Source organism: Abramis brama, assembly GCF_963993115.1.
Source record: "Abramis brama genome assembly, chromosome: 1".
In the NCBI taxonomy this organism is placed as follows: domain Eukaryota; kingdom Metazoa; phylum Chordata; class Actinopteri; order Cypriniformes; family Leuciscidae; genus Abramis; species Abramis brama.
Genome location: NC_139963.1, coordinates 49,232,075 through 49,359,190, shown reverse-complemented (window position 1 = coordinate 49,359,190; position 127,116 = coordinate 49,232,075). Strand labels below are relative to the sequence as shown.

Below are 127,116 nucleotides of genomic sequence, written 5' to 3'. Positions count from 1 at the left end.
ATGACATGTGAAGCTTCGAAAGTCATGTAAGGTCGATAGGCTACTGCTGGTTTGAGGAAATGTGTGTTTTGTGACGCCACCTTATGTGTAAAAGAGAAATGATTATCCAGAAGGCATATTGATTTAACACATAGGCCTAGCTACCTCCCTACAACATGAATTGTAAAAAAAAAGAAAACACACATTATTGGTACAAATTATTAGATTAGATAGACCTGTATTGATTCCACTATCACAAACTTCCGAAGCTTTGTTTGGTCATGTGCTTTCTGCTCTGCAGTGATTTTGTTAGATATGGTGGAGAAAGCCTGACCACCAGATGTCGCTAACGTGCTTTGGGGGGGAGAGCAGGGGCGAAAGTACCATTTTTCAGAAAAACATAATTTGAAAAGATGATGTTTTAGACCGAGATATATTTCTTGCTGTGGTCAGTCACTCACAAGTGTGGTCTATCAATACCAGGTGGTATTTTGTAAAGATGTAGAATGACTTCAGTATAATTTCACTTTGAACTTAAGACTGCTTATGTTACTTTCGACCCCGTCAGTTGGGACGAAAGTAACACACAGATGGGTCAAAAGTAACACAACAATATACAAGCTAGATTTTTTGTGTTACTCTTGTTTTTGTTTTTTTTATTAGCCTACATATACATGTGTATGGCCTTGTTAAAATGTAACTACAAACATATTTTGGCCTTTATATTTGCAAAAAAATGTTAATTTTCATTTTAAATTTCAGTTTCATCAATGTTTCAAAAATAACCCAACAGTAAAAACTTGAATTGTTAAAATATTTTTTTATTGGCAATGTCAATCTATTTTATAAAATGTGTTTTTAGCATGAACAATATGATAATTAAATTAAATTACCATAATATAAATTCTCAACATAATGTAACAATAGGCACATGTTTCCATCAAGCTGTTTTTATGCATAAATTTAAAATCTGCATAAAAACATCAGGATGGAAACCCTGCAAATTCATAGGTGGAGGTGGAAAAGCTATAAGGTATGGCTAAAACCTAAATGTGACTAGGGTAAATAGAAATAGATTGAGTTAAAAAAAAAAAAAATGGTGACACAGAAATCAGCTGATTTAAATGTGAACGCCCTCTCATAAACCTCTGACTGAATCAGACCTCTATCTGTCTGACTGACCCTCACTCTTGCCATATTCTGTTGGTATAATATGACAAACATGTTTTAATAAATGCTGCAACACAGAAAAAGTCACCACATTAGCAGTGTGGCAAAATAAACACTTGTTTTCACTATAGCGGGACAAAAGTAACAAGTGTTACTTTCGTCCCAACAGGAACTCCTGACATTTAAACCCGATTTACTTTTATACTGAAACTCTGACAAGGCAAACTTCAGGATGTGTTACAGCACTTAATAACCTGTAGATTGATCATTACTGTGTGACATGAAACTAAAAACACAACTTGTAATTAGAAAAAAAAGTACCGCTTCAGTAATTTACTTATCGCACTCGAAAACTGCTTTCCGGACCTAACCGCGGGAAACGATGACGAAATCACGTGATATTTGGCAGCTCTGTCAAGGGTTGCGTACTAAACGTGCTGGCATAGCTTGAAATGCTAATATAGTCAGGGCTCTGAGAAAATCGCTTTGTTACTTTCGTCCCGCGTTACTTTCGCCCCGGTTCTCCCCTAATGAATCGTTTCAACGCTTCAGAAAGCCTCGGTTTCCCATTACTATTAACAACACGTAAAATACGTGTATCTAATGAATTTAATGTGTTTGCTTGTGAAAAATCAGCACGTGTAAACGCATATTTAATGTTTAATTTGCGTGAGATGCATAAAATATCAACACCGGTTTGAATGGTTCAGTGGTTGCTTAAGACTTGGGTCAAATCATTTCTGTGAGCCAAGGGGGTGTACTGTTCATAGACTTCGCTACCACCATTTAAAGGCCCACTGAAGTGCCCATATTGCTCCGTGACGTGACAACGGTATGATCGGTATGTTTAACCAGTTCACCAAATCAAACTGAATCGTTCAAAACCGAGTCAGCGCTGATCCTGTTTTCTAAAGTTACTCGCTTTTGGACGTGCCTGACAGTCGCTCCGACTCGAAACAAACAATTTCCTGGAGTATGTTACTCCAGTAACTCCAACAACTGATAAGATAACCAATAACTGATGAGCACGAGCAGCTGACACTGAGCATCCGTTTACAAACGTACAGCCATGGTTGTTTTGGCCAGGTGGTATTTATTTCATAGGGGGCGGGACGCTTCAGATTCTAGAGAGCATTTGTTTGGACAGAAGATGTGATGAGAAGTTGAAGTCCGCGGTAGCGTCATAATATGTGATCCATTTTAGCGGAAGTTAGATACTAAGTAAATCTCCTAAATGCAAATTTTGTCATCGTTTTGGAACACACCAGCTTATTTAGGCTAAGATAGCCAATGATATATTTTTTAATCTTTGTTCTTTGTGCTATTGTTTGTACTTTGTTCATAAGCGTCTTTTATGTAACATTATTGAAATACAATTATACATTTAGTGGGGCCAGTGAAATTTTGGCAGGGCAAGTAACCAGTCCTATGTTTATAATGTCTCTTAAGACCTGCCCTTTTTGTCATAAAATAGTTGGAAAAAAAGTCAGTTTTACAGGGAAAAAAATAAATAATGGCCCACCTTGCATTTCAGCAGGAGCTGGGCCTACTTTTGCAGTGTGTGTTCTTTTATTCTTCGTCTTGACAAATGTCGCCCACTCTCTCTGTGAATGTACACCTACACAAGTATGTTCTGACCCGACTATGTTTCTACAGGTTATTCATGGTGACGTTCCCTGCAGTGATTGAGTCAGGCACTGACGCCAAATTGTGTGCAATTCTTCTGAAACCCAACGATAGTCTCACAATGACCATTTCTCTGTTCGATGACAAAAACAGGACAACTCAACTTGTGCAGCAGCGATCTGCTTCTGCAGAGATTTACCGCTGCTTTAGTTTCCAGGTTTGTTATCACTCTACACATGAACATTTTGTCTAGTTTGATGTACATTAACATGTTTCTCTACAGGCTCCTCTAGTAGATGGAGTTTCAGTGCAGAAGATAAAGGTGGAAGTTGAAGGGAGGTGTTTCAAAATGACCGAAGAGAGGAAAGTCATGTTCAGATCTTACCTACCTTTGACCTTCATCCAAACGGACAAACCCATCTACAATCCAGGACAAACAGGTGAGCTACAAATGACACTTGGATGACTATTAGGAGTCTGGAAAGTCTGTTGCGTTACAAGTTCATTTTCAAGTGTCTTGTGTAATGAATTTGAGCTTTAATTGACATAATTTTTTTTTTTTGCAGTGAATTTCAGAGTTGTTACTATGGATGTCAAGTTTGTGCCTCTTGATCAAATGGTGAGGCCTGATCTCTTTTGACATTGAGCGATCTTGCTGCAAACAAATTGAGAAATGAGGCAGGTCATGTTTAAATGCACAAACCAAGCGTGCTGCACAAGCCCTGAAAAGTGAAGCCAAAACGTCTCGATCGCCCCCCGGTGACTGGTCCTAGTATAGGTCATAAGCCCCGCCTCCCCGTGTTATTCAACGGGACGTGAGACCAACTAAACAATTAAATTACACTTCAAATATCTTTTTTCCAAATGTGGTTTATTTGATTTGCTGTCGTTTTTATCTCGCTGATGTAAGTTCAAGTGTCTGTTTCAAAAATAAGTTGGTTTTTAGTTAGTTACGTGATTAGGTGGTGTAACGTCATGATTGACAGCTGTGATTGACAGGTTCTCTGAGCGAAGTAGTCACTGAAGCACCAACGGACATTTTTTCAGGATCTTCGGAGGACTGAGCAGATTGTATTTACTTTATTTTAACAAGCCTCTTGACGTACTGCAATCAATTTTCAAAAAAGTGTGCAGAATCCACTCTCCCTCAGTGCATTCTGCGAGAGTGAGGGCGGAGCGTTGATTTCACGGCTTTACTTCCTGCTCACTACTGCGCAGGTCTGGTCCCGAGATCGCTACTGCGCAGACTCAAGTTCCAATATGTCAGCGCCATATCGGGACTCTGGCGGCTTCAGTTCTCATCAATGGAAGAGTTTTGAGACATGTTCTCAATGCTTCGGTTTGTATGTAAGGACCCTCATTATGCTACTGTGTTAGTGTGAGGCTATTTTGAGCCTTGTTAGTGGTATTAACTAGCGATTTACTTTTACTTACTCTGTGCCCCATATACTAGCGTTATAAGCTACTCTGTTTTTAGAGATAAAACTTTGCATCCGATTTTCATGAAAACGCATCCCAGGGAACGATCGACTCGGTAACCATGTGTTAATTACCCCTAGGTTCATTTTTCACCAGAGTTGTCCTTTAAGCAATTTCACACAAGAGCTGTTTTTGTCCTGAATTGCATGCACAAGTGTAAAAGTGATGCTGATTTTACATATGAACACTTAAGTACAACAAAAGTTAATGTTATACACTATATTGCCAAAAGTATTGGGACACCCCTCCAAATCATTGAATTCAGATGTTCCAATCACTTCCATGGCCACAGTTGTATAAAATCAAGTAACTAGGCATGAAGACGCTTCTACAAGCATTTATGAAAGAATGGGTCGCTCTCAAGAGCTCAGTGAATTCAAGCGTAGTACAGTGAAACTGTAAGTGGTATTATAACAAAGTGGAAGCAATCGGGAACAACAGCAACTCAGCCACGAAGTGGTAGGCCACGTAAAATCCCAGTGCAGGTTCAGCGCATGCTGAGGCTTACAGTGCGTAGAAGTCACCAACTTTCTAACTTCGTGTGCCCTTAGGATTAGCTCAAGTACGGTACATGGAGAGCTTCATGGAATGGGTTTCCATGGCCGAGCAGCTGCATTCAAGCCTTACATCACCAAGTGCAATGCAAAGCGTGGGACGCAGTGGTGCAAAGCAGCCGCCACTGGACTCTAGAGCAGTGGAGACGTGTTCTCTGGAGTGACAAATCACACCCCTCTATCTGTCAATCCGATGGACGAATCTGGGTTTGGCAGTTGCCAGGAGAATGGTACTTGCCTGACTGCTTTTTGCCAAGTGTAAAGTTTGGTGGAGGGGAGATTTTGCTGTGGGGTTGTTTTTCAGGGGTTGGGCTTGGCCCCTTAGTTCCAGTGAAAGGAACTCTTAATGCTCCAGCATTCAAAAGACATTTTGAACAATTTCATGCTCCTAACTTTGTGGGAACAGTTTGGGGATGTTCCTGTTCCAACACGGCTGTGCAACAGTGCACAAAGCAAGGTCCATAAAGACATGGATGAGCGAGTTTGGTGTGGAGGAACCTTTGGGATTAGAGTGGAGACTGTGAGCCAGGCCTTCTGGTTTAACATCAGTGTCTGACCTCACAAATGCGCTTCAAAGAAGAAAGGTAAAAAAAATCCAATAAACACTCCTAAACCTTGTGAAAATCATTCCCAGAAAAGATAAAGCTGTTATAGCAGCAAAGGGTGGGCCAACTCCATATTAAACTATGGATTAAGAATGGGATGCCATTTAAAATGCATGTAAAGGCCAACATACCAAAACCTTTGGCAATATAGTGTATTTTAGACACACTATTGTCTGTTTTTGTAACTATAAAAGTCATAGCTTCTTCAAACAACACAGCGACGTTTCTGAAGGAATTCACTATTGCGAATCGGGGGAACCTATTCAATGACCCATTCATAGAGGGAGGCAATTACTTAATTCCTTAATAAATTAGCTATTTGAATTAATTGCTCATTTAGACATTTACTGCCACCTACTGGCAGTTTGTTTCTTAATTAGTATAACTTCGTCATATTTCTAAAATAATAAACATTAAAAGTATAGTTTACCAAAAAAAAGTCATACTTGCCCTCATGTTGGTTTAAGCCTAAAAGCTTGTGTAAATCTTTTTTTTTTTTTTTTTTTTTGAAAACTACTTTTTGCTATGTCTATTTGGTGCTTTTAAAACGGTGATTTGTAAAACATTGTTTTGGGGATACTTTCAAGTTTGCTTGTTTGAGTCAGTCTAATATTCCTGTCTTTGTGTTTTGCAGTACAGTCTTGTGGTGGTGGAGGTGAGTATTTGCTCCAGTGCAAGTCTTGTGTAATTCTGCTTTATTTTTTGGATGTTCTCTTTGAATTTAACAAGGTTTGCTTTTAATTTTTTTCCATTGTTTCCCATTGTTTTAATAGGACAATAATAATAACCGGATTGGACAGTGGACAAATGTTTCCTCAACGGTGTGGATATTGCAGCTTTCTCACCAGCTAAACCCAGAGGCTCAGATTGGGATGTACACACTAAAGGCTTTTATTGGTGATCGAACAATCTCCCAGGTTTTTAAGGTGAAAAAATATGGTAAGTCATTGTGTTTGAGTGCAAAAGTACAACTGTAGATTTGAGGCCCTAATTTAAAGCTGTTTTTTATTATTATTTAGTTTTACCAAAGTTTGACATGACCTTAAACACACCACAGATGTACAGCGTTGGATATGAGGGACTGAAAGTTGAAGTTTGTGGCAAGTGTGTGAAGCTTTTATTTTCTTGATTGCTGCATTGTCTTGTGGTTGGTCACATGATCTCCTTCCTTACAACATTTCCCAGATACACATATGGCCAACCTGTGCCTGGCCAAGCCTGGGTGGAAGTGTGCCGTGAGCCGTTTCCATATGTTGTGGTTCCTGAGGCGACCCGTCTGTGCCTGAATGAAATCGTGCAGGTCTGTGACCGATATACAGTGCAGGTTTTGTCTTCTGCATGTGGTTGACTTCAACATGACCATCTTGTTGTTCTGCCACCAGATGAATGCCACAGGCTGTGCCTCCCTTACCGTCGATACATCAGAGTTTTTCAACACTAGATTTGAGAATAATATGCAAGACATATTTCTTGTTAACGTGAACGTCACGGAAGGGGGAACAGGTGAGCTATTGGCTGATCTCAACCAGTGGCACACGCTTTAAGGAAGTTGATGTTTATTTGGTGTGCTCATGTTTGTGGTTTTCAGACTTGCTAATGTCAAAATCTGCAACGGTGTCCATTACATTTGAAGTCGGCGAAGTCACGTTTGTGGAACTCCCAGGTTTCTTTGAGCCCGGATCAACGATTAACGGAAAGGCAAGTAAAAGTTCATAATTCGTTACAGAAGCCTTCGCTTTGGTAATGTTTCCTAAACTTTCTTTCCCAACAGATATCTGTGACTCATTTTAATGGGACCCCAATAGTGAGCAAAGAGGTGTATCTCCTGGATAGTTCCAGCTGGCCCAACAAACTGCTGCAGAATCTGACCACAAACCAGAACGGACTGGCCACATTCTCCCTCAACACTGCTAATCTTCCTAAAGCTGGGCTTAGTCTAGTGGTACGACTTCATTTTGTTATCGTTATTTTTATATTAAAACTTGCCACCATAAACCAATTCCATTCGTTGTTCCCCAGGCAAGTGTGACTCTAGAAGTAGTTTATGGTTACAAATCGCCATACTTCACTGCAGATACAAGGGTTGTTCAGGTTCTCCAACCTGCTACTCCCTACAGCCCAATGTTTAGTGAGCTGACTATAGTGAAGCTCAAGCAGCCATTAAAATGTGGTGCTGCGTTTCCAGTGACGGTCAAGTATACTTTTGTTGGAGAAACTGGCGACTACAACACTGATATCATCTATATGGTGAGTGGACAGTGCTTTTGTAGTCATCTTTGCTGTTTTGATTGCTGTGCTGGTCTGTTTGCCTGCCATCTTTTATGTACCATTTCCATCTTGTCAGGTCATGTCCAAAGGAGTGATTGTCTACCATGGATTTCAAAGGGTTAAAGTGAGAGCTTTTGATACAGTCACAAGCGGTACGGTTTTGTTCAGGATGTCTGTCTGTGTCGACATGGCTCCAGTAGTGCAGATTCTGGCCTTCTGTGTTCTGCGCAGTGAGAATGTAGTTGCTGCTAGTGCGTCATTTGACACAGAAATGTGTTTTGAAAACCAGGTATGATATGCACTAGAATCTTTTGGCTTCAAGTTGGGAATGATGTCGTGTCCTACAGCGTGTTGGTTCTTGTTCCAGGTGTCTCTACAGTTCTCTCCTGCTACGGCCGTTCCTGCTGAGGAAAATGTTCTGACTGTCTCTGCTCAAGCAGGATCTCTGTGTGGCATCAGTGCTGTAGATCAGAGCATCCGGATCATGGAGCCAGGAAGACATATGAGTGCGGAAATGGTATCCATGTGCCACTGATCAGATTTTCTGTTTGAACTTTGGTGCTCTTCGCGTGTCAGTCAAAAATGAATTTGACCATAGACCTGAATTAAAATTTAAACTTAAACTGAATCAAGATTTCTTGAATCTGAAATCTTGAATGCTTTAGAGCACACTCTCTTTTCAAAGATGATACTTAAAAAAATAAATAAAAAAAGTTAACTAAAATAGTTACAGAATTTTGTTTATTGTTATTAAAATTGTATGTTTATTATCAATATTAAATGTATATGATGTTTTATTATAAAACTGCAAGAAAATAAAAGCCATAAATCTAATTCTAGTTGTGTTCCAAATTTGAGCTTTATCTCAAAATTAGCTTTCAGTAAGATCACAGTACCAAAGGTTTTTACTAGATGAAATTTGTCTCCCATTCATTTCCAATGCAGTCATTTGACCTCAAGGACCACAAGTGTGAATTTGACCTTTTCTAATAATTTTATTTTTTTTCACATAGAAAGTACCAAGTTTACCAAATTTTGTACCATTCCGATGAAGTGAAAAATTAAAAAAAAAAAAAATGTAAAAATTCAGTCAAAAAATGACCGAAGAGCACCAGAGGGTTAAAATGTGGATTTGAATCCATGGCAGAACTACCATTTGGTCTTGTTCATGTGGGCTTTAAGTTTTAATCAACTTATCCTAAGACCCTTTGGCCTTAACTTTTAGTTTGTAATTTATCTAGATTAGCACTAAAAGTGACGTTTTAAAGGGAAAAAGCCAGAACAGCTACTCCAGGCATTTTTGATATGTCTTATTTCGCTCTCCATCTCCCCCGCCAAAATGTTGTCAGGTATTCAACTTGCTCCTGGTAGGATCATTATCAGATCGTTATCCATATGAAGTTGAGGATGAACAGGAGTGTCTGAACGTTCGGCCCCGGCGAGAACAGGAGTGTCCGAACGTTCGGTCCCGTCGAGCTGTTCCTACAGACCATGCCTACAAAATCTTCAAGGTAAAAAATAATTTGTAATCATGTCAGTCAAGCGTGTTTGTCTGTGATCATGTAAACTCGTTAACCTGTTTTCCTTTATCGGAGTAAGGTTATAAACCATTAAGCATCAGAGGTGGGAGAAAGTCACACGTGTTCAAGTCACGACTTGCTTGGTTTGTCTGCACTGCAACTTTAGTCAGTGGCTCACCTCAAGCAATCAAATCCTGCTAAGGGTCAAGATACATTACCAAACAGAAAAGTAGAGTTTAAATTGGCCTTGACTAAGGAAAGAAACACAAGAACTACAACTGACTTCCAGCCACAGCTTTCGATGAAATCAACTGAAGAGACATTACATCTCTCTTAACCCTTTCGCACGTACGATCACACTGGTGTGATCAGTCTTGGCTGGTCCCTGGAGCTACAATCACATCGGTGTGATTAGAACGGTCAGTGCATGACGTGATCAACTGCTAAATTCAAGTGTGCTTTCGCACGTTGGCTGGCGCTGCTGAGCCAGAGACAGGCGCGCTCAGAGCTGTCATATAGCTGTCAACTTATCAGTGTTTTCAACCACATAATGTTTATTTTAGGTTTCAGACATACTTAAGTACTAAAAAAAACAATACATTTAGAGTTTGTAAAATACACACTGTCAAAGGAAGAGCCAATAATAATCCTTACCATTATAATTCGTTTTATTCATATCAGATACACATTGTGTAAGTAACTTTAAAGTTTACTCTATTCTTCTCCCAGTTCACCAGCCACTTACTTTTATGTATTTCGGGAGAAGTGGATGAATTCACGTGTTGTAAATCCAACAGATCCGATTCTCTGAACTGCGTCTGCGGCACAAACTAAGATGGCGGCGCCCATCGCGCATACAGCTCAACTAACGCGATCGTTATAAAGGTGTTTAAACAACAAAACACTTCCACTTGCATATATTTGACAATCGGAATATCAGATATTTCATGTCATATCTAACAAATTTGTGAATATTTTGAATAAAAAAAGAAATGACATAAAAGCAGATCATTCATTCAGCTCTGTTGTTGCTGTGGTGTCACGTGACAAGCAATGACGCGTCACCATGGAAACCACAAGTGACACATTCTAAATAACGGTCGCCTTAAACTCACACTGGGGGGTCAGCCAGAATATTTTAAACTTGCGTGTTAAAGGTCCCATATTTTCAAAACTGAAATTTCCTGGCTTATTCCATAACAGAGGTCTAGGGGCTGTGAAACTACCATATGAGTTTAAAAACCGTTGATCCACAGACAAATGAGCACAGCCTGCATAAAGTAGCTGTGCCTCTTCACAAGCCGTTGTGACTTCCATATAAATGTGATGTCAGATCTACTCAGTCACCGCCCCCACCAATGATGGGTCACTCAGAAAACAACAGGCCAATCAGAAGAGGCTCATGAATATTAAGTAGACAGGCAAAAACCAACCTGTTTTTGGCAGAGCTCCTGAAAATGCAAAAAAAAGTATATAGCCGCTCTGGAGTAAACCGTGATGTCATCTTGTATAATATCTTGTATTGCACAAGATCTATATTATTGTTGAATATTAAATTAAATGTTACATTTAATTACAATTAAATTTGTCTACAGGTCTTTTTGAAACTTAACAGGTTTAAATGTTGAGGTTTTATTGAAAATGTTTGTGGTGCCCATTATGGTGATAAGTGTTTAATTTAGTTGGATAGTTTGACTCTTGGCAGAGCAAGTCTCAAGTCCTTAAATTGACTCAAATCATGTGACTAGAGTCCACCACCTCTGTTAAACACAAACCGATTGACACTCACCCTAATTTTTGCCTGTCATGTAAAGGCATTAACCTGCTTCTGTCTCCTAATTGAAGTGCACGTCTTATATGTGAAAGGAAAGCGTCCTTAAAGAGGTAATTGATTATGATTTCAATTTTCTAACTTTAGTTAGTGTAATGTTGCTGTTTGAGCATAAACAACATCTGCAAAGTTACAACGCTCCAAGTTAAAAGCAAAGGGAGATGTTTTATTTGAAAGAAATTGCTTTTTAAGGAATAAACGGCTGCTAGCCGGGACTACACGAGCTTCCTCAGTGACATCGCTAAACCTAAAATTTACATAAAGCCTGGAACACGATTTATAGATTATCAAGACAGAATATGCTAATCAATGACTAGAAGTCAACTACACAAGCTACATAAATTCATCAACTAACTCCATTTCGAATGTGACTTATTTTGACCTGTTGCTCTGACAGAGTGTGGGGTTGAAGATTGCAACAAATCTGCCTGTCCGAGAACCTCAGTGCCTGAAGTACAGAGACCTGAACTACTATCGCAACTTCCGTGACGGTATGTCTGTTAGGTTCATGATCTAGAAATTGGATATGACTTGGTAAAACGTGAAAAAGGAGTACTTACCATGACATGGTTTGTAAAGGATTGCTCCGTAACTGTCAATATAGGGCTGTCTGTTACGGAGTGTGAAGTTTAGCATGACTCTTTACATTGTGTAATACAGGCACAACTCATGCCTAGATGGGCTTTTTTTTTTTTTTTTTTTTTTTAAGACCTGGTTAATTTTGGAAAAAATCATCACGGAAAATGTTTATTTAGCCTTTTTCCTATAGACGTCAACGTTGTCAAAGACGTTGTCACACGGATCCATGAAAACAACTAAAAACTGTATTCTGCATGCCAGGGCAGTAGTTGGCGATGTCGCCTTATAAAGAAACACTATTGATGCGCAGATCGCAGTTATATCTGCGGACACTACATATAATCATCAGGCCAAGTAATAAAAATAACGTTCCAATGAATTTCAGGTGGCTTGTGGGTGGATGAGAAGTCATTAATGTGGTGATTTTAATAGACTCGTAACTCATTTCATGGTAAAACACCCGGTTACAACAACATATAGACCTATCTCTAAAGGGAAAATAAAGCAAAACCTGCCCAGAGCACCTCATAGTGGTTATGTAAAACAAAGGGAAAAACCCTACAAGACATAGGCTACCGCTTGACTTAACAGCTTTAACTAAAAATATACGCATGCTTAAATTATTCTGATAAGAGTGTATTCAAACATGGAATTATTAAAGTGTTAAGAGCTTTTTTTTTTTTTTATCAAGCACTAATTTGCAGACTAATTAAACTATGCAGTTGCGCATGTTTAAGCAGCAATGGAGGCAAAAATGATCCAAGCGTTTTACTGTAACCAGGACGAATCAAGGTACGTAATGTATAACAGCTGTGAAGTGCATATGACAAACTAATACAGCCTTTGCTCGGGCTGAACTTATTTACCTTCTCGTGTGTACGGAAAGAAACGGAAACTGACAATTAAGTTTGAAGCGAGTAAAGCCTGTTTAGGCTATTAAGGAAATGTAATTTTGCCAACATTTTTTACTTTAAACAAATTTTCTTTGAAAGCAGCTCACTGCAGTTATCACACTGCACTTAAATCTGAGAATCTGAGTAAATGTAGTGTGACAATCGGGTGCATATATCTACATCAGGGAAAATCATTGTTTCAGGTTGGTGGCGGGTGGATTTATTTTTAATCGCAGATTCAGGTGACGTTAGAGCTGATCCGAATATCTCTACGCGCTACTATTTTTAGTCGTTTAAACAGACCCTTAATATGCATATGAAATGACTACAATGGGTTACTTTGAGCTTTCAGTTTTTAAATTAAATCCAAAATTAACTCATCCTGGCCAAATAAAACCTTGTATGTGTGCTTTAGGAAAACCCCCATTTACTGTACCTGTACTTATGGTGCATTTGCATGTTCTCCCTTTAACTGGACCATTATTATCCCATCGTAGTATATTAAGTAGCTACTCTTAAGTGTGAATCTTTGATCGCAAAGACTGTTTTCCTTGCAGTGTGCACAAACCTGATTTATATAAAATTGATAAATGGGAAAAAAAACTCAAATGGCTTTTGTAATCCTAGCTTGTCTTTTATTTCAGTGATTTATTTTGGTCCGCCTGCAGCTGTTCTAAAACCTGAAATGGCTCCTGCTCCTGTATCAGAAAGTGCTGGAGGTGACGCTTCCTCTTTTGACGTGACCATCAGGACTTACTTTCCAGAAACCTGGATCTGGCAGCTTGCTCAAGTGGGGTTAGTGAAGCATCTTGTTCTCTCTAAAGCTACTTAACCATAGTTTTTACTTCTCCTGTTCCTGTTTCTCTTTTCTGCTGTCATTCAGAGACACTGGATCCACACAAGTTCCCCTCACTGTTCCTGACACCATCACCACATGGGAGACTGAGGCGTTCTGCCTGTCCTCCAAAGGTTTTGGTCTGGCTCCTCCTGCTCTGCTGACGGTCTTCCAGCCCTTCTTCCTGGAGCTCTCCCTGCCGTACTCCATCGTCCGTGGGGAGTCTTTTGATTTGAAGGGCACAGTTTTCAACTATCAATCCAAGTGCATCATGGTCTGTCATAGTTTATTTTTATTTATATAATAGATATGTATAGAGAAGGCCCTGTGTCTTTGCTCCATGTGCACTCTTTTGTTGGCAGGTTAAAGTAACTCCAGCTTCATCCATGGACTTCAATCTTAAACCATATCCTGATCCATATTCGTCCTGTCTTTGTGCCAATGGGAGAAAGACCTTCAAATGGGTTCTCTCAGCTTCGGTTCTCGGTTAGTCTCTCTCTGTCGTGGCCTTATGTTGAGAGTCTATACTTCGGGTTCTATACTTAATACCAGCAGGAAACAAATGAGGTGCCCTTGAGAAAGGCACCTAACCCTCAAGCCACAGCAAAATGGCTGCCCTCTGATCTGGATGTGTCCTTGTTTTGCATTTTGTGTTCACTACTCCTTGTGTGTGCACTAACTTTGGTTAAATGCAAAGGACAAATTATATCTGACATGTGAAGGCCAAATATGGTAACCCTTACTCACTTTTTTTTGGAGCGTATGAGCTCACTTATTGTCTGTCATGGCAGGAAATGTCAATGTGACTGTCCGTGCTTCAGCTGAAACATCCCGGACTCTATGTGGCACTGAGGTCGTAACCATCCCGACAAGAGGACGCATTGATGTAGTCACTCGAAGTCTTCTTGTCCTGGTAAGTGTTAACTAGCCTTCTGGAGTTTGATCATGGAGCTCATGCTGCTACTGATGTGGTGTTTTATTGCTTTTATAGCCTGAAGGAGTTGAAAGGACAAACACCCAGAGTTGGTTACTGTGTCCAAAGGGTTTGTTTGCACTCAATGATTCCCAAATACCTTCTCCCTGTATTGCCAAACATTAGCCTCGAACTCCATACCGATTCGTTCTTTTCGGTCTGCAGGAAAAGATCTTTCTGAAGACGTGACTCTGACATTTCCAAAAAATGTGGTTCAGGGATCAGCCAGATGCTCTGTTTCAGTCCTTGGTAAAGCATTTCATTGAGTAGAAACTGACATGTAATGTTTAGCAGAATAAGTGTTTCTGATGTGGGTTTTATGTTTGATCTCATAGGGGACATAATGGGTCGTGCGCTGAAGAATCTGGATCGGTTATTACAGATGCCGTATGGCTGTGGAGAACAGAATATGATTGTTCTTGCTCCCAATATTTACATCCTGCTGTACCTGGAAGTCACGGGGCAACTCACGGCAGCCATCCGAGAGACTGCCACAGGCTTCCTTCAGAAAGGTATGGATGGTGTTGGGGGGGTAACTCATTAGCTTGAGTTACCTAATCAGATTACTCTTTCCAAGTAACTGTTACTTTACTACGTTTTCTATGTACAACAAAATATTGAAGTTACTTTTTCAAATAAGTAATGCTAGTCACTTTCACATCTATTGACTGATAGCTCTCCTGTCCCCGTGTTGAGAGAAATAAAGTGAGGTGTTGTGTGTGCTGTGTAAAACATGATGGGTTATTTAAGTTCTAGACTAAATGTGAACATGCATTTACTCGCTGCACGAAAACGATCAGTAATTTAATAAAAACAGTAACATGCAATCTCAGAATTTTAGGCAACACTTTTGTAACTAACTATATTCAATTACACAAATACACTTTTATATTCATAGAGATTTAATCTCACTTTATCAACCAAAGTCATTGCTGCTGACCTTCAATGATCTAATTCAACCATACTAAGCAAAGATTACTTTATTAGATTTAGAAATAAGAGTGAACGTCCTGTATCCTTTTGTTCTTTAATCCAGAATTAGAAACCAGCAAGCCCAGCCAGTAAGGCTAATGTAATGCATTACTTTTCATAAAAAGTAACTGAATTGATTACTTTGAGTAACGCAATATTGTAGTCCATTACTTTTAAGTTACTTTTTAAAAGTAACTTTCCCCAACACTCCCAACAATCCATTTTGAGTGTTGGAGCCTAAATTAATCTTAAGGACTTTCAGTCCTGAGCTTCACATTGAAGCTGTCAAGACTCCCTAATAACCCCCACCCCGACATGTGTTTCTTTGACTTGAACAGGATACCAAGGACAACTAAACTACAGACACGGTGACGGTTCATACAGCACATTTGGTTATGATACAGCCAATACATGGTGAGATTTACGCTGTCGTTGTAGTCTTGTGTAACCTTTGTGTCCCCAGCAGTTTAAGTTGATGTTTTTAACATTATCCATGGCCAGGTTGACCACCTTTGTCATGAGGACTTTTGGTCTAGCAAAGCGCTTTGTCTTCATTGATCCGAATGTCCTTCAGAGTGCAAAGGACTGGCTATTAAGTCAGCAGGGTTCAGACGGCTGTTTCATGCAACAGGGAACTTTGTACCACAACGACATGAAGGTATATGTTTTATCAAATTCACTGTAACCCATAGACTCTTAAGTGTTAATCCATTTGTTTTTTGTTTTGTTTTTTAGGGTGGAGTTGGTGATGACGTGACCATGACTGCCTACATTGTTGCATCACTGCTTGAACTAGGCATCACCACCACAGTAAAACATCTCCAGTAGTTGTATGAGCTCCTTGCAGATGGCCTTCCTTTTCTGGCTGTTGTCTGATATCTGCTTTGCTTTCAGGATCCTGTCATTACCAACGCTCTGTCATGCTTGAGGCCTGTTGTTGGGAACCTGGGAAACACTTACACCACGGCTCTGCTGGCCTACACCTTCAGTCTGGCTGGAGAGACCACCACTCGATCACAGCTTCTAACAACCTTGAACAACCTTGCTATTTCTGAAGGTAAGATTTACCAGCCTCTTGTTTGAGGGGAGAAAGTTGATGACAAAGAACTTGATGAACTTCTCAATCTCATCCTAAGGCACTAAGCTCCATTGGTCTCGGACGACATCTGGTGATACTCTGGCGGTGGAGATAAGCTCTTATGTGCTGCTCGCGGTTCTCACTGTTCAGCCTCTCACGACAGCTGATCTGGGCTATGCTAACCGCATTGTCAACTGGCTCGTGACCCAGCAGAATCCCTATGGAGGCTTCTCCTCCACCCAGGTGCCTCTGCACTCATGTTTGGTAGTCAATCCATTCATGAGGAGTTTTTAATCTGGTACTTGTTTTTAGGACACTGTGGTGGCTCTTCAGGCTCTGTCTGTGTACGCTGCTCAAGTGTTCAGCTTGGACGGCACCAACACTGTTACCGTACAGTCCTCAGTAGTAGGAGGAGACTCTTATAGCTTTAAAGTGAATCAGGACAACAGGCTGCTGTATCAGGAGAAGCCATTAAAGAACATTCCTGGCAAATATAGTGTTAAAGCATCAGGATCCACTTGTGTGTCTGTGCAGGTCAGTATCTTCACTCCCTCAATTTCTGTTGTGCACATCCAAATCTTACTGTGCCTAGTTTGCTTTACGCTCATATAGGTTGCGTGTTTCTACAACATCCCAACACCTGTTAAAGCCGTCAAAACGCTGAGAGTTGAAGCGAAGGTGACTGGAGACTGCCAACCGCTTGGAGCCAATCTCATGTTGAACTTCACGGTGAAGTAAGAACAGCTTTGGCTTGGCTTCCTTTTGTAAGAGTCTTAAACATGAGCTGGTTTCAGGACTTAGTGTTCATAATCCTGTTGACTAAACCTCTTTATTCCCCCATCAACTCATTCAGATACAATTGTGTAAAAGCAAGCACTAACATGGTTATCGTGGACATTAAGCTCCTGTCAGGCTTCACGGCAGATACGTCACTGGTTTGTATTTAAGATGATTTAGAAAGTCCTAAGATGCTTGAAGCTCCTTCAATTGTAATTGTGTAAATGACGGTCTGTTCCCCTCAGCTTGGTTCTTCACCCCAATCATTCGCCCCGCTAGTGGAGCGGGTTGATGCAGAAGATGATCATGTCCTAGTATATCTGAAAGAGGTGAGACTGGGTATATTACTAGCTGCCATCTTGAGTTCTGTGTATGTGCTGCTGTTCATCCTTTCTGTCTTGCAGGTTCCCAAAGGTGAACCCATGAGTTACACTCTGCTTCTGAAACAGGTTCATGCAGTGGAAAATCTCAAGCCAGCGGTCATACACGTTTATGACTACTATCAGACTCGTACGCTTTCATTCTAATCATGCTTATCCCTGAATTCACTGTTAAACATGATCCAGCTCATTTTCTCTTCCTATTTCAGGTGATTCGTTTGAAACCACCTACACATCCCCCTGTACATGATTTGATTCAGTGCTGGCTGTAGGAGACATGACTTAAATAAAACTGCTTTTATACAACCAGACTTATTGTTGCCTATTGTTCCTTATCTGTGACCTTTTTTTTTGTTTGAAAGTTGCAGTGTTCATAAGTTTCTATTTGTCCTCTGACTTCAAATCCTTAATATGGCTTACTCGGGCAGTTGCGGTTCTTTAATGTGGGTTTTGCTTGCTGGTGACCAACTGGCAAATATAAAAAAAAAAACATTATCAACATTTTTAAACATGGTAATAAGCTGTGTAAATTTAGGGCTTTTCACTCTGCACTTAACCCTGGGTTATCGTCATTCGCTTGCCGAACCAGCTTTTAATCCTGGGTAAATAAGCATTTTATTTTCATTTTATTATACAGGAAAATTTAAAAGCAACAATTAATTTACAATAAACGGGCCTGACTCAAGTTTAAAAACTGGTTTACAGCAGGTTCCTGTTCTGCAGCAACATGGAACAAAGATCAAAATTTCAGCACATTTATACAGGACATATTATTGACTAAACAGATACAAATAAATAAAACATTAAATACAGAAAGACAAGACTAAAAACAATACATGAACAATCAATGCGTGCATGTTTGACTATCAAGAAGAAACAGTTTATATGATTTTTTTTTTTGAAATATGTAATGGATGATAATATTCGAATGTGATCAGGAATGTCCACCTTGGTAGATTACTGTGAATCTTAAGTGCTCGGTAAAGTCATGCTATTGGTTCAGTAATGTCCTTAGTGGTTAAGGACCAGATTGGAAGACAGTAGGACATTGTTGAGAACACAATGTCATGCAAGTAGACATCTAAGACTGAAAAGGAAAGATATGATCTAATCTTATTATACACAGTTTCTGATTCAACTTTTTTATTAATTTAGAAATGTGTTCCCGATATGTAAGATGTGAATCAAGTAGCACGCCAAGGTAGTTGTAGGTTTTTGTGACCGCAAGATCTTGATTTACAAAAGTAATAAAATCAGTGAAAGAAACACTTTTTCTTGGTGAATGAAAATACATACATTCAGTTTTCTTTACATTGATGGTCAGATGGTTCTTTTTCAACCAATCATGTATGAGGTGAAGATCAGATGATAGTTTGGAATTTATGACATTAGGATTTACATCAGAAAGAAAAATCACAATATCATCAGCGTACAGTAAACATTTTGAGTGTTTACACACTTGAGGGAAATCGCTGATGTATAAAAGAAAAAGTAAGGGTCCAAGAATGCTGCCTTGTGGAACACCCATGTCACAAACTAAAGTTTGGAATATGACATGATTAATTTTGACAGTCTGCAACCTGTTCGTCATAAGAAGAGATCATTTCTATCACAGATGGAGACAATTCAAATGAGTGAAGTTTGTTTAGCAAAATCTGGTGGTTCACAGTGTCGAAGTCTTTAAAAATCAATAAAAATAGCTCCAGTAATGTGACCTTTATTAAGAGCGTCACGTATTTGTTCAGTGAAGAGTAGTAACGCCGACATGGTAGATCTCTTAGCACGAAAACCGTGTTGACAATCACTGAGCCAGTTATTAGTTTCAAGGTAAGAACTTAGCTGGTTATACAAGACTTTTTCCAGCAACTTAGACATTGCTGGAAGTATTGCAATAGGTCTGTAATTTGAGACAAGGGTGTGATCATCAGATTTAAAAATTGGAGTAATTCCAGTTAGTGTTTTCCAGTTAGTAGGGAAGATAGAAAGCCTGATACAAAGATTGGTTAAATGCAGAAAGAGAGGTATGAGGCTATCAGCATGAGTCTTTAAAAATAAGGTATTTAAACCATAAATATCACGGGCATGGGAATTTTTGAGCAGGTGTATTTGTATCACCTCGTTCTGTGAGATCTCAGAAAATGAGAACTGATCAGATGTTGAAGAAAGAACAGGTGAGGACAAAGAGGGAATGGCAAAATGCCTAGCCAATTCTTTAACAGATGATACAAAATAATCATTAAAAGCACTTGCAATCTTTTCTGAATCTGAGATAAGTGTACCCCGTAGGGAAATTTGAATATTAACATTATTTTTCTTCTCATTGTCATTTTCACCGGTGATGACCTTAAGGGTCTGCTATAATGTCTTTGGATTGCTAGCAGATTGAGTAATCTGCTGTTGTAAATAGACTGCCTTAGCCTTACGCAATTCCAAAGTACATTTATTTCTAATTTGTATAAAATTATTCTTACTTAGTTGAAGTATTTCAGAATTTATCCAAGGTAATTTACTTTTTCTTGATCGAATCTTGCTGGCAGTGGTATATTTATTCTGTATTTTATGTAGTTTAGTATGAAATTGCGTTAAAATTTGTTCTGGATCTGCTAATGACAGTTCATCACTCCAATTAATAGCACTAAAATCAGCATTGAATTGTGACAGTTTTGAAATTGGTATTTTTGGTACAGTGTGGGAAGCATGAGTTTTTTAGATTTTAAGATTGTTCTAACTGCATAGATGAGCGAATGATCTGAAATAGCCACATCAATGACACCAGACATTGCATATTTTGAAGGCTGATTTGTGAAAAAAAGATCCAGAATGGAGCTGCGCATTTTGCCAATTCTTGTTGGATCCTTAATTAATTGATACAGTCCAAGTTTCATTGCAATATTTTTTAAAGATTTCGATGAGCTATCATTCCAGTCAAGATTGATATCGACCTGAATTACAAGCTCCTTTGTTGTAACAGATTTAATTATGTCAGAAAGCTGGGATAGATAAGAACTTTCACTGACATTAGGGGGTTTGTAGGTAACAATAATGGTAATTGCATGTTGAGGTGTAAAATGTACGATCAGTTTTAATGTTTCAGTTTCGGTTTCAATTTTTGATATTAAGTGTGCATATTTCCGATTAAGGCCACTCCGCCGCCGGTCTTGCTAATGCGGTCTTTACGATACAATTCATAATTTTCAATTGAAAGAAAAGAATCCAGAATATTAGGAGTTAACCATGATTCAGAGATTGCCATTACATGTGCTTTTGACTGCGCAAGCAAGATTTTAAATTCGTCTAATTTGGGAACAAGGCTTCAGATGTTTAAATGGCAAATTTTAAAGCCTCTGGTGCTACCGAGTTGACTTAAATTAGTTGGACTTTTTCTTGGATGAGGTCTTCTTCTTTGTACTTTAACTATTTTGACTAAAGGACTAAAAGAAGATACTTCAGAAGGTAAAATTGGAAAAGATGGAGGAGTGAAAATAATCGGAGTTTGAAATCTGGTGGGCAACAGCCCGGCTCCCGGAGCACCCCCTCCAACACAACCGGCAACGCCGCAAGCCATCTATCCAGCCGGCCCAGGCAACCCTGCTCCTCACCTCCCAGGCAGCCGGGCAGGCAGCAAGGGAGACGACCGTGGATAGGAGCAGGGACTCCAACAGCATGCAGGCCCACCATGAGGACAAAAATCACACCGACAAGACCGCCCGAGAAGATGGATGAAAACCCAGACTTTGGTGGAATTTGCGTTGGTGTGCAGGTAGATTTTTGGAGTCTAGGACTGGTCCTTTTGTTTGTTTATTGTCCATGTAAGGCGGCTTTGGCGGGCAGCCATGTAGCACAACCGGAATGTCAATATTGCAAAATATTTGACAAATATCAGACCTGCAGACGCCTGAATTGTCGCATATTTGTTGTTTGTCGCGTATTTGCTGTTTGTTTGCCATAGTAATTCACAGCCACCTGCGACTGCCACCGCCGCTGCTACTGCCGCCGCCATTTTTTCCAGACTACCCATCCATGTAAATACCCATTTTGTAATTTTGAAAAAGGGGGTTAGCACTGCTTTTTACCTGGGGTTATGAAACCCTGCTCTGGAGCAGGATTGGTTCTGCTTTTGCAGTGTTAACTCCACATTGCGGTGCCAAACTTGTACGGTGTCTACTCGTGAGCCTTCAATTCACACACTTTAGGCAGTCAAGGAAACATTGCTTGGTGTATGCCTATATAAATAGTCGTTTCTGCATATGATAGGAATGTCAAACGGTGATGGAAAACAGGACAATTGGAGTGAAGTGACTGTCATTCTTACCTTCAAAAAGTTCACTCAAACTTGACAATTACAGTCAGCAATGTGCAATGCTAGAGCCTTTAAACGGGTCATGTGCTATGTTTGTACAACATTGACACTGCAAAAAAGGACTTTAGCCCAGTATTTGTGTGCAGTGTGAAACAGTAGCTTATGAATAACCAGGATTAAATGAAACTCCCCTTTCCCCTGATTGGTCAACATCAAACAATGCTGTCATCAGTTGTTCCTCAGTTATGCGCAACAATAGTCATAAGGCCCACTGCTTCAGTTTACGGATTAAAGCATTTATTGCAACTACATGTCATCTCTTTAATGCAGTCATTTAACCATTAAAACAGACATGTTGATCTGCTTTCTCAATGCAGAAATGTTTTCTGAAAACGCCTGCAATTGCTGAAAAAAAATAAAAAAGATTTAAAAGTCAAGGGTTGTTTGATGGTGACCTCAAACACAACATTTTCAACTAAACCTCTGTTAATTCCCAATAAGAACTTCTGTAGACGTCTGACAGAAATGGTCAATCTGGTTAGTAATAAGTGAAGCTGGTAATGCTGCTTCATTTTTAATAGGCAGTGACAGAAATCCTGCTTAGTGATTACATTTGACATATTGCCTTAAGATACTTATCTTAAATTGTTTTTTGAATTGATGAAAATTTACAGCACTTTTTAATTCATCCTTTAAGTCATTCCATAAGTTCACACCTCTTCGAGTGACACATTGGCTCCTGAGGGTAGTACGAACACACTGCACCTTAAAATTAAGCGTTCCCCGCAAATTATATCCGCCTTCTCTGTTGGTGAATAATTGTTGGATGTTGCTAGGAAGTTGGTTAACTCTAGCTTTAAATACAATTAAAAGCACTTTTAGTTTTATTAAATCTTCAAGTTTTAGAAGGTTAGATTTTATAAACAGTGTGTTGGTATGGTCCCTGAAATCAACGTTGTGCACTATCCTAATAGCTTTTTTTTGTAGTTTAAATACAGTCTCTAGATGGCTACTGTAGGTATTTCCCCAAATCTCCGTGCAGTAACTGAGGTAAGGTAGTATAAGCGAATAGTACAAGATAAGGAGAGCTTGTTGGTCCAATAGATATCTACACTTGCCCATAATAGCAATATTTTTTGCTAATTTAGTACGTATGCTGTTTATTTGTGGTCTCCAGCTAATATTGTGTCTAAGAATCACTCCTAAGAATTTATACTCTTTTACTCTTTCTATTTCAACTTTGTTAATTTTGATTTGAAACTGTACATCCTCCTTACGTTTACCAAATAACATCACTTTTGTTTTCATTAAATTTAATGATAATTTGTTTTGATTGAACCATTTTTTCTAACTCCACTGTGATCTCATTCACAATTAGCTGAAGATTTTTGCCTGAGTATAAGATTGTGGTGTCGTCGGCAAATAATATCAATTTAAGTTTAGGCGATAGCACAGATCATTAATGTACAACAGGAACAATATTGGTCCCAATACCGAACCTTGGGGGACTCCACAAGTGATGCTCCTCCATCTTGACCTTTGCTCACCTACCTGTACAAATTGCTGTCTATCAGTTAAGTAAGACTTCACCCAGTTATATGCAAGACCCCTTATCCCATTTTGTTGTAGTTTCTGTAAAAGTATTTCATGGTCTATAGTATCGAACGCTTTTTGGAGATCAATGAATATACAGAGTATACAGAGTACACTTTGCTGTCAATTTTGTCACTTATATATTCTATTAGATCAATTAATGCATGAGCAGTTGACCTATTTTTTCTAAAACCGTATTGACTATCGTGAAGTAAGCTATGGCTACTAATAAAGCCATTAAGGCGTGCAACAAAAAGTTTTTCCAATATTTTTGATAATTGAGAAAGTATAGAAATAGGTCGATAGTTTGTAAACTGATGACTATCCCCGTTTTTGTAAATTGGAATGACCTTTGCGATTTTCATGAGCTGAGGAACTTCTCCATTTAGAAAAGATGTGTTGCAGATATAGGTTAGAGGTGTTGCTATATTACATATTACTTTCTTAATTATGGCCATATCAAGGTCATTCCAATCTGTAGACTTTTTATTTTTACAATCATTGACTATCTTGATGATTTCATTCTCATTTGTTGCAGTCAGAAACATTGAGTGTACAATTTTATTTGTGTAGCCAGCATAATTATAATCTGTGGTGGCAATCTTTGATGCAAGTTGTGGGCCGATGTTAACAAAAAAAATCATTAAATGCGTTAACAAGTTTATCCATATTTGTTACTTTTTGGTCATCTTTAATCATGTAATCAGGAAACGTGGCATATTTATAATCTTTATTAATTACATTATTCAATACTCCCCAAAGACCTTTCATATTATTTTTATTTTTCTCAATCAGATTTCTGTAGTACAGTTTCTTACAAGTTTTTATAATACTTATTAATTTATTTGTGTACTTTTTATATTTTACTTCCAATTCTTTCGTCCTTTTCCGTATACATTTTTTATATAAGGTATTTTTTTTTTTACACGCATTTAACAATCCCTTTGTCATCCATGGACTTGTTTTATTCATCTGCGTATATGTATACGTTTTTACAGGGCAGTGTTGATCATATAAGTTATTAAATGTATTAACAAAACTATTATATGCTTTGTTTACATCATTTTCTCCAAGAACATCATCCCAATTTTGTTTGGACAGGCTTTGGTTAAGAGTATTTATTGACTGTTCAGATCTTAGTCTGATTTTCTTTGTTATTGTTTTACTTATCTTTTTCGTTTTTATTCTTTTTTCATAGGATATAAAAATTGGTAAGTGATCGCTGATATCATTAACCAGCAATCCACTTGATATATTAGTATTCTGAATATTTGTGAATATGTTATCGATTAAGGCAGCGCAGTGTGCAGTAATCCTTGTGGGACGCGTAATTGTTGGATATAAAGAAAGACTGTACATAGTATCTATGAATTTTCCAGTGGGTCTATGTAATTTTGCTTTTAATAAATCTATGTTGAAATCCCCACATATAATTAGATCTTTATGATTCCTATTTATAAATAACCTTTCCATGTGATCAATAAACACTTCCATGTCTGCACCAGGAGCTTTGTAAATACAGGATATAAGCATTTTTTTCATTTTATCAGAAATGATCTCAACCGTGACACATTCAAACACATGATCTATTTCCATAGTCATACAATCAACCTTCTGAGCTTTCAATTCTTTTTGCACATAAAGTGCAACCCCCCCACCAGATTTATGGTGTCTGTTCTGATTGTACATTTGATAGTCATCAAGTTTAAAATTCCCATATTTGTTTTCATTTATCCATGTCTCTGATAGTGCAACTACATTGAATTTGACATCTAGCTTGTTCAAATATTCTTTAACATATTCAAAGTTTGCGTATAAGCTGCGGCAGTTTAGGTGCATTATTGACATACGATCTGCCTTATTTAATGTTTTAATTTGTTCGTCGCGATAATATTTAGTTATGAGAGATAGAATTATAAAAATGTATATCAGGATGCACATTATTTAGCATATTCATTGGTTTGTGCTCACCATTTGAAAATATTTCTAACTCTGAGTCCTGAATATCACTTGTATCTTCATTGTCAGATGAGGACGAGTCGTTAGTTAGAATGTCTGTCATGGTGAATGAAAGTTTGGTTATCTGTTACCTTATCTGTACTGGTCCAGTTCAGAGCATTCCTTAATCAGCAGAACTTTAGCTTGTTCAGGAGATCCATTCAATTTGATGAACACCCTGCAATTGGATGTCCATGTTGCCTGGATCTTGTTTTCTTTGCGAAATTGCTGTGCTTGTCTGGCGATGTCAGAGTTTTTCTTTGTCAAATGTTCGTTGATGTACACATTTGTCCCTTTCAGGTTTCTTCCTTGCTTGAGTAGTGCGATTTTTTGTTTCCTAGTTGCGAATCTCAGTATTATGCTTGGTTTGACTTGTTTGTCCTTGCGAGGCAGCGGGAGGCAGGCCTCAATATCCTTACTGTCCAAGACAATCCCTTTGCTGTTCATGAACCGTACCACTTGTTGCTCCACAGACTCCAAGTCTTGATCAGTTGGCTCACCTCCGCCTGACGCTACTGCTCTGGCATAGGAGCGCGGCTTGACATCCAGGCCCGATATGATGAGGTCATTCATTCGGGTGTATTGCTCCAAATCCGCCAGTCGGTTTTCCAAGGTAATAATTTATTTATTTTTTCTTCGTTTTGTTTTTTTAATTCTTTCACTTCAAGCATCAATTCCATTATGGTCGTTTGTTGCATTGAAATTTTTAGCATCTCAGCTGTCAAGGTGTTCAGAGAGATTTTTATGTTTTCCAATTCCTCCTCCATTATTGCGCTATTAGTTTTCCTCGGCATATCTCCGCATCGGGGGTATTGTACCCGGGATGACAGCGTTTTTGTTGTTTTTACAGCCACCTATGTAGAAGGTACCGTAGTAGCGCGAAGATCAACAGATAGCAGCAGAGTAGTATGAGTTGTGCGAGTTGGTTGAGTGCCAGTGATGAGTTGGAAAGTTGTCAGTGTCCGTGTTATATCCACATTAAAAATCCCCAGGGAAATGAAAATAATAATGTCCAAGCAAACGTAGAAGAGAGGCACGGTAGACGCTACACAAACAAGCAAACAAACAAACAAACAAAACAAAACAAAAGGGGTAGCGAGACGTGCTACGTGGTACGTACAACGTACTCACACCAGAAACGGAACATTCTGTTTGTGGAGTTGTTTAATCCTCCTCTGCTGAGATCTTCACAGATTTTCAGTTGATTTCATGTAAGGCTGTGGCTGAAGTCAGTTGTAGTTCTTGTGTTCTTATTTCTCTTTCTTTCAGTGCTTGTTCACAACAGGTGTTTGAATGATTGAGAGAATGTTTCAGGATCACCATACTAACCTTTCAATAACATTCTAGTAACAAACAGGAAACTGGATATTTGACGTTCTTGGAATGTTACAAATCAATGTTCCTAGAATGTTAAATTGTTAACCAAAATTAAGTTCTAAGAACGTTTGAGGAGCATTCACTCACCTAAAGGATTATTAGGAACACCATACTAATACTGTGTTTGACCACCTTTCGCCTTCAGAACTGCCTTAATTCTACGTGGCATTGATTCAACAAGGTGCTGATAGCATTCTTTAGAAATGTTGGCCCATATTGATAGGATAGCATCTTGCAGTTGATGGAGATTTGTGGGATGCACATCCAGGGCACGAAAGCTCCCGTTCCACCACATCCCAAAGATGCTCTATTGGGTTGAGATCTGGTGACTGTGGGGGCCATTTTAGTACAGTGAACTCATTGTCATTGTCAAGAAACCAATTTGAAATGATTCGAGCTTTGTGACATGGTGCATTATCCTGCTGGAAGTAGCCATCAGAGTCATAAAGGGATGGACATGGTCAGAAACAATGCTCAGGTAGGCCGTGGCATTTAAACGATGCCCAATTGGCACTAAGGGGCCTAAAGTGTGCCAAGAAAACATCCCCCACACCATTACACCACCACCACTAGCCTGCACAGTGGTAACAAGGCATGATGGATCCATGTTCTCATTCTGTTTACGCCAAATTCTGACTCTACCATCTGAATGTCTCAACAGAAATCGAGACTCATCAGACCAGGCAACATTTTTCCAGTCTTCAACTGTCCAATTTTGGTGAGCTTGTGCAAATTGTAGCCTCTTTTTCCTATTTGTAGTGGAGATGAGTGGTACCCGGTGGGGTCTTCTGCTGTTGTAGCCCGTCCGCCTCAAGGTTGTGCGTGTTGTGGCTTCACAAATGCTTTGCTGCATACCTCGGTTGTAAAGAGTGGTTATTTCAGTCAAAGTTGCTCTTCTATCAGCTTGAATCAGTCGGCCCATTCTCCTCTGACCTCTAGCATCAACAAGGCATTTTCGCCCACAGGACTGCCGCATACTGGATGTTTTTCCCTTTTCACACCATTCTTTGTAAACCCTAGAAATGGTTGTGCGTGAAAATCCCAGTAATTTGTGACGGCCAATTGTGAAATACCCAGACCGGCCCGTCTGGCACCAACAACCATGCCATGCTCAAAATTGCTTAAATCACCTTTTTTTTTCCCCATTCTGACATTCAGTTTGGAGTTCAGGAGATTGTCTTGACCAGGACCACACCCCTAAATGCATTGAAGCAACTGCCATGTGATTGGTTGATTAGATAATTGCATTAATGAGAAATTGAACAGGTGTTCCTAATAATCCTTTAGGTGAGTGTACTTTCTAAAATGCATTCCTCTAACATCAATAAAACTGGACATTTATAACCAACATATTTGGAGAATTAAAAAAAAAAAAAAAAAACCTTAGCTGTGTGTACTAGCCTAGATAGTCACACTGGCAGGGAAAGAGTTCATTGTTGCACTGGAATTCATGTCCAGCTTTTGTGAACAGTCGGCTGCTGAGGCAGACTAAAAATGGAATTTCAATTTTATTTTTTGTCATCCTAAAAACAAACAGAGTGGTGTGTAATGGCATGGTAAAGTTGTGGCCTATATAAACATACACATTCTCACGTTAATCACAAAACTGTGTGAACTGAATCCATCGCTTTCCAAATCTATAATGCTCATGTTCTCCAGCATGATGAATGCTGAGGATAGCAGATGACTCCGGCAAGACCAGAGGTGGAGGTTTGTGCATTTATATCAACAATGCTTGGTGCATGAACTCTGCTACTACCGAGAGTCACTGCTCACCTAATGTGGAGTTTTTAATGGTCAAATGCAGACCTTATTATCTCCCCAGAGAACTTACTTCGATCATACTCACTGCAGTGTATATCCCCCCGGATGCTAATGCTAAGCTGGCTATGAAAGAACTTTATGCAGCCATTAGCAAACACCAGACTAAACACCCTGAGGCTGCTTTTATTGTTGCTGGTGACTTCAACCACTCCAACCTAAAGACAGTCCTCCACAGATTCCACCAACATGTCTCCTGTCACACCAGAGGGGACAAGACTTTGGACCATGTTTATTCCAATATGTCTGGAGCCTATAAAGCAACACCCCTCCCCCACATTGGACAATCGGACCATCTCTCCCTGTTCCTCACACCTCGGTACTCACCACTTATCCAACGTGTGAAACCCACTGTGAGGACAATAAAAGTGTGGCCAGAGGGGACAGATGCTGTGCTCCAGGACCGGTTCAAAAATACAGACTGGAATATGTTCATCCACACAGACCTCGACCAGTACGCCACATCTGTACTGGACCACATCTCTACTACTACACACAGTGTCACCACCCAAAAACAGATCACCATGTACCCCAACCAGAAGCCTTGGATGAACCGGGATGTCCGTCTCCTCCTGAAGGCCCGTAATACTGCCTTCAGGTCAGGGGATGCACAGGCCTACAGTACAGCCAGGGCTAAGCTGAAGAGGGGCATCAAAAATGCCAAACACCACTACAAAGGGAAGGTAGAAGAACACTTCTCCAACTCCAACCCCCGACGTATGTGGCAAGGACTCCAGATCATCACAGACTATAGGACTATCAAACCCTCCCCCGCATCCTCTGATGTGTCCTTCCTCAACGAGCTCAACAACTTTTATGCTCGTTTTGAGTGGGGGAACTCAACAACTGCACCTAAAGCAGAGGTGACTCCAGACCACCAACCACTGACTCTTTCCCCCACCGATGTAGGAGCGGTGCTGAGCAGGATTAATGTCCACAAGGCTGCTGGTCCTGATGGCATCCCTGGGCGTGTTCTCAGAGCGTGTTCTGTGGAGCTGGCAGGAGTGCTGACGGACATATTCAATCTGTCCTTGGCCCATGCTGTGGTACCGGCCTGCTTCAAATCCACCTCCATCGTTCCGATACCCAAAAACTCCAAACCATCAAGCCTCAACGACTACCGCCCGGTAGCCCTCACCCCAATCATCACTAAGTGCTTAGAGCAGCTGGTCCTAGCACACCTCAAATCCTGTCTCCCACCCACCCTGGACCCTCACCAATTTGCATACCGTCAGAATAGGAGCACAGAGGATGCAGTCTCCATAGCGCTGCACTCTGTCCTCTCACACCTGAACAATAAAAACACCTATGCCAGAATGCTGTTTATAGACTTCAGTTCAGCGTTCAATACAATCATGCCCTCACAACTCATCAGGAAACTCACGGACCTAGGCATCAGTTCCATCATGTGCAACTGGTTACTGGACTTCCTGACCAGCCGGCCCCAACATGTCCGGCTGGATAACCGCTGCTCATCCATCATCACAATGAACACCGGTGTACCACAAGGCTGTGTGATGAGTCCCTTCCTCTACTCCCTCTTCACCCATGACTGCAGACCTGTCGATGGTTCCAATACCATTATTAAGTTTGCAGAAGACACCACGGTGATCGGCCTCATCAAAGACAGAGACGAGGCCGCTTACAGGGAGGAGGTGGATCGTCTGGCTGAGTGGTGCGACACCAACAACTTACTGCTCAACACAGAGAAGACCAAGGAGCTCATCGTGGACTTCAGGAGGAATGCTGACCCACATCCACCTATCCACATCAAGGGGACGGCTGTGGAGCGTGTGAACAACTTCAAGTTCCTGGGAGTCCACATCTCCGAGGATCTCACCTGGACGACCAGCTGTTCTAAGCTGGTCAAGAAGGCTCACCAGCGCCTCTTTTTTCTGAGGACTCTGAGGAAGAACCACCTGTCCTCAGACATCCTGGTGAACTTCCACCGCTGTACCATTGAGAGCATCCTGACCAACTGTATAACAGTCTGGTACGGGAGCTGCTCTGCCTCGGACCAGAAGGCGTTACAGAGGGTGGTGAAAGCCGCCCAGCGCATCACCGGAGCACCACTACCTTCCATAGAGGACATCTACAGGAAGCGGTGTCTGAAAAGGGCTGGGAAAATCATCAAAGACCCCAGTCACCCAGCACACGGACTCTTCACCCTCCTGCCCTCTGGGAGGCGCTACAGGAGCCTCCAGACTAAGACCACCAGGTACTGGAAAAGCTTCTTTCCTACAGCTGTCAGACTCCTGAATTCTGCCTCCTGACATCTCACCCACATTAAACTCATGGACTGAACATACACGTACTCACAACCACTCACAATCACCCCATAACTGAACATACACACAATGGACAAAAAAACAAAAACAAAAAACAAACGGCCGACAGTATCCTCATACTCACAAAATAACATGGACTGAACCGTCACTTACAACCACTTGCATTTTATATCATTACTGTATAATTTATTCATATATATTACACTGATTTTAACTGCACTACTGTAAATACTGTATAGACATCATACTGCACAATACAATACAATAATTATAGTTCTAAGTTGTTTACTAATACTTGTATATTGCATATTTATAGTCTGTTATAGTCTTTCATATTTATAAACATATGTATAATCTGTTCATAGCCTGTACATAGCTTGCACATTCACTACAGTTACAGCTTGTATACTTATATTTATAGTATATATTCATAACATACTTTCATACGGTGTACATTTGTAATATATCTACAATATATCTATTTTTTTACATCTATATTCTTGCTAAAGCACTTCTGGATGGATGCAAACTGCATTTCGTTGCTTTGTAGCCTAATTGTGACATGTGCAATGACAATAAAGTTGAATTCTATTCTATTCTATTCTATGATTTGAGAGGATCCAAAGGGCATCTTGAGCAATAAAAGAAAATCTGACTGTCTGTACAGTCACGTGATCAATAATATAATTGCATAGAAAAAGTAGAAACATTTTTATTCTTTTAAAAATTCCATGTTTAATGTAGATTTTTAATTTGATTTTACTTGTATTAACTAGTGCATCCAAACAAGTGCTGCCGCAAACAAATCGTTCACACAAAACGTGCTGGAAGATGTGTCTTAATGACCAAATAATTTCACCTCAAACATGCATCACAGATTTAATCAGACGTCAAATTTAACCCCTCTCATAAAACGTTCAGATGGGTTTGTGAGTAGTGAGCTTTTGACATCGTATAAGTCCAAATGCCCCATTCATCCATTTCTAAGATAGCCTACATATTAAATTGTGCAGGAATGAAAGAGCATCATTGGTTGCCAAAGAATTCCAGAACTGGAATCAACTTTGCAGTAAATTTGTGGAAATCTATTCTGATGGGATAACTTAAAAAAATAAAATAAAAAAAACCCAAGAGAAGAGAATTAAATTCCAGCGCAAGAGCACAGAGAGATTTGCGAGTGCACGCAATATATGAGTGAGAGGAAAGCGATTCATAAGACCACGCGTTCAGTTTAGCGCGAGAGGGAAATAAATCTTCGTGTGAGCTCTCGCGTTCAATGCGCTCTCTTGGCCGCGGGCAAATTTCGTCGTGGAGTGCTAAGCAGGCGGGAAGGAAGTCGACCGGAAGTTGAAGTCAGCCGGGTGCCGACATCTTGTAGCAGAACTTCACTTGCGTTAGCATCCCATTGACTCCCATTCATTTTGGCGTCACTTTGACAGCGAATAACTTTACATCTGAGGCGTTTAAAGACTCCATTTGTCCATTATTTATTTCTAAAGATACACGACAATGTATAAAATGCTCCATTACCTTGTAGCTTATGTTATGGACCCGTAGAAGCAGTTTTTGTAAAAGTAGGCTAACGATTGCGTCATAACCACGCGACTCTCTGTCGCACACTAGAGAGATTACCGTATAGACGGGAGGAGAAGCTTGCGGGCAATCGGGGGGACGTGGAGGCAAAATGACAATATAATTAATCAGAATACCTAGCAAAAGTTTCTCCTGCTCCAAGCTTATGGACAGCTCCTACTCACACTCTCCGTCTCTGCAAGATTCGGAAGGGAATGATTCAGATTTCTCTTGGCACAGCTACTAGAAGACAGACGGGTTGCTCACGTGGTCCGTGTAACGCTTTGCTCGGTTTGAGTCTGCGCGTCAGGAAAGGAAGTGCTAAGAAATCGCTGAAAATGGGCTTCACTTGTCTCAACTGAGTTCCAATGGGGTCGCTGTGTCCATTTCTTTTACTGTCTATGGTGCTAAGTGAGTGTCCTTTAGGGATGGCTGACGCGAAACAGTCGTTCCGAAGCTTTGCGAGATCCCGAAGCGCAGCAGATGTTTCGAAACACTGATCCGAAACATGACTATGACCAAACGAAGCCTCGAAGTGTTTCACTAAGTGTTTCATCAGGTGTGGTCCGCCGAATCAGCGTTTGATTGACAGGGTCGGGCACAGACCACACAATCGCACATCTGTATAAAAGTGAAATCAACGCATATTGACCTCGTGGGTTTTTGTGAGAGGAGTTTGATTTTGAGATAGCGGATTTTGATTTTTGGTGATATAGTGACATAGTGCGATTTGATTAGTTATCTATTTAGGCTTACATTTAAATTTACACAACACATTGACTGATAGGCTAGAGACAGAGTATACATATAGTGACACATTAATAGATACATAGATATTTTATATAGACAGATAGATTAATAGATAGATACATATCTAGGTACATATCTAGATACATAGATACATATATCTAGATACATAGATAGATATAGTACATATATAGATAGATTATAGATACATAAATACATTGATAAATTATAGATAGATACATATAGGTACATATCTAGATACATAGATTATACATAGATAGATATAGATAGATACATAGATAGATTTGGATAGATAGATAGATAAAATGGAGGCTCCCCAGAAGAGATGCCGTACATCTGTGGTGTGGGAGCATTTCCATTTAGAAACCCCAAATAAAGTGAGATGTGTGTATTGTGATCGGCAGCTAGCCTACTGCAACAATACATCATCCATGAATGATGCACCATTTGAGGAGCACTCATCCTGCCATTTTGCAGGGTGCAGAGGATGGCATTCTCCCTGTACCTTAGGCCTGCTACTGACACTGCTGGGCCATCTAAGCAAAGTATGCATTGTTTGAAATATAATTATAATTGAAATATAATTAATTACAAACTTTTGGGACACTGTTTAGAAAGTCCATAGCCCTATGCCCTACAACCTAATGTCCCAATCACAACTGCCAATCATGTTAAAAATAGCTTCAATGTGAATATAATATAATACTGTGTGAATATACATTTTATAGGTCTACATATGAGTACCCAATATACTGCCAGTGACGACATCATTTTGGTTTTCCTATTTGTTTTAGTTCTACATTCCATTACATTTTTCTCTGCACACTGAGCATAAACTTACAGCATAAACTGATCCACTAACTTACTGGAAGAGAGAGCAGTAATCTTTCCTCATTTGTATGTCCTAGCTAAAAAATATCTTTGCATGCCAGCAACAAGTGTCCCTTGTGAGAGGATTTTTTCAAAGGCTGAAGAAATTATCTGTAAAAAAAGAAGTAGGCTAAGTCCTTCCACAACAGAGAAATTAATATTTTTGAATAAAAATCTCTAAAAAAGTGAGACATTGTGGCTTGATTTCTTTTATTAATATTCAGTTTGCAGGACCAAAATAACATTATGCACAGTGAGGAGCCTATAGGTTACAAGCTTCACATATTAGAAAAATACAATAATAATAAAACAACACATTTTTTAATGGCTCGCCAAGGTTGTTTCAGATCAACACCTGCAAGTGACCACTAGGTGTCATCGTTTAGACGGGTGTCGGATTGATTCGAAGCCTCGAAAAAATATGGCCCAGGTTCAATTGTTTCATTGCTTCATGAAGCCTCGATCTGCCCACCACTACTGTCCTGCAAAGTTTTAAAAACGAACCTGACTGTAGACTCTACACTACAGTGTAGAGCGTGTGTTTCAGAGTTGGCACCCCTGTGATTAATTACCGGGGCTCCGCCCTAAAGATGTCCAGATTGCCTGTGAGTGCTAAATCAAGCTGTTCTGAATTATTAAGAGCGTTTAAATAACGCTGGCATCAGTGCAGCTGATTTAGAGTTAAGCTGTAGAGCAGTGTGGATCTTAACAGAAGTGCTGCAGGGTTTCTGAAAGAGACTCTTGATTTCTGTCTAGTCTTGGATGATTGCTCTTCATGGCTGTGAGGGAGATTTGTGTTTGGAAAGGGCTCATTCTAGCCCTGTTCCTCTTTGCTGTTAATGGACAGAAAAGGCCGTAAGTACATGGGCTTTGAAGTGAAAAGTGGCCTAATGTCTAATCTGTGCTGAATGATGCAGTTGTAAAGATGGCAAAATGAAGCACCAAAGCATTAACCGTTTAAGTTCATTAATCATGTTGTACTTTTTCCCATCTAGTGGTCAAAGGATGAATGGGACCCACCAAACATATTCATTAGCACTTGTTTTTTTTATTTCTTATGAGTCACTGTTGAACGGAGTTTGTGACCATGGCACAGTGTTGCTGCTAAATCAGGTTTTCCAATTTATTCACTTATTTTTTTTTTTCACATAGGCTACTTCAACCCACTAGCTGATGGAGATCACCACTTTGGCTTATTTTGATGCACAGACCTGGCAACCCTGTGGCATCCACTTTCTGTGAATGTTCAGCCAACATGTAAATGTTCTGACCTGATTCCCTTTGGTTCCTGAACCTAAACTTAATGCTGTTTACACAGGTTATTCATGGTGACGTTCCCTGCAGTGATTGAAACTGGATCTAATGCCAAATTGTGTGCAAGTCTTTTGAAACCCCAAGAGAGACTCACAATGACAGTTTCTCTGCTTGATGAGGAAAATGGGATGACTCAACTTGTGCAGCAGGTTTCTTCAAAGCCATTTCACCAATGCTTTAGTTTCCAGGTCTGTTATCATGAGACATGATTATTTATATATATATATATATATATATATATATATATATATTTTTTTTTTCTGGTTTGAGTTAACTGAGCTTCTTTACAGGCTCCTCGAGTAGATGGAGAATCTGTGCAGACGATGAAGGTAGAAGTCCAAGGGAAGGTCTTCAGAGCGACTGAAGAGAGGAAAGTCATGTTCAGACGTTACCTGCCTTTGACCTTCATCCAAACAGACAAACCCATCTACAATCCAGGACAAACAGGTGAGCTGTGAATGTCCCTTGGTTTAATATTAGAGGTGTAGATGGTCCAATACGCTATAAGTTCTGGTTGTCTTTGAGTGCATTATGAAAATAATTTGAGTTTATCTGTCTTTGCAGTGAATTTCAGAGTTGTCACCATGGATGCCAAGTTTGTGCCGCTTGATCAGATGGTAAGGTCTGGCCATTAACAAATTGTAAATGTATTGCAGGTTATTTTTGCGTGCACCGTTTTGCAGTTCTCTTCAATGACTGCTGCAATAGTGTCTATTTTACATGCTTAATATTCTTTGTCTTTCAGTACAATCTGGTGGTGGTGGAGGTGAGAATTTGTTCTGGTCCAAGTCTTTGAATGGAGCCACTCCCACTTTCTGTACATTGTGTTTGCTGTTTTTATGAGCTGTTCATTGTTTTAATAGGACAATAATAATAACCGCATTGGTCAGTGGACAAACGTTTCCTCAACGGGGTGGATATTGCAGCTTTCTCATGAGTTAAACCCAGAAGCTCAGATTGGGATGTACACACTAAAGGCTTTTATTGGCGACCGAACAATCTCCCAGGTTTTTGAGGTGAAAAAATACAGTAAGTTGTGAATGATGTGCAACAGTTCAACGACAGATCTGAGGTCTTACAGCGTTTTTATTTCTGGTCTAGTTTTGCCCAAGTTTGACGTGACCATAAACGCACCACAGACGTACAGCGTTGCAGATGTGGGACTGAAAGTTGAGGCTTGTGCTAAGTGAGTGAAACGTACAGATATCTTGTCTTGTGGTTGGTCAGTTCTTAATTTTGTTCCTTGTGATGTTTCCCAGATACACATATGGCCAACCTGTACCCGGTCTAGCCTTGGTGGAAGTGTGCCGTGATCCATTTCCATACGTTGTGCTTCCCGATGTGACCCGTCGTTGCCTGACTAAAACTGCAAAGGTGTGACTCCTGCCTTACAGTGGAGGGTTTTTCTTCTGCTTGACTTTAATGTGACTCTTTGTTCTGCTACCAGATGAATGACACCGGCTGTGCCTCCCTTACTGTCGATACATCAGTGTTTTTCAACACTGAATTTGAAAATAATATGCAAGACACTTTTCTTGTAAATGTGAATGTCACTGAGGAGGGAACAGGTGAGCTATTGGCTGATTCGGACCAATGGTGCTTGCTTTAAAGTTTGTTCACTGTTCACTTTTTTTTATTACATCTCCCTCCCCCAGATGTATTGATGTCAAAATCTGCAACCGTGTCCATTACATTTGAAGTCGGCAAAGTCACGTTTGTGGACATCCCGGAATATTTTGAACCTGGATCAACGATTAATGGGAAGGCAAGTAAAATGAATTCCTTGTTGCAGAAGCCTTCACATTGGTTCCCTTTCCTAACCTTGATCATTCCCAACAGATCTCCGTGTCTCGTTTCGATGGTACTCCAATTGCAAACCAAGCGGTTTATCTCCTGGATAGTACCAGCTGGCCCTACAAACTGCTGCAGAATCTGACCACAAACCAGAAAGGACTGGCCTCATTCTCCCTCAGCACTGCTAGTCTTCCTAAAGCTGCTCTCAATCTGATGGTACGATTTGTTCTGTTTTGTGACATGTTGACTTCTCCCAATCTCTCACATGAAACCAAAGGCCATTTGTTGTTCCCCAGACAAGTGTGACTCTAGAGGTCTATGGTTACAAATCGCCATACTTCACTGCAGATATAAGGGTTGTTCAGCTTCTCCAACCTGATTCTCCTGACAACCCATCTAGTGAACTGACTATAGACATGCTCGAGCAGCCGCAAAAATGTGGTGCTGCGTTTCCAGTGACCGTGAAGTATTCTTTTGTTGGAGAGGCTGGCGACTACAGCGTTGACATCATCTATATGGTGAGTGAACACCACATCACCTTTTTCTTTTAGGAACATGTTCTATGCATCTATTTGTCTTTTTGTCAGGTCTTGTCCAGAGGAGTGATCGTCCACCATGGATTTCAGACAGTCACAGCGAGGGCTTCTAATACTGTCACCAGCGGCTCTGTGTCTTTCCAGCTGTCTGTCAGTATCGATATGGCTCCAGTTGTACAGATTCTGGTCTACTGTGTTCTGCCCAGTGAGAATGTTGTTGTTGGTAGTGCGTCGTTTGACACAGAAACTTGTCTCCAAAACCAGGTATGGTATGCACTAGCATCTTTTGCCTTCAAGTGGGGTATAATGACGTGTCCTACAGCGTGTTGGTTCTTGTTCCAGGTGTCTCTACAGTTCTCTCCTGCTACGGCCGTTCCTGCTGAGGGAAATGTTCTGACTGTCTCTGCTGAAGCAGGATCTCTGTGTGGCATCAGTGCTGTAGATCAGAGCATCCGGATCATGGAGCCAGGAAGACGTCTGAGTGCTGAAATGGTATCCATGTGCAGTTGACTTTAAATCCTTGTTGGTCTTGACTGACATTCAGGTTCAGCTTTAGAATTTGAGTAATGCTGAGAGAAATTGAACAAACCTATTATGATTGTAGTTTTAGAGTACATCTTAACATACATTTATGTAGTGTGACAACATTCCAAGCAGTAATGAATTTGTTCAACATTTTTCAAAAGTGACATACCAAAAGTGACCTTTTTTTCATTGTTTCAGGTTTTTGACTTGCTTCCGGTGCGATCGCTGTCAGGTTACCCAAACAGCGTTCAGGATGAACCAGAGTGTCTAGGTTTTCGACCCCGTCTAGCTTTTGATCTAGATCCTGCCTACCCTGCTCCTACAAATGAAGCCTACACAACCTTCAAGGTAGAAAAACGTATTTTGTGACTACATGGTCACAAACTGAGTCATTGGCTTTAAATCTGTCTTGTGTTTTGACTTGACTCTCTGACAGAGTCTGGGAATGAAGACCGTAACAAATCTCGCTGTACAAGCTCCTCCGTGCCCGCTGTATCCCAGTTTCCCAGATAGTAGGTCTATGCAGAGGCCATTCTTTCAGTGAAAAATTCTGCATGACTTTGTGAACTTGCATTCAGTTATTTGAGGTTACCCTTATGAAAAAGTATACTTAAGTGATCAAGTGTATTTAAGTATACATTATGTAGTACATACTGTCAATATGCACTAGTAGTAAACTTGTAAGTGTACTATTTTAATACCGCTTTGGACTAAATTGGCCCACTTTTAGTAGAAATGTTTAAGTGTAACAGTAGTAAACTAAGTGCACAACTATAATTGCGTCTCATTTGTACTGCAATTGAACTTATGGGTATACTAGTAGTTTACTATTTTAATACATGTAGCAATTTTTTAGTTTATCAAAGTACACTTTGAAGTATACTCAGTAAACTAGATTTATACAAGTTCTTTAGGTGAACTTAACAACATGCATGTAGTTTACTAATTTTAGATTTTTGCTCTTCAGTGTACTCCGTAACTACTAGTTTAGTAGTTTTGTACTGCAAGTTTTCTCTAAGTGAACTTAAAATTATACATGGTTTACTATTTGTGACCCTGGACCACAAAACCAGTCTTATGGGTAAGTTTCTTTAAATTGAGATTTATACATCACATGAAAGCTGAATAAATCTTTTCATTGATGTATGGTTTGTTAGGATAGGACAATATTTGGCCGAGATACAACTATTGAAAATCTGGAATCTGAGGGTGCAAAAAAATCTAAGCATTGAGAAAATCGCCTTAAAATTGTCCATTTCTGTTGGCGATTTTGCTGCATCCACTCACTAAAATACATTTTTGATATATTTAAGGTAGGAAATTTACAACTTTACTTAATATCCTAATGATTTTTGGCATAAAAGAAAAATCGATAATTTTGACCCATACAATGTATTGTTGGCTATTGCCACAAATATACCCGTGTGACATAAGATTTGTGATCCAGGGTCATATATATATATATATATATATATCTTTGCACTTGCAGTAGGCCTATACCACTTCAAATGTGTTTTTTTTTATACTGGAAAAATGTTTAACTGTACTTTAATTTTAAAAACATTTTATTAGCTTCATGCATACTTTTTAATCACAACTTGAATGTTGGTTAGTTTCATAAAGGCAACGTTTTAAATGGTTGAGAATCTAATTTTTACCAAAGACTGCGCCTTGATCAGGTTCAGAACGATGATCAAAACACAGTTTGAGTCCAACACCCCAAAAGCTTCAGTTGCTTTCTCTTCATGGGTTATGCTTAATTTAATTTTGTAATATTAAGCAGTTTTGATTTACATGCTGTTTAATGTTCACATTATCTTACATTTGCGTGAGCAATCTTCTATCACTTGTTTCAGCTTCTATGTTTTGATCTGGAGATTCTGTATTAGAAGATGTGTCATAGCGCCCCCTACTACTGTATAAGTGAAAACATGGATAGCTGGAGTTCAGTCAATGGTGGGGAAAGAGTAAAGTAGAATCAGAGTAAATTCCTATACACTACAAAGTGGACTAAAAAGAAATTAGATGCACAGAATTAGAAACCTGTGAAGTTCAGATGCAAAAGCCTCTGAAATTCTCTTCTAGAATGATCATTTTTATCAAGATTGATTCAATAATTTCACTTAAATGGCAATGCAAATAACCTATTAATTGTCATTTAAGTGAAATTACTGAACTTAAATATACAAGCTTTATAAAAGTGATCATTCTAGAAGAAAATGTCAGATGACACTTAGAGGCTTTTGCATCTGAACTCTTCATGTTTTATATCAATATTTTAATGACTATTTTCAAATGATGTAAGTTTCGTAAGACTGTATGTGAAAAACTATGTAAAAGTAAATTTAATAGGCAACTTGATCAAGAGTTAAAACAACTAGAATACTTAATTATACTTTGTATATCTTGATCAAAAGATACTTTGTATAGCTCGATCAAAAGATTGAGTACAAGTACAGGCCAAATATGCTCTTCTCTCAGTATAAGTGAAGTACACAAGTATATTTGAGGAGTGTATATAAAATGTAGACAAAATATGCTTTCTTTTTTTTAGTTGAAAGTCAGTATACTAATAGAAAACTTGAAGTAACTTATTTTTTGTAAGGGTTATTATCACTGTGTACAAGATCCGGTTCAGTTCCATACTTTTTATTTATTCTAAGCTATTCCACCCGAAAGCTTGATACTATATTAACATATTACACAAGATGTTCATGTTTAAGTATTTAAGCTACTCAATCAAAATGGTAAACACAAGTACAAGCCTAGAATACTTAATTATACTTTAAGTATATCTCGATCAACAAGTACAGTATAGGCCAAATATACTTGGACTATAAAGTATATAATACATTATCAAATATACTCTGTCAGTAAGTCACGTATACTTAAGTGCCATTTGTAGTGTATTTCTGAGAAGTACATTAAAAAAATACTTTCAGTCTACTTTTTGTTTAAAAGTATACTAATAGCACACTTTAATAAACTTTTTCGTAAGGGTACTCCTTGTGGATCAACAAATTGTGTGGTGTTGGGTGTTTTAATAATTTCCATTAATGCAATAAGAAGGGCCGTAACAGTATGAACCTGTTTATTCTGCAGATACTAAGACAGTTTTCTGTAAAATTTCTTGTCTTTCAGTGAATCTTGAGGGCCTGGCTTTTCCAGAGGAAGGGCCTCGTCCAGCAGCAGAAGTGGCTCTTTCAGCAGCAGAAAGTGCTGGAGGTGACACTTCCTCTTTTGAAGTCACTGTCAGGACTTACTTTCCAGAAACATGGCTCTGGCAGCTTGTTCAAGTGGGGTTAGTAATTCCTTCTAAAGCTACTTTCCCAGTTTTTCTCCTGGATCCCCTTATTTTTCTCCTGTCTTTCAGAAACACTGGATCCACACAAGTTCCTCTCACTGTTCCTGACACCATCACCACATGGGAGACGGAGGCGTTCTGTCTGTCCTCAAAAGGTTTCGGTCTGGCTCCTCCTGCTCTGCTGACGGTCTTCCAGCCCTTCTTCCTGGAGCTCTCCCTGCCGTACTCCATCGTCCGTGGGGAGTCTTTTGAGCTGAAGGCCACAGTCTTCAGCTATCTGTCCAATTGCATCATGGTCTGCCATGATTTTCTTTTATAATTCATCTGTATAGAGAAGGTCATGTGTCTTTGCTCCATGTGCTCCGTCTCATTGGCAGGTTAAAGTAACTCCAGCTTCATCCACGGCCTTCACTCTTAAACCATATACTGATCCGTATTCATCCTGTCTTTGTGCCAATGGGAGAAAGACCTTCAAATGGGTTCTCTCAGCTTCTGTTCTTGGTCAGTTTTGGATCATCTCTAAACTAAGTGTATATTAAGTGTTGCTCACTTCCTGTCTGTCACTGCAGGAGCTGTCAATGTGACTGTCAGTGCTTCAGCTGAAGCATCCCGGTCTCGATGTGGCACTGAAGTCGTGACTGTGCCTACGAGAGGACGCATCGACGTAGTCACACGAAGTCTACTTGTCCTGGTGAGCGTTACCAGCCTTCTGGAGTCTGGTCATGGAGCTCATGCTGCTTTACTGATGTGGTGTTTTATTGCTTTTATAGCCTGAAGGAGTTGAAAGGACAAACACCCAGAGTTGGTTACTGTGTCCAAAGGGTTTGTTTGAACTCAGATTCCCAAATACGTTCTCCCTGTATAGCCAAACATTAGCCTAGCTCTAAAATGTTGATCCCTTCTCTTGTCTGCAGGAAGAGATCTTTCTGAAGACGTGACTCTGAGATTTCCAACAAACATGGTTCAAGGATCAGCTAGATGCTCCGTTTCAGTCCTTGGTACTACATTTCATTCAGTATAAAAAACTGACATGTGAAGGTTGGTAGAATAACTATTTCTGATGTAGGTTTTATGCTTGACCTCTCATAGGGGACATAATGGGTCGTGCACTGAAGAATCTAGATGGGTTATTACGGATGCCATTTGGCTGTGGAGAACAGAATATGATCATACTTGCTCCAAATATTTACATCCTACTGTACCTGAAGGTCACAGGGCAACTTGCCGCAGCCATCCGAGAGACCGCCACAGGCTTCCTTCAGAGCGGTATGGATGACCAAATCCACTTTATATATGTAGGAGACTCAATTTCAAGGACGCTTTGTTCTGCTCTTCTCATTGGACTATCACTTACATGTGCTGTATGATCCAATCAGGATACCAAAGACAACTGAACTATAGACATGGTGACGGTTCATACAGTACATTTGGTAATGATGAATCAAATACGTGGTGAGTTTCGCTCTGTTCTACTTTTGTGTAATCTGTTGTGGCACCGGCAGTTTGTTTAGTTTGTCCACCTTTTCCATGGCCAGGTTGACCGCCTTTGTCATGAGGTCTTTTGGTCTAGCGAGGCAATTTATCTTCATTGATCCACATGTCCTGAAGAGTGCAAAGGATTGGTTGATCAGCAAGCAGGGTTCAGACGGCTGTTTCATGCAGCAGGGAACTCTGTACCATAGTGACATGAAGGTGCAATACATGTTTCTTAATGCACTGGAACAATGGATTGTTCTTCTAAAGCAGGTTTTTTTTTTTAGGGTGGAGTTGGTGATAGTGTGACCATGACTGCCTACATTGTAGCATCGCTGCTTGAACTTGGTGACCCCACCACGGTAAAACCAATCCAGTAGTTGTATTGAGCTCCTTGCATATAGCCTTGTTCTGGTTGTCTTATATAATTTTTTTTTTTTTTTTTTTCAGGATCCTGTCATTACCAACGGTCTGTCATGCTTGAGGCCTGTCGTTGGGAACGTGGGAAACGCTTACACCACAGCTCTGCTGGCCTACACCTTCAGTCTTGCCGGAGAGACCACCACTCGATCACAGCTTTTAACTGCCTTGGACAACCTTGCAATTTCTGAAGGCAAGATTTACCAGCCTCTTGATGTTGATTCGTCAGGTTCTTTGGCATCAACTTTCTCCCCTCCATCTCATCCTAAGGCACTAAGCTCCATTGGTCTCAGACAACATCTGGTGATACTCTGGCGGTGGAGATCAGCTCTTACGTGCTGCTTGCGGTTCTCTCCATTCAGCCTCTCACGACAGCTAATCTGGGTTATGCTAACCGTATTGTCAACTGGCTTGTGGCCCAGCAGAATCCCTATGGAGGCTTCTCCTCCACCCAGGTGCCTCTGACTACCAAACATGAGTGCAATCATTTGAGGTTTGAAATGAGTTTTTAATCTGGTACTTGTTTTTAGGACACTGTGGTGGCTCTTCATGCCCTGTCTGTGTACGCTGCTCAAGTGTTCAGCTTGGATGGCTCCAGCACTGTTACCGTACAGTCTTCAGTAGTAGGAGGAGACTCTTATAGCTTCAAGGTGAATCGGGACAACAGGCTGCTGTATCAGGAAAAGCCACTGAAGAACATTCCAGGCGAATATAGTGTTAAAGCATCAGGATCCACTTGTGTGTCTGTGCAGGTCTGTATCTTCATCCTCGATCTATATTTGTTGTGCACAGCAAAATCTAAATGTGTTTGATTTTCTACTCGTACTTTAGGTTGCGTGTTTCTACAACATCCCAACACCCGTTAAAGTCTCCATGACACTGAGTGTCGAAGCGAAGGTGACTGGAGACTGCCAACCACTTGGAGCCAATCTCATGTTGAAGTTCACTGTGAAGTAAGCAGCGTTGTCCTGAAACCAACTGATGTTTATGACTCTTACAAAAAGGGACTCTGTGTTCTTGATCTTGTTGACTAAACCTCTTTTTCACCCTCATTCAGATACAATGGTGTGAAAGCAAGCACTAACATGGTTCTAGTGGACATTAAGCTCCTGTCAGGCTTCACGGCAGATACGTCACTGGTTTGTATTTAAGATGATTTAGAAAGTCCCAAGATGCTTGAAGCTCCTTCAATTGTAATTGTGTAAATGATGGTCTCTTCCCCTCAGCTTGGTTCTTCACCCCAATCATTCGCCCCACTAGTGGAGAGGGTTGATACTGAAGATGATCATGTCCTAGTATATCTGAAAGAGGTGAGACTGGGTATATTACTAGCTGCCATCTTGAGTGCTGTGTATGTGCTGCCGTTCATCCTTTCTGTCTTGCAGGTTCCCAAAGGTGTCCCCATGAGTTACACTCTGCAGCTGAAACAGGTTCTTAAAGTGGAAAATCTCAAGCCAGCAGTCATCAATGTTTTTGACTACTATCAGCCAAGTACGCTTTCATCCTAATCATGCTTTGCTCTGGCTGAATTCACTGTTAAATGATCCAGGTCATTTTCTGCTCCTATTTCAGGTGATTCGTTTGAGACCTCCTACACATCTTTCTGTCCATGATTTGATTCAGTACTGGCTGTAGGACATGTGACTTGAATAAAACCACTATACAACCAGTTCTGTTGCCTCTTGTTCTAACTGCACTTTTGCACCCCTCTCTCTTTTTTTTTTTTTTTTTATATATAAATAGTTAAGAGTTCATTACACATTAAAAATACCTTGGTAGTTTCAAAACTTCCTTATTCCAAAACTTGCCTTTATTGAAACTAAGGCCAGAAAACGACAGGATCTTAAGTGGAGACTTGTTACCTCACAGGGCAGTTGTAGACTGCCTTTAAAGGGGTGGTTCAGGATTTTTGACATCGGACCTCATTTTCAAGTGAGGCTGGTTGTTATTCATCAGTGGAGACAGTTTTCAAAAATTCATCCAGTCCTTACTTTTGGATAGTTCGCCTATGCTAGGCTTGCGCGAGCCAACGTTGCATGTTAGCCTGCCATTTAAAAAGTTGTACCCACTCCACAGTACACCAAAAGCAAATAAAATATAGCGCCAGACTATCGATGTAAAATGTCTGTTGAGAGAATAATGTTAGAAATCAAACTGAATTCTTTAAAAACAAAAGTTTTTACTGCGACTTTTAATCAAATTAATCTATCTTTTCTGTATAAACATTTTTTCAAAACAATAAATCTTTAAAATATTGAAAATGTTTATAAAACAGAACAATGGCCAATTATAACCACATTAGAAAACATTAAAGGGATAGTTCACACAATGTAAATTCTGTCATTAATTACCTCATGTCGCTCCAAACCCATAAGACTTTTGTGGAGAACACAAATGAAGATATTTTTAACAGATACCTTATGTGCGTATACAATTACATCTTTATTCACAAATTATGTATCTCCAACGCATGTTGCGCCATGAGATCGCTGGCTCTCTCGCCAACACAACACTGATGAATCGTGGTGCTCCGTGAACATGTGTCAGAGATGTATATGTTATTTTGTGAATAAAGATGCAATGTTTTTTTTTGCACACACAAAGCATTCACTTCATAAAGTTGAGGTTAAACCACTGGAGTCATATTGATTATTGTTATAATGTCTTTACTACCTTTCTGAAGCTTGAAAGTTGTAGTTGCATAAACTGTGAAATGGAGGGACAGAAAGCTCTCAGATTTCATTAAAAAGATCTACATTTGTGTTTCAAAGATGAACTAAAGTCTTACAGGTTTGCAATGACATGAAGGTGAGTGATGAAAATGTTTGGTTAAATTTGACGCATTAGGTAAATCAGTTCCTCAGGGGCACCAGTAGATCTCTTCCTGAGCTCTGATCTGCTCCTTCCACCATCCCAATCCTGGATTATTGAGATGCTTTGAATGCTTTAGCCTGGCCGTTTTTTTTCTCCAGCATCTAAAGTGAGAGAGAACAATAACCAAAATGTAAATGTAAAAAAACAATGGTTGTCCAAAATGTGAAGTATACACTTGAGTTTTCCCTCTACATACTTGTGGAAGATTTCAGTCATAGATAAATTGTAAATGTTTGCTTGATTAGACATTACCTGTCTAGAGATGTTATGTTTATGCTGAAATATAATATTGGTTTGTGTTTTAAAATCACGTATCACATGTCATTTTGTAGCGAACTGTCTCGTATGATTAAAGTTTTGTGCTTCAGAACTTCCGATAACATAGTGAGTTTTTAGGGAGCAAATGTTTCAATGCACTGTAAGGATTTTGTGATAAAGACGGCGCCTAACCACTGACTACTGAGCTAGAGACCTGAGTGACATGCACCCAGAGTTTAGCACCTTGATTAGCTTGTTCAGGTGTGCTGGACTAGGTTGGAGTAAAGCTCTGCATGTAAGTGGACCTTGAGAGACAATGTTGAGATCTCCTGCAATATATTCTGAACTTACAACACTGGGACACCTGAACACTGAGACCAAAGTTCTGCAGAGTTTCTGGTGATCCTTGATCAGCTGCTCAGGTCTGCTTAATTGGGTTTGGAGCTAAACTCTGTGATCAGGACTAGATGGCAAACAATACTGTAAATGGGAGAAGACAAACAATATTATTTTGTTGTAAATAATTTGTTCTGTGTTCATCTGCTTACCTGTACAAAGTATGCATCATGAATAGGCTATAAATTTAATTAGATCTTTTAATAACACTGTTTTACTACATTAATACTAACTACAAACCTGATACAATGACTGGGCAGTGGAGGAAAGCCTTATTTTGCCCTCCAGGTGGGCGTAATGGTGTGCTTACAGCTCAAGTGTTACCTCTAACGTTAGCTGCTAACATTAGATAGCTAAAGTTAGTTAGATGCTAACGGACTTTTTCGAAGGCACTAAACCATTTCTATTAAGTAAATATTCAACGGAAGCGAGTGATTTACATGAAAGAAAGTCTCAGAAACATTTGTATGTACTATTTGTGTAATTTTATGTACTAAACTTACCTTAAAGTTGTTAAAACAACAGTGATAGACGGAGTTTCGCTGATTGTCAGTTGAGCTACTGCCTCGTTTCCATGGTAACGCCCTCCGCTCCAGTTCAAATTCGGCTTGAATGTTCAGCGCGCGCGCCCATTAAAATACATAAAAGTCACGCAGCATTTACATTTAGATTGATGGAATGAATTATTTGATAATCAGCTAAAATATCATGAAACTTGCTATATTATTAAATGGATAGTGGACCTGTGGCCATCGCAAACTGTAAATTGAATTAAAATACTAGTAGCCTAATATCTCGTTATTTCGACATAATAAGGGGACATTCTAATCTGCATTAAGCCACATTAAGCTTTCTTATAATGGTTTTCTATGGGAGGAAAATGCTTAACGTGTAAATGCGTTCATATTATGGGCTCATCTGATTTAGCATAGCCTATTTGTTAGGATTTTAGTATCATAATGATTAATAAATGCACGCACAATTATCCGTGAACTTGATTTGAACAAATGCCTTTCAACTTGTGTGTGCAAAATTCAGAATTAAATTAATGTGCAGAAATTTTTACAAATAGAGAGTATGTAGGCCTACTATACTGTTGTAGCCATTAAAAAAGCGCATTTAGTTTCATATTTGTTAAAATATTATAATGTTTTTTTGTTTTTTGTTTTCCATTTATGTTGATTTATGAAAAGTGAACAGCACGACCAAGTAAGATAGGATGCGCAATATGAGACATGGAGCGGGTCAGACATGATTTTGACCGTTGAAGTTGAAGTTGTTTTGTAGAAAGCCTTTCTTTAAAGTGAATTTCGTTTTGTATAAATTGTATCTTAATTTTAATCAATTTTTCATCAACCAATTGCCTGTATTTAATGAATAGGCTACGAAACAAATATAATGGAGGCGCCCGCGCGCTCACTTGCATTGCACGTGAACTAGAGCACATCCTAACTTAACGAAACTCAGTGTAGGCCTATGCCTCACACAGACATGACAAATACATCAAATACACAAAGCTTGAAATGTCTTTAAACGAAATAATTCAAAACGAAAAAAGAAAAAAGCTACTCTCTGATTATGTAATCCATTAGGCTTATTTATGTGCATTTCTCTCTATAAGCGCGTTCACACGGAGATGGCGATCGTCAACTTCATCTTTGCAGCCGAGTCGACACTTTTAGAGAAAACACTTGTTTATTAATAAAAATCAATACACGCGTCACCGGATTTACAGATGCACACACACATATTATTTCGAAATAACGAGATATTGTGTTGAAATAACATTATTATTAATAATAGCCTACATCTTTTAGAATAGGCCTATTTGATTGAATGCTGAATGTTGCGCTTGTTCAATTTAATAAAATTAAAACTTTAATTGTGATCATTAATATAACTGAATATTAAATATTTAGTGGCCAAGTTTTGCGCAGCTCCCCGTCAATGATCTAGCACCCACTCAGCACATGCGTTAAAAATTCTCTGGCGCTCTCCCTGCAGAGAAGCTACGTAGGCAGTGTAATATATATATATTTTTTTCGTTACCTCCAACCCCCGTTTTGAGTCGCCGGATCCACCCCCCCTCTGCGCTCCGGGACCTCCCACTTTACAAATTAAGCACTGAATAGGCTACATTATAACATAATATATAGGTCTACCTTTAGAAATGGTAAACGAGGTGTAGAAATAAAATAGCAAAAACTACATGATATAATTATGAACATATTTTCATAAAGTATGTCAATCATCATTAGAGCGTCACCCTCAGGCTGCATGAATGCAAGGACATTAACATTTTTCCAAAAGTGTGTATGACATGTTCAGTGATGATTAGCGTAAAAAATGTTATCAGAATATTTATAGGCTATTAAATGAGAAGAGACATCTGAGAGTAAGCATTCACATATCTATGGAGGGATTATTGGGTCAGATTTAAAACTAAAAGTCTAAAACTAAAAGTCTTAAACGAAAACTAAAAGTCTAAATTTGAAACTAAAAGTCTAATTCGAAAACTAAAAGTCTAAGTCGAAAATTAATTTGGTATTTAGGATTGGGCATTTGGTATTTAGGATTGGGCATTTGGTATTTAGGATTGGGCATTTGGTATTTAGAATAGGGCATTTTGTATTTAGGATTGGGCATTTGGTCATTTAGGATTTAGGATTGGGCATTTAGGGATTTAGGATTGGGAATTTGGTATTTAGGATTGGGCATTTAATCATTTAGCCATTTAGGATTTAGGATTGGGAATTTGGGGATTTAGGATTGGGCATTTGATGATTGAGGATTGAGGAGTGTATGCAAATAAGGAGGCGTGGCCCAAATACTGGAGGCTGGGTTTGAAATGGCTGGTGCGCAGAGGCACCTTATGGACAGCAGAGGGAGCTCCCAGTGCTAAGGAGCACTGTAATGAAACCAAACAGAGTGAGCAGGGCTGGAGCGAGGACTGTACTTTACAATGTGATAACTTCAACTTAATGACAGCGTTGTAACATTTATGTGGCCTTACACACAAAGTCACCAGTGAAAGGAGTGCTATCAGTCTGACGACGAGAATAACTATTATTATTATTATTATTAATAGTGAGTGCGCGCTCGGCCGGGGCTCTCTCTCTCTGCTCGTTCTTATATATGCCGTCAAGCGCGCCCGTGTTAAACTGACATGCAAATGATAAACTTTCACTCTATGATGGTTAAACTGTGCAATTAATCCGATAATGATAGGAATGCTCTGCATCCCCGATATTATGTAGAAAATTGTATCTAAAGATTCTTAAATCAAGATGCATTTTTTTTTTATTAGAAAAATGGCATGAGGTATTTAGTCTTTCCCGGGGGAAATTTAGCTTTTTTTTTGGAAATTATCTGCCAATGGGGTACGAAAATGTATCTTATTTCTCAAGGAAAATAATGCAAAATATCCCTTTGCATTAAAGGAATAGTTTACCCAAAAATGAAAATTAGCCCATGATTTACTCACCCTCAAGCCATCCTAAGTGTATAGACATGACATTCTTCTTTCAGGCGAATACAATCAGAGTTATATATAAAAAAAAGTCCTGGCTCTTCCAAGCTTTATAATGGCAGTGAATGGCCGTATATGTTTTGAAGTCCATAAAAGCGCATCCATCATGATAAGTGCATCTATCTATCCATTATAAAATTGCATCTATTCATCATAAAAGGGCTTCACATGGCTCATTGGGGGCTAATAAAGGCCTTCTGAAGAGAAGCGATGTAGGCTACTCTTGTAAGAAAAATATCCACATATAAAACTTTATCGTCTTGTGGTTGAAACTGAAAAAAGTAACAGTGCTTCAATTTGACGCCCAAAGGAATGAATGGAATGTGAAGAATGCATCAATACACATAGAAAAACCTAAATAAAAAAAAAAAAAAAAAACGACAAATTTAAACTAAAAATGCTAAAGATTTACCAAAAAATAATTAATGTCTATATGTGTAACTGAATGCTTACTGAAGAGAAACTGACTTTAGGGCCCAACGGAAACTGTTCATTTGTTCCATATAGACCTATAAAGCCATCTAGTGGCAAGAGTCATGAAATGCTATGTTATATAATTTTTTTCCCCACATGAGTTCGGCAAAGACACACAATCTGTGATTTTTTGAGCTGAATTAAAAGGTTTATGCATTAAATTGTGAGTTATTTTGAATTTAAGTTGAAATAATGTGATGAATGTGCAATTACTATTTATTTATTATTTATTGATAAAATCTAGTAATTTAAAGGTAAATAAAAAATAAATAAAATGAAATAAACGTGCTCAGAATTAATCACACCCCTGGTAAATATGATCAAAATGGCTGTTAAAAATAAATCTGCATTGTTTATCCTTTTGATCTTTCAATTATTCATACCCTTTTATTAAATACCTTTTTACAATCTCCTTTTGCCAAGATAACAGATAACAAGATAATCTCCCTTCAGATTCCCAGATCCATGATCCATGCGCTTCTTCTGTTCAGTTCACTCCACTCATCAGGTCAGGGAACTGGGACGCTCATGGCAGAAGCTTCATTTTGTGCTCCCTAGCACATTTTTGTGTTGATTTTGATGTTTGTTTTGGATCGTTGTCCTGATGGAAGATCCAACCACGGCCCGTTATAAGATTTCTAGCAGAAGGCGTCAGGTTTTGATTTTTTATCTGTTGATATTTGATAGAATCCACGATGCCATGTATCTGAATAAACAGTCCAGGGGCCTGTTTCAGAAAGGAGGTTAAGTGAAAACTCTGAGTATGTTAACCCTGAAATGAGGGAAACTCTGAGTTTTCTGTTTCAGAATGGGAGGTATGTTAAACCTGAGAAAGCAGAGTAAGTCAAGCCCGTTTCTGAAAGAGAGGTAACTTATACTCAGAGTCAGTTACCATGGTAACTTACTCTGTGAACCTAACCTGGTCGGGAGCAGGTTTTCTTCGGTAAACCCAGAGTTTCTATCGGTCTCCTCCCCTTTTTTAAAGGGGAAGCGGTGTTTAAACACCTCATTCATTCTTTCAGTACATTTTTATTAATACAATTAATATTTTATTAATAAATAAAATATTGCTATTTTTACGGCAGTTTTTTTTTTTTTTATAAGATGAAGTCTATATAACTCCTTAACACTGAAAATACAGTAGTAGATTAGAGTTACATAATGTAGTTCTAAACAAATTCTACAGAATTAAACTCTGGCATTTACTGGAAATCACTGAAATGTTGATCTGTGCAACAGAAGTTGATGGACCGCTCTCCTGCTGTTCTTCCACACTCTGGGGGCGGAGGGAGAGATAAGAATACCCGTTTATACTTAGATTTAAACTTAGATTCTCCACATAAAAATGTGAAAAAATCTGAATGTGTAGATTGTTTGATGTGTAGACACATAATATTAACATTACCTCTGTAGGCCTCTCTGTGGCAGCAGAAACTATTTATCCTCATCGTCCTATGAAGATGAGCATTTGGTTGAGTGCACTTTATAACACTATTTGTCATAATTTCTGGTGTATTGAGTAGGCGACTTACAACTGCCTGGGGTTCTGTTGGGACAGGAGGCTCCAAAAGACAGATATTACCATCAGAATCTGTTAGGACCAACAAAAAACCCAACCTCAAAGTAAAATAAATGGAAATATCAAAAATAGCCTATCTAAAAAATTACACATATGTAAACCTCTTACATTTTACGAAGGCCCTTGGATCTTTGGGAGTGACTGGCTCTGAAGTCCCTCCAGGAATTCCCTCAGCCAAAAATGCTGCTACACTGCTAGACACTGGATGCTATTTAGTTATTTAATATGTCAAATGTTTGTAAAGTCAGGTAGCCTACACCCATGATATGCTCAAGCCTTACCTGATTGAATTATGTTTTTATATTTAATTTTCAGCTGCTGCCATGTTCTTTTAATGCCTTTAGGATTGCTCCACATGAAAATTAAAATTAGGTTGAATAACATACTGTTCTTCCAGTTTCACCTCTGATATTACAACAGTTGGGTAAGTTACTCTAAAATAGTTATCAATGTTATCTTCAACAGTGTAATTAGATTAATGTAATAATTACTATCTTTAGAAAGTATTGGTCTACTTATTACTAATTACTAAATCCTCAACCACTTGAACAATACAAGGAGAGACAAGAAACTGCACTTTTATTGCTTTCAAATAAACAATATACAATTGCATGAACTATTCTTGAATTGACCAAAGTGTGTAGAGGGAGAAGGTTACATAAAAAATATACCTTTTTAAAAATGTATGTTAAATCCACTATTGTTTTATACAGAATTGTTCTCTATAGTCTATGCAGTAGCCTATTTAATGTAATTACATCAGATTTTATTTTAAATTACAGAAGAATTAAGAGTTATCCCTTTAATTAAATCACAATATTTAGATTACTTGGTAATTAATTACACCCAACACTGTATAACAGTAATTCCTCTTTTTGTTTGGCGCTGTTGCCATGGTGACTCGTAATATCTGCGCTCCATTGATAATGGCTTTTTATAATTGTGGTGCACGCGCTTAACTCAGAGTAGGTCAACTCAGAGTTGATTGAACTAACTCATTTCAGCTGTTCTGTAACCGAAAACTCAGAGTTTCCCATCTCAGGGTAAGTCAACTCAGAGTTCAAGTTTTAACTCAGAGTTGGTTGAACCTCCTTATTGAAACAGGCCCCAGGACCTCCAGCAGAAAAAATAGGCCCATAACATTAAAGTCCAATGGTAAATTAAATTGTACACACGGGGTACTTTTCATACTTGTGTGCACCAAACCCATCTAGCGTGTTTGCTGCCAAAAAGCTCTTTTTTTTTGTTTCATCTGACCACAGAACCCTGTGTTGTTTGAAGTTCCAGTCGTGTCTGACCACTGAATATGCTGGAGTTTGTTTTTGGAGGAGCGAGGAGGATTTTTCTTGAAACCCTCCCAAACAACATGTGGGGATGTAGGGGCTGTTTGATTTTTTTTAATAGTCTTTCTGACCCCAAGACTCAACTAATCTCTGCAATTCTACATCTATGATTCTTGAAGAGTCTTTGGCCACTCAAACATTCATCCTCTCCGTCCATTAAGACAATATAGACACACGTCATCTTCCTGGCAGATTCGTAACATCTTTACTTGATTATAACTTCTTAATTATTGCCCTGATGGTCAAAATGGGGATTTTCAATTGTTTAGCTATTTTCTTACAGCCACTTTCTATTTTGTGATGCTCAACAATCTTTTGCTGCACATCAGAACTGTATTATTTGGTTTTACTCATTGTGATTGATGATTAAGGGAATTTGGCCTTTGTGTTTCCTCATATTTAAACTAATGGGAATATACTTCAGAGATATTTTATTCATAAAAAATTCTAGGGGTACCAATGATTGTGTCTAACGTGTTTTGGAGAAACACTATTTTAAATTATTTTACTTCAATGACAGGTTAGATTTTTTTGAATGGAAGTTCAAAAGGATACACGATGCAGATTTATTTTTTACAGCCATTTTTGATCATATTTACCAGGGTATGATTAATTCTGAGCACGACTGTATATATATTATACAGATATTAGGGTTTTGGTCATTTTGACCCACGAGGGAAAGATTTGTTACCAAACGCAAGGGAGAAAACGAACCTGACTGTAGAGCGTGTGTTTCAGAGTTGGCACCCCTGTGATTAATTACCGGGGCTCCGCCCTAAAGATGTCCAGATTGCCTGTGCTAAATCAAGCTGTTCTGAATTATTAAGAGCGTTTAAATAACGCTGGCATCAGTGCAGCTGATTTAGAGTTAAGCTGTAGAGCAGTGTGGATCTTAACAGACGTGCTGCAGGGTTTCTGAAAGGGACTCTTGATTTCTGTCTAGTCTTGGATGATTGCTCTTCATGGCTGTGAGGGAGATTTGTGTTTGGAAAGGGCTCATTTTAGCCCTTTTCCTTTTTGCTGTTAATGGACAGAAAAGGCCGTAAGTACATGGGCTTTGAAGTGAAAAGTGGCCTAATGTCTAATCTGTGCTGAATGATGCAGTTGTAAAGATGGCAAAATGAAGCACCAAAGCATTAACCGTTTAAGTTCATTAATCATGTTGTACTTTTTCCCATCTAGTGGTCAAAGGATGAATGGGACCCACTAAACATTATTCATCAATACTTGTTTTTTATTTTTTTATACAAGTCACTGTTGAATGGAGTGTCTGCTGTTGGAGTTATTGTTCCTCATTTTCTGAACAAAAATGCCTGTATTGTGCTCTTATTTTGTGACCATGGCACAGTGTTATTAAATCCGAGGCTTTCCCTTTATGTACTTCAACCCACTCGCTGATGGAGATCACCACTTTGGCTTATTTTTGATGCACAGACCTGGCAACCCTGTGGTATCCACTTTCTGTGACTGTTCAGCCAACATGTAAATGTTTTGACCTGATTCCCTTTGGTTCCTGAACCTAAACTTAATGCTGTTTACACAGGTTATTCATGGTGACGTTCCCTGCAGTGATTGAAACTGGATCTAATGCCAAATTGTGTGCAAGTCTTCTGAAACCCCAAGAGAGACTCACAATGACAGTTTCTCTGCTTGATGACAAAAGGATGACTCAACTTGTGCAGCAAGTTTCTTCAAAGCCATTTCACCAATGCTTTAGTTTCCAGGTCTGTTATCATGAGACATGATTTTTATTTATTTATTTGTCTGGTTTGAGTTAACTGAGCTTCTTTACAGGCTCCTCGAGTATATGGAGAATCTGTGCAGACGCTGAAGGTAGAAGTCAAAGGGAGGGTCTTCAGAGCGACTGAAGAGAGGAAAGTCATGTTCAGACGTTACCAGCCTTTGACCTTCATCCAGACAGACAAACCCATCTACAATCCAGGACAAACCAGTGAGCTGTGAATGTCCCTTGGTTTAATATTAGAGGTGTAGATGGTCCAATACGCTACAAGTTCTGATGGTCTTCAAGTGCATTGTGCAATTAATGTGAGTTTGTCTTTGCAGTGAATTTCAGAGTTGTCACCATGGATGCCAAATTTGTGCCACTTGATCAGATGGTAAGGACTGGCCATGAACATATTGCAAATGTATTGCAGGTTATTTTTACGTGCAGTTTTGCAGTTCTCTTCAATGACTGCTGCAATAGTGTCTATTTTAAATGCTTAATATTCTTTGTCTTTCAGTACAATCTGGTGGTGGTGGAGGTGAGAATTTGTTCTGGTCCAAGTCTTTGAATGGAGCCACTGCCACTTTCTGTACATTTTGTTTGTTGTTTTTATGAGCTGTTCATTGTTTTAATAGGACCATAATAATAACCGCATTGGTCAGTGGACAAACATTTCTTCAACGGGTTGGATATTGCAGCTTTCTCACCAGCTAAACCCAGAGGCTCAGATAGGGATGTACACACTAAAGGCTTTTATTGGTGACCAAATGATCTCCCATGTTTTTGAAGTGAAAAAATACGGTAAGTTGTTGTGAATGATGTGCAACAGTTCAACGACAGATCTGAGGTCTTAGTGTTTTTATTTCTGGCTTAGTTTTGCCCAAGTTTGACGTGACCGTAAACGCACCACAGACGTACAGCGTTGCAGATGTGGGACTGAAAGTTGAGGCTTGTGCCAAGTGAGTGAAACGTACAGATATTGTCTTGTGGTTGGTCAGTTCTTAATTTTGTTCCTTGTGATGTTTCTCAGATACACATATGGCCAACCTGTACCCGGTCTAGCATTGGTGGAAGTGTGCCGTGAGTCATTTCCATACGTTGTGGTTCCTGATGTGACCCGTCGTTGCCTGACTAAAACCGCAAAGGTTTGACTCCTGCCTTATAGTGGAGGGTTTTTCTTCTGCTCATGCTTGACTTTAATGTGACTCTTTGTTCTGCTACCAGATGAATGCCACAGGCTGTGCCTCCCTTACCGTCGATACATCAGTGTTTTTCAACACCAAATTTGAAAATAATATGCAAGACACTTTTCTTGTAAATGTGAATGTCACTGAGGAGGGAACAGGTGAGCTATTGGCTGATTCAGACCAATGGTACTTGCTTTAAAGTTTGTTCACTGTTCACTTTTTTTTTTTATTACATCTCCCTCCCCCAGATGTATTGATGTCAAAGTCTGCAACCGTGTCCATTACATTTGAAGTCGGCAAAGTCACGTTTTTGGACATCCCGGAATATTTTGAACCTGGATCAACGATTAATGGGAAGGCAAGTAAAATGAATTCCTTGTTGCAGAAGCCTTCACATTGGTTCCCTTTCCTAACCTTGATCATTCCCAACAGATCTCCGTGTCTCGTTTTGATGGTACTCCAATCGCAAACAAAGCGGTTTATCTCCTGGATCGTAACAGCTGGCCCAACAAACTGCTGCAGAATCTGACCACAAACCAGAAAGGATTGGCAACGTTCTCCCTCAGCACTGCTAATCTTCCTAAAGCTGCTCTCAATCTCGCGGTATGATTTGTTCTGTTTTGTGACATGTAGACTTCTCCCAATCTCTCAGATGAAACCAATGCCATTCGTTGTTCCCCAGGCAAGTGCGACTCCAGAGGTTGTTTATGGTTACAAATCACCATACTTCACTACAGATACAAGGGTTGTTCAGCTTCTCCAACCTGATTCTCCTGACAATCCATCATCTAGTGAACTGTCTATAGTAAAGCTCGAGCAGCCGCTCAAATGTGGTGCTGCGTTTCCAGTGACCGTGAAGTATTCTTTTGTTGGAGAGACTGGTGGCTACAGCACTGACATCATCTATATGGTGAGTGGATATCAGGTTTTTTTTTAATAAACATTGCTCTTGCCTGTTTTATGCACCCACTTGTTTTTGTCAGGTCTTGTCCAGAGGATTGATCGTCTACCATGGATTTCAGACAGTCAAAGCGAGGGCTTCTAATATCGCCACGAGCGGCTCTGTGTCGTTCCAGCTGTCTGTCAGTGTCGATATGGCTCCAGTAGTGCAGATTCTGGTCTACTGTGTTCTGCCCAGTGAGAATGTTGTTGTTGATAGTGTGTCGTTTGACACAGAAACTTGTCTCCAAAACCAGGTATGATGTGCACTGGCATCTTTTGCCTTCAAGTGGGGTATAATGACATGTCCTACAGTGTGTTGGTCCTTGTTCCAGGTGTCTCTACAGTTCTCTCCTGCTACGGCCGTTCCTGCTGAGGAAAATGTTCTGACTGTCTCTGCTCAAGCAGGATCTCTGTGTGGCATCAGTGCTGTAGATCAGAGCATCTGGATCTTGGAGCCAGGAAGACGTCTGAGTGCTAAAATGGTATCCATGAGAAGTTGATTTAAAATTCTTGTTGGTCTTGACTGACATTCAGGTTCAGCTTTAGAATTTGAGTAATACTGAGAGAAATTGAACAAACCCATTGTTATGATTATAGCAGTTTTAGTGTACATCTTAACATACACTTGTACTCTTTGACCTAACATTCCAAACAGTAATGGATTTTGTTCAACATTTTTCAAGTGACATACCAAATGTTACCTTTTTTCATGGTTTCAGGTGTTTGACTTGCTCCCGGTGCGATCGCTATCAGGTTACCCAAGCAGCGTTCAGGATGAACCAGAGTGTCTAGGTTTTCGACCACATCTAGCTTTTGATCTAGATCCTGCCTACCCTGCTCCTACAAATGAAGCCTACACAACCTTCAAGGTAGAAAACCGTATTTTGTGACTACATGTTCACAAACAGAGTCATTGACTTAAAATCTGTCTTGTTTTAACTTGTCTCTCTGACAGAGTCTGGGAATGAAGACCGTAACAAATCTTGCTGTACAAGCTCCTCCGTGCCCGCTGTATCCCAGTTTCCCAGGTAGTAGGTCTATGCAGAGGCCATTCTTTCAGTGAAAAATTCTGCATGACTTTGTGAACTTGCATTCAGTTATGTGAAGTTACCCTTATGAAAAAGTATACTTGAGTGATGTTCAATTGTATTTAAGTATACATTATGTAGTACATACTGTCAATATGTACTAGTAGTAAACTTGTAAGTGTACTATTTTTACTACCGCTTGGGACTAAATTGGCCCACTTTTAGTAGAAGTATGTTTAAGTGTAACAGTAGTAAACCAAGTGCACAACTATAATTGTGTTTCTCATTTGCACTGCAAGTGAACTTATGGGTATACTATTAGTTTAATATTTTAATACATGTAGCAATTTTTTAGTTTAGTATACTCGGTAAACTAGTTTTATACAAGTTCTTTAAGTGAACTTAACAACATACTTGTAGTTTAGTAATTTTATATTTTTGCTCTCTAGTGTACTCTCAGTAACTAGGTTAGTAGTTTTATACTGCAAATTTTCTCTAAGTGAACTTAAAATTATACTTGTAGTTTACTATTTATATATTATCTTTGCACTTGCAGTAGGCCTATACCACTTCAAATGTTGTTTATACTTAAAATACCTTTAAAGGGATGGTTCACCCCAAAATGAAAATTCTATCATTTACTCGCCCTCAAGTTGTTCCAAACCTGTATGAGATTCTTTGTTCTGTTGAACATTTCATTTTGTAATATTAAGCAGTTTTGATTTGCATGCTGTTTAATGTTTGATCACGTTATCTTACATTTGCGTGAGCAATCTTCTACCACTTGTTTCAGCTTCTATGTTTTGATCTGGAGATTCTGTATTGGTGTCATAGCGCCCCCTACTGTATAAGTGGAAACATGGATAGCTGGAGTTCAGTCAATGGTGGGGAAAGAGTAAAGTAGAATCAAGTTAATTCCTATACAATACCAGTGGACTAAAAAAATCAGATGCACAGAATTGGAAACGTGTGATTTCAGATGCAAAAGCCTCTGAAATTATTTTTTATATATATATATATCTCAAGCTCATATATTTAAGTTCAATTTCACTTAAATGGCAATACAAATTACCTATTAATTGACATTTAAGTGAAATTACTGAAATTAAATATACAAGCTTTATAAAAATGATCATTCTAGAAGAAAATGTCAGATGGCACTGGAGGCTTTTGCTTCTGAACTCTTCATGTTTTAGATCAATATTTTAATGACTATTTTCAAATGTAAGTTTCATAAGACTGTATGTGAAAAACTATGTAAAAGTATATTTAATAGGCAACTTGATCAAGAGTTAAAACAACTAGAATACGTAGTTATACTTTGTATATCTCGATCAAAATATTGAGTACACATACAGGCCAAATATACTCTTCTCTCAAATATATTTGAGTGTATATAAAATGTAGACAAAGTATACCTTATTTTTAGTTGAAAATCAGTATACTAACAAAAAATAAGTTACTTCAAGTTTTCTATAAGGGTTATTATCACTGTGTACAAGATCCAGTTCCATACTTTTATTTATTCTAAGCTATTCCACCCGAAAGCTTGATACTATGTGACCCTGGATCACAAAACCAGTCTTATGTTGCACGGGTATATTTGTGGCAATAGCCAACAAAACATTGTATGGGTCAAAATTATTGATTTTTCTTTTATGCCAAAAATCATTAGGATATTAAGTAAAGATCATGTTCCATGAAGATATTTTGTAAATTTCCCACCTTAAATATATAACATTTATTTTTGTGAATGGATGCAGCATAATCGCCAATAGAAATGGACAACTTTAAAGGCAATTTTCTCCATTTCGATTTTTCTGTACCCTCAGATTCCAGATTTTCAATAGTTGTATCTCGGCCAAATATTGTCCTATCCTAACAAACCATACATCAATGGAAAGACTATGTATTCAGCTTTCAGATGATGTATAAATCTCAATTTAAAAAAAATTACACAAGACTGGTTTTGTGGTCCAGGGTCACATATAAACAAACATCTTGTGTAATGTTTTAAAGCATTTAAGCTACTCAATCAATGATAAACACAAGTAAAAGCCTAGAATACTTAAGTATATCTCGATCAACAAGTATAGGCCAAATATACTTGGACTATAAAGTATAATATATTATCAAATATACTGTCAGTATAAGTCAAGTATGCTTGTATTTCTGAGAAGTACATCAAAAGTAGACAAAGTATATATATTTTTTTTTAGTTTAAAAGTATACTAATAGCACACTTTATTATTATTATTATTATTATTATTATTATTATTATTATTATTATTAAATATTATTATATATAAATTTTTTTTGTAAGGGTACTCCTTGTGGATCAACAAATTGTGTGGTGTTGGGTGTTTTAATAATTTCCATAAATGCAATAAGAGGGGCCGTAACAGTATGAACCTGTTTATTCTGCAGATACTAAGACAGTTTGGTGTAAAATTGCTTGTCTTTCAGTGAATCTTGAGGAACTGCCTTTTCCAGCAGAGGGAGTGCCTCGTCCAGCAGCAGAAGTGGCTCTTTCAGCAGCAGAAAGTACTGGAGGTGACACTTCCTCTTTTGAAGTGACTGTCAGGACTTTCCAGAAACATGGCTCTGGCAGCTTGTTCAAGTGGGGTTAGTAATTCCTTCTAAAGCTACTTACTTAGTTTTTCTCCTGGATCCCCTTATTTTTCTCCTGTCTTTCAGAAACACTGGATCCACACGAGTTCCCCTCACTGTTCCTGACACCATCACCACATGGGAGACTGAGGCGTTCTGTCTGTCCTCAAAAGGTTTCGGTCTGGCTCCTCCTGCTCTGCTGACGGTCTTCCAGCCCTTCTTCCTGGAGCTCTCCCTGCCGTACTCCATCGTCCGTGGGGAGTCTTTTGAGCTGAAGGCCACAGTCTTCAGCTATCTGTCCAATTGCATCATGGTCTGTCATGGTTTTTTTTTTTTATAATTCATCTGTATATAGAAGGTCATGTGTCTTTGCTCCATGTTTTCCGTCTCATTGGCAGGTTAAAGTAACTCCAGCTTCATCCACGGCCTTCACTCTTAAAACATTTACTGAACCGTATTCATCCTGTCTTTGTGCCAATGGGAGAAGAACCTTCAAATGGGTTCTCTCAGCTTCTGTTCTTGGTCAGTTTTGGATCATCTCTAAACTAAGTGTATATTAAGGGTGTTGCTCACTTCCTGTCTGTCACTGCAGGAACTGTCAATGTGACTGTCAGTGCTTCAGCTGAAGCATCCCGGTCTCGATGTGGCACTGAAGTCGTGACTGTGCCTACGAGAGGACGCATTGACGTAGTCACACGAAGTCTACTTGTCCTGGTGAGTGTTAACCAGCCTTCTGGAGTCTGGTCATAAAGCTCATGCTGCTTTACTGATGTGGTGTTGTATTGCTTTTATAGCCTGAAGGAGTTGAAAGGACAAACACCCAGAGTTGGTTACTGTGTCCAAAGGGTTTGTTTGCACTCAATGAGTCTCAAATACGTTCTCCCTGTATAGCCAAACATTAGCTTAGCACTAAAATGCTGATCCCTTCTCTTGTCTGCAGGAAACGATCTTTCTGAAGACGTGACTCTGACATTTCCAAAGAATGTGGTTCAAGGATCAGCTAGATGCTCAGTTTCGGTCCTTGGTACTACATTTCAGTAGAAACTGACATGTGAAGTTTGGTAGAATACTGTTTCTGATGTGGGTTGTATGCTTGACCTCTCATAGGGGACATAATGGGTCGTGCGCTGAAGAATCTGGATAGGTTATTGCAGATGCCGTATGGCTGTGGAGAACAGAATATGATTGTTCTTGCTCCCAATATTTACATCCTGCTGTACCTGGAAGTCACGGGGCAACTCACCGCAGCCATCCGAGAGACTGCCACAGGCTTCCTTCAGAGCGGTATGGATGACCAAATCCACTTTATATATGTAGGAGACTCAATTTCAAGGATGCTTTGTCCTGCTCTTCTCATTGGACTATCACTTACATGTGCTGTATGATCCAATCAGGATACCAAAGACAACTGAACTATAGACATGGTGACGGTTCATACAGCACATTTGGTAATGATGAATCGAATACATGGTGAGTTTCACACTGTTCTACTGTTGTGTGTAATCTGTCGTGGCACAAACAGTTTGTTTAGTTTGTCAACCTTTTTCACGACCAGGTTGACCGCCTTTGTCATGAGGTCTTTTGGTCTAGCGAGACAGTTTGTCTTCATTGATCCACATGTCCTGCAGAGTGCAAAGGATTGGTTGATCGGCAAGCAGGGTTCAGACGGCTGTTTCATGCAGCAGGGAACTCTGCACCACATCGACATGAAGGTGCAATACATGTTTCTTAATGCACTGGAACAATGGATTGTTCTTCTAAATCAGGTTTTTTTTTTTTTTTTTTTTTTTTTAGGGTGGAGTTGGTGACAGTGTGACCATGACTGCCTACATTGTTGCATCGCTGCTTGAACTTGGTGTCCCCACCATGGTAAAACCAATCCAGTAGTTCTATGAGCTCCTTGCAGATGAACTTACTGTTCTGGCTGTCTAATATGCTTTTTTTTTTTTTTTTTTTTTTTTTTAGGATCCTGTCATTACCAACGCTCTGTCATGCTTGAGACCTGTCGTTGGGAACCTTGGAAACACTTATGCCACGGCTCTGCTGGCCTACACCTTCAGTCTGGCCGGAGAGACCACCACTCGATCACAGCTTTTAACTGCCTTGGACAACCTTGCTATTTCTGAAGGTAAGATTTACCAGCCTCTTGATGTTGATTTATCAGGGTCTTTGGCATCAAATTTCTCCCCTCCATCTCATCCTAAGGCTCTAAAGTCCATTGGTCTCAGACAACATCTGGTGATACTCTGGCGGTGGAGATCAGCTCTTATGTGCTGCTAGCGGTTCTCGCTGTTCAGCCTCTCACGACAGCTAATCTGGACTATGCTAACCGCATTGTCAACTGGCTCGTGCCCCAGCAGAATCCCTACGGAGGCTTCTCCTCCACCCAGGTGCCTCTGACTACCAAACATGAGTGCAATCATTTATGAAGAGTTTTTAATCTGGTGCTTGTTTTTAGGACACAGTGGTGGCTCTTCATGCCCTGTCGGTGTACGCTGCTCAAGTGTTCAGCTTGGACAGCTCCAGCACTGTTACCGTACAGTCCTCAGTAGTAGGAGGAGACTCTTATAGCTTCAAGGTGAATCGGGACAACAGGCTGCTGTATCAGGAGAAGCCGCTGAAGAATGTTCCCGGCAAATATAGTGTTAAAGCATCAGGATCCTCTTGTGTGTCTGTGCAGGTCTGTATCTTTATCTTCGATCTATATTTGTTGTGTACAGCCAAATCTAAATGTGTTTTTGTTTGATTTTTCTACTCGTACTTTAGGTTGCATGTTTCTACAACATCCCAACACCCGTTAAAGTCTCCAGGACACTGAGTGTCGAAGCGAAGGTGACTGGAGACTGCCAACCGCTTGGAGCCAATCTCATGTTGAAGTTCACTGTGAAGTAAGAACAGCTTTGTGTCCTGAAACCAACTGATGTTTATGACTCTTACAAAAGGGGAAGCTGTATTCTTGATCTTGTTGACTAAACCTCTTTTTCAACCTCTTTTTCACCCTCATTTAGATACAATGGTGTGAAAGCAAGCACTAACATGGTTCTAGTGGACATTAAGCTCCTGTCAGGCTTCACGGCAGATACATCACTGGTTTGTATAAGATGATTTAGAAAGTCCCAAGATGCTTGAAGCTCCTTTAATTGTAATTGTGTAAATGATGGTCTCTTCCCCTCAGCTTGGTTCTTCACCCCAATCATTCGCCCCGCTAGTGGAGAGGGTTGATGCTGAAGATGATCATGTCATAGTGTATCTGAAAGAGGTGAGACTGGGTATATTACTAGCTGCCATCTTGAGTTCTGTGTATGTGCTGCTGTTCATCCTTTCTGTCTTGCAGGTTCCCAAAGGTGTCCCCATGAGTTACACTCTGCAGCTGAAACAGGTTCTTAAAGTGGAAAATCTCAAGCCAGCAGTCATACGCGTTTATGACTACTATCAGCCAAGTACGCTTTCATCCTAATCATGCTTTGCTCTGGCTGAATTCACTGTTAAATGATCAGGTCATTTTTCTGTTCCTATTTGCTCTGGCTGAATTCACTGTTAAATGATCAGGTCATTTTTCTGTTCCTATTTCAGGTGACTCGTTTGAGACCTCCTACACATCTTCCTGTCCATGATTTGATTCAGTACTGGCTGTAGGACATGTGACTTGAATAAAACCACTATACAACCAGTTATGTTGCCTCTTGTTTCTAACTGCACTTTTGCACTGCACTCTCCTTGATCTTTTGACAGTTAAGAGTTCACTACACTATGAAATTACCCTGTAAGTTTCAATACTTCCTTATTCCAAAAACTGCCTTTATTGAAACCAAGGCCAGAAAACAACAGGATCTTAAGTGGAGACTTGTGACCTCACAGGGCAGTTGTAGACTGCCTTTGCTTAAGAATATCAACATCTAGGTCTACATCACATCTTTGGCCCTGCACACTGGAGTGTCACAGGATCAGAACCATTACCTTCCAAATGATCCTTTTTTTTTTTAACAATGAGAACGTCTCAGCAGTACATTGTTGGTATTTGGTACATTTCACTGGATTATTATTTGGTAATTCAGTCAAGTTTCTACACAGGCTTTGCAAACAGACTTTTACAATGGATCTGTCAGCAAATCCACAAACATGGAAGTAATCATATTTATTCCAATCTATAGTATAGTGGTTTATTTCTGATGTGTAATCAAGTTCAGACAATCTTTTCTCAATGTTCAATACTGTTTATGCATCTGTGTATCAAGCCAGTGACTTAAAATATCAACCTCACATCGTTTTTCTTAGGATGAGTATAATCTTATTTAAACTGATTAAAATGTATAAAGAAAGTATCAAAGAATGCTCCCTTTCCATTTGCTCAAGCTGTCAATCACACAGTTTTTCTGGACACTTACCAACACTTGTTATCAATGATGCGTTACGCTGCACCATGAAGCTCTTACTGTATTTATATTGTGTTCGCGTTATTTGGTGAAAACATTTGAGTGCAGAAATTGCATTCCAATAAGATCATGCAATCAAGACTGTCATCTGCTCAAACCCTTCAAACAGTGTTCAAATCAGAGGCTAAAATCAGGATGGGAAAAATGCCTTTATTTCAAAATTATGACGTTTTTTGATAAAATAATAAAATAGTCCAGTTCATGACCCCTTTAACACAGCTTTTAAGCCTGGGTAAAGAAGCATTTCACACTTGTAATTTAAAAACGGGGTTCAATCACACCGCTTTTTACCCGGGGTTATGAATCCCTTCTCTGGAGCAGGATTAGCTCTGATTTTATTGTGTTAACTCCACATTGCGGTGCCAAACTTGTCCAGTGTGAAGTGATGCGGTGTTAGAATGTTACAACTAGATGCTTAGTGTAACAGAGTAAAGAAAGGAAAAACAGAAACTAAGTGTGAATAGTGTCAAAATGCTTGTTTTCATTATAAAATATTTGTTCTTGTTAAATTAACCATTCATTGGTTATTTAAATAATGCATCTTGGAAAAAGGGAGAGACCTACAGGCAAGAAGAGTGTACAATGGGTTGAATCAGCCATCTTCTCAGTTCACACGAGCTGTTGAGAAGGATGTTTTATGGCCAGACCAGCAGTATTTATTGTCTTTTTGCTGCTCTTCGTGTCTTTTCCAGATTTCTTCAGTTGCAGTAAACACTAAAGTGAATGGGCTCAGCAAAATTGCTTTTGCGTGGTCATTATTGAAATGAAAGAACACACGAACCAAGAGGGGTTACATTAGCAAGTGACAACTAATCGTGAGCCTTCTATTCACACACTTTGGGCAGTCACTGAAACACTGATTGTTGTGGGCCTATATAAACAGTCGTTTCAGCATATGATAGGAAAAATGTCAAACGGTGATGAAAAACGTCATTCATTCTGTCATTCTTGCTTTCAAAAAGTTCAGTCAGCAATGTGTAATGAGGACACGCAATGTTAGAGCCTTTATGTAAACAGGTCACGTGCGGTGTTTGTGCAGTCAATAACATTGACACCGCAAATAAAGACTTTAGCCAGGGATGTAGGAATGTGCAGTGTGAAACGGCAGCTTATGAATAACCAGAATGGGTTTGTACAGTAGTGATGCTTTAGCTTTTGACGTCGTATAAATCCAAATGCCCCATTCATCCATTTCTAAGATACATATTAAATTGTGCAGGAATGAAAGAGACATATTTGGTTGTCATAGAATACAGTTGCAGTTCAATCTTATCTTCGTGAAAATCTATTCTTATGGGATGACTTTTAAAAACATTTAGGCTAATCCAAGAGCAAAGAGAATTCAATTTCAGTGCAAGAGCACAGAGACATTCACGAGTGTGAACGGAGGTCGTTTTTCTAATGTTATCATCTGTACAAAGAAAAAAACTTCTCAGTTTTAAGGATTCAAGGATTGAATAAGTGCATTCAATAACATCCACTATGGTTTCTACCACTACAAATGGCTGTCGACCAAAATACTGCCCTATTTGAGGGAATAGGGGGTGATTTTGGATTCAGCTGTTGTCATGTAAACATACCTTTAGTAATCCTGAAGATATTGATTAGCTTATTCAGATGTGTTTTATTAGGGATGGAGCTAAACTCCAGTAGGTCAGTGAATAAGTATATGTATGATTCCTTAGTATTCATAAAAGAGTAGGCGAGAAGTTCCCGGATGGCCTACTGTTTCTGCCCAGATTCTGAAGCGCTCAGTGATGGATACTTTTCTATCCCAGGAGGCCACGGGAGAGGATACGTCATAATCGAACATCGCGTAGATCAGCGACAAGTATACCAGTTTGAGTGAGTATACTACAGAAATTAATTAAAAAATAATAATTTAAATCTTAAGTTGGAGTTTATTTTAATTATTGTAATTTCACACAGAGTTATTACACCACTTTTCTGATTCTTGATTTCTGTGCATTTGTGATCTTTTGTGGTGGAGCAGGACCTCCAAGGCAGGGTGATGGCGGCGTTTGTGGGGGGAAAAGGAAAACCTGAAACAAAAATAAAAAGTAAGATCTTTTTTTTTTTTTTTACTTCTAATACAGAAATCAAATGACATTGTGCTGTTAAAATAAGCTGTATTATGTTTTGTGCATTTTTGTAGGATCTGAAATGTCTTTAGACTGATGTGAGCAGTGAGGAAGGAGAGCCCAGAGCTGAATACTGGAAACGATGCTATGGATGAAATCGTCCATCACTCCACCTGCCCTTATTGACTCAGATTGTGAAGCACAGCGCGGCACAGCAACAACCTCAGGCACAATGGCACGGCTATGAAGAAAATAGAGCATCAGTGTGTTTTCAGCATGTCAAAGGCTTGCTCTACTATGCTTCGCTCACAGGAGTGTTTACTGTTGAAATGAGTCTCACAGGTTCAGTACAGGCTCTCTGTGAAACCGGGCCTACATGTGTCACTGGCAGTATTTAGATGTGTTTTAAATCAATACCAAATAGAAATCCTAATTAACAGACTAAATTAATTCCAGGAGGTGGTTAATCAATTAAATTAACAAAATTAGTGCGTTCCCTGACAATTAAGAGTGTTTAAATATCCCTGCCTTCAGTACGAATGATTGAGAGAAGCAGCGGTAGAGTATCTTAAGAGCTCTGAGAACTTTTTAAAAAGATTATTGATCTTGGTTTGGTTTTGGTTGATTTTCCCTCATGGCTGTGAGGGAGACTAGTTTTTGGAAAGGGCTCATTTTAGCCTTTTTTCTCTTTGCTGTTGATGGACAGAAACTAGGGCCGTAAGTACCGTTAAATGTGCTTTGAAGTGAACAAGCATTCTGTTGTCTGATTTATTTTGGGATTAACTAAACTTTATAGATGGTGAAAATGAGCTTTGTGAACCGATTGAAGCTTTTTTTCTTTTTTAATACCATTGTTAAAGATCACCATTCTTCATTTGTTGCAATCCAGTGATAAAATAGATGTCATGTGGCTTCTAAAACTAAACCTCTGTATTTTTCCACAGGTTATTCATGGTGACGTTCCCTGCAGTGATTGAGTCTGGATCTGATGCCAAAATATGTATAACTCTTCTGAAACCCCAAGAGAGTCTCACAATGACAGTTTCTCTGCTTGATGAGAAAAACAGGTCAACTCAACTTGTGCAGCAGGTTTCTTCAACGTCGTTTCACCGCTCTTTCAGTTTCCAGGTCTGTCATAAGACGCGTGTGGTTTTTTTTTTTTTTTGTATGTTAACGGAGTTCCTCCACAGGCTCCTCGAGTAGATGGAGATTTGGTGCAGAAGCTGAAGGTGGACGTTCAAGGGAGGGTCTTCAGAGCGACTGAAGAGAGGAAAGTCATGTTCAGACCTTACCTGCCTCTGACCTTCATCCAAACAGACAAACCCATCTACAATCCAGGACAAACAGGTGAGCTGTGGATGTCCCTTGGTTTAACATTAGAAGTGTAGAAAGTTCAATACGCTACAAGTATTGATAATCTTCAAGTGCATTGGTGTCTTTGCAGTGAATTTCAGACTTGTCACTATGGATACCAGATTTGTTCCTTTTGATCAAATGGTAAGATCAGATGTTTCACCATATTGATTGTTCTAGCCACAAAAGACTGCAAAATAGTGCACGTAAAAATAACCTGCATTAAATGTTAACTTTATTTTTCAGTGATTTTTGCAGCATCAGCGTGTTTGTGCTTTTTAAATGTTTAATTTTCCTGTCTTTTGTCTTGCAGTACAATCTGGTGGTGGTAGAGGTGAGAATTTGCTCTGGTGCAAGTCTTTGAATGGAGCAAACACCGCTTTTTGTACATTTGCTGTTTTTCCTCTGAGCTGTTAATTGTTTTTTTTTGTATTTTAGGACCATAATAATAACCGAATTGGTCAGTGGACAAACGTTTCCTCAACGGGTTGGATATTGCAGCTTTCTCATGAGCTAAACCCAGAGGCTCAGATAGGGATGTACACACTAAAGGGCTTTATTGGTGACCGAACAATCTTCCAGGTTTTTGAGGTGAAAAAATATGGTAAGTTGTTGTGTATAAATTGTGCATCAGTTCAATGACAGATCTGAGGTCTTGATCCAAGTCCTCTGGTTTCTGGTTAAGTTTTGCCCAAGTTTGACGTGACTGTAAACACACCACAGACGTACAGCGTTGCAGATGTGGGATTGAAAGTTGAGGCTTGTGCCAAGTGAGTGATGGTTATTTTCTTGTCTTGTGGTTGGTCAGTTCTTGATCTTGTTCCTTGTGATGTTTCTCAGATACACATATGGCCAACCTGTACCCAGTCTAGCCTTGGTGGAAGTGTGCCGTGAGCCATTTCCATTTGTTGTGGTTCCTGAGTTGACCCGTCGTTGCCTGAATAAAACTGCAAAGGTTTGACTCCTGCCTTTACAGTGGAGGGTTTTTCTTGACTTTCTGTTCTTGACTTGAATGTGACTCTTTGTTCTGCTACCAGATGAATGACACAGGCTGTGCCTCCCTTACCGTCGATACATCAGTGTTTTTCAACACCAAATTTGAAAATAATATGCAAGACTCTTTTCTTGTAAATGTGAATGTCACTGAGGTGGGAACAGGTGAGCTATTGGATGATCCGAAACAATGGTACTTGCTTAAAGCTTGTTTGCTGTTCAATTTTCTTCTATTACATCTCCCCCCCCAGATGTAGTCATGTCAAAAGCTGCAACACTGTCCATTACGTTTGAAGTTGGCAAAGTCACGTTTGTGGACCTCCCAGATTATTTTGAAACTGGATCAATGTTTAATGGAAAGGTGAGTAAGCATAATCATTGTCACAGAAGCCTTCACATTGGTTCCCTTTCCTAACCTTGATCATTCCCAACAGATATCAGTGTCTCGTTTTGATGGGACTCCAGTCGCAAACAAAGTGGTTTATCTCCTGGATGGTAACAGCTGGCCTAACAAACTGCTGCAGAATCTGACCACAAACCAGAAAGGACTGGCCACGTTCTCTCTCAGCACTGCTAGTCTTCCTAAAGCTGCTCTCAATCTCATGGTATGATTTGCTCTGTTTTGTGACATGTTGACTTCTGCCAGTCTCTCAGATGAAACCAATTCCATTCTTTGTTCCCTAGGCAAGTGCGACTCCAGAGATTGTTTATGGTTACAAATCGCCATACTTCACTGCAGATACAAGGGTTGTTCAGCTTCTCCAACCTGCTTCTCCTGACAACCCATCATCGAGTGAACTGACTATAGTGAAGCTCGAGCAGCCGCTCAAATGTGGTGCTGCGTTTCCAGTGACCGTGAAGTATTCTTTTGTTGGAGAGACTGGTGACTACAGCGCTGACATCATCTATATGGTGAGTGAACAGTTTTGTAGCTTTTTTTCTGCACTGGTCAGTTTGTTTAGCACCTTTTTATGCACCCATTTGTCTTGTCAGGTCTTGTCCAGAGGATTGATCGTCCTGCATGGATTTCAGACAGTCACAGCAAGGGCTTCTAATACAGTCACGAGCGGCTCTGTGTCGTTCCAGCTGTCTGTCAGTGTCGATATGGCTCCAGTAGTGCAGATTCTGGTCTACTGCGTTCTGCCCAGTGAGAATGTTGTTGTTGGTAGTGCGTCGTTTGACACAGAAACATGTTTCCAAAACCAGGTATGATGTGCACTAGCATCTTTTGTCTTTAAGTGGGGTATGATGACGTGTCCTACAGTGTGTTGGTCCTTGTTCCAGGTGTCTCTACAGTTCTCTCCTGCTACGGCCGTTCCTGCTGAGGAAAATGTTCTGACTGTCTCTGCTCAAGCAGGATCTCTGTGTGGCATCAGTGCTGTAGATCAGAGCATCCGTATCATGGAGCCAGGAAGACGTCTGAGTGCTGAAATGGTATCACGTGAATCAGATTTCCATTGTAGCAAATTAGCTTAAATTAATCTTAACTTGTTATAAATAATTATAAATATTTGGATCAGTTGATAGAACTAACTTAATGTCGTAATATTATGACCCCCCTGCAAATTCCTTCTGGGTCCCAAAAGTCTTATCAGTCTGAATGTGGACCGTAACAGTGTTAGCTTCATTTGGGATGTTAGTTTTGGTGGAAGTTTCATAGACTTTTGTTGGGAGAGTGGGTTTGCTGGATTATTCATTAAATATAATTGTCTAATTGGTCCAGATGATGCACCTTTTAGACCTAAACTTTAGTGGCATTCTAATCAGATGTGTGCCACACTAAAATATTCAGTTTACTGCAGATCAGAGATGGGGAGGGGAAAACCCTAACATGCCATCACTGAACTACGTTAATGAAGTTTAATCAAATCAATGACATTTGTCCTTTTTAAAATCTGTTATCACTATGACTTTGCTTTTTGAAGACCTATGTATGTGACTTACTACTAGAAGACAACTTTCTCTATGTTCTCAGGTGTTCAACATGCTCCCAGTGCGATCACTATCTGATTATCCATATGAAGTTGAGGATGAACAGGAGTGCTTAAATGTTCGACCCCGTCGGGCTGTTCCTACAGACCAAGCCTCTGAAACCTTCAAGGTATAAAACTGTTCATTATCCTGTTTACTAAACTCAATCTTAATCTTCAAATGTTTTTCTCTTGCTCTGACAGAGCATGGGGATGAAGGTTGCCACAAATTTGCCTATCAGAGTACCTCAGTGTGTGATATACAGAGGCCTGAATTATTATCGCAACTTCCGTGATGGTATGTCAGTTTGTTTCTTGCTCTCATATTGATACATGACTTGATGGATTTCTTAAAGGAACACTCCACCGTTTTTTGAAATGGGGCTTATTCACATTCTTTCATACATTTAGATAGGTGGGTAAATGCATTTTTGTCTCAGTGCATGCATTGTTTTAGTTTGACGGTCAGCGCTAGCTTAGCACAATGAATGGAATCCTTTGTTGCCAGCTAGCATGGCCTGAGTAAACGTGATAAAAAACCCCCACGTAATTACTACTTGTGGCCTGCGTATTCACAACGAGTACAAATAGCGATGCAGATTAACACTAGGTGATTTCCTAGGCAGATATTGACTTGGGACTATATTAGGGGGAAGCACAGGCGAGGCACTGCTGCTTGGGCGAAGCACTGCTGCTTGGGCGCAGAGATCACGCAACACATGAAATCCCACGACTTCCGTCAACATACCGGTGTGCATTGCAACGAGTCAAAAAACAGAAGAACACCACGCGTGACCTGCACCGAGTGTCTTCGCTTTTGGATTGTTTATTTTGAGAAGTTAGTTACAGCAAACATGGTAATTACCTACGTAGCAAAATGTTGTGAAAAACAAGCAAAGGACATACACAAATGTAATGTTTCACAGAATTCCATCGAATGTGGAACTGAGAAATGGCTAAGTTAGCTACTCTGGATATCTGTACTTCAACGCCTCTCTACAAAATTAAACGGTATCGTGTTTGCGAAGAGCATTTTGCACCGGAGGACTAAGTTACTTTGAAAAAATGGAATATGGGCCCAGAAAGACAGTACTACGTCTGAAACATACAGCTGTCCCATCCCATCTATTTTCAAAGCACAGGCAGAACAAAGTGCACATGTAAGTTGTCTTTTATTACTCTTCCTTGTGTTAATCTGTGTCTTATTCGGTTGTAAGATAGATGCTGAGAAGCTGTATATAGACTACGGTTCAAATAACGTTAGCCTCCTCTAGTATAACCTCATGTTGAATTCAACCTGTTTAGCATGAACAACCAAACTAAAATAAAAAAACGCTGTTATCGTTACCTGTAAAATGAAATTTTAACTTGTCGCACTCGCCACAGCACAGACACCATTTCAGTCGGCATAGATTGGCATATTCCCCCACATTCACACCACCAGTTCGTGTTGGCTCTCATCCTCACGTCCTCGGGCTGTTGAGCGATCGCAACCTCCTCCTGTCGTTCTATTTCCACTCATTTTCTGTAAACTCTTGTATATAGGTATGGTTCTGGCTCACACAATTTTTTTTTTTTGGATCACTTTTACTCAGGCCTTGCTAGCTGGCAACAAAGGATTCCATTCATTGTGCTAAGCTAGCGCCGACCCTGTCAAACTAAAACAATGCATGCACTGAGACAAAGATGCATTTACCCACCTATCTAAATGTATGAAAGAATGTGAATAAGTCCCATTTCAAAAAACGGTGGAGTTCCTTTAAGTTTATTATAGTTGGTAGCTTCTATGACCTGAAACTGCAAGCCATTTGGAAAAACTTGTAAAGTGTATTGTAAAGTCACAATTTTTTTTTAAACAAACATGCATATTAGAAGTTGTATGAACCCCGTTTTATCTGCAGACACTAGGACAGTTTGTAGAAAAATTGCTGTCTCTTTCAGTAGTGTATTATCGTCAGCCTGTAGCCATGGCGATGGCGGAAATGGTTCCTCCAGAAGCCAAAAAGGCTGGAGGTGACACTTCCTCTTTTGACGTGACCGTCAGGACTTACTTTCCAGAAACCTGGATCTGGCAGCTTGCTCAAGTGGGGTTAGTAAAACCTTTTGTTCCATCTAAAGCTACTTTCCCACAGTTTTTATTTTCTGTCCCCCTCATTTATAGTTTTGTCCTTTTTCTTCAGAGCGACTGGATCCACACGAGTTCCCCTCACTGTTCCTGACACAATCACCACATGGGAGACTGAGGCGTTCTGTCTGTCCTCAAAAGGTTTCGGTCTTGCTCCTCCTGCTCTGCTGACGGTCTTCCAGCCCTTCTTCCTGGAGCTCTCCCTGCCGTACTCCATCGTCCGTGGGGAATCTTTTGATCTGAAGGCCACGGTCTTCAGCTATCTGTCCAAGTGCATCATGGTCTGTCATGGTTTCTTTACATACTGTAATGGATCTGTATAGAGAAGGTCATGTGTCTTTGCTCCATGTGCTCTGTTTCATTGGCAGGTTAAAGTAACTCCAGTTTCATCCATGAACTTCACTCTTAAACCATATAGTGATCCATATTCATCCTGTCTTTGTGCCAATGGGAGAAAGACCTTCAAATGGGTTCTCTCAGCTTCGGTTCTCGGTCAGTTTTGGACCATCTGTTTCCAAATTTAAAGATTGTGGTGTTGCTCACTTCCTGTCTTGCACTGCAGGAGCTGTCAATGTGACTGTCAGTGCTTCAGCTGAAGCATCCCGGTCTCGATGTGGCACTGAAGTCGTGACTGTGCCTACGAGAGGACGCATTGACGTAGTCACTCGAAGTCTTCTTGTCCTGGTGAGTGTTAACCAGCCTTCAGGAGTTTGATCATAAAGCTCATGCTGCTTTACTGATGTGGTGTTGTATTGCTTTTATAGCCTGAAGGAGTTGAAAGGACAAACACCCAGAGTTGGTTACTGTGTCCCAAGGGTTTGTTTGCACTCAGTGATTCCCAAACACCTTCTCCCTGTATAGCCAAACATTAGCTTAGCACTCAATGCTGATCTGTTCTGTCTGCAGGAAAAGATCTTTCTGAAGACGTGACATTGACGTTTCCAACAAATGTGGTTCAAGGATCAGCCAGATGCTCAGTTTCAGTCCTTGGTAAAGCATTTCATGGAGTAGAAACTGACAGGTAGTGTTTAGCAGAATAATTGTTTCTGATATGGGGTTTTATGCTTTACATCCTTGAAGGGGACATAATGGGTCGTGCACTGAAGAATCTAGATGGGTTATTACAGATGCCATCTGGCTGTGGAGAACAGAATATGATAATTCTTGCTCCGAATATTTACATCCTGCTGTACCTGGAAGTCACGGGGCAACTCACTGCAGCCATCCGAGAGACCGCCACAGGATACCTTCGGAGTGGTATGGGCGAGCAGATCCATTTTCAGTGTTGGGGAGACAATCTTAATAACTTTTAGTCTGTGATTCCCATCGCTGTCAAGACTCTCTAATAAGCTCTCATCTCATCCCCTGCCCCATATTTTTTTTCTTTCTTTGAACAGGATACCAAGGACAGCTAAACTACAGGCACAGTGATGGCTCATACAGCACATTTGGTTATGATGCATCCAATACATGGTGAGTTTCATGCTGTTATTCTAGTTGTGTAACCTTTGTCACAAGCGGTTTCAGTTCAACGACTTTCTCCACGGCCAGGTTGACCGCTTTTGTCATGAGGTCTTTTGGTCTAGCGAAGCGTTTCGTCTTCATTGATCCGAATGTCCTTCAGAGTGCAAAGGACTGGCTAATAAGCCAGCAGGGTTCAAATGGTTGTTTCATGCAACAGGGAACTCTGTACCACAATGACATGAAGGTACATTTATCAAATGGACCTTAAAAACAATTTTGGAAAGCTTATGGTTAATCTATGTGTTGGTGTTTTAGGGTGGAGTTGGTGATAACGTGACCATGACTGCCTACATTGTTGCATCGCTGCTTGAACTAGGCATCCCCGCCACAGTAAAAACATCTCCAGTAGTTGTATGAGCTCCTTGCAGATGGCCTTCCTTTTCTGGCTGTTGTCTGATATCAGTTTTACTTTCAGGATCCTGTCATTACCAACGCTCTGTCATGCTTGAGGCCTGTCGTTGGGAACCTGGGAAACACTTACACCACGGCTCTGCTGACCTACACCTTCAGTCTGGCTGGAGAGACCACCACTCGATCACAGCTTCTAACAATCTTGAACAACGTTGCTGTTTCTGAAGGTAAGATTTACCAGCCTCTTGATGTTTGTTCATCAAGTTTCTGTCATCAACTTTCTCTCCTCTGTCTCATCCTAAGGCACTAAGCTCCATTGGTCTCAGACGACGTCTGGTGATATTCTGGCAGTGGAGATCAGCTCTTATGTGCTGCTAGCGGTTCTCGCTGTTCAGCCTCTCACAACAGCTAATCTGGGTTATGCTAACCGCATTGTCAACTGGCTTGTGACCCAGCAGAATCCCTATGGAGGGTTCTCCTCCACCCAGGTGCCTCTGACTACCAAACATGAGTGCAATCATTTATGAAGAGTTTTTAATCTGGTGCTTGTTTTTAGGACACAGTGGTGGCTCTTCATGCCCTGTCGGTGTACGCTGCTCAAGTGTTCAGTTTGGATGGCACCAGCACTGTTACCGTACAGTCCTCAGTAGTAGGAGGAGACTCTTATAGCTTCAACGTGAATCGGGACAACAGGCTGCTGTATCAGGAGAAGCCACTGAAGAATGTTCCTGGCAAATATAGTGTTAAAGCATCAGGATCCACTTGTGTGTCTGTGCAGGTCTGTATCTTCACTCTTTTTCTGTTGTGCACATCAAAATTTGATTGTTTGCTCTGTGCTCATACTGTAGGTTGCATGTTTCTACAACATCCCAACACCCATTAAAGTCTCCAGGACACTGAGTGTTGAAGCGAAGGTGACTGGAGACTGCCAACCGCTTGGGGCCAATCTCATGTTGAACTTCACTGTGAAGTAAGAACACCTTTGGCTTTGTGTCCTGAAACCAGCTCTTGTTTGACTCCTTCAAAAGGATCCTGCATTCTTGATTCTGTTGACCTAAACCTCTTTATTCCCCCTGCATTCTTGATTCTGTTGACCTAAACCTCTTTATTCCCCCATCACCCTTATTCAGATACAATGGTGTAAAAGCAAGCACTAACATGGTTCTAGTGGACATTAAGCTCCTGTCGGGCTTCACAGCAGATACGTCACCGGTTCGTAGGTTTAAGATTTAGAAAGTCCCAAGATGATTGAAGCTCCTTCAGATATAGCAGTGTCTGTAAATTATGGTCTCTTTCCCTCAGCTTGGATTTCCACCCCAATCGTTTGTTCCGCTAGTGGAGCGGGTTGATGCTGAAGATGATCATGTCCTAGTTTATCTGAAAGAGGTGAGACTGTACACTGGGTATATTACTAGCTGCCATCTCAAGTAGGGCTGTCACTTTTGTGAAAGCCCTGTTCGATTTGAGACATGGAAAATCGATTTTACACTCGATTCAATGAACACTTATGTCTAAAGAAGTTTCCATTTTAAACGCCAAATATGGGCAAATCTACGGACGACTAACAGGCATAAGGACGAACTTAAAGAGGGCGCTTGAGACGCGCATAAGTCTGCAATATTTGATTTATTGGTGTGAAGTTTTGTGCACAATGACAAACAGGAGTGCAACATTTTTGAAAAGCAATAAGAAGAGTGGACTGCCATAGCATAAATGGAAAAACATCACCTCAGTCTTCAACATGGCTGTTTACAATTAGAAATGTCAAACAAATTTCGCCTACGTAGGCGATTGTAGCCCGAATCTGTATCTATGCATGAGACTGTCTGCATACCGGCAGAATTCACAGTTTTGTAGTGAAAAGACACATGCAGAAGGTTAATTTGCTGTTATGTGTTTGTCAGAGCCTGCAGTTGCTGTGTGGTGCGTATTCGTATCGTGATGAGCTCCACGCGCTCTGAGAAAAGACTGTTAAAATCGATTCCCCATTTTCATTTTCGAAACTTGCGTTGGTTGTGCAATCGATTTTTGAACGTAAAGTGACCGCCCTCTCAAGTGCTGTGTATGTGCTGCTGTTCATCCATTCTTTCTTGCAGATTCCCAAAGGCATCCCCATGAGTTACACTCTGCTGCTGAAACGGGTTCTTGCAGTGGAAAATCTTAAGCCAGCAGTCATCAACATTTATGACTACTATCAGACAAGTACGCTTTTATCCTTTTATGCTTTGCTTTGGCTGATTTTACTGTTGAACATGATCTATCATTTTCTGTTCCACTTTCAGGTGACTCATTTGAGACCACCTACACATCCCCCTGTCCATGATGTTAAATATGTTCTGTCTGTAGGACATGACTGAAATAAAACTCTTATACAATCAGTTATTTTGCTTCTTTTGTTTCTCGTCTATGACGTTTGTTCCTTGTCTTTGCACTGTTTGTGAGCTATTTGCCCTGCATGGAATCCTTATAAAATGGATGAAATGCTACTTAAGGCAGTAGCTTTTCCTTTGCTTTCCGTTCATAAAGGATTCTTTTGAGAACAGATCTCAACTTTATGTAATTGCTCTTGTAACCTTTTGATTGTAGTGTTATATCTTTTTGTGTGGCAGTTTTATTTAACTTATCAGAGGTGAGAGACTTAAGTCACTGACTCAAGTTGCAAATTTAAGGTCTTGAGACTTGCTTGACTAAATGAAGAAAGTTACTTTACTTTAACTTGAACTCCAATGACTTGCCTTGAACTGTATGACTCGTTATTTTAGTAAATTAAAAACAAAAGTAAATTATAACATCAGTTGAACAATGGAAACACCAGTGATCAGTCTGCACAATTGTGACTGCACATTAAGCACAGAAAAAAGGCATGGTCTTAATGCTAAATCTACAGAGGGTAGAAGAGAAATCCCAAGATTGTTTCTCTAGTGTATATAAACACTTTTGAATTGACTAAAAGGAGATTTGCTGTGTGCATAGTCATGCACAATTTTTCCCTTGCCAGTTATCACCTCAATTTTCATTCACTTAAAGTAACCTGTTTGTTATAGTTAATTTGACTAAATTGGGAGAGAATAGTGTTCAAAACATACCTTATATAAAATGGTTTTCAAATGTAGCTTCAGGCTGCCATTATATTAAAATGATTTATAATGGCATGTTTTGTTATTAACCTTAAATCATAGCTTTAATGCACATGCCGTTCTTTGTAATGATCGAAACAATATACCAATTTTTTTTGTTTCTTAAAGCAGCGTCAGACATTATCAGGGGGTTGGGGCAAAATGACACAAATGAATAAAATGTTCCAAAAATGTAAGATGGTGGCAAATGTCCCTACACATTCCAATGTCCCTTCCAAGGGCTGGATAAATGGCTACAGAACACATGTTGGGTTAATTTTACCCAACATAATTAAAAGAGCTTTAAAAAAGGAGCTAGTATGGTTTAAGTATTTTTTTAATTTCATACATTAATGTTTACAGAAACTTAAATCTTAACTTTTTTTAAATGCTCCCAGTTTGCATGATTGTTCCTGTATTTATATTTTACAGCATAGCATTTTTATATTGTTTTTAGTATATTGCCTAAATTTAAGCTATTAGCTTATGTGCGGCAGGGGAACTTCTAACATCAGAACATATGTTAACATCCTAAGTACATTCTGTATCTTTTTTTTAATAAAATAAATATTGCAATGTTATGAAAGGTATCAGGTGTTTTCATCACACAATACTTTTTTAGGTGACGTATCACACCCCTGTATGTTGCTTTGCATCAAATTAAACGATATACAGCACAATAACAAATTTATATATAACACAAAATGTACACAAACCTGTATTTTACCGAAGACATGCACCAATTTCACACAGCTGCACTGCTCTGTCCTGAAGAGGTTGCAAAAAGTGATGAATAACTCAATCCCTGGGTTATGTCATGTCTGACCTAGGATCTGGGTATCACAAAAACTACCCAAACACTGTGTTTTTGTGTCTGACCCACGAGCTGTGTAACACAAAACTATCTAAAAACTGAAAAAATAACCCCAAATAAATGACCCATGAGGTTTTTTTAGATTTATAACATGCGATAAGCAATTTTCCAGTTCCATCTGGTTGGAAGTCGGAGTCATCACGCCGGTATGGAGAAGGGTTTGTTGAGGATCAGTGCTGATGGCTGTCGTGTCGATGAGGCCTTCCCAGGGCTGATGAGGCTGGCACTTCAGGGATGCGTCATGGATGGGTCCAGGCGCAGGTCCACCATCTGATCTGGATCCGGCTGACTTCAGTAAATCTCGGAATAAACAGAAAGACTAACATTAGCGTAGATGCCATTCTTTTTATGATGTAACGAGTATATCAGATGTTATAGGAAGTGTCCCCGGTTCCGGCTCACCTAATCAATGCAGCCTAATAACCATTTAACATTTGAATAATAGAAAATGTAATGTTCTATATGAATGCCAGGTAAAAGAGATGCGTTTTTTTCTAGATTTAAACTGACAGTGTGTCTGCTTCCCGGACAATGTTAGGAAGACTATTCAAATGTTCAGCAAAGAGGCAAACAAGTGATTGCATAAAAGGGTCTTTTTATTTTATTCTGAGTCACATGTTCCATTGCACAATGGACAGGTAGATGTGTAGGTGGTCTCAAACGAATCACCTGAAAGAAGAACAGGAAATGAGATGGATCATGTTGACCCGTGAATTCAGCCAGAGCAAAGCATAATTACGATGATGAAAGTATACTTGTCTGATAGTAGTCATAAACATTTATGACTGCTGGCTTGAGATTTTCCACTGCAAGAACCTGTTTCAGCTGCAGAGTGTAGCTCATGGGGACGCCTTTGGGAACCTGCGAGACAAAGGATGAACAGCAGCACATACGCAGCACTTGATTAGATGGCAGCTAGTAATATACCCAAGTCTCACCTCTTTCAGATACACTAGGACATGATCATCTTCAGCATCAACCCGCTCCACTAGCGGGGCAAACGATCGGGGTGAAGAACCAAGCTGAGAGGAAGAGACCATCATTTACAGACACAATTACATCTAAAGGAGCTTCAAGCATTTTGGGACTTTCTAAATCATCTTAAATACAAACCAATGACGTGTCAGCTGTGAAGCCCGACAGGAGCTTAATATCCACTAGAACCATGTTGGTAGTTGCTTTTGCTCCATTGTATCTGAATGAAGACAATAAGTTTAGTCAACAGGAACAAGAAAGCAGTTCTCCTTTGTACGAGTTATAAACAAGATCTGATTTCCACACACACGCACGAACGCGCAATTCTTACTTCACTGTAAAGTTCAACATGAGATTGGCCCCAAGCGGTCGGCAGTACTCGGTCACATTTGCTTCGACATTCAGTGTCCTGGAGACTTTAACAGGTGTCAGGATGTTGTAGAAACACGCAACCTACAGTTTGAGTGCAGCGCAAACTCAAAAGAACAGTAAAATTCATATTAACAGAAATAGATGGGGTTAAGATGCATACCTGCACAGACACACAAGTGGATCCTGATGCTTCAACACTATATTTGCCAGGAATGTTCTTCAGCGGCTTCTCCTGATACAGCAGCCTGTTGTCCCGATTCACTTTGAAGCTATAAGAGTCTCCTCCTACTACTGAGGACTGTATGGTAACAGTGCTGGAGCCGTCCAAGCTGAACACTTGAGCAGCGTACACCGACAGGGCATGAAGAGCCACCACAGTGTCCTAAAAACAAGCACCAGGTTAAAATAAATCCTCAAATGACTGCACTCATGTTTGGTAGTCAAGAGGCACCTGGGTGGAGGAAAACCCTCCATAGGGATTCTGCTGGGCCACAAGCCAGTTGACAATGCGGTTAGCATAGCCCAGATTAGCAGTCGTGAGAGGCTGAACAGCGAGAACCGCTAGCAGCACATAAGAGCTGATCTCCACCGCCAGAGTATCATCAGATGTCGTCTGAGACCAATGGACCAAATTAGCGCCTTAGGACAAGATGGAGGGGAGAAAATTTATGCCAAACAACCAGAAGTATAAACCCGTATTTAAGAGTAAGACTTCAGTGTTAAGGTTTTATAGTTCAGTTTTATTTGAGGACACTGGAGTTTGGGTCAATTTGCAAACAGAAGAATCTTTCAAAAGCAAGATACTACTAAGATTATATTTTCATAGACTGCATTTTCGATTTCAATGGTGTTCAAATGTAATTTGTGATGCAAAGCTCCATTTTCATTGGCCATTACTCCAGTCTTCAGCATACTTCAGAAATCACTTTAATATGCCAATTTGGTGCTATAAAAAAATGCTTTTGCTGCTTGATAATGTGGAAACTTCCATAGTGCGTTTTTTCCCCCATTTATTTTAAATAGTTATTAAAAGTCTTGACTCATTTGATCATTTAAGATTTCTGTGGTAATAGAACCCTTAATCAAGTCATGCATAAGTATTCTATCATCAATCAGCCAATTTAAAGTAAACAAATTTAACAATACTGTATAGATTTAAACTGACTATCAAATTCTCATGACTATGAAGTTTTGCTATCTAACATCTACATCTGACATTTTTACATCTAACAATAAAGTTTACATGTAACCAAGTAGTGATTCAGAACATAATTCCTTTAGTTACTAAGACTAAAGTAACTGAGTGTGAAATGTTTGTGTAGTAGACATTTGCATTTTAAACCTAGTGAAAAGTATAGAATAAGCTTACACTTTAACAGGCTTCGTAGATAAACATTGAGCAAGATGAAGTGCTTTAAAATAAACTGGCAATTATTTCTTTATTTGGATGAGAAACTTCCTGATTAGCCTCCATGATTAGCTCCCGCACTTACACAAGTCCCACTTTCTACCAAGAACTTTGACATTTAAGCTTAATACAACTTATACAGAGGAGCAAACAAGAGACTGGTAAATTTCACCTTCAGAAATGGCAAGGTTTTTCAAGGTGGTTAGAAGCTGTGATTGAGTGGCGGTCTCTCCAGCCAGACTGAAGGTGTAGGCAAGCAGAGCCGTGGTGTAAGTGTTTCCCAGGTTCCCAGCGAAAGGCCTCAAGCATGACAGAGCGTTGGTAATGACTGGATCCTGAAGGGTCAAAACCAATCAGACAACAGCCAAAACAGAAAGGTCACCTGCAAGGAACTCAGAACTTTGAGATGTTTTTACCTTGATGGGGACGCCTAGTTCAAGCAGTGACACAACCGTGTAGGCAGTCGTGGTCACGTTTTCACCAACTCCACCCTACAACACACCAGCATATGGATTAAACTCAGACAGAGCCTTTGAGTTAGTGTCCATTTGATAACACATGTACCTTCATGTCATTGTGGTACAAATTTCCCTGTTGCATGAAACAGCCATTTGAACCCTGTTGGCTTATTAGCCAGTCCTTTGCACTCTGAAGGACATCCGGATCAATGAAGACAAAGCGCTTGGCTAGACCAAAAGACCTCATGACAAAGGAGGTCAACCTGGCCATGGAGGAAGTTCAGTTAAAAACCGCTGAATTTAACCTGCTGTGACAAAGGTTACACAAGAATAGAACAGTGTGAAACTCACCATGTATTGGAAGCATCATCACCAAATGTGCTGTATGACCCGTCACTGTTCCTGTAGTTTAGTTGTCCTTGGTATCCTGTTGAAGTAAAAAAAACTTGGGGGTGCATATTTGTGTTTTGACAGCTTCAATGGGAAGCGCAGGAGTTAACATTACATTTCGTACCAACATAACATTTAGTTTCCCAAACATTCAATGGATCTGCTCGCACATACCGCTCTTAAGGAAGCCTGTGGCGGTCTCTCGGATGGCTGCGGTGAGTTGCCCCGTGACTTCCAAGTACTGCAGGATATAAATATTGGGAGCAAGAACAACCATATTCTGTTCTCCACAGCCATACGGCATCTGTAATAACCTATCCAGATTCTTCAGCGCACGACCCATTATGTCCCCTATGAGAGGTCAAGCATAAAACCCACATCAGAAACAAAATTATTCTGACAAATCAAAATGTTTTTAACCCATTGAAATTTACCAAGGACTGAAACGGAGCATCTGGCTGATCCCTGAACCACATCTGTTGGAAACGTTAGAGTCACGTCTTCAGAAAGAACTTTTCCTAGGGACCGAACAGAATGGATTAGCATTGAACACTAGGTTAATGTTTGGTTGTACAGGGAGAATGTGTTTTGATTTAATCGAGTTCAAACAAACCCTTTGGACACAGTAACCAACTCTGGGTGTTTGTCTTTTCAACTCCTTCAGGCTATAGAAGCAATAAAACACCACATCAGTAGCAGCATGATCTCCATGATCAAACTCCAGAAGGCTGGTAACACTTACCAGGACAAGAAGACTTTGAGTGACTACATCAATGCGTCCTCTCGTTGGCACAGTCACGACTTCAGTGCCACATGGAGTCTGGGATGGTTCAGCTGAAGCATTGACAGTCACATTGACCGCTCCTGTAGTGACAGACAGGAAGTGAGAAATACCACATACACTTCAAATTTAGAGAGAAACAGATGGTCCGAAACGGACCAAGAACCGAAGCTGAGAGAACCCATTTGAAGGTCTTTCTCCCATTGGCACAAAGACAGGATGAATACGGATCAGTATATGGTTTAAGAGTGAAGGCCGTGGATGAAGCTGGAGTTACATTAACCTGCCAACAAAACAGTGCACATGAAGGACACAAACTTCTATATACAGATCCATTATATGAAAAAACCATGACAGACCATGATGCACTTGGACAGATAGCTGAAGACTGTGGCCTTCAGCTCAAAAGACTCCCCACGGACGATGGAGTACGGCAGGGAGAGCTCCAGGAAGAAGGGCTGGAAGACCGTCAGCAGAGCAGGAGGAGCCAGACCAAAACCTTTGGAGGACAGGCAGAACGCCTCAGTCTCCCATGTGATGATAGTGTCAGGAACAGAGAGAGGAACTTGCGTTGATCCAGTGGCTCTGAAGGACAGAAGGGAGAAATAAGGGGTATAAGAAGTAAAAACTATGAACAAGTAGCTTTATATGGAACAAAAGACTTCACACCAACCCCACTTCAGCAACCTGCCAGATCCAGGTTTCTGGAAAGTAAGACCTGACGATCACGTCAAAAAAAGAAGCGAAGAAGCTCTCACTTTCTTCTACTGAAGCAGCTGTTGCCATGGTTTCAGGAATATCTGTTGGCTCTGAGGTTTGACCGTTTTCATGAACAGTGTTATTAATCAAGTCTGAGTATGGAAACCCCACAATCACATTATTTTATTTGCTTAATATAGGAATGTTTTCAGTGTAGATACTGCTGTATTCCTTTTAACTGTTATGGGTTAACAGCAGTCCAATCAAACGTCATTACCTTGTGCGTCAAGGGTTACTCTTTTTCCCGTAAATCGTTGCGTACGGCCGTCTGCCAGAAGCTAGATATTTTAGTCAAAGTTTTAAATACGGATATTTTTCTTGAACGCATCGCTTCACTTTAGAAGGACTTTATTAACCCCCTGGAGGCACGTGGAAAACTTTTATCATGAATACTGTAGATCCGCTTTGATGGACTTTCCAAAGGCATACAGCCATTCACTCCCATTATAAAGCTTGGAAGAGCCATGACATTTTAATATAACTCCAATTGTATTCGTCTGAAAGAAGAATGTCATATACAGCTAGGATGACTTTTTGGGTGAACTACCCCTTTAAATCAGGAACATCACAAAATTATAACAATAAAAAATAAAGCGTTGCTTTACTCCAAATCAACATGGTTAAGACAATCAGTATATGTACTGAAATGTCCACATGCATATGAAAGCAATTAAACTATTTGATTTGAAGTTACTCTCCAAAACACCCTATCTGTTCCAATCTCAAGTAAAAATTGGGTTATGGCCCATACAGGAACAAACAGCAAACCACTGAAAAAACCCAAGTACATTTTCTGCAACTAGAAATTGCTATGCGAGTTATTACACATTCAGAGCAAGAATCAAAATAACGGCCATACTGTGATGTAAGTTGCGATAATTCAGGCCTCCATACATCAGACACTGAGGGACTCTGATAGGCAAATTTGTGGCAACCTTCATCCCCACACTCTGTTAGAACAAGACAAACATAAGATTTGAAAATTAAGGATTTAGTAAACATGAGAATTATCGTTTTTATACCTTGAAGGTTTCGTAGGCTTGGCCTGTAGAAGCAGCTTGATGGGGGCGAACGTTCAGGCACTCCTGTGCATCCTCAACTTCATATGGATAATCAGATAGTGATCGCACTGGGAGCAAGTTGAACACCTGAGGAGAACGGAGAGAAAAAAAACAAAAAAAACACACATGGATCATTTAGCCACATAATCAGGGGTTTTCCACAGGTCTTAAAGTCTTATTTTGACCTTCTACAAACTATGGCCTTAATGTCTTAAAGGGGTGGTTGATTGATTGTTGAAACTTTGCAGTGAAATCATAAAGTTCAGGTAAATTTCATCACGATCGCTGAAATTTACATAAACCCGACCCCGGGAACATGCAACAAAGGGTGTGAGGCCATGTTGAGAAGAGGAAGATGTAACGAGTTAGCTCTAGCATAAAATAAACTTTGTTGCAAGCAGAGAATCAGAATCAAATTCGAATTGTGCACAAGTTTTATTAACTAAATCACAAACACAACTAAACGCATACATGCATGGCTAAAATAGTGAGTGACAGAATGGAATCGGAAGCAGGAAAATGGAACTATGGTAAAGATCCATTTAACTATGAAAAGAACCATCAGCTTATCATTTTCAGAGTACCTCATTATTTGTATACTTGCATGGCCTTTGCAGCAGAAACATTTTGATGGTTAATAAAGAAAAGTTTGTGAACTTGAGTGGTTTGTTTGACTTTGTTCTGGTTGAAGGTTTTCTCTCTCTATGAGTGATGTAAGTTTGCAGTTTTCTTCTGAGTTGGATTGAAGAAAATACTGTCTGACTCCTTTGGGAGAGTGAAGGCATAGGCTGTGGCCGATGCTGGTCGTGTGTGATGCTGGCCAGTGGTGAGCCTATGTTCTGACATACAACCCAAAAGCGCTGCGCTGTTACACTACGTGAACTCATTCAGACGCACACACATAAGAAAATGGAAGAGTTGTATAACATTGTTCTTTTTGTGCGCAAAAGGTATTCTCATCGTTTGATAAACTTAAGGTTGAGCCACTGTAGTCACTTGGACTATTTTAACAATGTCTTTTCACTAACTTTTCTGGGCTTGCAGATGCAATTACCTATCAGCCTATGAAGGAGTGAGCCAGCTCTCAGATTTCATCAAAAATATCTTAATTTGTGTTCCAAAGATGAAAGAAAGTCTTATGTGGTTGGAACAACATGAGGGTGAGTAATTACTGACAGAATTTTCATTTTTGGGTGAACTATCCCTTTAATGCCCTAAAATAGCTTGAATGCAACTCTACACCCTTGCTTCATTTAGAATATGTGGATCCATGAATATGCAATTAGCCCTGCCTCCAGTCACTCATACCAGCAAAGAGATCCACTCAGTTTGTCAACTTTACTGAAGTAAACGCTGCACAATGGTATCACTCTACAACATTGGAAAACATAACTGTAATTATAATTAGGCTTTTGCTTGACTGAATTAGCAAACCACTAATAATGGTGTTGCTAATGTTATACAAACCATGTTCCAGATCATCATAACATACATCATTATACATAATTCACCTGCTATATTGCTAATGTACACGATTTTTCAGCTCAACAGAAAAATATACTGGTATGGCTTCTCTTGAGACTTCCCTGCTTCATAGTAATGATGATATGCTAAAGCCTGCCTGCATGTTGACATGATTGCTTACAAGGTAGTTTGTGATGTCAGAAACAATTTCAAACCATATTTAGAACACTGCAGTTTTAAAGAGAAAATACTCAGCAATGACATGGACTTATGAATTTGCACATGGTTTGTCTGAAAGTATATTAAAAACACCAGACATATAAATATTAAAAACTTGGTTTTTCACCACAGGGGGTCTTAAAAAAAAAAAAAAAAGCTCCATTCATTTAAATTGACTTTCATCTTAATTGATCCGTTCAATTTGTCTTTAAGTCTTAACAGAAAACATGATAAAAAAATAAAATGGCACATGGATACCATTTCCGCACTCAGACGTCTTCTTGGCTCCATCATCCGGATGCTCTGATCTACAGCACTGATGCCACACAGAGATCCTGCTTGAGCAGAGACAGTCAGAACATTTTCCTCAGCAGGAACGGCCGTAGCAGGAGAGAACTGTAGAGACACCTGGAACAAGGACCAACACGCTGTAGGACATGTCATCATACCCCACTTGAAGACAAAAGATGCTAGTGCACATCATACCTGGTTTTGGAAACATGTTTCTGTGTCAAATGATGCACTACCAACAACAACATTCTCACTGGGCAGAACACAGTAGACCAGAATCTGCACAACTGGAGTCATATCAGCACTGACAGACAGCTGGAAAGACACAGAGCCGCTGGTGACTGTATTAGAAGCCCTCGCTGTGACTGTGTGAAACCCATGGAAGACGATCACTCCTCTGGACAAGACCTGACAAAAGGGTGCAAAAGGTGCTGAACAATGCCACCAGGGGTGCGTTTCCTGTACAATGATGTAACTCGCTGCTTCACTACCAAAGTATGATGCATCACTGAAGAAATCAACTATCTTGTCACGACTGTTTCCCAAAACCGTATCGTTGCAACGTTCAACCACGTTGGTTAATATCACACAGGTTGTGGAGTAAAAACTAATGAATTCATTTGAGATCAAATTAATGCTAGATGTTTTGCTATAAGTTACAGACATGGCATCAGAGGACTATTTCTCTTTTTCTTAGTTAATTTGCTTGATTTCCAGATTCAATTATAGGCTTATTTCGTTCTACAGCACAAACGCACATGAGCACTCTTTTAAAAAAAAAAAAAAAAAAAAAAAAACTTAAACTGACAGACTAAAAGACGTAAATCACATTTGTATATATTCAAAATGAAAGAGTTTGTACTGAATGTCAGCTTGCTTATTTTGCTCAAGGTAAGGATTTAAGTCATACAAACAAGAAACTCTGCTTCTAACCACAGGTCGAGAGCTGTCGATCCAACCACAAAACTTTGCGATGCTGGTTGCAAATGTTCGTTGGAGCTGTGGTTTCAGGAAACAGACTCGTTGAACTATGCAGATAGCGGAGGCTAACAATGCTTTTGGGAAACGCACCCCAGTACAGTTTAAAGAAAGGAAAAAATATATATATAATATAATATAATATAATATAATATAATATAATATATAATATAATATAATATAATATATCACCCACCATATAAATTATGTCAACAGTGTAGTCACCGGCCTCTCCAACAAAAGAATACTTCACAGTCACTGGAAACGCAGCACCACATTTGAGCGGCTGCTCGAGCTTCACTATAGTCAGTTCACTCGATGATGGGTTGTCAGGAGAATCAGGTTGGAGAAGCTGAACAACCCTTGTATCTGTAGTGAAGTGTGGTGATTTGTAACCATAAACAACCTCTGGAGTCGCACTTGCCTGGGGAACAACGAATGGAATTGGTTTCATGCAAAAGGGAGTGAGAGAAGTCAACATGTCACAAAATATAAAGAGTGAATCATACCACGAGATTGAGAGCAGCTTTAGGAAGATTAGCAGTGCTGAGGGAGAACACTGCCAGTCCTTTCTGGTTTGTGGTCAGATTCTGCAGCAGTTTGTTGGGCCAGCTGTTACGATCCAGGAGATAAACCACTTTGTTTGCGATTGGAGTATCATCGAAACGAGACACTGATATCTGTTGGAAATGATCAAGGTTAGGAAAGGGAGCCACTGTGAAGGCTTGTGTGACAAGGAATGAACTTGTACTTGCCTTTCCATTAATCATTGATCCAGGTTCAAAATAATCAGGGAGGTCCACAAATGAGACCTTGCCCACTTCAAATGTAATGGACACTTTTGTATATTTCGACATCACTACATCTGGGGGATGAAAGTGAACATCAATTTTAAGCATGTGCTGTTGGTTCAGATCAGCAAATGGCTTACCTGTTCCCTCCTCAAGGACATAAACAGCATTTATAAGAAAATCTTCCATATTATCTTGCATATTTTCAAAGCTGGTGTTGAAAAACGCTGATATATCGACAGTAAGGGATGCACAGCCAGTGTCGTTCATCTGGTAGCAGAACAAAGAGACACATTTAAGTCAACCACAAGCAGAAGAAAAACCCTCCACTGCAAGTCAGGAGTCACACCTCTGCGGTTTGAGTCAGGCAATGACGGGTCAACTCAGGAACCACAACGTTTGGAAGTGGATTACGACACACTTCCACCAAGGCTAGACCAAGCACAGGTTGGCCATGTGTGTATCTGGGAAACATCACAAGGAACAAGATCAAGAACTGACCAACCACAAGACAAGAAAATAAAGCTTTACTCACTTGGCACAAGCCTCAACTTTCAGTCCCACATCTGCAACGCTGTACGTCTGTGGTGCGTTTACGGTCACGTCAAACTTGGGCAGAACTAAAACATATGCTTTTAGATTAAGACCTCAGATCTGTCACTGTACTGTGGCACATTATACTTACCGTACTTTTTCACCTCAAAAGCCTGGGAGATCATTTGGTCACCAATAAAAGCCTTTAGTGTGTACATCCCAATCTGAGCCTCTGGGTTTAGCTTGTGAGAAAGCTGCAATATCCACCCCGTTGAGGAAACATTTGTCCACTGACCAATCTGGTTAATATTATTGTCCTATTAAAACAATTAACAGCTCAGAGAAAAACTGCCAAAAAAAAAAAAGTGCAAAAAGCTACGTAGACTTCAGTCAGACTTGCACTGGAGCAAATTCTCACCTCCACCACCAGCAGATTGTACTGAAAGACAAAGAGAGGAATATTAAACATTTAAAAGCACATTTATGCAGCAGAAAGTCTTTGAAGAAAAGAGCAAAACTATGCATGTAAAAATAACCTACATTAAATTTGTAGTTTGTTTAAGGTCAGAACATACAATACGGTGAAACATCTCATCTTACCGTCTGATCAAGAGGCACAAATCTGGTATCCATAGTGACAACTCTGAAATTCACTGCAAAGGCACAGATAAACTCACATTTATTGCATAATGCACTTGAAGATTATCAAAACGTATAGCATAATGGACTTTCTACACCTCTAATATTAAACCAAGGGGCATTTACAGCTCACCAGTTTGTCCTGGATTGTAGATGGGTTTGTCTGTCTGGATGAAGGTCAAAGGCTGGTAACGTCTGAACATGACTTTCCTCTCTTCAGTCGCTCTGAAGACCTTCCCTTGGACTTCTACCTTCAGCGTCTGCACAGATTCTCCATCTACTTGAGGAGCCTGTGGAGGAACTCGGTTAACATAAAAAAAAAGCCCCCCCCAAAAAAAGCCACATGCATCCAATTACAGACCTGGAAACTAAAGCAGCGGTGAAATGTCTTTGAAGAAACCTGCTGCACAAGTTGAGTTGTCCTGTTTTTCTCATCGAGCAGAGAAACTGTCATTGTGAGGCTCTCTTGGGGTTTCAGAAGAGTTATGCATAATTTGGCATCAGATCCAGACTCAATCACTGCAGGGAACGTCACCATGAATAACCTGTGAAATAAATAGCTTTTAGCTCCAGAAACTAATGTCCCACTTAATGGTGTAAATGGAGTCTTAAAATCTTTAGGTGATTGGAACCTCTTAATTATTGCTCTGATGGTGGAAATGGGGATTTTCAATGCTTTAGCCATTTTCTTACAGCCACTCTCTATTTTTTTGAAGCTCAACAATATTTTGCTGCACATCAGAACTATATTCTGTGGTTTTACTCATTGTGATGGATGATTAAGGGAATTTGACCTTTGTGTTTCCTTCTCTATGCCACTGTTAAACCAAAAGTCATGGCTGGACAAGTTCATGTTCTTAGTCACCCTGGTGTGCTTTTAAAAAATAATTGTAAATATCATTGGAAACATACTTCAGAGATATATATATATATATATATATATATATATATATATATATATATATAAAAAATCCTAGGGGTGCCAATAATTGTGGCCAACATGTTTTGGAGAAAAACCATTTCATATCGTGAGTGTCACCCCACTTGCAATTATTGTACAATAAATTGCACAATTTTTTTTGCAAATGCAGTTCACATTTCCTAATTCTGCATGCACAACATGAGACAGTTCAAATGCTTAAAAATATAACATATTTCAAAGTTGCTGCTCTTGGACATGGATTAATCATTGGTTTTGTAGGCTAAATCAATCGGAATAATGTCATTTAAAAATAAAAACAAACACATATATACATAAAATGTGGAAATAAATAATTGTATTAATGTGGAAAAAATACGAGTCTACACATAAATAAGGAAATAAAAGTATATATATATATATATATATATATATTTTTTTTTTACATTTGGATTACAAGATATCATATACAATTCCCAAGTTTTTCCAATTAGATTTGTTCTTAGACATTATAACAAATTTGCTTTTAAAATATTTTTTATATATTATTATTATTATTATTATTATAGCAGTTATGTAACATTATAGTTAAATCCCTGAACCTGGTGGAAAAACTAATGATAACATTCATTAGAGCTACTTACGGTCCTGATGGCTGTCCCTCAACAGCAAAGAAGAAAACGGCTAAAATGAGCCCTTTCCAAACACAAATCTCCCTCACAGCCATGAAGAGCAATCATCCAACGCGAAACAAACGTCTCTTTCAGAAACCCCACAGTACTTCTGTTAAAATCTAGGCTACCACTGTTTAGCCTACTGCTCGACAGCTTCTCTCAATCATCTGCATTCAACGCTATCGGATGGGAACAGATTGATTGATTGATTGATTTAACACTTAATAAATCCTCAGGCAATGGAGGGCAGATCAAATTAATTCCAGGTGGTGGTTAATCAGTTAAATGAACGAGATTCATTCTTCATTCCCCAAGTGTTTAAAGACTCACTTTGGTGAAAATCAAGTTTGTAATGTTGTTTATCTATCATGCGGTGTTTTAAATATATGCTTCTAGATATGGTCACCATGTGTAAATTAATCTGTGAACAGTATTGCTAAGCATTTTCTCCTTAAAACTTAAGTGTAAAAAAAAAAAAAGACAATCTCAATTCAGTAGGCCTACTTTTATGAGATCTTCGGTTTCTGAGATTTTATTGGTTCCATTGGTGGTTTATTCATGAATATTCATGAGTTTCTCAGTCAACTGCTAGAGCAGGGGCATAGCTAGGACCCTTTTCACTGGGGCATGTTGGTTGAACATATGATGATTAGACAGTGTTTTGTTATTACCTTTGCCGAATGGGCTATTGCAAAATAAAGGTGTAACTGTTTTTTCAGTTTGCCTATTCTTTTTTCTACTCTCTAAGGTTTAATTATTATTTAAGTCATTTTTTTTCTAGGAAAAACTATAGGCCCACTCACTTTTTCACTAGCCCACCCAAAATACAATTTCTGCCTACGCCACTTCACTTTGCATGATTAATCGTCCTGACAGTCTGCGTTAAACTTATAGACTTTACTGAATGAGTGCCAGCGTGCATGAATGCGCCTCAAACAGAGAAAGACGATTAATATTCAGCGCAAAAATATAAATTTTGCTGAAATATCTGTTGTTGGACGTTAAATGTAGGTTTAAAAGTCAAAAAGTGTTTTATGAAAGTGGCAATTGTAAAGAGATAACTGTGTGTAATTTAATATAAATGCAAGACATTTCTAACATTTACAGGATAAAGAAATGACATTAACAGGTTACTGTGTTTTGTAACCTATTGTTTGCTGTCCATATGTCAAGGCATTGCAGAGATAAAGCTTAAATAGTAATTTTTGCATCATACTTCAACTTTGCTGCTGCGGTATATGAAAACGGTTTATTCTATCAATACAAAATCCATAACTTTTAGTCGTCACGGTCAGGAGATGATACGATTCAATTTCGGTGAAAATCGGACAAACAGTCTAGAGGAGTTTGAATAAGTAGGTTTTGAATAAAAATCAAGATGGCGGACATGGAGTTTGGCCAAATAAGGTAAACTTGGTATCTATGTTTTCGGCCTGACCCAAGAGATCTATTAAGACCAGTTTCATTGCCAGTTTCATTGCAATAGGCTAATTTATTTAAAATTTATTCGCATTTTTACCTAGCATGTTTGGTATCGTGGACTAGGTTTGGTATCTTAGTAACCTAAGGAGAGGACTCGCGTAAAAACGAGTCAACCACACAGAGCTATAAGCATTTGAAAAAATTATTTGACCACTAGGTGGCGCTGGTTCAAAACTTTGCAGGCTCCTTCAGGGCATCGTGTTGATGACCCATGCCAAGTTTTGTAATGATACATTTATGCATTCATAAAATACAGCATTTTAGTACAAAATTCAAAATGGCCGATATGGGAAACTTGAATATCATAAGATTTGGCATGACGCCCCAAATCAAGCAAGATGACTTATGAATTTTGGACAAACTGTTCAGAAATCATTTGCAAAAAAACAAACATTTTTCATACCTCCGGACCAGTAGGTGGCGCTGCACCGAAAAGTAGGTTTTTCAAACAATTCAAAATGGCAGAAAGATTTACATGACGGAAGATGACGTCATAGGGTGTAATTGAATTTTGCTACTAGTCCGTACAGTTCAAAAGTGATTAGCATAATCACGAGTGCAACTTCGGACAGTTGGTGGTGCTAGAGGGATTGAGTTAGAGACTCCAAATTTGCTATGGTGAGTGTTCACACTGTCCTCTATTAGTGTGCCAAATTTCATAACTTTCCCGCAAGCGAACCAATAAAGGCTGTATATGAGCATAAATACAAATTCCTCTATGTATTTATGCTCATGGGTAGCCTAAATGGGTTCCATTCAGACCTTAACAATAAGTATTTTACTGTTATGTGTCAACAAGATTCAACAAGACATTTTCACCTGGCTATACCCATTGTTTAGCCCTCTGGGCTTCTTCGCCCGAAAACAGGCGAAAACTTGAACGTTTCGAATTGTTTAATTTTTTTGCTTCATCGGATGGGGGTGAAACTTGGTGACTTTTGTTTTATTACCTATATGAACACACAAAAAAATCAAGGAGATGATTCTGATATGTTAAAGGGTCGTAAAAAAAAAAAGTCACACTTAGCTTCCTCCCGCCCGAAAACGGGCGACATAGGAAATGAATGGGAAATACGAAAAAATAGGAAAACTCAGAGAAACTTTTGGTGGTACAAGCTACAGATCAGCCACTGTGCTGAAAAAAAGTGTACAGCAATGAAGGGGTGACACTCTAGAACATCAAGAGTGCAAATAAGACACCCCCCCCCCCCCCACACACACACACAAACACACACACACACAGAGAGAAATGAACTGGTAAGACTGAAACAGCCAATTTTGCCCCAAACTATATAAAAATTATATAATCATAATAAATCCAAAACTATAGCAAGGAGAGTCAAAAGGTAGGTATCGTTTGAAAGAACTCTTTTTAAATTTTTTGAAAATATAAATTACATTACATTTGGACATTGTCCTGTCAAGAAACAGTGGATAAAAGACAATATATATATATAATTTTTATTATGATTTTGCATATCTTTCTTATTTGTCATGGAATAACTCAGGAAGGAAATAAGGTAGGAGGAAAATTCTTTTTTAGTGAAGTCCCCCTACATGTTAGCTGCATCTGAATAAAAAAATAATAATTTTTGGATAAAGGAATCAAAAGTTACAGCATTTGGAAAAGAGATAGCCTTTTTGTACAGTCTTTGACACCCCCTCATGGGCAATTTTTTCTCTATGAAGAATATCTTGTCATAAAAGCAATAGATTATGTTAATTTTGGGCTCATTTTAATTGTAATAATATGCTGTAAAAAATGAAGTGCCATTTTCAATTATCTGAGAATGTTTCATGAGCTGTATGATGTTTTTGACACATTGCAGTATATTATTTTATAGATTATGAAAAAAAAAGAAATTCTATTTATCAGCAAATAACTCAGCAATACTTAAGAGTTTTTCAAAGTGGATACATTCACTGTAAAGTTCAGACTCTAAGCTTTCAAATGACATCAACTTTGTGTTAATCAAGGCAAGATTTTTTAAAAATATGGTAAAGAATATTTTCGCAGCTAGGTGGCGCCTGATGGCGGTACACTTGGTTTTAGAGGGATTACTCAGCACTCGTTAGGAGTTAATAAATGTAGCTGAGATCCTAAGCTTTAAAATGATATATAATTTGTGTTGTTCCATTCAGTGGTTGCTTAATAATACATTTTTTTCTTTCCGAATGGGAATAAATCAAATAAATAAATAAAAAAGCTATAGGCCGCCTATAGGCGGTTATAGGACATGACACACATTTATATATTTTGAAGCCACTAGATGGCGCTCTTCTCACTTGAACATTTTTTTTTTTTTAGGCCTGCACTCTATTTTGATGTGAAATGTTGCATTTATTGAAAAATAAAATAAAATAAATAAAATAAAAATATATATATTAATTCTAATGGAAAAAATAGCTCATAAAAATTATATAATTAATGCAAAGTATCATAAAAAATTCTAAAAATTCTAAATAATAATCAGAAAACATTATAGAACAAAAATATATTTGAATGGTTATCCTGGGAAAAAGTAAAGTAAAATTTTAAGGCTTCGCCCGTTTTCGGGCGGGAGGAAGCTAAGTGTGACTATTTTACGAAGAAGCCCAGAGGGTTAGATCTGTTGTGGTAATTATGCAAATTAGCACATACATAATTAACAAACAATTTCAAAAAACTTGTAATACATTTTTTTGTTTTTCTTGATGCAAGTAATCAACTCAGTAATTTTCATGGTGATATCTAAAGGTTAACATTTTTACCCAATTCACGTAAGAAAAAGAATGAATAGGCTATATTCGGGTCTTTTTCGAAACTTTCCCCTAATGGGATTCTTTGGGACTTTTTTTTCCTTACACAGGACATATTGAGGATACAAAATCAGTTGAGTTTTCTTCTGTTGCAATTTGTTCAAAGTTGACCCCCATTTTGGCTTAAAATGACTGGACTACTGAGACGATAAAGATATTGTTTTGAAAAAGTTTGCGTGTTCGGGCCCCCAAACTGCAGTTGTCGTGTAAATGAGTGGCCGAAACGACAGTGTTGCTAAAAACGTGTAAACGGCCCCTAAATATCTGTAAACACTTGTGGCCATGTTTTCTGAATCTTTTCTTATAGAAGTTTACTACTATAACTTAATTACTACAACAAAGCTCGAAGTGAAATTATGATATAAAACATGAACACAAAAACAATCCAGAAAAATCCAGAATCAGTTTGTTATAAATATTCATAATAAATTATTCACATTATGGAGTATTTGAGTATACATATATAATCAAGTATGTTCATTAACCATCTGTCTGCTAAAATAATAGTTAGTGTAAAGCATGTCTGGATGCATCATCATTACTTCCAGATTGAAACCATGCATTTTCTGAAAAGCTGTTTTGGAACAATATGTATTGTGAAAAGTTGTAGACTAATGAATGTTGAATGGAGTTGCATGATGATGTCTACAGGACACGCTCCTGCTCCAGCCACACCACAGCCCTCTGCTGGATCAGGATGGTGCTGCGTATGACGGCGAGCAGCTCGTCTGTGGAGCTCCACGTGTTGGGCTCCAGCGTACTGAACATCAGGGGAAGAGTCTCCAGCTGCAGCTCCTCCATCTGACACGCCTCCATCAGATCCTCCTCTCTGTGCCCTGATAACAGCTTCCTGACACACACACACACACACACACACACACACACACACACACACACACACACACACACACACGGGTTTCATTGGGCTCTTAATGTTTGCATGATATCAAAAGCTCAAGGTTGGGCTGATGTTGTAACTACATCATCTTTATCCACTAACCATTTTCATCTATAAGGCCTTCAAACTTTAAGGCTTTTGAACTTTTTTTCAAAACTTAAAAAAAAAAACGTTTGTCTTGACAATTTCTGTATTTGAAATATTACATTTATATAAATTTCAGCTTATTGTAATTCTACTTTCTTACATTCCAAATTCAATTGCAGTTTTTACATCACATTTGCTACATTACTTCAGATTCAGGGATTGAACTTTAAAAGGCGCTTTCAGTTTAATTCCCGATGCCGAGAGACGGACAGATCCAGATGCGCACCTGAACTTGCGGCCCTTCTTGTCTCTGGGTTTGATGTAGATGATGATGGGATAGATGCTCTGCTTCAGGAGATTCTCCACATGATTCAAGCCTAGCTGAAGCAGACAGTGTTTGTCCTGAACACACACACACACACAGACAGAGTTTAACACAGTGGTGGCTCTCAGTGTGTTTTCTTGTGTGTGAGTGTGTGTTTACCTGGTTAATAACCTCTTGAATACTCTGTAGTTTGATTCCCAGTGGTTGATCTGAAGAGTCTAAGAGGAACACACTTTTATCCTGACGCACACAACCCTCCAGCGGCTCTGCACACAATGATAAGAGTAATAATAATTGAATAAAATCCATAAAATGTATAATAAATATGAACAAAAAGGTGAACAGAAAGTTTTTATTTTATATTTTCAGTTTTCATTTTAAGCTTAGTAATATTAAAGTATTTTTAATAGTATTTAATATTTTGATTGAGTTTTTTTTAAATATTTTTAAATGTATATTATATTTATATTATATATTTTTTTCTTGTGTTTTGTCATTTTTTGTAGTTTTCTTTGTCTTTTTTAGTAATAGTATTATAATATACATAAAGATTTTAAACTTGTTTTAATATTTTCCAATATATTGTAATTTTACTTTAAGTTGTAGTAATTGTGTTGGGTTTTTGTCATTTTTAGTAGTTTTTGCCATTTAAGTAGTAATATTATAGTTGTCACGACCCCTGTATCCTTGTTTTGTAAAAGTTTGTCATTTTGGTCGGGTTTTTTTTAAATGTGTATGTGGTATTATTTCAGATCTAATTAAACTTATATGACGTCGGGTAGTTACCAAAGCAACATTTTCATTTATATTTATATATTTTGTATTATTATATCAGTCAACATTTATTTTTTTACAAGTAACATGGTTTTAGTTTTAGTTAACAATAATATTTCTTAGTTTAGTTGACGCTGAGATTGTGTACCTGGATGGCAGGTGTTGAAGTCCAGACCGGATTCGGCCGGTTGCAGAAGCCGCTCGATGATCCCGCGCGACAGCAGAGACGGACAGAAAACCACCGGCCGTCTGCTGGAGACCCGAACCATCTGAACCAGACTGAACGGGATCAGCTGCTCCTCATGACCTACACACACACAAATACATGTACAAACACACACTCACTGCTAATGTTGGGATTTAGTGTTCTTTTTATTCTGTTTGACATGTAGAAGTGGGCGGGGCTTACGGTTACTGAGTGTGTAGAGCACCTGATTGGACGAGCCGATCGCACGATAGTTTGAAGCGACCGCTTTAATGAGCCGTATGTGCTCGGGGGTTTTCTTACAGAACTGAAGACAGACACACAGAAAACAGCTCAATATCTGTGAAAGAGAGACAAACAGAGAGACAGACAGGTATCTAAAGACAGACCATCACCTTCTTCCTGCATTGATTCTGCTCAATCGCCATCGTTCGAAGTCTCACCAACAGCAGCTGCTGAGCTCTGAATGAGAAAAACACCCGTTCAGACTCCTGACATGCTCTATTTGACATCAAGCGGACATTTAACAAAGAAATTCAATGTTACATTACCAAAAATATCTTCTTCTTTTTTTCACAGCACAAATTTCTAAACTTTCCTAAATCGAGATGCATAATACTGGATTTACAAAATAAGAAGTCTTGTTTGAAAATGAATTGAATTTATGATTAAAATGAAATTCAATATCTGCCAATGGGCTCAGATAAAAAAAAGTTGTTTCCCATTTGAATTAAGTTCATTTTTGGCAGATATTTGTTTGCGTTTAAATCATGAACTCCACAAGACGATAAGAATATGAAAGGAAGTCAAAAATGCAAAACCTGACACAGTGACTTGTAACAGACAAAAAATATCATGTGGTCTGAACTCGGCATTACACAGACCGTTCGTTTTGCCTCATATGACCTCAATATATCGTCAGGAGGAATCTTTTTGCGTCTTTGTATCTGCTTTTTGTTCTCTTAAAGGGACGGCACCCTTGACTTGCATGTTATGAATCACCAAAGACCATAAGTTTAGCTAAAAATCTTCTTTACTGTTCTACTGAAGAAAGACAGTCACCGATATCTTGGATGGCCCAAAAATGTCCATTTTTGGCTGAACTATCCCTTTAATATCTTGTCATTTTGCATGTCCAGTAAATGTATTATGATTTAATAATGCATTTGTAAAGGAAAACAAGATAAAAATACTAAGTAAGAAAATCTTTTTTTTTTGCAGTGCTGACCACAGCAATGACATCATCAGCATATTTACATACTGAATTGTGATTGGCTATATAACAAACACTTTCTTTTTCAATGTTTTGAGTATTTGTTGCTTTATTAGAGCTGTTTATGATGTCAACAACCATCAAATAAACATCTCTAATAAAGAAACAAATACTCACAACATTGAAAAATATTTTCTATTTTCTATTGTCTATTCCCAGCCCTGGACCACCAGTTATTTACGTTTTACTTGATTAAAGGCCTGTTGACACCAAGGACGATAACTATAACTATAATGATAAAGATATAGTTCTGAAAATCGTTCTAAATATAAAAGAATAAGTACAATCCAAACCACAAATATAATGATAACGGCATAGAGAAACGCTATAGTTGGAATCATTATCAGAACGTTTTTTTTCCAGCCAATCAGAATCCATCCTGCTTTAACAAGCTCGAGCATTTAAAGCGGTAGACGACAAAATGGCAGCGCTCGCTTATAAACAGAATTTATTAAGTTATCTTTATAATTATCATTCTTGGTGTAAACAGGCTTTTATGTTCAGAAGAGTTAAAGGTATTTTATTTGAATTCTTTAAAATATTTCAATGTTTAGTGTGTTTTTGTGTACCGGTTGTAGTTGGGCACGGCTCCGGCCTGCAGCGGCGCCCCCGTGTGTTTGTCCACGCGAACGCAGCGCCACTGATATTTGCCGTTATAACGTGTGTCGGTGACGTGCAGCACATCGTCACAGTGAACCCTGAGACACGGCGGGTCGCCGTGGGAACTGAGGTCAAGGTTCACGCGCACATAGAACGAGTCGGCGCCAGTGAAGGATGGAGACGAGAGTTCAGCCATTAAACGAGAGTAACCTGAAAGAAAAATGAATGAATTAGATAAAAATGATCTTAAGACATTTCTGATATATAAATTCTGATCTCTCTCTACTTTTTTTTTTTTTATTAATTACTTTTTTATGTATATACTCTACATGGAAAAAATGCATTGTACTGCAAAATAATTACTTGTTTCACAATAAAATTGTATTCTTAAAGCAGCTGAAAATAATCTGTCAGAAAAAAAAGACAAAAACATGAGATACATTTTTTTTTGCAATCACATTAATATCTCTTTATCTGTTTGAGTTTAAGCATAAACTCACTTCATTATGATCAATTTCAACACTTTATATATTACATCATTTTGCATATCGAGTAAACATATCTTGATTTGAGAAGGTTTACATGTTTGTGCTGGAAAACAAGACACAAATACTGAGCGAAAACGTCACATTGTGTAGTGAACTGGATGTTTGTCTCTCACCCTCCTGGTTGTGTGTGTGTTTGAGTGCGTTAGGTTCGGTCCACCACTGTAGTGAGAAATGAGCCACTTCAGACGTACACTGATTGAGGCGAACACGACCCTCGCCCAACAACACCTGATCCAACTAACACACACAACAAAACAAGCATTCAAATGATTATTGATATGAAACAAGGGGTTCTGGAAAGGGGCGGGGCTTAGACATCATCTCTGATTGGTCAGTTACAATGAATCTAATAAATAAACCTCCTATTTGAGATATTCACTGTGAATTTTGTATTTAATGTCTATTAGAGTTTGTCTTGTCTTGTCATTATTCAGGTTTAAATTATTCTCCAAACCAGAATTATTGTCACATGATACTTTTTCAGCCCTGGTCAGGATAGACCAATCACAGTTGTTCACTGGATATTGATATTTTCACTGTGATACAGGCACTCGAGAATAGGACTTTTTCTGTAAATTTAGGAATTTTTTCCTCATCATCTGCACCTGTCTTGTGTGGTGTGCCACAGGGATCCGTTTTGGGACCTTTATTGTTTTCCATTTATATGCTTCCCTTGGCCCACATTTTTCAGAAATACAACATTTCATATTACTGTCATGAAGATGATTCTCTGTTTTACCTTCCAGTAAGGCATGACACCACTGTTTCATTCGATGTGTTATTGAAATGTGTAAAATATATTAAGAGTTGGATAACAAATAATTGTCTGAAGCTAAATGAGGATAAAACAGGGGTTTTAATTCTAGGTTGTCCTGTAAAATTCCTCCTCTGCTCTGGAAGCCTGGTTAGGTCCTCTCTCAACCAGTGTACAAAAACGAATCTTAGCAGAGAGTAGCCAGTTCAGCAATGAGGTTTCTTTACAAAGATAAATTAGGTTTACTTAATTATTCAGTAAAACAATACGTTATTGCGAATTGTTATGTTATTGTTACTTCTTCATCATTGTGTCAATGTTTTATTTGCTGACTTTAGCTAGATCTTTGCATGAAGAACAACATAGTGACGAAACGCGTTTGTCCGTTCAGGACCACTGTACAAACATGTTGATGTAAGGTGACCCGCGGTGTGTTTAGATAGAAATGGCTCATTCTAAGGTAATAAAAACAATGTGTTTCAGTGAAGTAGGAACTACCAGTCTACAGGAAACTTTTTTCAGTCTCTCACCTCCTGCAGTTCACTACCCTCCTTCAGACCGCATCGCTCCGCGGGGGACCCCGCCCTCACCGTCTGCACGAACACGCCCGTCCGGTTGCCCCCGATGATGGTGATGTCACCCGCCAGACTGATGCTTTTGGGAGAAGAGGAGAGCGCTGGAGCCAAGCTGAGAAACGAATGAGACACAAATGAGACGAGAGGAAAGTTTAGTGTCTACTGGTGGAATCAAGCCCTGATTCAGATCAGCTGAATCTAGTGTGAAAGCAGCCTGTTTCCAGTGATGATGAAGAGATCGTACCGCGGTGAGGATGAAGATGAGGATGAGGATGATGAAGGTTCGATCACGTTGATCACGTCAGGAGGAAAGAGTTGAGACGGCAGGGAACTCCACGAACTCATCCGACACGAGTCTAAATCCTCTACAACAGACACAAACAGTTTATGTGAATCTTCACTGGCCTCACGATTAAAATTGATTCACAAGGTAAAGATATGATTGCAAAATATTTCTGAAAGCATCGTCATGCATTTTTTTCTCAGTTATGTTACAAATCAATACACAACAGGGGTTTCAAAATTTCAGTAGCCAGAAAAATACTAGTGAAATGCAATGATTCTCAACACCAAATATTCTCAATATCAAAAATGCCAAAAACAGCAATTGAACACTTATTTTTAACGGTTTTACTACGTTAAATATTTTATTTATTTATTCAATTTAATTATAAAGTACTTTTTAAAATAACAATATTAATATTTAATTAAAACAATTGTTCAGTTAATTTTATTTCTAAGGCACATTTAAACTTTTACACTGACCAAAGTGCTGCATGAAAGACACTTTATAATCATCAAATATATTTTTTAACACAAAATCAACTAAAAATGACAACAGACAAGCAATTAATAGGCCAGTGAATACAAATCTGATTAAAAATTAATCGTATGTGGTCAAGTCATAGTCGACTTTCTGAATAGCTCCGAAACATACAATAGTCAGTATTAAAAGAAGAGCAAAGAAACTTATGGAATCCCATTCCTGCCACATAAAAGAGAAAAAAAAATCATGCTTTGGTAAATCATAATTATGACTTAAAAAGTCTAGATTATGAGATAAAAAGTCATAAAAAGTTATAAGGAAAAAATCCTGCTTTGGTAAATCACAATTATAACATAAGAAAAAAATTACATCAAGACAAAATTATGAAATAAGTCAAAATTATGAAAAAAAAACTAAATCATAATTATGACATAAAAGGTCAAAATTATTACATATAAAGTAAAAATTGTGACATAACAATTATGACATTATAAAGTCATAATTATGAGATAAAAAGTTGAAATTGACATACCAAGTCACAATTTTGAATAAAAAATGAAATAAAATAAAAATAAAAAGCTTTGGTCAATCAATTAAATCACAGTTATGACATAAAGCCAAAAGCAAATCATAATTGAGATAAAAAAATGAAATTATGATATAATAAGTCATTATGACAGTCATAATTATGAGATAAAATCATATGAGATTTTAAAAACAAAATCGAAATTATGAGATTAAAAGATAAATTATGAGATTAAAAAAATCTAAATAACCTTTTCAGGCATTATTTGGCATTATTGCCGCTTGATTATTATGCTGTGCAATGAAGCCAGTGATTGGCCTAGTAATTTGTTTCAAACTTTCTGACATTTATAGGGGTTTACATACTAATTCAAGTTTTTTTTTGTGTGTGAAATAATCAGTAAGCAGAAGACATAAGTAGCATCACAAGCTAAGAATAGATTCTGCAGTTCATAAGAATCATTTCAGAATTTGTTGAAGAAAGAATAATTTTTCTCTGCCATCGTGGAGGAAGATACACAGACAGACAGACAGACAGACAGACAGACGGCTGTATCACACACCTGTAGGCGTCTCGTTCTCGTCGCTCCCCCAAGAGTTCAGATCAAACCTGCAAACACAGGCAGACAGTGAGACGCTAGTGAATCACATATATTTACACTGTTTTCTCCTCTGCGTGACTTACTCCATGTTTGCTCTGCGGTGGATGGAGTTCATGCAGGGAGGAAACGGGAATGTCGAGAGTCTGTTGATGTCCTTCTCCGTGTTACACTCCTGCACAATCACAAAACATACTGTGAGATTTCAAACTTAGCTCATGATCATCACCACATCATATAGTAAAATTATCTTTTTATTTACCGGAGTCAGCAGATTCTCTTCTGAATTTGAGCAGTAAAAGTCTGTGACAAAAACACACAACATCATCAATTCAAGTCACATTTATTTCAATAGTGATTTATATCAGACAGATTGTGTCAAAGCAGCTTCAAAGAAATTAACAGGAAACCCCACAAACAAAAATATGTTCTGAGAACGTTTTGATAACGTTCCCATTAAGTAATGGAATCATTATTTCTGAATGTTCTCAGAATGTTCAAAATATCCAACATTTTTAAAGTTTTAAAAATGTTTTTCTTGTTTATGTGAAGGTTAGCAAAAACATTAAGGAAATGTTGAACATTTTAAGTTTAAGAGCATTTTAAGTAGTAAGTTGCAATGTTTTAAAAAAAAACATTAGAAGAACGTCCACCTAAAACGTTTCATAAGCAATGTATAAATTATGTTTATTGTGCTAACCTTTTGACAACATTACTAAAACCAGAAAACGTAGAACGAAGGTTCTATTAACGTTACTGGAAGAACTTTTTGTTCGTAACTTTGAGAGAACCTTGACAGAATGTTAGCCAAAGTTATGAGAATGTTCCCTATTAGCTGGGAAAGAAAATATAATGTTGCAATTCTAATGTTTTAATTGTTATAATTATAACAATTATAATGTTGCAAAATTCATAAATTATGAAAAATAAAATTTTGGCTGTAAAACAGCTCTACTAATTTCGGTTAAATGTTGATTGAGTTTAGTTTGATAACAGGGTCAATGTGGCAAAGTTCTTCAGTTATGAACCCAGCTAAAAGAGAATGTTTTAATAAATGTTTAATAAATGGCAAGGTTCTCTCAAATTTATGAATAGTTACTTTAACAGAACATCCGCTCTGGTCTTTAATAATGTTCTCAAAACATTAGCGCAAATCATTATGTGTACATGGCTCATGGAACTTTTTTATGTTTCGCTATTTGGACACTTATTTTGATATTCTGTCATTATTTCCTTTAGTTTCTGTTTCCCTGCTCTGTTTCGTTTCAGTTTCCTTGGTTACTGATTATGTTCCTTGTTTGTTTCTATGGTTACTTATTAGTATCACCTGTGTATGGTTATGTTTGCCATGTGCACATACAGTATAATTTATGTGGTTTGCTAGTTCTCCTGAGTGTTAAGAATTTTGAATAAAGACTGTTTTGCTTTGCTACTCCATCTTGTCGAGTGCGCTGCAGGCGACTCGTTACACGTTTTAGTTCAAAATTTGTTTCAGAACGTTCAGAGAATAAGTAATGTTCCCAAAATGTTGGCAAAATTATCAAATGGAATGTTTCCTTAACATTTTTAGAAAAGTAACATATTTACAAAATATTTTTGTTAGTTAGGAAATTAATTTATTAAGTCACTTCGCTTTATTCCACTATAAAGCGAAGTGACAACGTTAGTAAAAGTTTTGTTCTCATCCTATGGTGTTAGTGCAGTCAAATTGATAATATTACTGAAACTACACACACACACCTTCAGACAGCTCACAGATCTGAGCTTGAGAGGTTGACTGTAAAAACAAAATAACAACATGAGAGATCAAGTACACAATGTTGTTGTTATTTTGTGTGAGTGTGTGTGAACTCTGACCTTTTGAGCTCTGAGTGTGAGTGGACTGGGACTCAGATCGACTGAACAGCACGGCCCAAAACACTGATCCTCACTGAACAACGACAGATGAGACTACAAACACACACACACACACATCTGTTAGGATCTGTTGAGGTGACAGCATTCAATTTAACAGATAAATGTACACTAAACACAAATAAAACTAACCAAAACAGTTAAAATTCACTATGTAAACAGACATATATTGTATTTTTAATTAGTAATTATGTTATTTTTATTGAAGAACCAGGATCCCATGCCATGGAAAACATGGATATATAAAAATGTAAAAAAAAAAAAAAAAAGTATATATGAAAATTAATAAGATCTAAACAAGTCATGGAAATTAATTAAAACCCTAAAAAGTTATGAAAATGAATAAAATCTTAAAAAGTCATGTCAAATATTAAAAATAATAAATATTTATGTAAATTAATAAGTACATTTTTTCATAATCGTAAATCGTACATTTTCATGAAAACGATTAAGACCTTAAAAGGGTGTGTAAATTATTAAAATTTAAATATTCACGTAAATGAATAAAATCTTTACAAGTAATGTCAGATATTAAAAAACAAATATTTCTGTATATTAATAAGACATTAAAAGGGCATGTAAATGACGTATAAAAATACAGGTATTATAAAAACGTAAATATTTGTAAAACTTTTTTTATGTTTCGTTATTTGGACTCTTTAAATATTCCTGAAAATGACTAAAACTTGTGAGCAGCTGCTTGTGTAGTGTTGGACAGTGAGTGGTGCAGTCGTACGCAGTGCAGGCAGGTGGCGCTCTGCTCTCTCTGCTCTCGACTCTTCTCCGTCTCTCTCTGCTGCTGCTCCAGGCTGTTCTGAAGCTCCGCCATGCGTTTGCGCAGACGGTTCTTTTCCAGCAGGCAGTCGGTGAACTCCAGCTGCAGACCGTCACGACTGCGCAGCGCCTTCAACACACACAGTAACAGAAGAGTGGACGTTTGTGTGTGTGTGTGTCTGTGTGTGTATGTGTCTGTATGTGTGTGTGTGTGTGTGTACCTGGTCTCTCTCTCTCTCCAGCTCCATGATCTGGGTGAAGTAGGACACACTCCTGCTCTGCTCCGTCTCCCAGTCCAGCTGCAGAGTCCTGAGCCGCAGCTGAAGCTGCTCACACTGAGACGCCAGCTACACACACACACACACACACACACACACACACACACACACACACACACACACATATGGATAAATATTCTATAATATATATATAAGATAATATATATATAAGATATATATATATATATATATATTAGTGCTGGGAAAAATCGCGGGATTTATCGCGATTAATTGCATCCAAAATAAAAGTTTGTGTTTGCATAATATATGTGTGTGTACTGTGTATAATTATTTTGTATATATAAATACACACATATTCATGTATATATTTAAGATTTGTATTTATTTATATATAAATTATTTATATTTATATATAATATAAATTATGTATAAATGTATATACAGTATACACATGCAAATATTTCTTAAATAAATACATGCATATGTTTGTATTTATATATACAAAATAATTATACACAGTACACACACATATTATGCATACACAAACTTTTATTTTGGATGCGATTAATCGTGATTAATTTTTTTCCCAGCACTAATATATATATATATATATATATATAGGGCTGTCAAAGTAACGCATTCATTTCGATGAATTAATCTGAGAAAAAATAAAGCGTTAAAAAAAAAAATAGCGCAGATTAATCCATTCCATATTGACCTTTGACCCGGAGCCGTTCTAGCCAACATTTGACTGTAAAATGAAGGAGGGAGATGAGAATGCGCTGCCTGGATCATTGATTGGGACATTTACTTATAAAAAACGGCCTGATGGAAGTGTTGATAAAAATAAAGTCGTATGCAATGTCTGCAGCAAGCAATTTGCATATCACCGGAGTTCGTCAACTCTAAAGTACCACACCAATGCAAAGCATCCAGGAGTTAACGTTAATCCGGAGGTACGACCTAGCATGTCTCGTGATAACAACTCTAGCAGTCAACGCCATCTTCAAACCACACTGGAGCAAACACTGAAATGCAAACTTAGCAAATCTGTATGTGACCGACTGAGTCACATGCAATGTCCTGCAGACCAGTTTCGGTGATAGACAGGGGGTTAGCAGAGGTTTAGCAAATAGCCTCTTCAGACATAACATATAACCCGCTATCGCGAAACAACATTATGTTAAAAATACAGCAGCTGTACGAAACTGAAAAACAAAACAAAAGGAGTTGTATTGGTGGGAGCTGAATATATATTGCGCTGACAGGGGATCGCTGGACTTCAGTTAGTAACCACAATTACCTTGGTGTTACGGCACACTGAAGCACTTTTGAATTTATTTCCTCAGCATATTATGTCATATTGTTGATTGTTATGGCCATTATTTGAACAGTGAAAATAATAATAAAAAAGTTTTTGAACTTTAATGTCACTAATGCTGATTATTTATTGATTCATTTTAATTGAAATATTTAAAATACTTTCACACATTTAGATTAATTAATCACAGAGTATTTAATTAATTAGATTACATTTTTTAATCGATTGATAGCCCTAATATATATATATACAGTGAGGAAAATAAGTATTTGAACACCCTGCTATTTTGCAAGTTCTCCCACTTAGAAATCATGGAGGGGTCTGAAATTGTCATCGTAGGTGCATGTCCACTGTGAGAGACATAATCTAAAAAAAAAAATCCAGAAATCACAATGTATGATTTTTTAACTATTTATTTGTATGATACAGCTGCAAATAAGTATTTGAACACCTGAGAAAATCAATGTTAATATTTGGTACAGTAGCCTTTGTTTGCAATTACAGAGGTCAAACGTTTCCTGTAGTTTTTCACCAGGTTTGCACACACTGCAGGAGGGATTTTGGCCCACTCCTCCACACAGATCTTCTCTAGATCAGTCAGGTTTCTGGGCTGTCGCTGAGAAACACAGAGTTTGAGCTCCCTCCAAAGATTCTCTATTGGGTTTAGGTCTGGAAACTGGCTAGGCCACGCCAGAACCTTGATATGCTTCTTACAGAGCCACTCCTTGGTTATCCTGGCTGTGTGCTTCGGGTCATTGTCATGTTGGAAGACCCAGCCTCGACCCATCTTCAATGCTCTAACTGAGGGAAGGAGGTTGTTCCCCAAAATCTTGCAATACATGGCCCCGGTCATCCTCTCCTTAATACAGTGCAGTCCCCCTGTCCCATGTGCAGAAAAACACCCCCAAAGCATGATGCTACCACCCCCATGCTTCACAGTAGGGATGGTGTTCTTGGGATGGTACTCATCATTCTTCTTCCTCCAAACACGTTTAGTGGAATTATGACCAAAAAGTTCTATTTTGGTCTCATCTGACCACATGACTTTCTACCATGACTCCTCTGGATCATCCAAATGGTCATTGGCAAACTTAAGACGGGCCTTGACATGTGCTGGTTTAAGCAGGGGAACCTTCCGTGCCATGCATGATTTCAAACCATGACGTCTTAGTGTATTACCAACAGTAACCTTGGAAACGGTGGTCCCAGCTCTTTTCAGGTCATTGACCAGCTCCTCCCGTGTAGTTCTGGGCTGATTTCTCACCTTTCTTAGGATCATTGAGACCCCACGAGGTGAGATCTTGCATGGAGCCCCAGTCCGAGGGAGATTGACAGTCATGTTTAGCTTCTTCCATTTTCTAATGATTGCTCCAACAGTGGACCTTTTTTCACCAAGCTGCTTGGCAATTTCCCCGTAGCCCTTTCCAGCCTTGTGGAGGTGTACAATTTAGTCTCTAGTGTCTTTGGACAGCTCTTTGGTCTTGGCCATGTTAGTAGTTGGATTCTTACTGATTGTATGGGGTGGACAGGTGTCTTTATGCAGCTAACGACCTCAAACAGGTGCATCTAATTTAGGATAATAAATGGAGTGGAGGTGGACATTTTAAAGGCAGACTAACAGGTCTTTGAGGGTCAGAATTCTAGCTGATAGACAGGTGTTCAAATACTTATTTGCAGCTGTATCATACAAATAAATAGTTAAAAAATCATATATTGTGATTTCTAGATTTTTTTTTTTAGATTATGTCTCTCGCAGTGGACATGCACCTACGATGACAATTTCAGACCCCTCCATGATTTCCAAGTGGGAGAGCTTGCAAAATAGCAGGGTGTTCAAATACTTATTTTCCTCACTGTATATCACCCTGCTGCCACCTCAGCTCCCACTAGGCCCTTCACCCAGGCCTCAGCATGGAGCCGGCTGCAGGCTCAGTCGCTGCCAGGCCAGGTGGCAAGTGCAAGAACAAGCGTCCCTGAGATGGGCCACCCAGGGATGGAGGAACGAGCTCTTCTGGAGATGTTGACCGCACCACTCCTTCCCCCGGAGGAAGGTCGGGTGGAGAATGGTGCCCTTGGTTCCACTGGCTCAGTTTGTGGAAGCCTGGAAAGTGCTTCCTAACCTGTCCAGCTGGCTCCTCTGCACCATCAGACTCGGCTATACGATTCTGTTCGTCTGGCACCTGCCCAAGTTCAGGGGTGTTCACTACACTAGGGTGTTGAGCGAACGGGCCTCTGTCATGCATGCAGAGATTGCAGTCCTACTGGCGAAGGGTGCGATAGAGCCGGTCCCTCCAGCCGATATGAAGACCGGCTTCTACAGCCCATACTTCATTGTACCCAAGAAAGGCAGTTGGTTACGGACAATCTTGTACCTGCGAGTCTTGAATCGGGCCCTTTACAAGGTTCTGTTCAAGAAGCTCATGCAGAAACGCATTTTCGAATGCATCCGTCCCCGAGATTGGTTTGCAGCGATCGACCTGAAGGACACGTACTTTCATGTCTCCATCCTCCCGCGACACAGGTTATTCCTGCGCTTTGCGTTCGAGGGTTGAGCATATCATTACAAAGTCCTACCCTTCGGGCTGGCCCTATCGCCAACCGCCTTTACGAAGGTCACAGAGGCAGCCATTGCTCCCATGAGAGAGCATGGTGTTCGTTTCCTCAACTATCTCGACGACTGGCTGATACTAGCGCAGTCCTGGGAGCAGTTGTGCGAGCACAGGGACCTGGTGCTCTGGCATCTCAGCCAGTTGGGTCTTCAGGTCATCTGAGAAAAGGGAAAACTCTCTTTCCACGGTATGGAGCTGGATTCGTCCCACCAGACGGCACGCCTCACAGATGAACGTGTCCAGTCAGTGCTGAACTCCTTGAATACTATAAAAAGCAGAACAGTGGTCCCACTGAAACTTTTTTAGAGGCTCTTTGGGCATCCGCAGCCGCAGTAATGCCACTGGGTTTGCTTCATATGAGACCACTTCAGCACTGGCTTCACGGCCGAGTCAATAACCCCGGCTTGTCGCCAAACCCTTAGCCCGTGGTGTCCAGGTATGCTGTGCAGATACCTCCAACACCGGATGGGGGGCCATATACAACGGGCATGCAGTAGTGGTGATTTGGACGGGCCCCCAACTGCATTGGCACATCAACTGCCTCGAGTTGCTAGCAGTACACCTTGCTCTGAGCTGCCTCAAAAAGCCTCTGCTTGGCAAGCATGTGCTGGTCTGTACAGACAACACTGCAACCGCTGCGTACATCAACCATCAAGTTGGTCTACGCTCCCCTTGCATGTCACAACTCACCCGCCATCTCCTCTTATGGAGTCAGAAGCATCTGAGATCGCTTCGTGCCACTTATATGCCCGGCCTGCTCAATCGTGCCGCCGACGAGCTCTCTGGAGCTGTGGCCCCAGGAGAGTGAAGACTACATCCCCAGGCAGTCCAGCTGTTCTGGGACCACTTAGGGGGCCGCACAGATAGATCTGTTTGCCTCTCCAGACCATTGCCAGTTGTTCTATTCCCTGACCGAGGGGACCCTCGGCACGGATGCACTAACAAACAGCTGGCCCCGGGGCCTATGCAAGTATGCGTTTCCCCCAGTGAGCCTTCTCGCACAGACACTGTGCAAAGTCAGGAAAGAAGGTCTTGCTAGTTGCTCCTTATTGGCCCAACCTGACCTCGTTCCCCGAATTGATGCTCCTCTCAACATTCCCATTCCTCTCAGGGAGGACCTCCTCTCTCAGAGACGGGGCACCGTATGGCACCCGCGTCCAGACTTCTGGAAACTCCATGTCTGGTCCCTGGACAGGACGTGGAGGTTCTAGGTGATCTACCACAAGCTGTCATAGACACCATCACTTCTGCGAGAGCACCCTCTACGAGGTTTGCCTACACTCTGAAGTGGAACCTGTTCATTGAGTGGTGTTCTTCACAGAGAAGACCCCCGAAGATGTTCGATCGATACTGTGCTATCCTTTCTGCAAGTTGGGTTGGAGCCACCCTCAAAGTGCATGTTGCCTCTATTGCCGCACATCACGATACAGTTGATGGAAAATCCGTAGGGAAGCATGACCTGATCGTCAGGTCAGGCGCGAGGAGACTGAATCACTTCAGCGAAAAACAAATGGTGCGTGCATCCGCTTCCGTATTTATACCCTCGCTACAGGGCGGAGCGCGAGATGCAAATCTCACACGCCAATGTGCATTGACTCGTTTAATTAATACTCAAAGATGACAGGCTCCCTAAGCGTGATCCCAATCATTTGGCATGGTCAACTCATGTCTCTGTTCCCTCCTTCAGGGAACGAGGGTTACATTCGTAACCGAGATGTTTCCTCTTACTTTCTCTCTCTGCGTCTCCGAGCTCTCCAGCTCTTCCTGCAGCCGGGCGATGGCGCCGCACAACTCCTGCCGCTGCTCCACTGCCTCCCGCCGGTCCTGCTGGAGGATGTCCAACAGAGCCTACACACACACACACACACACACACACACACACATTACTCACACACATTACTCACACACATTACTCACACACATTACTCACACACATTACTCACACTCCTGTAAGTGTAATGATGAGCTGAGAGAGTCTTGTGACTGACCTGATTTCCAGAGTTATGCTCTGTATTTCTCACAGTGAGCAGTGGCGTCTCCTTCGGGCCTGCAGACGCTCCGTCACACGCCTCACTGCTCGTATGATGCATCAGTGAGGGGGCGGAGCCATCGTCTGCTCTTTTCTCCACCTCCAGCAATCTCTTCCTGAGCTGCTCCACCTGCACGGACACACCCTCTATAAGCCTGACATGAACTCTGTGCAGGTCAGAACTACATTATTCATAGTGTCTCAACAAGTCAAGTCAAGTCAAGTCACTTTTATTTATATAGTGCTTTTTTACAATAAAGATTGTTTCAAAGTAGCTTTACAGTGATAACAGGAAAATAATGCAACAATGTTTGTTCCTAGAAGAAAATACCATCACAGTCCAGCTTAAGTAAGTTCAGTGATGGTTAATTTTTGTTGTAAAAAAGTTATTAGTTTAGTCAATTTATATATATTTAGCCGCACTGGAGAAAACAGTGATGTCATCGTCCAGCTCATTTCAGTTCTCATATAATGGTGTCAATGCAGACAGATCAATAATATTGTAGAATATTAAACAAACAACAAACAGTTTAGTGTTTATTTTATCCATCAATGGTTGGCTCTCATGACCAATATGCCTCTAATTCACACTGAAGAACTTTTTTTACACTATATAGTCAACACTTCAATAAATGTTTCAACTGATCAACAGGTGATTTCATGGGAGACGAGTCTTAATTTTCCATATATTGTACCTCTGTGAGTAGTTCTCTCTCGCGCACAGAAGCTTTGCGCTGTTCCTCTAGCGCTCGCGAGTATTTCACAGCCTGTTCCAAGTGTCTGTCCTTCAGCAAACCCAACTCACGAGTACAAGACTCCCAGTCATGCCTCAACCTAACCCAGAAATACACAGGTAGAAATGTATTTACTCTCAGGCATTTGACTTGCAATGTATTTAATAGGGGTTAGGGGTGTGCCGGTTTCAGAATTGGTGATGACGGTTATGACGTGAGTCAAATGTGACGGTTCGTAACATAACCGTCGGGGGGGGTGGGGGGGTGGGGGTTGCGACGTTCGTCTGTTATAGGACAACTTAGTTTGAATAAAATTTATATTTGTGTAGTGTTCAATGTTGTTATCAATAGAGATACGCGGATGGGGTATTAGTTCTTCCGCAACCACGTCACAAAACTCATCATCCGCACCAACGTTTTTTAACCAGATTTCAAAGCCGCACCCGCCCGCCATCCGTGTTGTGGTCTATGGACGATGCAATGCTCTGCTGATGCGAGCCGCAAGAAAGCCCTTGTCTCTTCTAGAAAGGATGCAGCAAAGATATTTAATGCTAATGTATGAGCCATAGGCATACGCTGAGTTTCATTCATTTACGATGAGATGCGCTCTACTTCACAATGCAATGCAAGTGAACGCGGCGCGCCGTCGCCTCAATGTCACGGTTATTATATTGTCTCCTATATTTGTCTCCTTTTTATTTATTAAATACATGCAATTGGTTGATGAAACATTTATTAAAATTAAGATACAATTTGTACAAAACGAAATTCGCTTTAAAGAAAGGTTTTCTACAAAGCAAAACTTAATGAAGTGGTAAAAATCATGTCTGACGATTTACAAAACAAAACTTCATTAAGTGGTAAAAACCATGTCTCCCGATTGCAAATGTTCATTGCTAATGTTTATTATTGCAAATGTTTTTCATTTGTTTAATAAATCTCATAATGATGGCACATCACTATATCATAGCTTTTATTTCTATCTCAAATGATTGGCGGTCGGTCGGTCAGGGGGTACTTGGCAAAGAATCAAATACAGTTGGAAACGACGTAGACCATTAATAACACAGACTGTTAACAATTGTTTTTAATTAGTATTTAAACATTCTCTATGATAAAAAATGTTTGTAAAAAATATTTTAATAACACGGTTTTGGCGGTTATAGAGTTGTAACGATGGTGTTCAACTATAACCGTCGGTCTCACGGTTATGGGTGTTTCTGCAACTACGGGCACTTTTGACTATCCCAATTTTTAAAAAAATCAACCTCTATGAATTTCAATTTTAACCATCACAGTCTATAATACATATAAAAATGTACACAAAATAGAATGTAGCTGTTAAGATTTTAATCTGGAACATGTTTATTTTTTATGTTTTTCGGGTCATCTTCTTAAAAAGTGTCCTTACCGCAATGTTACAATAACGTTCATTTTATAAATTTTTCTTTAGTAATTTCTATAAAATTTTTTATGTATTTAAATAGCTTTTTCAAATTTGATGCAGTTTTGTAAATACTGATATAAAAAAAAAAATACAAAATAGGGAATTTCATGTTTTTTTCTATGCCATGTAAAAAATGTACAGTAACCTTAGATGTCAATTGTTTCCATACACACAAAAGATAACATAATTCACTTTTTATGACAGATGTTGCAATTTCAATGTGTTAATCATCTCAACTTAAGTGTAAAAATATTTTTTTGCAAATGAAAATGTGAAAAAAATGAAAATAGAGCAGTGCTGCGGTAATGACATCTTGTGTCGGTAAGGACAAATTTTTTTTTTTTATGTAAAAAATGTCATGTTTATATATATACTAATATATATATACTAATATATACTTCAGTACTAATAATATACTGAATATTTGTCATTTAATACACAGTTAACCTTGAATTTGTCTCTACCGCAACACAAGGTCTTTACCGCAACACCTAAATTTGCTGCGGTAAAGACATGTTGCGGAAATGACATTTTTGCTAATATTTTAGCTAATTGGCAGCTAGCAAGGCCTACCACATTAGTTTTGACTCTTAGCATCTTAATATACATGAATTCAACAGTAATATACATTTATTTTTAAAATGTAGTTCAAAAATACACAATTATTAAGCTGAATGGTAAGGACGCACAATAAATACTAGAGCAGAAAAGATGATGTTTACCTTATTTTTTTGGTATCTTGTGAGTGAGGTAGTGTGGTGGCCCAGTCTGTCAGCAATGTGCTCAAGTGATAATTTCTGTTTCCATAGAAACTAGACTTGTTTGTGTTCGATAAAATTTCATAATAAAAGCTTTATTTCATTGTTGCGGTAAGGACTCAAAAGTGTGGGACAGGTACATTTAGTTAAAAAAATCATAAAAATGATCAGTAAATAATACAAAGAATTTTAAGATGCAGTAAATGAATCTGTATATTAAACAATTCCATTTGAAATAATGTCATATTGTAAAAGAATGAGCTAATTTTAAGTATCTCAACATTGAAACCACGGGTGTGGGACATGAGCAAAAATGGTGTTTGGACCTATAAATGCTTCATAATTTTACATTAAATCATATTATTTATTCATTATTTTTTATGTCAAGGTGTGTATTGACACTACGTTTATATTTATGAAACATCAAATGACAAATTTTAACATATATCTAAATTTCACTCCTGGGACTTAAAAGTGCCCGTAGTTGCAGAAACACCCTTATATACTAAACGTCACACCCTATTTAAGGCACACATTTTTATCATTTGATGCAATCCATGGGAATAAACCCCATAACCTTCCCATTGCAAACACCATGCTCATACACTACCGTACAAAATGAAACTAATTAATACTTTTATTGAGCAAGGATGCATTAACATACATACATACATATATATATATATATATATATATATATATATATATATATATATATATATATATATATATATATATATATACACTACTGGTCAAAAGTTTTATATATATATATATATATATATATATAAATTATATGTGTACCTCTCCTGCTGTATCCGGTCCTGTCGCAGCTCTTGCGCTTTGCGTTCAGCTCTGCTGCGCTCCTCCTCGGCCACACGGCAGCGCTGAGACAGACGCCGCTCACACAGACGACTGCCGCGCAATTGTTCTCGCAGCTTACGCACTTCCAGCAGCAGAAACTGAGTCAGACCCTCAGGACCCTCCTCATCTACACACACATATTACAAAAATAACATTTAACTGCTGCATGAATGACCATTGAAGTCGTCTTTTCTTCCCTATAGTGACGCATGAAACCACTTCTCAAACAAGAGCAAATGTAGGGCAGGGCTTGATTTTGTCCGTGGGGAATTGATTAGATGTTTGTGGTTTGCTATTAGTGGATCTGGTTTTGATTGACAGGTTGACCCGCCCTCACGCCAGTAAACACGTCATCAGAGAAGAGAGGACATGTAAGAAGGAGAGGAAGTTATTATGATTCAAGATTGTGAAGCACATGAATTTAAAAAATGTATGTGAAAAATTCCTCATTGACAAAATCAAGTCCCGTTTCACTCGTATATACGTCACAACAGGTGAGAAAAGTCTAGAGCAACTTCCGTTTCGTGCTGACTTTTAACGGCAGAAATGTGACGCATTCACACACCCAGCATGATGGAGCAGCGTTGAGTCGGTTGTTGTCCGGTCAGCTGTGTGAACTGCTCCGGATGATAAAACTCCAGTGACTCCATGAAAGCCTGTAGACCGCGCTCGCCACGCCCCCTCAGGATGTCCAATAAACGGCCTGCACACAACAACCAATCAAATCACTGCACACTGATACTGACACACATGCCAACCAATCACAGTACACTGTACATTCTCTCTCTGTAAATGTGAAGGTTTGCTTCTAAATTCACATACTATCCATCCTAAATAGTATGTGATGTGAGGATGAGTACGTACTAAATCAAAGCACACTGAAAAACAGTATGTCAAAGAGGAGTGCTATTTAGAGTAAAATTTGCATTCGTAAATGAGTGTTGGGCTAATATAAGGCCAAGTCATGTTTATTTTTAGTGCTTTATAGAATACAGATTGCTTCACAGAAATAAGCAGGAAAATATTAGTGTTGTAAAACTCACCAATTATGAAACAACTTGAAATTATGAAATTTCGGCTGTAAAGTAGCTCTAGAATATAATAGTCAACAGTCAGCTTAATTCAGTTCAGGTTTTGATCTCATTCGATTGTGTCAAGTGCAGTCAAATCAATAACATTTCTAATTGTTAACTGTCTTTAAGCCCATATTGTACCCACAACCCTTTTCTTTACACAAGCGGAAAAGATTTTTTTTTTTTGTTTCCCTATTGACTTTTCCAGATGTGCGTGTGAGGAAAGTGAGGCTGAAGATTTTCAATGAATGAACCTGAGTGCAAACAGTAAGAACAAACGCGTCTTGTGGTACCATGACTCAATCTTATGACGTTGTAGAATTTCCGAAACGGCTGTACTGTCTTACTACACACTCTGAAGTATGACCTTTACACTAGCGAAGGGACAAATAGAGCAGAGGGCTGAATCAATTGAACCAAATAATTCACTCTTTTGAAACGAACATCATACTAACCTTTAAATGACGTTATTTTAGCATTAAGGAAACTGGACATTTTTATGTTCAAGAATGTTACAAAATAGCATTATTATAATGTTGAGTTGTTAATAAAAATAAGTTGAAAGAACGTTTCAGGAACACCATAAATGTTCCTCTAACATCAAGAAAAAATTGACATTTTCATGTTTACATATGTTTGGAGAACATTCTTAGAACAAACAATTGCTAGCTGGGATGACAGGGCTCCAGACTTACTGTTTTTACTAGGAGCGATGTAGCCCCTAACTGAACATTTTTAGGAGCACAGGCAGAAAATTAAATCAACCTGCAACACAGTTATTCACATTCACATTTATTATCAATCATAATGTCTTAATATTAATTAAAAAGCAAAACGAGTGAGCTGAAAAGCCAATAAGCACCCTGTGCAGCCACCTACTGGTTACAATGGTAGAGCAGCGTTTCAAAAGCGCCCATCACTACTTTATGTGCGCTGTGATGTGATTGATGTGCAGTGCTCTGCGTCCTCACCGGCTCTGCTGATTCTCATCGGATACTGACTGGAGTTGAGCACCTCGTCCTCGTCCTGCTCGTCGATCACCTTACACTGGCGCAGATACGGCGTCAGCTTCGCCGGGTTTAAGACGCGGGTCAGTTTGTGTCGGACTCCTTCCACTCGCTCCCAGAGCTCCTCGCACTTCTCCTCCTCTGACGGGGTCATGACCGAGCTCTCGTCTCCCTGCAGCCATTCACCTGTGGAAACACAAGATCTTCACAGGGGGCTCTCCTCAAGTGTAGGTGTAGGTGGCAAGAAAAGTGGCTAAATTGTGCCCTTTTCCTGTTTTTGTGGTTGTTGTAGTAGCTACATCAAAGATGGTAATATACAGACCCTTTCCAAAAAATTAGAATATCATGGAAAAGTTTATTTATTTCCATAATTCCATTCAAAACGTTAAACTTCCATAGATTATAGATTCAGGGCCCACAACTTAAACGATTTCAAGTATTTAGTTGTTTATTTGTACATAATTTGGGCTTCCAGCTCATAAAACCCATGGAAACATGATTTAAAAAAATTAGAATATTACATGAAATCACAAAGCACAGAGCAAATTTTGCATCTCATTTGGAAACCAAGGTCCCAGAGTCTGGAGGAAGAATGGAGAGGCACACAATCCAAGATGCTTGAAGTCCAGTGTGAAGTTTCCACAGTCTGTGTTGGTTTGGGGAGCCATGTCATCGGCTGGTGTTGGTCCACTGTGCTGTCCACTCAACGCAACCGTCTACCAGGACATTTTCAGAGCACTTCATGCTTCCTTCAGCAGACAAGCTTTATGGAGATGCTGACTTCATTTTCCAGCAGGATTTGCACCTGCACACACTGCCAAAAGAACCAAAACCTGGTTCAATGACCATGGTATCACTGTGTAATTACTGTGTGATTTCATGTAATATTCTAATTTTTTGAAATCCTGTTTTTGTGGGTTTTATGAGCTGGAAGCCCAAATTATGTACAAATAAACAACTAAATACTTGAAATCGTTTAAGTTGTGGGCCCTGAATCTATAATCTATGGAAGTTTAACATTTTGAATGGAATTATGGAAATAAATAAACTTTTCCATGATATTCAAATTTTTTGGAAAGGGTCTGTATACTGTAGGTCAAAAACTAGGTCACAACTCACACAGCACACATTGTAAAAGCTTAGAGAAAGATTAGTTTAAATCAGCATCAATTCAAAACTATTTTAGCCTATGTTTTATGGGCAATTCGTAGCTCCATTACATTTTGCAGACAATTCGTAGATTTTTTATGTTTTGCTGGCAATTCATTGATAATTTAAAGGTATAGTGGAGGATCTTTCCGAATTTTAGATAAGACCCGCCCTCTCCACTTTTTGAATAGTTTGATTGATTCACCAGAATGATTGACAATTAGGAGGACCAATAGTATAGGCGATCCACCCGGAAGTAAAAAATCCTCCGCTATACCTTTAAGTTTTTAGCTGAGTTGAGTTTATTTGACATAAAAAGTAGCAAAACTTCTTTGTCAAGGATAACACATTAAAGTTAATGTGTTAATGTATTAAAGTTTCATTAACTTATTTCTATTGTGGTCCTTGATTTTTGTTCAAACGTGGACAAACGTCCAGCTAAAATGTTTCACGGAAAAAAACTATGTGAATGATGTATAAATTATGTTTTTGAGCTAACCTTTTGAAAACTTTATTAAAGACCAGATAATGTTGAACGAACATTCTGTTCATATACTGCCAGAACGTTCGCCAAAGTTCTAAAAACGTTTCCTGTTAGCTGGGTTCATGCTTGCTTTTTTCTGAAAAGAAAAATTCCGTATGAATCACATCGTATAACTTAATACAACATCTCTTAAAATAGCTAGTTTTTCATGAGATTGAAGTGAGATGAGATTGATATGATGAAGGTGAAATATCGCAGATCCACATGATCATAAAACACAGATGTAAACATGTTCTGCATGAGGGCCGAAAGAGGGACTGTGAGAGAGCAGTTTTCTCACAGCAGAAGAATGCAGGTGGTACCATCCTCTCAATGTACACAAGAGATCATCAGACAGACAGAGCGATAACACTGCCAGAGGAACTATTGAAAACAAACTTCATTTTCACCCAGGCCTGCCGATACCTGCACACCCACCCACAGGAGATATCAGTTACATTTCATGTAACTATCAACTTTGTCTCAAATATGTTTTTTTTTTTTCTTATAAGCACAACAACAACAACAACAAAAAAATTCTACCAGGAGGACTTTCCAAACAAACAATGGTCTTCCTCATGAGAGATGATGAAGATTTGGGGTGGGTGCATGCAGGGTTTAGGGTTTGTATGCGTCTCTGCTCAGGTGAGGCAGGTCCAAACACATGCTGGAATCTCAATGAATGTCTCATAGTGAAGGAATCCACAGCTGGGAAGTTTACAACTATACACTACAGGCTACATTACAAACAAAACACACAACAACACTACGATAATATTAACACAATTCTAACATATAACTACTAACAACCCAGCTAACAGGGAGTGTTCTCAGAACTTTGGCTAATGTTTTCTCAAAAGTTATGAACAAACGTTTTACCAGTAATGTTAACAGAACCTTCGTTCAGAGTTATCTGTTTTTAATAATGTAGTAGGCTACAAAACATAACACATTGGAACTTTTTTAGATGGATGTTCGTCTAAAAAAAATGAAATGTTACATTTTTCAGAACGTTCTGAAAACATTCCACAATAACGTTCCCATAATGTTTACAAAATTGATTGTTCCCTTCATGTTCGCATGACCATGATAAAAATAGAACATTCAGAAATGGAACGTTAGCAAAAACATATTTTTGTTAGCTGGGCTAGTAGTAAAACAACAACACAACAACAGAAGAAACTCATCAAGTTTGAAGGTTAAACGTGTTTTTGTTGGTCCATAATGTCACACAATTCCAAAGTAGCCTATCGTTCTTTAAATTAATTGATTCAAACTGATCTTATTCTGTAGGCTATTATGAATCGATTCATCAAGCAGCTGATGAGGCTGATCAGATAAACATCTTACCGCTCATGATCCACAGCAAACGAGATGAGAGAGGGAAAGAACAACAGCAACACTTCAGACACAAATCAGAGAAGACGAGAAGAGAAGCCAAGTTTGATATGAGCAACCCGTCTCTCCCTCTCTCTTTCTCTCTCTCTCTCTCTCTCTCTCTCTCTCTCTCTCTCTCTCTCTCTCTCTCTCTCTCTCTCTCTCTCTCTTTAAGATACCACTCGTCTCCAAGGTAGGCTATAATAATCGTAAAAATGCCTGAGTCACTCAACATAATGAGTGTGACTGATTAAAGGCACACTGTAGGCTAAACTTTGTGTCACAATGTTCGTGTTAATATTTCACTAGTGTAATTAGTCATATTCCGGGCGGGTCAGAGAGTGCATGTGACCTAGTTCATGCCGGTGAGGATGAGGATGATCCACTGGAGGGAGACATGATACTGTAACTGGACATCAACACTGATCGCATTTGACCGATGATTGTCATTCTGTTTCAGTGTCCCCCCAATTCCGAGTATTCTTTCTTTTTGTAGTATTAGTGCACTGAAAATAAAAACTGCACTTCAAATACCTGAATGATAGGCTACACTTGACCGAAAATATGAATGATGGATCCACTCAGGTGTAGCAGCTTTCCTTACACAGCGTTGATTCCGACGTTGAATGTCACAATAACCTTTAGTGTGTTATCAAAGTGTTTATTTTCTTGTAAAAGCTGATTTTCAAGGTGTTTCTTAGTGATGGTGATACAAATCCAGTGATTAGACTATAATTAGTATGGGAGAGCGGGGCACAAAGTAACGCTTTTTGACTTTCTCAATTTGTGTAAATCTACTTATGGTTCAGAGTATTTATTTTTTCCCCACATTAATTTCCCACATGTCTAGTACAATTATGTGTTTTTGTTTTATTAATACAGTATATAACTTTTTCTTGATATACCCCGAAAGAATGGAAGTGAAATGTGACAACATGCCCCATAGGTGGGGTACATTGTAACGTGTGGGGCACATTGTAACATAACATATGACAGCTTAAAATGTTATCTGATCTAATAATAAAAAAATATACAAAACAAACTAAAATATTTTCTAAATAAAATACAATAAAATAAAAAAAAATTAATAATTAAATATAAACTCATTTTTGAGTTTTGACTACGAACACATGAAAACACAGCTATACAACATAGTTTAAAACAAATAAATAATTAGTAATTTCTGAACATTGACTCTCAGTCTTTATTCACCTTTTTCTCACGTTTTCTCAATAAAATTAATAAAAGTATAGAATATAATAGCATATTTCTAATAGGGGCACATTGTAACGCAGTGTTACAACATGCCCCGCCTGCACAATGGGATTTAAACCCTGCTAGTGTCTTCTGCTAGTTAGCGAAGCATCAAATAACTATCTCAACTGTTAAATAACATCTATCTATATATATATATATATATATATATATATATATATATATATATATATATATATATATATATATATATATATATATAATATAGGCCTATATACATGCAAATATGTCTTAATAAAAAATATCTTCTTTTTCTTCTATTTCTTACAAAACAAAAATACACAGTACACACACATATATATTATGTAAACACAAACTTTTATTTTGGATGTGATTAATCGTTGCCCAGCAATAATTTAAATGATTATATTTTAGTTACAATGATTTGGAAAATAAAGTTTGAACTATTTAAAACTGACATTAAAACTTTAAATAAATATCTTAATAGTACAAACTTAAAAGCAATTTAGCTATGTAACTGTTTCAAATGTACAATGTTTTTCTGTTCTTTTTTCTATTAGGCCTATACAGTGAGGAAAATAAGTATTTGAACACCCTGCTATTTTGCAAGTTCTCCCACTTAGAAATCCTGGAGGCAGGGACGGACTGACAATCTGTGCGTTCTGGAAAAGTCCAGAACGGCCGTCCAACCGAGGGCCGTCGGCAAAAAAAAAAAAAAAAAAAGTCTAATAAAGCAATATGAACAGCCAACAGCAGGGGCACTAATATGATCACTTATATGCTATGTGTAAAAAACAACAACTGAGGAAGAAGAGTCGGCCTATAGCCACTGACAGAAATTAGTTTTATAAGGCTGCACTTTTAAATTTGCTTACATTATATTTGAATAGTTAAGTTATAGTATAGCAGTGGTCTCCAACGTGGTGCATATGAGTTGCACCTGAGTGCATATGAGTTGCATATTTATAGAATGTGCTAAACACATTCTATAAATAGCCCCAACTTGCCGTCGGGGTTCCAGACTTCGAATAAATGGTATCATTTTGCGACCTTTTCAACTAAACGTTTCAATTTGAACTTTTGCCTCTACAAAATTACCCAACTCTTTTTGATTATACGCTGTCATTTGCGTTGCGTATGAGAAACATCAAATGGCAAACGCTCAAAAAGCGGAACAAAACTTGTTTGATCTGAGCAGCGAAGAGCATTATCAGCTCGGCCCAAAAAAACAGCGATCGCGGCCAAAGCAGCTGTGCGGGCTGATCTCGATCACGCGAACATTATTACACAGAGCTGCGCGATCCACTGAGAAGCATTTCAATTCAGCGCAGAATTCTCTATCTCTATTATAAACACACAGATGACTATGTGATTTAAGCTTGATAAAAGCCAGATGAAACAGCGCTGATATAATATTCTCAACATATTGACGCAAAAAACATTGTTCCGAGAACAAACCAGTTAGAAGACATTTCATACCACAACTTATGAATTAACTTTAACTAGTAAACTAATATACTATAAACTACTAAATTAACTAGTAAAACAAACTTTTTTGGCAGAAATGTGCCTGTATTCATATTAAAAAATGCTGTTATATTAATATAGTCATGTAGGCTATGTATTAAATGTAATGCAGTAATGTTTTGTTTTTAAGTTTATATGGCAGTTTATTTATTTATTTATTTATTTTTCATTTATATTTATACTAAATGTTTGGGTTACTGTTTTTGATAACACATACAATAGGTTTATAGAAAATCAACAAAAAAATCAAATATTTTCATAATTTTTCAGGAATTGTTTTTTTTTTTTTTTTAACGCTTGTAAGTCTGAACCAGAATATCAAGATATTTTATTATTTTGCATATGATGGTGTAAAGTAAAAAAGCTTCACCATGTTATATGTATAATAAATATTGGAGTATAACAAATAAAAATTCCTTCTAGATTATTTTATCCCTTGAGGTAGCTCTCGCACACAAAAAGGTTGGACCCTGGTATAGTAACTATGTTTTATAATTACAAGTTTGTGTAATTTGGGGTTTCTGTAGCCAGTGACATTTCATTATTTGTATTTTATGGCATTGCACATTTTTTTGTTTTTATTTAAAGGCTGAGGCTCCATTAATAAACACAACCCCAATTATCATCATTGGTTTTGAGATGTTAATTGCTGTGAATACCTTGTCTGATAGGCGTATTGTGGCATAGTATCAGGACATCCTGGCTAATGTCTATCACACATGGCTAGGGGCGAATGGCCGGATGATGGGCCTATTTGGGAGAAAGTCCAGGGCTGTTTTTTAGCCCCAGTCCGTCCCTGCCTGGAGGGGTCTGAAATTGTCATCGTAGGTGCATGTCCACTGTGAGAGACATAATCTAAAAAAAAAAAATCCAGAAATCACAATATATGATTTTTTAACTATTTATTTGTATGATACAGCTGCAAATAAGTATTTGAACACCTGAGAAAATCAATGTTAATATTTGGTACAGTAGCCTTTGTTTGCAATCACAGAGGTCAAACGTTTCCTGTAGTTTTTCACCAGGTTTGCACACACTGCAGGAGGGATTTTGGCCCACTCCTCCACACAGATCTTCTCTAGATCAGTCAGGTTTCTGGGCTGTCGCTGAGAAACACGGAGTTTGAGCTCCCTCCAAAGATTCTCTATTGGGTTTAGGTCTGGAGACTGGCTAGGCCACGCCAGAACCTTGATATGCTTCTTACAGAGCCACTCCTTGGTTATCCTGGCTGTGTGCTTCGGGTCATTGTCATGTTGGAAGACCCAGCCTCGACCCATCTTCAATGCTCTAACTGAGGGAAGGAGGTTGTTCCCCAAAATCTTGCAATACATGGCCCCGGTCATCCTCTCCTTAATACAGTGCAGTCACCCTGTC

At 39.0% G+C, this 127,116-nt stretch overlaps 5 protein-coding genes, 1 long non-coding RNA gene and 1 pseudogene across 8 annotated transcripts; 4 read left to right on the top strand and 3 right to left on the bottom strand.

Moving 5' to 3' along the window:
• Window positions 1-2,896: 2,896 nt before the first annotated feature.
• Window positions 2,897-17,829, top strand: LOC311081455 (alpha-2-macroglobulin-like; the record flags this gene model as incomplete). Its single annotated transcript, XM_084111992.1, has 33 exons — window positions 2,897-2,992; window positions 3,059-3,215; window positions 3,342-3,394; window positions 6,048-6,068; window positions 6,187-6,352; window positions 6,433-6,517; window positions 6,599-6,713; window positions 6,796-6,916; window positions 7,002-7,111; window positions 7,185-7,355; window positions 7,433-7,660; window positions 7,758-7,970; window positions 8,049-8,198; window positions 9,031-9,192; window positions 11,430-11,523; window positions 13,149-13,299; window positions 13,388-13,613; window positions 13,702-13,825; window positions 14,131-14,252; window positions 14,331-14,382; window positions 14,478-14,561; window positions 14,648-14,824; window positions 15,623-15,698; window positions 15,786-15,942; window positions 16,020-16,094; window positions 16,179-16,341; window positions 16,421-16,605; window positions 16,675-16,896; window positions 16,975-17,096; window positions 17,216-17,297; window positions 17,385-17,468; window positions 17,544-17,649; window positions 17,729-17,829. 33 exons carry the CDS (start codon window positions 2,897-2,899, stop codon window positions 17,767-17,769), a joined length of 4,191 nt encoding a protein of 1,396 aa, XP_083968118.1. The 3' UTR covers window positions 17,770-17,829.
• Window positions 17,830-35,515: 17,686 nt separating this feature from the next.
• Window positions 35,516-45,133, top strand: LOC311081446 (pregnancy zone protein-like; the record flags this gene model as incomplete). The annotated part of the gene is made up of 33 exons (XM_084111983.1): window positions 35,516-35,608; window positions 35,711-35,867; window positions 35,985-36,037; window positions 36,166-36,186; window positions 36,284-36,449; window positions 36,522-36,606; window positions 36,680-36,794; window positions 36,868-36,988; window positions 37,076-37,185; window positions 37,260-37,430; window positions 37,511-37,732; window positions 37,802-38,014; window positions 38,093-38,242; window positions 38,474-38,623; window positions 38,712-38,787; window positions 41,417-41,576; window positions 41,649-41,874; window positions 41,957-42,080; window positions 42,149-42,270; window positions 42,350-42,401; window positions 42,494-42,577; window positions 42,669-42,845; window positions 42,956-43,031; window positions 43,115-43,271; window positions 43,340-43,414; window positions 43,503-43,665; window positions 43,743-43,927; window positions 44,003-44,224; window positions 44,304-44,425; window positions 44,530-44,611; window positions 44,699-44,782; window positions 44,858-44,963; window positions 45,045-45,133. 33 exons carry the CDS (start codon window positions 35,516-35,518, stop codon window positions 45,083-45,085), a joined length of 4,161 nt encoding a protein of 1,386 aa, XP_083968109.1. The 3' UTR covers window positions 45,086-45,133.
• Window positions 45,134-52,251: 7,118 nt separating this feature from the next.
• LOC311084177 lies at window positions 52,252-53,699 on the bottom strand. The gene is made up of 3 exons (XR_014606449.1): window positions 52,536-53,699; window positions 52,409-52,455; window positions 52,252-52,279 (listed from the first exon to the last, which is right to left on the bottom strand). It is a non-coding gene; the product is annotated as an uncharacterized lncRNA (long non-coding RNA).
• Window positions 53,700-55,475: 1,776 nt separating this feature from the next.
• On the top strand, window positions 55,476-65,084 carry LOC311081435 (pregnancy zone protein-like; the record flags this gene model as incomplete). Its single annotated transcript, XM_084111972.1, has 33 exons — window positions 55,476-55,649; window positions 55,720-55,876; window positions 55,990-56,042; window positions 56,169-56,189; window positions 56,287-56,452; window positions 56,526-56,610; window positions 56,682-56,796; window positions 56,876-56,996; window positions 57,087-57,196; window positions 57,271-57,441; window positions 57,521-57,748; window positions 57,822-58,034; window positions 58,113-58,262; window positions 58,500-58,649; window positions 58,736-58,808; window positions 61,275-61,428; window positions 61,506-61,731; window positions 61,817-61,940; window positions 62,011-62,132; window positions 62,213-62,264; window positions 62,359-62,442; window positions 62,526-62,702; window positions 62,813-62,888; window positions 62,974-63,130; window positions 63,213-63,287; window positions 63,384-63,546; window positions 63,624-63,808; window positions 63,877-64,098; window positions 64,185-64,306; window positions 64,427-64,508; window positions 64,594-64,677; window positions 64,753-64,858; window positions 64,992-65,084. The coding sequence occupies 33 exons, from the start codon at window positions 55,476-55,478 to the stop codon at window positions 65,030-65,032; spliced, it is 4,239 nt and encodes a 1,412-aa protein (XP_083968098.1). The 3' UTR covers window positions 65,033-65,084.
• A 3,393-nt stretch (window positions 65,085-68,477) lies between these two features.
• LOC311077352 (alpha-2-macroglobulin-like protein 1) lies at window positions 68,478-78,625 on the top strand. Its single transcript, XM_084105748.1, has 34 exons — window positions 68,478-68,649; window positions 68,877-69,060; window positions 69,123-69,279; window positions 69,377-69,429; window positions 69,599-69,619; window positions 69,724-69,889; window positions 69,971-70,055; window positions 70,126-70,240; window positions 70,323-70,443; window positions 70,530-70,639; window positions 70,713-70,883; window positions 70,963-71,190; window positions 71,272-71,484; window positions 71,563-71,712; window positions 72,254-72,379; window positions 72,453-72,546; window positions 74,190-74,337; window positions 74,429-74,654; window positions 74,742-74,865; window positions 74,936-75,057; window positions 75,138-75,189; window positions 75,280-75,363; window positions 75,454-75,630; window positions 75,771-75,846; window positions 75,925-76,081; window positions 76,153-76,227; window positions 76,313-76,475; window positions 76,552-76,736; window positions 76,805-77,026; window positions 77,097-77,218; window positions 77,379-77,460; window positions 77,551-77,634; window positions 78,345-78,450; window positions 78,531-78,625. Exons 1-34 carry the CDS (start codon window positions 68,567-68,569, stop codon window positions 78,569-78,571), a joined length of 4,323 nt encoding a protein of 1,440 aa, XP_083961874.1. The 5' UTR covers window positions 68,478-68,566; the 3' UTR covers window positions 78,572-78,625.
• Window positions 78,626-80,818: 2,193 nt separating this feature from the next.
• Window positions 80,819-92,004, bottom strand: LOC311082924 (alpha-2-macroglobulin-like protein 1; annotated as a pseudogene). The gene is made up of 32 exons (XR_014609546.1): window positions 91,720-92,004; window positions 91,492-91,648; window positions 91,320-91,372; window positions 91,138-91,158; window positions 90,871-91,036; window positions 90,721-90,805; window positions 90,535-90,649; window positions 90,326-90,455; window positions 90,150-90,259; window positions 89,904-90,074; window positions 89,591-89,818; window positions 88,612-88,824; window positions 88,384-88,533; window positions 86,404-86,529; window positions 86,241-86,331; window positions 85,296-85,431; window positions 84,982-85,207; window positions 84,584-84,905; window positions 84,455-84,506; window positions 84,276-84,359; window positions 84,016-84,192; window positions 83,803-83,878; window positions 83,558-83,714; window positions 83,410-83,484; window positions 83,166-83,328; window positions 82,037-82,224; window positions 81,746-81,967; window positions 81,545-81,666; window positions 81,352-81,433; window positions 81,177-81,260; window positions 80,994-81,099; window positions 80,819-80,907 (listed from the first exon to the last, which is right to left on the bottom strand). The product of XR_014609546.1 is annotated as an alpha-2-macroglobulin-like protein 1 (transcript).
• Window positions 92,005-95,869: 3,865 nt separating this feature from the next.
• Window positions 95,870-123,117, bottom strand: LOC311077691 (caspase recruitment domain-containing protein 10). 2 transcript variants are annotated; one of them, XM_084106282.1, is made up of 24 exons: window positions 122,953-123,117; window positions 119,895-120,116; window positions 118,416-118,553; window positions 117,791-117,977; window positions 114,743-114,881; window positions 114,007-114,177; window positions 113,747-113,866; window positions 108,071-108,196; window positions 107,812-107,979; window positions 107,019-107,111; window positions 106,902-106,938; window positions 105,424-105,464; window positions 105,248-105,336; window positions 105,126-105,172; window positions 103,516-103,636; window positions 103,227-103,383; window positions 102,056-102,179; window positions 101,364-101,604; window positions 99,917-99,983; window positions 99,726-99,828; window positions 99,465-99,623; window positions 98,702-98,808; window positions 98,504-98,619; window positions 95,870-98,082 (listed from the first exon to the last, which is right to left on the bottom strand). In XM_084106282.1, the coding sequence occupies exons 1-24, from the start codon at window positions 122,957-122,959 to the stop codon at window positions 97,878-97,880; spliced, it is 2,985 nt and encodes a 994-aa protein (XP_083962408.1). In that variant the 5' UTR covers window positions 122,960-123,117; the 3' UTR covers window positions 95,870-97,877. The 2 variants fall into 2 exon arrangements, with proteins under 2 accessions (XP_083962408.1, XP_083962409.1); XM_084106283.1 differs by having other exon boundaries at window positions 97,899-98,078.
• Window positions 123,118-127,116: the final 3,999 nt, after the last annotated feature.

Coding starts and splice junctions, on each gene's coding strand:
- LOC311077352 (XM_084105748.1), top strand. CDS start 68,567: ATGGCTGTGAGGGAGACTAGTTTTTGGAAAGGGCTCATTTTAGCCTTT. Junction 69,430..69,598: donor TTGTTCCTTTTGATCAAATG/GTAAGATCAGAT, acceptor TTTGTCTTGCAG/TACAATCTGGTGGTGGTAGA. Junction 76,476..76,551: donor CAACGTTGCTGTTTCTGAAG/GTAAGATTTACC, acceptor TCTCATCCTAAG/GCACTAAGCTCCATTGGTCT.
- LOC311077691 (XM_084106282.1), bottom strand. Junction 99,984..101,363: donor GCCGTGCCCAACTACAACCG/GTACACAAAAAC, acceptor TTTCTCATTCAG/AGCTCAGCAGCTGCTGTTGG. Junction 99,624..99,725: donor GCTCTACACACTCAGTAACC/GTAAGCCCCGCC, acceptor GTGTGTGTGTAG/GTCATGAGGAGCAGCTGATC.